This window comes from Euleptes europaea, chromosome 10 (genome assembly GCF_029931775.1).
Source record: "Euleptes europaea isolate rEulEur1 chromosome 10, rEulEur1.hap1, whole genome shotgun sequence".
Taxonomy (NCBI): domain Eukaryota; kingdom Metazoa; phylum Chordata; class Lepidosauria; order Squamata; family Sphaerodactylidae; genus Euleptes; species Euleptes europaea.
The window spans coordinates 32,516,060-32,619,751 of NC_079321.1; the positions used below are offsets into that span (position 1 = coordinate 32,516,060).

The following is a 103,692-nucleotide window of genomic DNA, read 5'->3' on the forward strand; positions in this document are numbered from 1 at the left end:
TCCCCCCCCCTTTTAGGGGCAATATAAATAATATGCTTTCCATTTGTCTTGGAACTCTTTAGTTGGTCTTTTGTTCATATAACTTGTCAGTTTTGCCATTACTGCATATTCAGCTAGTTTGCTCTTCCAATACTCTCTGTGGGCACTCTTCTGCTTTCAGTTTTGTTGCAAATGTTACTCTAGCTGCTGTAATCATATATTTAAACAGTTCTGAGATTTTGGTGGTGTTTTCAGGCAAAATGCCCAATAGCATACTGTTAGCTTCCATAGGAAATTAGATTTTTAAATTTTTCTGAATTTCAGTGTGTATCTTTTTCCAATATTTCTTTGTCTTGTTGCAAGTTCCATCTGTAGTAAAGTTTTTGTTGTAAGATTTTTAGCATCACTTTACTCATGGGAAAAATTAATGTGATTGCCTAATAGTCGCTGTAGTCTTTGACATCTCCTTTTTTGGAATTGGAATGTAGATTAAGCATTTCCAGTTTATGGACTATTGTTTTATTTTCCATATTTGTTGGCATATTTTTGTTAAAATTTTCATAGACTATTTTTGTGGGTTGAAACAGCTCTATTAGGTAGCCCATCTACTCCTAGTGATTTGTTTCTCCCAATTGCTTTGAGTGCAGCTTTCACTTTCTAAAATTGGAGGCTTCTTCAAAAGATTCTTCTTGGAAGGAATCTGTCATCCTTTCATCTATTTTGTATAGTTTAGGGGTGTACACAAAATGGTTTTTTTTAAGTTCAGGTATATTGGACCCAAATTATATCAGTATTCCCAAAATCCAATATCAATATGGTATTTAGATTTGGGTTGGGGGGGGGATCTGAATTTTTTCAGGGGTATTATTCCCTATGGGGGAATTTTCCAGGGGACTGGGAAGGTTGTTTTTGAAAATACAGGTACCAAAATTGCAGCAGAGCTGCTGGTGCTTGTCCTTTAAATAACCCCCGAATTTTAAGTAGATTGGACCAAGGGGTCCAATTTTATCGTCCCTGAACAGGGTGCCCCCAGCTGTTCTCCATTATTTCATAGGGGGGGGGAGGAAAAAACCCTCCAAGCTGCTTTCAGGCAAAAGCATGCCTGCAAGCAGCATCACTGGTCAACCCATTCCTCCCATGGAAGAGCCAACACAACAAGCCCAACAGAACCATTGCAGAACCCAGTAATCCCAGTAGAACCACAATCCAATGTGCCAAGCCAAGCAGAGCCAAATCAACTACTGGATGTCCTTTCAGCTCTAATCCAGTTGTGTCATTAAGATTAGCGCTATTTGTACATGTCCTCTGCTCACCCCAGTGGCTGACCTGGGGTTCCTGTCTTGCTGTCTTTCATCATAGGGTTTTTGAGGTAAGAGATAATCAGAAGTGGTTTACCATTGCCTCCTGTGCAGAACTAACCAGGATTAGCTGAAGTGGCACTGCCATTGTCTGCGATAGATCCTCTGCCAATGTCAACATTCCACTACTGCTGCTGCCCAGTAACTTCCCTTCCAGGATTCCTCCACCCCATCACCATTGGAACTGTCAATTTTCTTTGGCTGATGCGGCTGTTGATTCCTGAAGGGGGTGGATGCATCTTAGTCTGGTGCGTCAGCTGTGACCTTGAGTCTAACCTCCTTACGGAATTGCTCTCAGTTTTGCAGACACACACAACCCCCTCACCACATTAAGGTGTGAATCCATTGCATTTCCATAGTCCTATCATTGTTATCGTTGTGATGCCTGCTTCCCCTTCCCTCCTCCTCTCACTCCCCTTTCCCCCTCCTCCTCATCTTACAAGATTCAGACCGACTTTGTCCTTAAGTTCCCCTCATGCCTAAGTTGTTAGTCTGGTCCGTTGCCCCCCTGAGATATGAGACATGTGGGATATGTGATATGGACTCCAAACCAACTTGCAGTCACCATAGTAACGTCTCTCCGTTGGGATCCAACAGGGCGCCAAAGATAGAACTAGAAGGAAATTTAGACTTCAGCATGTCATACTGTTTTCATGTTTTTAATGCTTTCAACTTTAAAATTGTGACTTGATATTTATTGTATATTGATTATGCTGGTATCCGCCCTGAGCCCTGCTTGGCAGGGGAAGGGTGGGGTATAAATAAAAGTTATATTATTATTATTAAAAATTAGTCTCTCCTGGCAATTCTTGTAGCTATGCTGTTTAGGAAAAGTACCACATGCCAGTTTTGAAATGAGGTTGATTTTTTAAAACGCTAGCTGCCTCAGCACCAACGTTTCTTTTGAGTATGTTTTGAAATCTTGTGCAAAAATTTAAATCTAAGCCTGTAGTCCCTTTTACTCTCAGGAAAATTTTGAGTTCAGTCAATGCAATTGAGTAGTTTACCTAGGGGACTGGCTAATTTAGCTTTAGTTATACCTTTGCTGAAAGATGGAAAGTTAATGTACGTTACAAAATAATGTAAGGCTTAACTTTTTAATCAAAAAACAACCTTTCTAATTTAAAGCTTTTCATTATCTTGTTCTCAATAGTGAGAGGTAAGGGAATACTCTCCCACTAAGTGTGTTGTCATTGTGCTACCGATCACCTCAGCTTTACCTGTGTAGCACAACTTGTGTTTTTCAGATTCTACTAATGCACATCCTAGGTTCTATGGCATCAGCTAAACAAAGCAAGCAGTCCCCCCCCCCCCCCCACAAATAACAGTATCATGTTCAACACATCGAATTAGTGGTTGCAGGGGGAGGCGCAGTGAAAGGTAACTTGGGTGTGCAGCTTATATGCAAAGCATCCACAATGGTGCAGAGAAAATCATACCAGTCTCCCTACTCCTGCATTTTCTCGCATGGCTGCTCTGCAGTTTGACTTTGACGCTGTTCACATTCTCTAAGATTATTAATGACCTCTCCTGCCCAGACTCCTCTTCATATTCCCTTTCATCCATCAGAGTGTGGTGCTGTTGATTGTTCTCTCCTTGAACTTGCGAGGCAAAAGTCATTTGCTGATCTCCCTGGGAGGTGATGGCTCAGAATACACAGCAGATGTTTTCTTCCTTGACTGTTCTCCCTCCTAGCGCTTCGTCCCTTCTGCTGAGGTTATTGCTTATTTCACCAGGAGGAGATGTTGTCCTGGCATCTGCCTAAAGAAAACTAGGACTGTGTGTGATGATAGAGTATTTCTGATCTTTATATTGCAGGGATTGAACAAATACTTTCATAAGGAGTTCCTTCCCCCAAACCTCTGCCAATTTCTAGTACACTTGTATTTCTCAGTTCAAGGGTGGAGTGGGAGGCAGATACCATATGAAACTTGGAAATTCTCATGCTTCAGCTAATTTTATGTAAGGTGCTTTGTATTACAGAAGGGTAGTTCCTTAGTAAGGATGTCTGGTAGTGTGTGTGTTAAGTGCCGTCAAGTCGCTTCTGACTCATGGCAACCCTATGAATCAAAGTCCTCCAAAATGTCCTGTCTTTGACAGCCATGCTCAGATCTTGTAAACTGAGGGCTGTGGCTTCCTTTATTGAGTCAATCCATCTCTTGTTGGGTCTTCCTCTTTTCCTGCTGCCCTCAACTTTTTCTAGCATGACTGTCTTTTCCAGTGACTCTTGTCTTCACTGAAGTGTTACTCCTCCGAAGATGCCTGCCACAGCTGCTGGCGAATGTCAGAAAAGAAAATACCAAGACCACAGTCACACAGCCTGGATAACCTACAAGAACCGATATATGGTCATTAGTCCATGTGGATCCTGCAACCATGCTGGCTGGAAAAGACTGCTGGGGGAAGGGGAATGTGGAAACACCCACCACCGTCAGTACCTTCTGTTGATGGGTCACAGAATCCAACCCCATGGGGTGTGGTAGTTCCTACTTTCTGAAGCTGCAAGAAATTTTCTTCAACAGAAAGGATGCTTCAACAGTCCAGCATGCTGTTAAGTGTCGATAAAAAAACAAAAAGGTAATTTTTACATAACGCCATGTTGATAGGTCTGAAAAACAAGAACTGAAAGTGTTGAAAACAGCTTTATGTTTACATATGTGGGGACAGGTTCGATCATGCAAAATTTCTAGATGCATCTGTCAAGGAACAAAAGAAAATGGGAATCTATGACTTATGGCCGCTTAGTATGTTGTTGGGCTTCCTCTGGATATTACAACAAGGTACTTTAAAAATAGATCTGGTGTAAATTAACATCAGTTCATGTTCGTTTGCCAACTGTAGAAGGACTTCAAACCACTTTATATGGAGGACTGGATTCATAAATAATGGAATATGATGGATATGTTGCTGTAATAGATGTGAGTAAAATATGGATGACAATACATTTATGCAAGTGCACTGACCTATGATAGAAAGTACACAGCCCAAACACGTATAATACTGAACATATCTAGATGTCCCTGTAATAGAATAATAATTCCTTCCAAAAGTATCATTGCAGAATTAATGCTGTATTATAATGGAAGGATGTCAACTTGTTCCAGTTACAAATAAGCCCCCAAAATATTAAGTCTTTGACCAAGGTTGTCACAGAAGTATTTCGAAAACAGGAACTCTGATAACAGATCTTAGCCTGAAAAAAAGATTAGTACTTCACTATTTAACTTTCTGTACCTGAACCATGAAACCTGAAAATTCAGATGGCCTAATGCTGACAGTTGTTTCTCAGCTACCCCTGACCAGCTTTCCAGCCTGAGCTGAAAGATTTAAGAAAGTCTTCCATTACTTGCACCTTTAGAGCTCATTTTCTCCCTGCCTATCTGTCTTTTTCAGACAGCCTTCTGGCCTGCTTAGCTTAGAAGAAATTCCTTCAGTTTTGCCTTGAGGGACTAAGGGGGTATTGCGGAGGAGCATCTGACTCAGAATTGATTTGCTCAAGCGTTTCGTGAGGTGCGTTTCCAGCAGTCCAGGGAGCTGGAGAAAATGCAGGCCTCCAGGCATCCACAGGAGCAGGCAGTTTAGAAAAATCCCGCTGATCGTTTCTGATCCTGCCCTGTGTCAGTTTTGGATACACCAGCAAAATAAAAATCATTTGATACATGGCAAGCTGTGCTCGGCATATGCTTGGAAATCCACGAACAAGAGGGGAGCTGAATTAAAAATAATTGAGAAAAAAACACACACACCAAGATGCAACATTTGGTGTTTCCTTAGGCTCCTGCTGTGAGCAGTGTCTGTCTGGAATTTAATGTTCGAGGATATGTGTATGTATATAGATTGAGCCTTAAGCACAATAAATTCTTGGGGTCCCGCATAGACGGGCATCTCTCCCTGTTCTCTCCTGCTAGATGAAAGGCAGTAACACCACCTGACTTTCCCCCCTCTGCAAGCAGGTCCGTGATGATGGCAGCTTTCCACTTGATTGCTTGTGTGGCAGCAGAATCAAAGGAATAAGCCATCCACGCATACCCCTGCCGTGAAGCTGTAATACCTGATCTTTGTCCTCTGGCGTCAGAAATGCACAGGCTGTCTTTCGTGGCCTTTCAGCCTCCCTCTTGCCTTTCAGCTCCGTTCTAGAAGCTTCCGGCATTACAGGGTGCAAAGTTTTAGTCCCTGGTGTGAAAACAAATCAAAGCTGCAATCCTACATGGCTGCTTACTTGGAGGTAAGACAGCCCCACTGAACAAAGCGGGACTGATATACCAGTAAACAGGAACAGGACTGAACTATGCAGCTAAAAATGGAGTTCCAACAAAAATGTAAAAAGCATAATGACTAAAACATGGAAGGATCTGGGCTTGTAAGATGAGTGGGTGCTGCAAAACAGAGTTATACTTGCTAATATTTGTGGTGAATCTCGGGGTTGAACACAGCCTGCCAAATCTCATGGGGTTGAACACTGCCTGCCAAACAACTGATTTTGGCAGGAATACGGATGAGTCACTGACTGCCTCTTTTTCTTTTGTTCACTAGAAAATGTATTGAATACCAACCTTTGGTGCATTGTCCCCTTGGCCAACAAAGCAATACCCACCTGCAGCAGCAAAGATAGTAGAGCAAAATCCATGCAAGCCAACCTGGGGAAGGGTCAATTAAATTTAATATCCCATTTGCATGATCCTTAGGACCCTTTGATCTAAGCCAGTGGTTCCCAACCTTTTTTTGACCAGGGACCACTAGGACTTTTTTGTTCGGTGCAGGGACCCCAAGGTTCAAAATAAAAATTCCGAGAATTTGAAAATAAACTTTAATCATAACTGTTAGTTAAACATTAAACTTAGAATAATATTTGAATATATATTTTTATAATAGAGAACTTTTAATTGAAAATATTAATTTATTATGGGTTTATATCTTTGTTTCGCGGACCTTAATTTAGTTCTCACGGACCCCTGGGGGTCCACGGACCCCCGGTTGGGAACCAGTGATCTAAGCTGATGTTCATCCAATTGTCTACAAACCTGCTAGTCAGTCTCTGAGCATATGGCATTACTGTGGGGTAAGTGAAAAATGCTGTTTGACAAGAAAGGTTCTTTACTCTCCTGCTGGTAAAAGTGGTTTCCAAAGTCTGAAACACTGATGATCTCTGGATAGGCCAATATGGTCTTCTTCAAGCTTGTATGTCCCGAGAGATGGTGAAAAGTTCACTCTGGAATGTTATATAAGAAAATTGGTGGGGTCACCTGCAATGCATGGGCAGTAGAAACTTATCTGTATGAGGAAAGCATCTGTTTTCTGGTTAAACAATCCTGCCCTTTCAAATAGTTGATCTAATCTGGTTTGGAAGGTAGGTCAACCTTTCCCACATATGCCTTCACAGAGTAATTGCTGAAGCCGCTGTTCTCCTCCCACAATCAACAGTGCATTTTGCAGTGTTCATCTGCTTCTTGGCTAATTCGATGCCCTCTGCCTGCATAACTTTAGATAATTGCTTTTTGTCCTCGGGCAACATGTGGAGAAAAGTTGTCATTTGCTCCCCTAGGAAACAGTGATACCTTCCTGTTATGGTGTGGAAATAGGCAATCTTGAAAGTCAGAAGTAAACCTAATGGCCGAAGAGATCAAGCTACTTACTTTCTCTATAGGAGAAGCATCAAGGGTTCTGGCATGGCATGCCTAAAAAGAAGGCTCCACTATTAGAGAAGCCAGATGTGTAAAAATAAATTGCTGAAGGCAACACAGTGTCTAGCTTCCCACAGGCAGCTGGCATCAAGGCCAGCCTTATCCAAAGTTTCACTTAAAGTTGCCCGGTCCAAGGTACTCTGTTCCCTACATCCCAGCACAGGACTGCCTGTATCATCCACTTGAGTTGTGTGGAATTCCTCTGTGTTTGTGTCAGTGGTGGTAAGCCAGCACTCCTTACTTGAAAACACAGATATGTCACATATTATTTAACTGAAAATGTTTCTGAGGCCATTTCAGAAATCTTGTGTAACTGCTCTAAGTTCAGATCTGAAGGGATGTGAGTTAAGTCCATGGAACTATAATTCTATATTTCAAAACTGGAACATGAGGCCAGACTTCCAATAGCACTGCTGTGTTAGTTGGCATTCTGTGGCAATCTGGACTCAAGTCTCAGTACCAAAGGCTGAAAACATAATCTACCTTCTCCATCTAGGCCACTGTATCTGAACAGCTTGGTCTGGATGAAGTCATCCAGATATGGATTTGTTCATGCACTGGCCAGTTGGCATAACATTCCAGAACACAGAAACATTAAGGTACTCCTTTTCGTTGCCTAGGCTGTTTTTGGCACCAAGTGCCCTTGTGAAAGGGTGGGATCAGTGCCTCAACAGATTCTTGGGATATGTGTATGACCATCCCAAGGTTACCCAGTGAACTTCCATGCCTGAGTAAGGATTCAAACCTGAGTCTCTCAGATGCTAATCTGACACTCTACCCATTACACTACACTGCCTCTAACCATTCCAACCAAGAGTGTATCTGCACAGTGGAGACATATCTAAACCAGTGTTTCCCCAACTTCAGCTTCCTGGGCCATAAAAGGCATTTTCTGAATTAAAACTGGAGGCATATTTCACTTTCACAAGAACATCATGATCCACCTCCGTTAAAGTAGGTCAGTGGTCCAACTAGTACAGCATTGTTTTCCACAGTGGCCAATCAGATGTCCACAAGACTTGGAGTCCAACAGACACACCTAGCACCCAAGACACAAAGGTACACCAATTCTGAACAAGGAGCATCCATTTAGCCTTTGTGGATAATAATCATTGATAAATCTATTCTCTGTAGATTGTTTAATTCTCCCTTTTAGACCACCCAAGCTAACGGCTGTCGCTACCAAAGGGGTACCATAATTATTTTAAATTTTATTTATTTTTATTTATTTATTTTTCATACTTCTAGCCCGCCCTCCCCCAGCAGGTTAAAACATTTAAACTTTTACAATATAACAATAAAATGTATAAAACCATAAAAGAGCTCCAATTGATTTTAAAAGATGGTCACCATATATCAGTGCTCACTGCAGCAGCTGATGCCAACCATAAACAATAACACATAACTGGTTCAGCTATCTACCCTCAAAATAGATCATAGACTAAAACGAAGGGGTGGGAAGTAGGGAGGCCAGCACTGATCTCACTTAATCTTGCCTGCGGCCGCCCTCAACCATAAGCCTGGCGGAATAACTCTACCTTACAGGCCCTGCGGAACTCCTTCAGGTCCCACAGGGCCCTGATGTTACTAGGCAGAGCATTCCACCAGGCTGGGGCCAGGGCCAAGAAGGACCTGGCCCTGGTCGAGGACAGTCACACACTCCTTGGGTCGGGGACCACCAACAGATTATTGTCAGCAGAGCATAATGCTCTTCAGGGGGTATTAAATTAAAAAAATTTATGATTGCCTGATCTACTGCAATAGTGAATCCTATGCATACTTAGTGGGAAGTAAGGGCTGTTGAATTTGGTGGGAATTACTTCTCAGTAATCGTTTTGTATCATTTCTATAAAAGTGTTCACGTCTCTTAAGGAGCAATCTTAAGCAAGTCTATTTGGAAACAAGTCTGATACTATTCGATAGGGTTTACTTCCACGTAAGCATTGCTAGCATTGCAGCCTTAACCACGAACTTTCCAATAGCATGAATGTGATGCCTTTCGGTGTGCAGCAACCCCAACGAAGCATCAAAACTGCCCTGGGAGGCCGCCGCACAATGAACGGCGGTTCTAATATGCGCAGTCTTCTGCGGGACTAAACTCTCTTTAGAACTGTAGCCCAGTGGCAGACTGGGTTGCCAGAAGACATATTGGTTGCCAGGAGACAAAGGGGGCCCACCCACAATTATAAGGCTATCATTTAATTTTTATAAGAAACAAAATTTTCAAAGAAATACATAAGTAGGAAAAAGGTACAATTAGTTGCATACAGTAATAGTATTGGAATGTCTATTATATTTTCAAGCTACTAAAAGGTCATTAACATTTTTAACATATTGTCTAATGTTTAAGGGGGCCCACTTCATCAGGGGCCCACTTGCCATCGGGCAAGCTGGTACCCTGGGCAGTCCGCCTCTGCTGTGGCCTTCCCTGTGTTGTGGATCAGACAGGAAAACTGGCGTGGGGGGGTGGCGGAGGGGTTGCGCGAATTTATTCTACTATAGAATTTCAAAGGGAGATTGGAAAGAGAAACTGCTGAATTACAGTTGATATTCAAACTACAGTCAATGCATTTACCTGGGTTGAATAAAGACCTTGCATTCATGGCTCATGACCAAGGCTGATTTCTCCACACCCATCTCTCCCCTGGACATCACAGACTCTTCTGCAGACCACCCCTAATCCCATCACGCCTGCTATTCACGTTTACAGACTGTTAACATTTGCATACTAATGCTTGTCTGAATTCACTCTCCTCTACTTAAAGACAGATGGATTCACATTCTAACTGCATCTGAAGAAGTGAGCTGTGGCTCACGAAAGCTCATACCCTGCCAGAAAATATTTTTGTTAGTCTTTAAGGTGCTACTGGACTCTGGCCCTTTTCTACTCATTCTACTACGCCAGCCTTTCCATGCTTATTCGGAAGTAGCTCCCTTTGAAGTCAGCGGGTCTCACTCCGACGTCATAGGACCGGTGCACGACATCCCTGGGATTCCCCAAGCGCGCGATCCAGACCGCCTTTTGCATGCAGCCAAACCCGAGGGGTGGGGTTCTGCGGGGAGTCGCTCCGCCTTGATTGGCTGCGGCGCAGCCTGGCTGGAGAAGAGGCGGCGCGGAGGCGTGGGGGTGGTGGCAGCAGGATGGTGGCAGCGTGGTTCATGGACGAGTCCCCGGAGGACCAGCGGAAACCGCACCGCCGGGAGCCCAACCAGCCCGCCAGCCTCGAGCTGCTCAGGCAGCTGGGCGTTTGCTATTGGAAAGTAGGCGGAAGGGGAGCGGGTCCTGGCCCTAGCTCTCTTCTCCATGGGGAGGGCGACCCCGAGCCCCAAGCCCGGGTTCCTGAGCGGTGCTGGGCTGCGTGCGCATTGCGGTGCTTTGCAGCCACCTGCGACCTCCGATCGTTTGGCTGTTGTGCTCCCGAGCTGCCATGCCAACAGAAACAGCCCGGATAACCTACAAGAACCAAGCAACAGCACAATTTATCAATGCAGTTACATATATTGGGTGCAACAGTAGCAGCAGAGCGCTGGAGAGGCTTGCAGGCAGGCCTGCGCCGGAAAACACCAGACGGCGTTTGGCTTGGCTTTGGTTTAGTTCAGAAACCAAGGGGTTGAAGCCGCTGGGTCTTTCTGGTTCAGAGTACAAGATGATGGAGGGAAGGACGGGCCGGAAGTTTATAAAAGGACATATTATGCAGAGGAAGCGGGAACCCTCCCCCCTCCTGCCTCTCTCGCGAGGCTAGTATCCAGAGTCAACCAATGCAATGTCTTGCCAGCATATTCCGGAGAGGCAAATCGAGACGCTTATTTGCACAGTTGCATTACGGGTCGTGGCTGTTGCAGCAAAAGCAAAAGAGAAGCTCCCTGGCACCTTGAAGACTAACAGCATTCATTCCAGCAGGGGCTTTCATGAATCAGAGCTCGCTTCGTTATGGAAGAGGGTATCCGAGCTCTCTTGACTCATCTCCTCCCTTTTCCATCTCACACATGAAGGGGCCGCCTACTGAATCAGACCCTTGGTCTATCCAAGTCAGTCTTGTCTACTCAGACCAGCAGCGGCTCTCCAGGGACTCAGGCAGGGGTCTTTCACATCACCTACCTGCCTAGTCTCTTTAACTGCAGAGGCCAGGGATTGAACCCGGGACCTTCTGCATGTCGAGCAGATGCTCTACCCCTGAGCCACGGCCCCTGCCCTTCTGTAATCCCCCCAGATAAATATGAGGGTTTTTTTTCTTTCCATTATGTCTGAGGACATGATTTTTCACTCAGGCTGAAATATATGTTGTTAGTCTTTAAGGTGCCACTGTGCTTTTCTTAGGGGGTTACCGCACTTTGTATTCCCAGCGATGTATTAAGAGTTTGAAAATGTTATAAAAAATACTGTTTGCACTTTCTATGTATTCCCAGCGATGCATTAAGAGTTTGAAAACGTTATAAAAAATACTAGAGTCCAGTAGCACCTTAAAGACTAACAAAAATATTTTCTGGTAGGGTATGAGCTTTCGTGAGCCACAGCTCACTTCTTTAGACAGACTAACACTGTGAATTATAAAAAAATACTGTTCGCACTTTGTTTGTCCCCTTTAGCTGTGAAGACGTCTTCCAACCATTTATTAGCTGTGGTATCCAAAAACCCTTTTAAAGCGATGTTTTTTATAACATTTTCAAACTCTTGATACATCGCTGGGAATACAAAGTACAGTAAACCCCGTTATCTTTACACAGATTACTTGAAAAGACAAATCCGTGAAGGATAGTTCAGTCAACATCCATTAGCCATAGTGGCTAAATGGAGCCTCCATGTTCAAAGGCAATAAATCCCTGAATGGGGAGGCTCAGGGATTTTTCTTTATCCAGTAGGACTCTCCTAATGTGTTTAGTTGTAATCGTGGCTAGTGGCCTTTAAAGGATTTTTGGAGCAACAGACTGAGGAAAGAACCTATGACCATCAGTCTGGTTCCCAGGTGTAAAGGAAGACAGGATTTATGTCCCTTGTCTAGTTGTGTGAAAGAGGACAGTTCTTAGCAGGGATAGCATGCTGTGGCATCATGGTGAAGAGAAACTGCATCTGCTCCCACCCCTATCTTCCGAACTATTGAAGACACAAGAACCCACTCCACTGTTTCTAAGCATGACACCTTTGGGGTTAGAAGGCTTTCGAGTTATATTGGGGAGGTGAGGTTGTTCCTTTAAGCACCCAACTGCAAAAGAGCTCTTAGAGCTCTCTCTCTCGCGTTTCAGCACAGTTAAACTAGAATATCCTTACAAATTGCTGATTATGACTACATGATGAGGGGCGAGAAGTGCCAAATGTAGTGGTCTTCTCTTGCCTATTCACCATTTCACTGAAGGTGGAACTATTACAATTATTGAACAAATAATCTGGGGCCTGGGCAGTATATTAAGCTTGTAAAATAATCAATAAAGGCCCCCTGATTCTTGTTAGCATTTAAATTTAATCTCATTTTTTTGCCATGTTCCTACTCCTTTCCCTATCAAGGCTAATTTGTTGTTTTGGAAAGCTGCCCTGCCAAGGATGGCAGGTTGCCTGGGGGGGAACCCAAGACAGGAACTTCATATAAACAGTTTATAGCTCCTGGTGGACAGTGGCGTCATAAGGCAGCATCTACTGTACTCTGGAGGGGAAAAAACAATTAGTATGGAAGACCAGCTATAATTTAATCCATTGTTGAAGTCCCAGTGGATAAAATAAATAATATTACCAACAATTCCCTCTGGAATTCACTGAGTTAATAGTCCTGATCCTTGGTAAACATGGGTTGCATGAACACCTGCATCATGTCAAGCTAGGGGATCATAGATATGGCCACGATCTGTCCCTACGTGTGTGGCATTGTGACAGCATTGTGTTTTGGATCAAGGTTATGGGTGCCATCCATATTTGCAATTAGTTTGCTGATAGGTTGTATTTTCTCCCATGATTATGTACCCAGGGATGGCCGAAATCACTTGCAACTAGGGTTGCCAACAGGCCTGGAGAAAAATGCCCTGTCCTTTTAATCGAAGCTCAATGTGTAGAAATGGGCAGCTAAAGCTGTTCATGGCATGGAGGTAAACAACATCCCACTAAGCCTTTATTAAAGGGGCAAAATCATTTTTTCTCTTCCAAATTGTTGCGAACCCTACTTGCAACCCATGTTTCATGCTGGCTTTTGGCAGCTTTTAGACATTTTTGTCAGGCACTAGAATGTTTAGTTAATTATTGGGTGGCTTTTAGAAAAACTTGGATCTGCTTTTATTCTATAACTGAAAATATTGCTGCAACTCGGGTATGGGGAGTTGCTTTCTGATTGGCAGAAATTGCTGATTATGTCTTCATGGGGAGGGGGGGAAAGTGCCAGTTATCACTTTGCACAGCTGGCTGAGGAGGAGGGAAGAGAAGGGGCTTTGTGGTTGTTGCAAGGGTCAGCCAATCATCACTTTGCTCAGCTAGCTTGGCTGGAAATGGAAAGATTCAAGGGCATCTGTGCATGATTCAGTTTGAAAGCTTGTCTGTTCAAAATAGGTGAGTGTGGATCTGTAGTAGGCTCTCTCTTTGTATGTCAGTGTGCAGCCGGTTATGGTGAGAATTGGCCCTTGGGTCTGAATTAGGGAAGCTTGCATCTGAATCATAGTTGTGAAGGGTTCTCTAACTGGGCCTCTCACCACCCTGTTTGCTCACCTGTGCAGTGGGAATAACGAGGATCGCCTTTGTCAGGTTAAGTGCTTTGCGCTCAGAAAAGGGGTTTCGAAATGATTGATGATTATCGCATTTTTGAATGATTTATTCAGGAAAGCCTCTTCTTCCTTCCTCAGCTGGATGCTGATAACTATGAGACCGATCCAGTCCTAGCAAAAATTCGGAAGGAGAAAAACTACTCTTGGATGGACATAATCACTATACACAAAGATAAACTGCCAAATTATGAAGAGAAGGTAATAAAGTCTGCCTCTGTGTGGGCTTTAGGAGGGTTCCAAATACTGGAATTTTACCACTAGAGTGTGTTCCAGTTTAAAAAGTTTCCAGTTGTGCTAACTGGACATTGGATTCCATTGCCTTTCTCTAAGGGCCGAATTCTGCAGTTCTTGCCTCTTCAAATGGAGGGTTAGATTTTCTGTAACAGGAAAGTTTGTGTTTGCCTTGTAATTTTTCTTATTGCCTCTGGAAGGACTTTTTAGCAGCTGTGTGACAGTCCAGCGTTTCCTAGCATGCAAGTTCTGAGATGCGACGAGCTACACGTCAAGAATTTCTTGCTGTTTATTTTCTGCCTGTTACGCATCTGTTGTTAGCATGGCAGTTTTGCCAGAAAACATTGACAACCATGAGTCAGCACTTTGGCTGCATGTAAGAACTGTCTCGTTGAAAAATATTGGGTTTGCATTGATAGTGGTTTATGTGAAATCTTCCTCTATGGAACTCTTTTACATGTGCTCTCATCATTTGATGCTACCGCAAATGAACGTGATATATGCATGTGGGAACCAGCTCTCAGTTTTACCCTTTTTGCTGATCCCAAGTGACTGGTAGGCTTACAGTCCTTCCTTCCCATGGCAATAGGCTTTTCTCTGCTTCAGCCTTGCTCCTTTGCATTCCTACCTCACAGCTTTTTTACTAGTCAAATGCTAGGATACCTACATAAGTGAAGCAGAGAGAGATTACAGCTGTATTAGATGAACAGAAGACCACCGCAAGGGTACCTTTCAGAAAGTGTGTGTGTGGGGGGGGGGATTCTCTTTAGGGTTTAAAGGTCAGCTTGGGCTTGTTCAGGTTTAATTTGTAGAGAAATAAAGGATTTTAAGAGCATGTTAAGTTTTCTTTGTTCAGACTATGTTGGCAGCCTTGTTAGTGTTATGAAATAAAAAAACCTCTCTTAACAAGAGGATTTGTGCATTTGCCATATGTTCCTAACAAATACACCTGCTTAATTGCTTATAGTCAATTGATATTTTGACCGAGTGAACAGGCCAGAGATGCAGTTGATCCCAAGGAATAATCACAAACTGTGTGATCTATGGAGTTGGATCTTGACCTTCCTCAGTGGCACCTTGGCAGAAAAGATAACTGGAAATTGATAAATGAGTGACTAGAAATTGAGATGCAGTTGGATGGACAAGATGAGGATGGAACTGTAGGGGGGTTGAAGAAAGGCTTTGATGAAGATGAATGTTGAAGAACAATCGAGGAGGAAGAAGAAGAGTTGGTTTTTATATGCCGACTTTCTCTACCACTTAAGGAAGAATCACACTGGCTTACAATCACCTTCCTTTCCCCACAACAGACACCCTATGAGGTAGGTGGAGCTGAGAGAGCTCTAAGAGAGCCAAGAGTAGCCCAAGGTCACCCAGCTGCCTTCATGTGTAGGAGTGGGGAATCAAACCCGGTTCTCCAGATTATCCCAAGGCTACATTGTCAGTGGCAAGATTTATTTCAGTCCTTATATCCCTCAAACATTAGATTTAAAAATACGCTGCTCAAGATCAATGGATCAAGGAGCTTTCAAGGGATAAAGGAAAGGAAAGGTTCTCCAGATTAGAGTCCACCGCTCTTAACCACTATACCACGCTGGTTCTGGAAGAGTTGTGTTCTAACTAGTCTAGACTCTGGCACATGTGTATAATCTGCTTATCAAATGTATTGGTGCGTCCTTGGCTTGCTTAGGAGGTTTACTATATTCTGCATGCTGCCAGACTGATGTCACTAGATAGAAGGATTTGTCCCAAAGGTCAGCATTGATCTCAAGTGCTGTTAAGATCAATGAAGTGGTCTTAATAGTCTGAGCCACAAGCTCACAATTCTGCCTGGAGATTGTCTGGCTTTACGGTGAATGGCTTAAAACAGACAAAAAACTTGGACTATGAAAATGCTGATGAAGGATTAAGTATAAAGGAAGCTGGAGTTTGGCTTTGAGAAAATTTAATTGTTGGTTCTGTGTGCCAATAAAATATGAGGTGCTGAAGAATCCAAAGTAGTGCTTCTGAAACCTAGAGACCTACCTTTAACTACCACTTAGCAGCTTGGGACTCACTGATCTTCAAGTACACTATAGGAAGCCGTGTGACCAGAAAAGGAGGAGAGCCAGAGGTGTAACATCACCAGTGTCAAGGCCAGGACTGTGGGTAGCAAAGAGTTGGGCACAGGAAACAAGCTGAGCACCAGGATGAGTACCATGGTGAGGAACAAGCCCAAAGGTCAGTGTCACGGAGGAATCCTCTCTGGTGTTGAATGACTTTGCCTGTTCTTCTCAGTGTTCAGGGCAGGGATGTTGTGCCCTTGCTCTCTTGCAGCAGATCATTTTTTTAAAAGAAGGATTAAAAATGCCTTTCTCTTTAAGGGCTTGCAACCCCACACATGCATTTACACACATGAAGCTGTCTTATACTGAATCAGACCGTCAGCCCATCAAGGTCCGTATTTACTCGGCGGCTCTCCTGTGTCTCAAGCTGAGGTCTTTCACATCACCTACAACCTGGTCCTTTTTAACTGGAGATGCCAGGAATTGAACCGGGGACCTTCTTCATGCAAAGCAGAGGCTCTGCCACAGCAGGTGGCACTCTGCATCCCAGCTGAGATTTCCAACCCATGGATTAAAGACCACTGACCCATAAGCTGCAGCATCTGGGCAGGCATGAGTGGTCCCAACCGAAGGAAAACTTATGGCATCCGTGTGTTACTACCCATGTTACAGAGAAATATACTTTATTCAGCTTGGAGAAGGGAACTTTTTTTAGTCACTGGATGTCCGGTGAGAATGACGTAATTTCAGAATTCTCAAGCTGGTATAGCAGAAGGGCAAAAAGCATGATGAAGAAGAGTTAGTTTTTATTTGGCAACTTCCTCTACCTTTTAAGGAGAATCAAACCAACTTACAAATTGGCTTCCCTTTCTCTCCCTGCAACAGACACCTTGTGAGGTAGGTAGGGCTGAGAGAGTTCAGAGAGAACTGTGACTGGCCCGAAGTCACCCAGCTGACTTCATGTGTAGGAGTGGGGAAACCAACCCGGTTCACCAGATTAGACTCCACTGCTCATGTTGGGAAGCAGGGAATCAAACCCAGTTCTCTAGATTAGAGTCCGCTGCTCTTCACCAGTATACCACGCTGCGGTGGAAAGTTCCTCAGCCAGGAGAACAGGTGTGGTGGGTTTGGCTGTTGAGCTAGGACAAAGCTCTTGGGTAACCCTGGGCCAGTGGAGCGCTCTCTCTCAACCTAATCTGCTTCACGAGCCACTTGGAGGAAGGCGGGATAAAAATGTAACTGATTTTACAAGTGGACTTCAGGTAAGCCTTTAGCCTTATCTGTCATCTGCAGTATGGGACATACTTTGCTGGGCTTTTATAGATATTACCATGATGATGCATATGAAATGTTTAAAGCATTCAAGATGTGCTACATGAAAGCTACATTTCTGTTCATTTAAAGGAGATTTTTTGGGGGGATGCAATACCTTGCAACTGTTACAATGCAGCGCATGCTTACTGCTAATAATAGACTCACAAAATGAAAAGCTGCCTTCTCTCTTCCCTCCCTTTTCTAGATAAAAATATTTTTTGAAGAGCACTTACACCTGGATGATGAGATTCGCTACATCCTGGAAGGAAGTGGGTATTTTGACGTTCGTGATAAAGACGACAAATGGATTCGGATTGCCATGGAGAAAGGAGACATGATCACGCTCCCTGCTGGCATCTATCACCGATTTACACTGGATGAGTCTGTACGAAATTACTTTCTTTAAAGCATTCGGATAGAACTGCATATTAATAACAAAACTCTTTAAGATCCCCAGCACAAACAACTAAATTGGAAACATACAGAGAAAATATTGTAAAGTTGGGGGGAGGGAAAAAAACTGTAGAGGTTGTACCCCTGACCACTTCTTAACTTAAGCACTTTTAAATTTATACCACAATTGATTGAAAGTTTATTAGTTGTTAGTAGCTGTTGTGCATCTCACTCAAAATCCAAGCATAATAGCAACCCACTTTCAGGCATAACCTTTCTCCATCTTCCAGACTGCCATTCCACATTCTCTGGGATTAGAAATCAATTCCTAAAGGTTCAGGACAGGAATAGTATTAGAGTACATGTTCTTTCTCTGCCCTTTCGTACTGCTGCTGTTATGGATAAATGGACTGTCTCTAACCTTGTCACAAAATCCATCTTTAGTAAGGGATTGGTGTTACCATGGCAACTATCCAATGGAACCTTTGGGAGATCTATTCTGCTCATCCTGTTGGCTTGTTGTGAATATAGAAAGTTGAGGACACTTTTTCTTGTCACTCTGATACCTCTAGCTGGTGGTCATCTTGTCAAATTAGCTCAGAAGTCTATTGCTTTTCCTATGCATGGGATAAAACCTGCATGTCTCTATAAAGTGGAAGAGTTCCAGGATCTTGGGTTTTTGTTTTCAAGGAGTTACCTGTACAGCACTAAATAGAAACCATTTAATTGAGAAAATGTTCCGTTTTGTTAAGATAGCTACTAAGATAGTTCTCCAAGACCAGTAGGGGAAGAAATGTAGAGGAAATAAGATTTGCAAGGATTTTGTCAGGGGGAAGCAAGTCAAATCACGTATGGACTTGGAGGAAGGGAATAGGTTCAAAAAGGATTATTATAAATTACAAAATAAAATCAATCTGAAGAAATGAAAATAAAGCTCTGCATGTATTTACTTGTGCATAGCTCATGCAGAATAATATTGTGATAGCTTCTATGTATGCCTCAAATCTTGTATGAATAGGTTGTAAAAATTATCTTCATTTGAACAGCACTTGCAATGTTTGCAAAGAGATCTCTAGCACCTAAAAGACTTAACAGATAGCTGTAGGTTGAACATTCATAAGCAACAGTCTGTTCTGTTTTAATGCAGCTTGCAAAGTAAAATGTTGGCTATGAACACTCATAAAAACCTAATATGGTAACTGTTTGGGGAAAAATTGGGAGGGGTTCCATGCCTTCTCTGCAATCCTAAACAGAATTATACCCTTCTGTGACTACTGAACACAGTGCGCATAGAATGGTGTAAACTCTGTTTAGGATTGCACTGTTAGCCACCAGGGCAGGTGTGATCACAAGTCTCTTCTAACTGTGGGTTGTGGTTTAGCATTGTGATCATATTTGCTGAGTCCAGATTAATCATTCCAAAATAATTACCCTCTCCTATATCTGTTTTGGCAATGTGGATTACACTTTGCATTTCAAGAAATGTTTGGAAATGTCGGTATATTTGTAAAAACCTCAAGTTTCTAGGAACCTGACTACTTTTGAATCTTTAAGTAAAATTTTATTGCTAAGCTTTGGGATTTGATCCCACTCCTTTCATATCTTTGTACTTTGATCCTCCTCTTCTATGGGAGTTAACTGTATTAAGCATGAAACTTTCTGTTTTCCCTCTCCAGAATTATGTGAAGGCAATGAGGTTGTTTGTTGGAGAACCAGTGTGGACAGCTTACAACAGGCCAGCTGATCATTTTCCTGCTCGTGAGCAGTACCAGCAGTTTTTGGCACAAGCAGTTCAATAAACCTCTAAGAAGGCTAAATACTCAAGTGTGCCCCATAACTTCTGTAAAGCAGCAATAACCAAATGGCTTTGTTAACACTACCTGCTATTAATGAGCATTTGGTTTCCTGCAGCTCTAATGTAGGGAAAGCATGGGGAGTGTTGAACTGTTCATCCTATATTGATTGCCAGATGATTATGATTATTTTTTTTAAGTACAAGAACAGATTGTGGGTTTGTATTGTACCTTGATTTATTTCGAAGGTTTTCCATACTCACTCATGAAATTATGTTTAGTTGTATGTTTAATTTTCCTCTTAAGTTTGATACAGTAGGATGTTGATCACTCTCTATTATTATATTAATCCTGTTGCCTTCCAATGTAGCAAATATTTATTCTGTCAGAAACACATTAACTTTTAATAATAAATAAAATGTAAGAGATAAATATTCTGAGCAGAAAGGTTTGGAGTCCATTCTACATAAGTCAGACCTTTATTGCAGTGAAGTTTTTTTGAACTGGAGCAAATCAGATCTGTTCAGGATATCAACCCTTTCTCTTTACATATGACGTGTGATTCAGTCTTATTAAGCTATTCTCTGCCTTATCCAAAAACACGGTTATACTTTATTAACTGTGAAATCTGATTTTTGTAAAGTGCTAATAAACAGTGCTGCATTTGAAATGTACGCCAACTGATTTTCAAGTGTGTTCTCTTGCATAAAGGAGTTTTCTGCTTTGAGTACTCAGGGATTCACACTTAGTACGTTGGTAATGAGGGAGTGGACAAATGAGGTATCCAGGGGGAAATGTAGGCACCTAATTTCTCTTGGATCAGAGTAGGGAGCTCTGCAATTAATCCCATCAGTGGTATGAATGAGTGGTACATTTACCAGACCTGTGAAGCAAATGTCCCTGTGCTTATCAGTTGTGCCGTGTGCAGTCCGATGCATGGTGTGCTCATTCAGAAGTAAATCCCATTGACTCAATTAGGGTAAGTGTGCATGGAACTGCGGCCTTCCAGCTGCATTTTGATTCTTTTCCCAATCATGCCAGCTCTGCCTGATCATTTCCTTATCTGCAATATGTAGATGAACCAAGTTATCTTTTTCTTTGGGTGCAATCCAATGAGTGCTGTTAATGCACATCACCCCACCCACTTTAAGCGGACTGAAAAGAATGGAAGCTGCATGTTGGCTGCAGCCACTGAAGTACTTCTCCCTGTGGGTTTATTAATCGCCATAAATATTTTCAGCAATGTGGATGTAACTTTTATCTTCTAAAATTTGTGCGCTGAATTAAAATATCTTCAAGAAATCAGTGTGTTGCGCATCCTGTTCAAATTTATAATTTTATTGCATACAATAAAAAGTTCCCTTTTGAATGAGCATTGTTTAGCGATTCCTTTTAGCAGCAATCAACAGCCAGCTGGTCCGGAGTAAGCCCCTTCAAGTGAATGAGACTGCTTTACAGGGAATGAATTTCAGTCCTGTATTTCGAGTTCAGCAACTATTTCCTTCCCAGTGGAAATGAATTCGCAGGGGGCTCAGGATTCGACTCTCACCGCCCAATCTAGTTCATGCTTAGTGAAAACTAAAAGCTGCTCTGTCAAGTGGGGCTTTAGTGGTCTTTATAAAACAGTGCCTGGATTGCATTTTCTGTGCTTACCTGTCTTCTAGGTAAGTGCTTCGCAATGGTGATTTCTACTGAGATTTTCCATCTCATTAGTTTCACTGCTGATATTTTCAGTTAGTCATTTGTGACAGGTGAGTGTCGAGGGCAATGAGGAGCAAGGCCCTCAAGCCTGTCCTGCAGCTCACTCACCAGAGAAAGGTGGGACCTAGGAACTAATTAGCCAGCTAGTTCAATGAAGGTTAGGTCATCTGTTTGCACGTCAAGCGTAGGAAGCCTCCCCGCAGAGACCCGAGGCCATTATGCTGGAGGAAAAATAGGCAGCCACAGGCAGGAACTGCCTGGTGCCTGGACTGGAGTGGAATGCTAAAACCCGGATAAGCTTAGATTGCGGCAGAAGAGTATTAGGATGCCTCGCCAAATGAGAGCAAAGGGCCTATCGGGTTCAGGCTCATAGAGGCCTCTGGGGAAGGTTACAATCTGGGAATGTCAGATAATGTGATAGATGCAATGGAAAACTATGTTGCATGGGAGGTCCCCCCTTCTTTTGCTCCTGTCAGACTTGTTCACACTAGTAAGGTTTAGGGAAAAGCTCGTCTCTGGGTAGGGTTACTGTGATGTCAGCTGAGTGATCCTGTTTACACCAAAACTCTGTAAGAAAATGCGTGGTTCTGTCCCTTCCCACTCCATTGTTCTGTGGTATGTGTTTCCTTTATCGGCCCCAGTGAATACAGCTAGGTGGGTCACCTTGCTTTTCCTGTAATGGCCTGTGCCTTTAAATAACTGAAAGGCAGTCAGAAATTCAACAATTCAGACCTCCTGCGATTTACCTGCATGTTGGGAAAAGCTGAGCATATTGAAGAAGTTCTCTGTCAGGCAGCTGTTGGTAGGTTTTATTAATAGAGAGTATCCCCTCCTTTAACTGGACATTGAAGAGTAGACCGTTTGTTAGTTTGTGACATTTATACCCCATATTGGGTTCCCTAAGTGGCTTCGAATATTGTCCCATGCAGCCCTTTCAGAGTTCCCTTACTTTGTGGGCAAGTTTTTTGAGCATTTTAAAGATTGAATCTTGAAGGCTCCTTACTGTCATCACACATCCAAATAGCCATCTGGCAATCAGTCTCTGTGACTGTGGATTTACCCGCTGTTTGAATTTTATTTATTGGTATGAAGTTTACACTTGCTAACCAGTGCGCTAAGCTCAACAGAGAACTGATCCCCTCTGCTCACTTCACCCGGCTGATAGCCACAAAGGCCTGCCTTTGCTGTGGGAGCTGCCAGGTTGGCAAGCCAGAGAATTGTTTGGCTTTTAAGCCCAGCTGGATATGGTGAGGAAAGGTAGCAGTAATTAGCCACTGCTGAACTGCAGCTAAGAGGAAACCCTCACCCATATCTTTATCAGTGGGGCATTGAGAGGCCGTGCAGAGCAGGATCCAAACTGTGCAAGCACAAGGCTGCTAACTGGCCAGCAGTGTCCTGCACAGGAAGGTGTAGAGTGGGCATAGTGTACTGGTTAGAGTGTTGGGGGTCAAAGCTGGGACAATAAGGTTCAAATCCACACTCTGCCATGGAAGCTTGTTGGGTGACATTGGCCCGTCACAATCTCTGAACTTAATTTACCTGTAGTAAGCTGCTTTGGATCATTATTGGGGAGAAAGAAGAATATCAACAAAAGGTAAAAAAAAGGAATGGGGGTACTGATAACAGACCTACTCCAGGTCTTCTTGGATAACTCATCTGCTCTAGACCCTTTTCAGTCTGGCTTTGAGCTGCGCTATGAGACACAGATGGCTAGGGTTGCCAACTGCCAGGCAGTAGCAGGAGATCTGCTAATTCAACTGATCTCCAGCTGATAGAGATCAGTTCACCTGGAGAAAAATGGCCACTTTGGCAATTGAACTCTATGGCATTGAAGTCCCTCCCCTCCCCAAACCCCACCTTCCTCAGGTTCCGCCCCAAAAATCTCCCACCGGTGGCAAAGAGGGACCTGGCAACCCTACAGATGGCTCTGCTAGCTTTAGTTGATGTCCATCTGAGTGTGGACAAAGGCCATGCCTCCTTGGTGCTCTTGCTGGACTTATCTGGAACCTTTGGTGGAGTAGATCATGTCATCTTGTTGAGGTGCTTGGAGGCAGAACTGGGTATTGGAATGTGTGCTGAACTGGTTCAAATTATTCCTCATGGTTGCTATTGGAAACCAGCTATCATCAGTGTGGGACCTAACCTGTGGCATTCCACAGGACATAATTCTATCCCCCATGCTTTTTAGCTCTAGGTAAAGCTCTTAGGCCAAGTCATTCATAGCCTTGGGGTTGGTTGCCATCAATATGCGGATGGCACCCAGCTCTATATATCCTTATGCCAAGTCTCCTGGTGATGCTTTAGAGGCCCTAAATCGCTGCCTGGCTGCTGTGGTAAATTGACTAACAGTGCATTCCTAAGGAGAGTTACTCCAGTCTAAGCCCAATGAAATGAACTGAAACAAATTAAACCCTGAAATCTTGGTTGGGAAGACAGAATCTTGAAGGACCTTGTGCTCCCCACTTGTGATGGAGTTCAGCTGACCTTGCTGACTTGGTTAAGAGCCTTGGACCCTATGTTACTGCTGGAGAAGTAAGTTGATGCAGCTGCAAAAAAGACTTTCTCCCAACTCAGCATAGCCCCTCACCTTGATACAGCTGATCTGGCCACCTGGATCCACACCATAGTGATATCCAGACTAGACTCCTATAATGCACTGTACATTGGTCCTTCCTCAAAATTAATTCAGAAACTCCAGTTGGTGCAGAACGCCATGGTTCGGCTATTATCGGGAGCTAGATGGAGCATGCATGTTACTCCCAGTCTACAGTCACTCCACTAGCTGCCCATCAGTTACTGGGCTCAATTTAAAGTATTGGCTATCACATACAAAGCCCTTCATGGCTTTGCCTTGAACCCTCCTATTTGCAAGAGTGCCTTTCCCCCTGTGCACTGCCACAACAGCTTCGTTCATCTGAGCAGTGTCTTCTTCAGGTGCCAACCTGCAAATGGGCAAAGTCAACAACTGCCCGTACACGTGCCTTCTCCGTTGTGGCCCCCACCTTGTGGAATGGCCTGCCTGAGGAGGTCAGGAAGGCTCCCCCTCTTCTGGCTTTCCACAAACTACACAAAACAAGTATTCAAGAGAGCTTTTCTACGCAGCCAGTAGAGTTGCACTGTATGCACAATGATTCACAGCATTACTTAGATAAATTATTAGGGACAGTGTTTAGCTCACAGTTTACTACTGTGTTTAGCTCACTGAAAGTAGGATCCTACTATGTAATTTTTGTATCATGTAATGCAGGGGTCCCCAATCTTTTCAAGCCTATGGGCACATCTGGAATTCTAACACAGCATGGTGGTCGCAGCAACAAAATGGCTGCTGCAGGAGGCAGAGCCAGCCCACAGAATGATTTCCACAGTTTAACTTCAGTCACACAGTGTAGATCCTTGTGGTGTGATGGCAGCTTCTGCCAAAGCAACATTTTAAAAAAATCTGCACAGCCAATCAAATCTCCAATAGTCTAACAGAAGCCTTACTGAGTAAAAGCCCTACCTGGCCCACCCACTTCCTAAAATACTTTGTGGGAGTGATGGCACCCACGGACACCATGTTGGGGACCCCTGATCTAATGTGTCATGTTAAGACTTATGCTTTGCTTCAGTTCTGTTTTTAGACTTCTGATTGGTTCTACAACCCTCATCCTATTGTATTGTTTATTGAATACCCTATCCTGTTGACTCTTTCTGTGTAATTCACCTTGAGTCCAAGTGAGAAAGGTGGACTATAAATGATGTTAATCAATTAAACGAATACATAATAAATAAAATCAGAGGGCCGTGCAGGCTGCTATATTTGAAGTCCTGTTCCGTCCATCTATGAGCCTCCACTCTATGCCTGCTGTTAAGGAAATGGGGCCTTTTGCCCTTGGATGCTTCATCTTGCCAGCCACGTCAGCCAGTTTTCCAGACAAAACTATTCTCTGGGTTGCCAGTTGGCACTCCTGCTTCCAAGAAACCACAGGCTTCCCCAGAACACGGTTTGAAAACCACCAGTCTCAAAACGAAGCTTGTGCATTCTGCAATTAAAGAGTTGAGTACCCACATCCTCCTAAACAGGTGCCAGCATGTTATTTTCTCTGGTAGGTGAGACAAGCTCGGCACTGCGATCAACAGATGGACTGGCCTCCGTGTCAAACACTGACTTAGTCACTGGGCTTGCTTCTCTTCCTGGGCTTCAAGTGGGGCTGTCTGCTTTTGGTGGTGGTTGTTTAGATCATTGAAAGCACCCCTTGTATATTTATGGGATTACAAGTTCTTTCAGCCTTTACAAAACCCTGATTTTTAAAAACAATGCAAAATGGCTCAAGCCAGTGTGAGAGAGTAAGACTGTGAGGTTACAGCTGCCTTCCAATCGGCAACTGTGCACAGCAAGTTTTGATTTCTGACCTGCAGAAACAGTTTTGCTGAGTGTGACCCTGGAGAGGAGTAAATATGTTTGACCACAGTCAATTCCATCTTGTTTTGTCTAAGACCAAACCCTGGACGTTTACAGCAAGGGGTTCCCAGCCTTTTTGAGCTTGCAGGCACCTTTGGAGTTCTTCACAGCATGGTGGGTGCTGCAGACACAAAGTGGCTGCTATAATATAGATGCTGCAAGAGGCAGAGCCAGTGATAAAGTGGATGCCACAGCTTACCTTCAGTCACGCAGTGAAGATCTTTGTGCTGTGGTGGAAGCTGGTACCGAAGCAACATTTTTTTTTTAAATCTGCATACTCAATCAAATTTCCAATGGCCAATCAGAAGCTTTGCTGGGCAAAGGCCCCCAGCCCTACCCACTTTTTAAAAACACTTGGTGGGCACCAGGAAAGGTGTCGGCAGTTGCCATGATAACCACAGGCACCACATTGAAGACTCCTGGTTTACAGTAATGTTGACATCTCACAGGGTGTGGCTTTCCCCACTAAAGAGTCGCAGTGACAGGACCAGTTGCAACTGGCAAATGTCCCATTGTATGCAGCTCATAAGCACACAACCGTTCTCAAAGTCCAGATGTAGTGGCTTTAGCTAATGGGTGGATAAAGTTGATGCAGCAATTCCAAAACACTGTATTTTTTTCCCTCCTCACAGACTTTGTTCACCTTAAATGACAGTGGTCGTTTATGCATGGGTACTTTCACTCAAGTTCGCCCCCTGTCTGACTCAGTAGTTCCTTGGAGTTACACATGAGTTTTCTGTCCATTAGAGAGGACCTCGCGGCCAGCCCTCGCAAATCCCAGGTCTTCCCATTCCTGTAATAACCTGATTCTTCGATCTCCCCTGAGATCAGGCTGGGTGAAATCTCCATGCATAAGCTAAGGCACCCAACAGGGGAGCTGGGGTGGGTGACATTTTTTTCCACAGTAAGCAGTACATCCAATTAAAAAACAGCGTTTAAAGGGTCGGGGTCACAAATGCTTCCTGATTTTTGTCTCCACCCGTTCTTTCTGAGCAGACATTCACATAAGAAAGGGTTTTAAAACGCCACTTGGGTTTCTCCTCCCCATTCCAGGGGGGAAGACGGGAGCTGAACGTTTTTCTCACAATAATCACTTCAGCCAATTACAAAACAGTGCAAGGGCCGGGGAGATGCTTCTGGATTTGAGCTCGGTGACTTTGCTGGTGCATAGCAATTTTTGGATTCACAACAGAAAAGTGTGGGTCGAGCAAGCATCGAAGCCCAGGTAAATCTTCCATGCATAAATGACCAGCCTGAAATGAAATAAGTTCAGCTTTACTCGCTGCTAAAAAAAGAATCCCTGCACCTGTAGGATTGCCGCCTGTCCCACCAATGCAAAAAGATATATGAAAGGGAAAATGGTGATCGTACAGCTGCCACCTCTGCAGCCATCCTGCTTGAGTGCCTCTACACCACGCTTCATCTTTTTGCTCTCTTCCTACTTGATTTGCTTCTGGGGGGGCGAGGGGGGGGGGAAATACATGAACATGATGAATAGCCCTTTAGCAAAAAATAAGAGCACTTGAGGACCTTGGGAAATCTAGACTGCTGACTGGCTTGAAGAGGTAATGATTTGTACTCTTAATTAGGAGAGGGGAGAGTGCTGTTTACTTTTCTTTGACAGCCACTGTGTCTGCCTGCACTTAATCAAGGAGCAGCTTGAAACCCTGAGGACTCTTGCTCTTGTTCTTTTAAATTTCAGAATTAAAAATTTAGCATTCATGAAAGGGGATGGTGCCTGCTAGGGCGCTGAGCAGAGGGCCTGTTGCCAGTTGCCTTCTGATCCCATCTGCTAAGTTCCTGCTGTTCCAGTCCTTGGCACACCTAGCGCAGACCAACAGAAATCCCTCCCGGATACGACGCTGAGGCTTTGGCTGTTCACTTGAAGGTCGTGCTCCCTTCCCGGAGTCTGCAGTGTCACACCACTGGGTTCATGGTGCTAATGGAAACATTCAACCAGTGCCGTTTCAGGTTGCCATCGTGGCTTTGCCCTGGCTTTAACAGCTGCACACCACACAAACACACACACAATAGACAAAGCTTTTTTCCCCTATCACTGTCTCCATGTGAGAGAGCGCTTAATTTCTGTATGTCAGCCTGCTATGAAAAAGCACAGATGCATGGCCAGAAAAACAACTGCACCCCTTATTCACCTGTTTTTAAGATAACCCATCCAAAGCAGGTTTTGCATAATTCCCTCCATCACCCAAGAGAACAACTACATTATAAAAGGTAAAGGTAAAGGTCCCCTGTGCAAGCACCGGGTCATTCCTGACCCATGGGGTGACGTCACATCCCGACGTTTACTAGGCAGTTTTGTTTACAGGGTGGTTTGCCAGTGCCTTCCCCAGTCTTCTTCCCTTTACCCCCAGCAAGCTGGGTACTCATTTTACCGACCTCGGAAAGATGGAAGACTGAGTCAACCTTGAGCCGTCTATCTGAAACCGACTTCTGTCGGGATCAAACTCAGGTCGTGAGCAGAGCTTTTGACTGCAGTAATGCAGCTGACCACTCTGCGCCATGGGGCTCCTGAGCAACTACATTAGAAGACTCCCCAAGGACTCCATATTTACCATTAATTTAAAAGCTATGCCATTCTCTAAAATTGTTTTATGTCCAACCTGTGGGTGTAATGGTTAGGGTGTCGCACTCGACCAAGGTTTGAATTCCCACTCTGCCATGGAAGCTCCCTGGGTGATTTTGGGTTGATCATATGGTGTCAGTCCAAGCTACCTCACAGGATTGTTGTGGGGATAAATTGGAGGCAAGAAGAACTATGTAAGCCATTGTAGAGAAAGGCAGGATAAGCAAATAAATAAAATGCATCCTATGCATGTTTCTTGAAATGGAGGGTGAAGCTGGAGAGTGATTCAAAACAGATAAAAGGAAGTATTTCTTCACACAATGCCCCAGGATGTGGTGATGGCCTCCAACCTGGAAGGCTTTAAGAGGGGAGTGGACTTGTTCATGGAGGAGAGGGCTATTCATGGCTACTAGTCAAAATGGATAGTAGTCACGATGCATATCTATTCTCTCCAGGATCAGAGGAGCATGCCTATTATATTAGGTGCTTTGGAACACAGGCAGGATGGTGCTGCTGCAGTCGTCTTGTTTGGGGGCTTCCTATAGGCACCTGGTTGGCCACTGTGTGAACAGACTGCTGGACTTGATGGACCTTGGTCTGATCCAGCAGGGCCTTTTTAATGTTATGAATCCCTGCTGTATTCACTCAAATTTACTTCTAGGGAAGCCACACACACAGGACTGCAGCCTGAGGAAACTGTTATTACTTGAACAGCAGAGATGGGTTTAATGCTAGGGGATGGGCAGCTAATTGGAGCCTGGGCTGCTTGCCCGAGTCACGTGAACTTCCTTAGCAGCAATTCACTGCGGCCTCCTCTTGTTCCTCCTGAACTGTCCCTTTTTCATGCGTTACCTTAAAGAAGAAAAGAAAAATAAACTTTTCTAGATGGCAGCAAAATAACTGGTGATGGCCACAATGACAATTTTCCAGGAATGCTACAAAAGGAATTCATTTCATGTATCATCTTGGGGTTCTGAACTAACTCTGGGCAGAAACAGGCATTCCAACTGAATGTTAAGGCTCTTAACTTTCACTAAAGTTGTCAACTGATGGGGGGGGGGGGGGAAAGGCCACCTTGGCTTGCTCTTGTGCTTTGCAACCAGCAGTCTGATACACAGGAATCACCAGGTGAAGTTTTCATCCATTAATGGCTGTTGAAGTCACAGAAAGAGGAGGCAGTGAGGTGCCTCAGTAGAGGTGGCTCTAATTTAACCATGCCTAGGTCTGCTTTCCAACATTATAGTTCAGTACCCTCAAGGTAACGTCACCCTGTTGATTTCATGTCGTGACTATGGGTTGGACCCAAAGATGTTTGAGCAGAAGCCACTTCTGCTTATTTCTACGGGCTTCCCACTCTAGCGGTGCCCTCCACCCCATGCTGCAGCCCACCATATTCCCAATTATTCCACTCTCTTCAGAGTGCTTGTTGAATGCAGGGTTGCCAGCTGGCCTGGATAAAGATGGCCTTCCCCTTTAAGGGAGGCTAAATGGGATATAATTGGTCAGGTGATGTTATTCACCACTATGGAAAACTTCAGTTGCCCATTTCCACACACCGAGCCTCTGTTAAAGGGGCAAGAACTTTGTCTCCAGGCCAGTTGGCATGGAGGGACTGCAGAGGAGGGAAAAACAAGTCCATTGTGTAAGCAGAGCTCCTCTCATGGTTCTTTCAATAACAATACCTGGGGCTAAGTGGTATGACCCTACCACAGCAAAAAAAAAAAAAAAAAGACGCTGCAGCAATGAGTCTATTGTGATAAGCCTGAGATGCAGAAATGTAGCAGAGGAAGCTTTTACTGGCATAGAGAAAAATGACGGGCAAAGCAGCACCTGCTATATTTCTATATCAGGTGAGGGAACAGGAGCAACATCATTCACCTGCTTTCACCCAGCCCTGCAGCCAGGCAGCATGAGGAGTTTAAAATGTGGCTCATACTCTCCCAAAATGGCCAACATGAATCGAAACAATAATGTGACATTTTTATTCCATTGTTCCTCCAAGGAACTCAGGGCAATGTACTTGTTCCCCCCCTCTCCCTTCCCCACTGTATCCTAACAACTCCGGGAGGTCGGTTAGGCCCATGGTCACTCACTAAGCTGCATAGCAGAGTGTGAACCCAGGATTCCCAGATGCTTGTTTGACACTCTGGCTATTTATGCATGGGAGGTTTTGCCGCTCTCTAGATGCGCATTTTTCCAATCGGAATTCTCAAAACTCTGCCTGGGGGCTAATTTTGAGAACTTGGATGGGAAAAATGTGCCTCTAGAGTGGCAAATACAAGGCAAAACCTCCCATGCATAAATGGTGTCTGACCACTCCATTAGAAGGTATGTCATTCTGGGGGAGCTGGATCCAAACCCCAACTTGGGCCAGTGGAAAGCGCTTCAAATTCCCTCAGCTTTTGATGAGAGAGTCAGAGGCCATTTCTACATGGGAGGTTTTGCCTTCGATTTGCCGCTCTCTAGATGCACATTTCTCCCCATCTGAATTCTCAGAACTAAAAAATAAGCCCCCATGCAGCGTTTGGAGAGTTTGGATGGGGAAAATGTGCATCTAGAGAGCGGCAAATCCAAGGCAAAACCTCCCAGGCATCAATGGCCAGAGATTCCCTCAAGAGGGGTTCTGACATCCACCGCTAGAGTGCGCCTGAGCTTTACCAGTAGATCTTTGCAGGTTGGCTCTTTGAATAATTAATTCTTTTTTTAAAAGTGCTTAAAATTTACATTCCGAACCCTTTCAACGATTTCAATTTGGAGTTGACAATTCTGACATCTTTAAAAAGCTGCTTCTCAGCCTGCCTGGAAATAATTTCTGCACTGCCCCCTCCCTCCCCCTTCAAAATGATCCCTCCCCATTTGATGATTTTAGGCTTACTGACAGCGCGGGGGGGGGGTCATTTGTGATACGTGAATCATTTGCCCACGATCGCACCCGAGGCCTGCCTAGATCCGGAGGTGATCCGGAATATCCCGGCTAATGCCACAATCACACCTCCTTCCTCTTCCCTCTCTTGGGGCGAAAACGCATGGTCGCTTCATCCTCCTTTAATCCCTGTTTCAGCCAGGAGTCATCCAGGATCGAACACATGCGTTTCGCCTAATGTGCGCTCGATCCTGGCCAAAACAGGGATTAAAGGAGGATAAAGCGACCGTGCGTTTTCGCCCCATCCCACCCTAACGCGGCGGCGGAGGCGGCGGCTTCCCCCTTCCTTTTGGAGTCGAGCATCTCTCCAGCTTGTAATCCTCCAGCCGACTTGAAGGGCTGGCTCCGGGCCAAGCAATGACCTGCGAGTGAGCCGGCCTCGGAGTTTCTGATTTGCATCCACCGCCGTGGGAATCTCTGAACATGTTTTAGTAAACGATGTGCGGCAAAAAAGAAAAAGAAAAAAAGGGGGGGAGGCATCCCCTGGAGCAGGCGCTCCTTTGTGTGTTTGTTTGCAATAGAGAACCTGGTTTTAATGTTGCTTTCCGAAGCAGAAAGTGCAAGGAGAGGCGAGGGCTTCATTTCCACCCATGCGGGCGGGTCAGTCCCGAGCCATCCATTCCCCTGCCGCGGTAACCTTTGGACCGACCCTGGGCTCCCTGCAGAACAGCGTGCGAGCAGCATCGCAAGAAGCCCCCCGCGCACCTGCTGGCCCCTCTGCCGGCGCTTGATGCATTATCGATAGGGGCGGGCAGCCGGGCAAGGCTCGCCCCGGGCAGCCGCCGTCGCCTTTGCACCGCGCCGCCCTCTTTTCCTCGAGCACGAGGCGAGGCGGGGGCATGGCTCCCACGCAGGTCTGGAGCCTGGCAAATGGTGTAAAACAGGGGCGGGGAACCTTTTTTCCACCAAGGGCCATTTGGATATTTATAACATCATTCGCGGGTCGTACAATACCATCAACTTTAAAATTAGCTGACCAAGCCCCAAGCAGGCGGCTGCCCCAGATGACCCCCCCCCCCAGGCGCAGGCAAGCAGGCAGGCATCCAACCGGTGGTGCACTCGCCCACCTGGTGGCACAGGATGGTCTGTTGCACCAGCCGGGTGTAGCCGTCCAGCCGCACGCCAGAGTTGCTCCTGCTCCGAATGGTCGGGGCCGGATTCTACAGCCGGCTCCTGCTACCTCTGCCTGCAGGGGTGAAATGAGGACACACTGGCTAAGAACTTCCCCTCTGTTCATTCTGGCCCTGCCCCCTTTAACCCCTCCATTGTCACCACTTCCGCCCCCAGCCCTCTTGTAGTACAGACAGAATACGTTTCTCCACGGCCCAGGTGGGAAAGGGTTAACAAGGTTTCTTGGGCAGTCTTAGTAGCTCCATAGCTAATGACTCTTCTGCAAGGGGGAAAGAAGGTTCCTTTTCTCAGCAAAACAAACTCACATCCGCCTTGAATAGAGGCTATTCCTGTCTGCCGGAGGGGGTGGATCACCAGTCTTAGATCCTTCTGAGCTAGAGATCTGCCAGAACCCACGAAGGGCCAGACCAAATGATTTCGCAGGCCTTAAACGGCCCCCGGGCCTGACGTTCCCCACCCCTGGTGTAAAAGGAATCGACAGTCGACGTGTTTCGGGCAAGGGTGAAGTGCCCTGGTTGTCTTCTAGAGTCCAATGAAGACAACTAGGAGGAGGTTAAAAAGAGCAACAGTTCTTTATTTAGCTAAACACAGATCTGGGGGTGAAATAACCCACAAATAAGATGTGCAGAGTTACCCGAAAAGCAAAGGAAAGTCAGTATCATTTATGCATTTGCATGGGGCAGGCCCATGGCTGCTGACAAGCAGATTGATACACAAAAGCACCAATGCACATTAGGTGTCTATTTTATTCTAATTAGCATAACCTATAGATATTGGCCGAAGGCGTCACTTAGTCAGTGCCTGATCTTGTGAGCTCGGTAACCAGAAACCACATTCCTGAAGATGAACGTAATTCAGAGCTCTCTACTGGTGAGAGGCCGTACCAAGCACAGAGAGCATGATTTGTTGGTTCATGGCTCCTGGATGCCAACTTCCCAAAGCTTCCATGTGTGTGCGTATGAATACATAGTGTTCTAAACCAGCCCTTATATCTGGGCTTTACAAGGGGCGGTTGCCACCCTTTTACTTGTGATACGCATCTTTCTCGGGAGTGTGTGTGTGTGGGGGCTGGTGTGTGTGTGTGTGGGGCTGGATACAAAAGAAGGCTGTGGCTCAGTGGTAGAGCATCTGCTTGGCATGCAGAAGACCCCAGGTTCAATCCCCGGCATCTCCAGGTAAAGGGACCAGGGGCAAGGAAAGGTAAAGGTCCCCTGTGCAAGCACCGGGTCATTCCTGACCCATGGGGTGATGTCACATCCTGACGTTTCCAAGGTAGACTGTTTGCAGGGTGGTTTGCCAGTGCCTTCCCCAGTCATCTTCCCTTTACCCCCAGCAAGCTGGGTACTCATTTCACCGACCTCGGAAGGATGGAACGCTGAGTCAACCTTGAGCCGGCTACCTGAAACCAACTTCTTTTGGGATTGAACTCAGGTCGTGAGCAGAGTTTGGACTGCAGTACTGCAGCTTACCACGGGGCTCCTCCAGGGGCAAGTAAGTGATGTGAAAGACCTCTGCATGAGACCCCGGAGAGCCGCTGCCGGTCTGAGTAGACAATACTGACTTTGAGGGACCAAGGGTCTGATTCAGTATAAGGCAGCTTCATGTGTTTAAGGCCAGGCCTCTTCACCCATAATAACTGGGCTGAGGAGGGAATTTCTGCTAAAAAAATGGTTTTGTCTGTCTCACCCTTCCCGGACTAGGTGATGCTCCCTGCTCTAACTCCCTGCACTGGCTCCCCAGCTGGTAGCTTAACCAGCACAAGCTTCTTGTTCTTCCCTCCAAAGCCCTCCTGATATGGTTGCCAGCCTCCAGGTTCTAGCTGGAGATCACCTGCTATTTCAACTGATCTCCAGCCAATAGAGATCAGTTCCCCTGAAGAAAATGGCCACTTTGGCAATTGGACTCTATGGCATTGAAGTCCCTCCCCTCCCCAAACCCCACCCTCAGGCTCCACCCCCCAAAACCTCCCGCTGGTGGTGAATGGGGATCTGGCAATCCTACCTCAGCAGCCTTGTCCTCCACAGCTCTCTCAGATGCATTCCTGCCTGCAACATTCACTTAGGTCTTTTATGCATGGCAGTTTCACTCGCCATCACCCCTCCGACAACTTCGGGTCTTTGTGTTGATTATGCATGCCGTTTCCGACCGTCAAAGCCCATCTTGCTGTTCCCCTGCCTTTTCCTGGTTTTGTCCGCATTTTCAAATTTGAGATAAAACCAGTCTTTGAAAACGCAGGCAAAATGTGGGGGAAGCAGGGGGAGAGCGAGGTGACCTTTGAAGGTTGGAAACGGCATGCATAATTGATGGTGAGTGAAGCAGCCCTGCATAAATGACCTTAGTCCTCCAACTCTGCCTCCTTCTCCAAAATCTCTCGCTCCCGTTGCCCAGGCTGGGGCCCCTGTGCCTGCCTCTCTCACTCTTTCCCTTCAGCTCCCGTCCTAAGACTCCTCTTTTCCTAGAAGCCTATGGCTTAACTGATTAGTCCCCACCCCCTCTACAGAAGCCAAACCACCCGCCCCTGAGTTTGGGCATATTCTTTCTCTGTCACCCTCGATTGTCTTTCCTCTCCACCTTCTCTTCCTCCTCTGATTTGTCCCTTTGCCAAAACTAGAGCGTCTGTCGCTGTTGCTGCCAGCGAGAGATCCCATCAGTGTTTATGTGAAGCTGGGATTTTTTGCCCCAATATGCATCACTTTACACTTACTCACATTGAATCTCATTTGCCATTTTAATTCCCAACCCAGAGCTGGTGGCAACCCTAAGCCTATTGTTGAGTAATTCTCATATTATATACAGCTCAATGCTTGATTTAAACCCCACATTTATCCAGGTACCGGTTTAATTTGTAAAGTGAATGCTTGTCAGCTCTTTCTCACAAACAGATGCATGCGCATACAAGCAAGTTATTGGTGCATTCACAAACCCTGTCCACAATTTACACTAAACATGCATACATCTGTTTACAAGAAACAGCCAGTGTGTGTTCACTTTACAAATGAAACCAGGGAACCAGTACCTTGGATATATGTGTGTTTTCAATCACATGCTCATCTGCACGTGCGCTGAATGTAACATGAGAAATACTTAATGTATGTATAAAGAAAAATCAGGGTGTACAGTATATATGGATTGTACAGTCATTCACTGTAACTTGTGAACAGGACAACGCCTTGTCTTTCCAGTTACTCTATAAAGCGCAGTGTGCATCAGGAAAACAGCAGCAAAAAAACATCTGAGGGCTGGGGTGAGCTTTGCCAAAGAACAGCTTGGGCTGCTTGTAAAGGAACACATGAAGCTGCCTTATACTGATTCAGACTGTTCAGTCTGTCAAGGTCAGGGTTGTCTATTCTGACCGGCTCTCCAGGGTCTCAGGCAGAGATTTCCCCCATCAGCAACTACCTGATCCTTTTCGTTGGCAGTGCCAGAAACTGACCCCGGGGTCTTCAGCATGCAAGGCAGATGCTGTCAACGGAGCCCCAGGCCCTTTCTTGTATTTGTATAGCATTATAAGCCACCTGAGGTGCCAAAATTAGCAGGAAAAAGGAGGTATAAATGCTGTAAATAAACAAGTAAAATATAATAATTTTGGTACACGAACCTCAACATATTATCCTTCCCTTTAATACCAGCTGTGACCAGCGCTCACTCCACTGATGTCCTCAATGCCACTGACCGATGAACACTTCCACCATGATCTGGTTCATGAGGTACTTTGTGTGGAAAATGCTGCTCAGTTGGACAGTCTGCTCATATGGGCAGCGCCATGAACTCATGCGAGATGGCAGCACCTCTTCCCTGAACTGGAAAATGTGATTTTCCAGTTCACGAAAGAGGAACAGCAACCTTGCTTGTGTTCATTGTTCTGTTACGGTTCCCGCATGAGTAGCTGCTTGTGTGAGCAAGGCATCTCCCCAACCCCACAAATAAAGCAGCCACTGGATTGGGAGAACCCTCTATCTGAATGTTCCCTACTGCAATTCAAGATAACGACATTATAGTGGCTTATGTTATATACCACTGATATATTTCATCTGCGGTTTTTGTGAGCTGCCTTGAACGCCCTTGTGAGTAAAAATCGGATAAACATTAAAAATGGATAAGCTGGAGAATGTGTATTTTAGCCTCCTGCTGCATTTTCCTCCATGCTGCTCTAAGTATATTAGCACGCCTGTTCATTTGGACATGCTGAATCAATCCCATTGTGGTGAACTGGGTGCATGAAGGAAGTTATAAAATGTCAGCTGATTAACTTCTGGCAGCTTTTGTTCTGGCATGGCTCCTATGCTTTTCATACACATCCACTAATGGGGATAGGAGGAGTGTGGTGTAGGGGTTCCCCACTCCTCATGCAGCCTGCTCAGTGACCTTGGGCTTGTCACAGTTCTCTCGGAACTCTCTCAGCCCCACCTACCTCACAAGGTGCCTGTTGTGAGGGGGGAAGGCAATTGTAAGCCACTTGGGTACTCCTTATGGTAGAGAAAGCCCTGACCTGGATGGCCTAGGCTAGCCTGATCTCATCAGATCTCAGAAGCTAAGCAGGGTCAGCCCTGGTTACTATTTGCATGGGAGACCACCAAGGAATGCCAGGGTTACTGTGCAGAGGAAGGCACTGGCAAACCACCTCTGTTAGTCTCTTGCCATGAAAACCCCAAAAGGGGTCGCCATAAGTCGGCTGCGACTTGACGGCACTTTACACACACACATGGTAGAGAAAAGTGGGGTATAAAAACCAACTCCTTCTTCTTCTTGCTAAGCCCTCCAACAACACACTTGGAACCATTACAATTGTTTTCATGTGCTCTGCCCCTCCCACTGCATTATGGCAACTGGCAAGGCTGGCCAGTCTGGAAGCATAAGGGCAACCAGGGCAAGTTAGGACCAGGGTAGAAAGATCTATGCCAAGATGCACACTGGAGCCACCTACATTGTTCTGGCACCAAGATCCTTCATCAGTCTGGTATTCAGTGTAGAACAGCAACCCTGTATGATTGCACAAAGGGGAAATAGCTCCTATGATGAGGTGCAGCGGGAAGGAGACAGAATGTGTGTACCCTCATTTTCTGTACAATAGGGGAAACCTCAAATTTCTCTCTGGCTCCTGCTGCAGGGTGCTATGACAGATGGACTGTGCTGCCTAAGGTGCCACCTGGTTTAACTCCCTCAGGTTCCTTCTATTCTCAGTACAAAATTCTGTTATGATAGTAAAAAAGGTAGAGGTAAAGGTCCCCTGTGCAAGCACCGGGTCATTCCTGACCCATGGGGTGACGTGACATCCCAACATTTACTAGGCAGGCTTTGTTTGCGGGGTGGTTTGCCAGTGCCTTCCCCAGTCATCTTCCCTTTACCCCCAGCAAGCTGGGTACTCATTTTACCGACCTCGGAAGGATGGAAGGCTGAGTCAACCTTGAGCCGGCTACCTGAAACTGACTCCCGTCGGGATCAAACTCAGGTCATGAGCAGAGCTTGGACTGCAGTACTGCAGCTTACCACTCTGCACCACGGGTGATTATAGTAGCAGAGCCTATATAGCCCCAGTATGCCCCCCCTGCTGAAGGCAAAGCAGTGATCACCATTCTGTCCTTCTTTATAATTGTGGGCTCTAAGGGAACTTTCTGGAAAATCACTGCACTAAAAGTACAGTAAAACATCAGGTAAAGTTGTATAATGCATATCAGCTATGAAGTAATAGGAGGCACAACAACATCTGCTTTCTTTTGGTTATGGTCAGGGCCTCTTAATTTCATGGTGGTTTGCCCCCAAAGGCAGATCTCTGCTACAGACACATGAATGTAGTGGGTGGTCTCACACAAGCCCATGGATAAGAGGCTGGAAGTGGTTACCACTGTGATGTATTTCACTACTTACTCTGCCACGATTGCCCATGTCTGTGACACCTTTTGGCATCTCCACTGAATAAACATAGTAAATACCAGAGGCTAGTTTTGAGACATTGCTGTGATGAGGATTAATTTAGAAGTTCAGAAAAATAGCAACAAAAATTCACTCGTCTAGCAATGACAACTGGTAATAGGTAGCCGTTTCAGCACGACTCTGAGAAACACCATCACGGGAAGAAAGTGTTTCCCTGTGGGTTGGATAAGACAGCCAAAGAATGGAGGCATGTTTTGCAACCCAGATTCCACCAGCTGAACGTATAATACAATGTTTTGTACTACTCTCTCTGTCAGAGTCACTAACAATACCTTCTGGAATAACCAACTGGAGGGATTTTAAAACCATTGCAGTGACAGAAGCCCAGTATCTTATATTGGCTTATAATAGAGAGAATGGTGTGGGATGAAATAATATCATCATGTGGCTTGCAAAAGGAAGGTCTTCTACCTCAAAGATGGGATTTCAGCTGGCTGGAAGGGGAATGTAGAATCCTCTTCCTCTCCCATGTTGCTAAGGAGGACTGTCTCACTCTGAGGCCCACTAATAGAGGAATGGAGTATTGCTGCTTTTTTGTTTTTTAAGATGATGCGTAGGAATTTAAATGCTGGTATCATAAAGATGTGTGAACTATTGGTATGTGAAAATGGGATTAAAGGGAAACACCCCAAAATACAGGCTCAGACAGTTATACAAATAAAAATTTAAACAGAAAAATGCTTCCTACAAACATACTATAATAAAATATATTAATTGTAGACAGGGAATTCTTATACTTTACTCTATTAAAGTTCACTGATTAAACTTTCAGGTAGGTCCTTCTTTTTTGGGGTGGGGGAAGCATTTATGTATGTGAGAATTATGACTAGATGTGGAAGGCAACAGCCTAGGCTTTTTTTTTGGGGGGGGGAATGCTGATCCATGAATGATACAATATTATTTCATTCCACGAGTTTATTTGTGCTGAGAACAAGAATGCACATTAGTAAACGAAACAGCATACTTTTGGTGGTTATAGCAAAGGAAGCCTCAACAACTGTTTTCTTCCCCTGGGGAAGGCTAATTCTGACTTCCTAAGAATACTAGGTTGGATCCTATGGATCCATTCTGCTAGCAGCAGGACTTCAGAGCTCCTCCATCAAAGAAAAGCTCTTTGTGCTGGAAGGAAGTTCTATGGCTAGCAGAATATATCCAGCGGTTCTAACCCGTACCTTGCCCCTTGTATGCTGATACATGTATTCAGGATCTGTTCTGCTGCATTTGTTTCACAAAGGCAGAAGAAAGATGGAAGAAGCCAGTTTGGAGGCATCAGTAGCCCAGTAATTCAAACCCTAATTATGCACATTCCTGTCCCCACAATTGCTCTGAGGAAGTCAGTGGTAGCAGCCTCATGTTTATGAAGGGGGGAGGGTACCATGATCTAAGAATTGTCATTGAATCACCTGCTGCAATTTCACGGTACATAGCTGGTTGGTGATGCACTGCACAAGAAAAGTGGAATGAGCTTGTCTTCATAATTTCCTGTTTTATTACAGTGTTCCTTCCCTCCACCACCACCGGCACTCAGATTATAAACACGCAATGAGTTTAGTTGGTGCCATTTTATGACTAAACCCAGAATGTCTAGAACAAAAGCCATCAAGACAAGTTAGCTCAAATATGCATCTATTTTTTGGGGTGGGGAGCCTTATCTGAGTAATGGTGACTGTTTACGCATTCTATAAATTGGCAATAACTGCAGGGATGAAGTTGGCTGTAGATCAACACGAAATCCCTAGGGGTGATAGCCAGGATTTGTTGAAATAGACCAGAGTATAAACTCTTACAATGTAGCCATTCTACCATATGTTCATAATTAAAAAGCTCTTTATTGCACTTAGCTAGAGGAACATTTACAGATTAGCAGGAGTATATACAACTTCTGGAAAGTGAGCTTTGAGAGAGAGAGAGAGAGAAAGAGAGAGAGAGAGAGGCTCATCCTAACTTGAGACATTGAGTGTTGAAGCTGTCGCCCTCTTTGACAGCCACCGCCTCGAGCAGAGCCTGTTTCTTCTGCATGCTGCGGGAGGACTCCAGTTCATACATGGTTGTCAAATTGAAAAGAACGCTCTCGTGGAGGTAATGTTTAGGGTCCTGCTGAACCATTCCTTCCAATTGCCGGAGGGAATCCTTCAGTTTTCCCAGATAAAGCAAACAAACAGCCGCGTTGTTGTTAGCCTAAAGAAAATTTTTTTACATTAGAATATTCATGAAGCCAACGGTACAGTTAGACATAAATCCTTACACATCGTAACAGGGTACCCTGTCAAAGCCTTAGCATCGGAGAGAGACTTGGGTGGTCTTCCTTTCTTGAGAAGGCGCTGGGGAATTAGCCATTACCGACTGACTGGCAACCAGGCGGCATCTTCAAATCAGGCAGAGGCATTAAAAAATGGGGGGGGGGGGCAACCATGACCCAAGCATAGAAAGACTGTTCATCTGCCACTCGTCGCATGAAAACGGTGACCAACTTAAAGCAGCGAGAGGTGTTACTTACTGTGGTGTAGTGGTTAGACTACCAGACAGGCAGAGCAATCCTGAATTGGGGGAGGGAGGCCGAGAGGCGGTCAGAGGTGGGTGGGCGTGATTGCCCCTGTGCTGGCGTCCGGGCCGCTTTATCCCGTGATAAAGTGGCACGGACGCCAGCATGGGGTTACACCGCATCCTATGGAGCTTCGCCCCCCCCTTTAGGAATGCACGGTTTAGAGATGCAAAATTTCCAGGAATTTTGAAGCCATGCAATTTTGTGTGTGTGTGTGAGTGACACACACACACACACACACACACACACACACACACACACACAGTGTATGTGAAAACAGAAATCTGAGTGACATTCAAGATTCAGCATGCAATACTAACTTTCACATAAAACTCACACCAATTTTCTGCTTTCACAATGTAAAATCCATATTTTATCATTTAGCTAACACAGACAATTAATTGTATTGACAATTAAAAGTATAACATTGTACATTTTGTTTGAATTTTTTCCAGTGCTCCCCAAACTGTCTCGGTTTTTTTCTACCGGAAACATGGGCAAAACATTCTTGATTTTTTTCTGAATGTTTCTGTGCCATCACATTTGTGGTCAGAGTAGAATTGGGGCAACCCTGGTCAAAACTCCATTCTGCCACGGAAATTTGTTAGGTGACCTTGGGTCAGTTCCTCTCTTTTTTCTCAGCCTACCCTACCTCTCCGGATTGTTGTTGTGAAGATAAAAAAGAGAAAGGTAGACAATTTCTAAGCTGCTTTGGGTCCTCATTACCATGAAAAGTGGGTTTAAATGTCTAAACATCTACATCCTCCTGACTACAATTTTATATCTTTGTTCTCTTTCAGGGAGTTTTGGATACTTCTCCCTCAAAACAATTATAATGTCTTGATTTGCTGTACTGCACCAGTTACATTCTGGGGCCTGGGATCTAAAAGGGTAACATTTCAAAAGCCAAACGAGCCATTAATGCCACTACAAGAGATTTCTTACCACTGCATTTGATGGGTCAATCTTCAAAATCTCTGTGAAGAATTTGTGAGCTTCTGCAAAGTTATTCAGACCAAGATGGAGAAATGCTCTGGAATGGGGGGGGGGGGGGAGAGGGACAGAATGATCTTTCAGAGGATAGCTGCCACTCAAGACAGTAAGCATACCACAAAAGGGAACCAGCATGCTTCTTTCACGAATGAGGCAATAATTCTTGACTTCTGTTCTTCGTGACAGTGCCTCAAACAAGCGGTAAACTACGACTTGTATTCACTGGAGGGTTTCTGTGGATGGAAAGATTTCCACTCACCAAGTGAAACTTTCCCACCTTGCCCCTTCCACTGGAGCCCTAAATGCCCGCTCAGTGCTGCTTCTGGGGCATGGGGACCCCACAGGAACTGCATTTCAGGGGTCATTTGGGGATGTAGGGGGAGGGGAGGAAGTCATGCTCTGTGGATGGCAGTCTTCCCATCTGCAGAACTGCAGTGGTGGATCCAAGCCTATGAGTTAACGAAGGGGGGGATTTAGCTTGCAGAGTAAACTACACAAAATGAAGCTACACTCCAACAGAAATAATACGGGATAGAGCTCTGTGTATAAGCATCCGCCTTCCTCATTGCCATATTGGATCCCCCGCTCCTCCACATGAGCAGCATACTCTAATCTCCAGAAATAATACACTAACACACAAGCAAATTGAAGTTTGCCACCCAGTACACATAAAACAGGCAGATGTATCCAATCTTGTTCAATATGGTCATTCAGAAGTGAAGTACCATTGGGTTGGATCCAGACTTAACTGGCCATTTCCATCAATTTCTCCCTTCCTGCTTCACAGCCCTCTCACATCGTTTCTCAAGGTCCCCCACCCCCCAGGAACAGCATTTTGTGGAGATCAGTGGGCTGCAGTGGGAAGGGAGAGGCAGAAAAGTTCTGCTCGGCTGATGGAAAGCAGACATTTAAGTGGTTGGAGCAGATATGGCTGGACAGCAATACTGCACTGCGCTAATCAGTGCAGGCAGATTAGTAGACAACATCTTTGTCCTACAATCCTATCACTTAGAACGCTGGAAGGATGGGTTTTCTTGAAAATTCCTACAGCTACCAAACTTTAGATGGCTATCTGTTGTAACTGCAAATAAGGTTTCTTTGAGAGATCTGTATTAAAAACCCAAGTCTTTGGTGGACAAGAAACATTTAAGCATCAGGTCTCATGACAAAGGAAAGACAACTTTAATGCAGGATAACATGGCTACATCATGTCTTACAGATCTCATGGGCCAACAGATGCCAATCTATCTTTCTTCTGACAGTTGTAGTAACATAAAACAGAAATGAAGAGAAAGGGATATTCTCCAAGGCCCTTTAGTGTTCACAGTGCATTCTTTGCAAAATCACATTTAAGATTAATTTGGCTTTTAGATTTCCCACCTGTTCATTAAAACCATAATTTGGCTCTTCAGTCCATCCAATTTTGGAGTCACTTTCTCGACATCCTGAAAGTATTTTTCAGCAGTTTTTATGTCTCCAATCTGGATAGTACAAAATGGTAAAAAGAGAGGTTACTGCAATTAGTGAATCACACGAGAGAGTAATCAAAAGGTGGGTTTTCATATAAAAAACTGCTGTGTGGTTCCCCTGCCACTTGGCGGGAGGCCAACCTGACAGCCCCTGAGCTGGGCATGTTCCAGACAGCCCCCGGGCTGGGCATGTCCCATTCCAGACCTCCCACAAAATCCCTTATTGGGATCCCCAGAGTGGGGGAAAGGGGGCACGCAGGCCAGCTTTTCTCCCAAACTGTATCTGGCCCCATGCAGACAGCGTCAAAAGTTGGGACAATATCACTAGAAAGCAAAAGAATACAACCAACAGCCAAAGTACACAGAGGGTGGGTGGGACTATCCACAGAAAAGCGAGGCCGAGAATCGGGCGAGGGCTCCTTATGTACCTGGCTGGTGGCCCTGAGCAAAAAACTCAGGCCTGCTGTCCTCCAGCTGGGCCCCGCCGCCGTTTAGCCTGGGCCTGATTGGCACTTTTGAATCCAGGGGCAGGCCAGGAAGGGCGAGTGACCAGGCAGGAAAGTTCCCACCAGGGAAGATGCAGAGGGCATGGTGAGCTTCCCCCAGCTGCCCACCATTTTGCAGCAGCATGCAGACCGACCAAGCCCCTACGGCCTCGCAAGGTCCGGGACCAGATGAGCAAGCCCCATCTCGTCCAGTGCCCTCTCCAGTCCCCCACCCCCCCGAGCGTGAGCCAACCAACTTGGGGCTCGCGGGTAAGTGCAAGCCCATGCCTTCCAATACCGGAAAAATAAGGGGCGAAAAGATAACATGCAGGGAATATTAATAGAAAGCCCCAGCTAAAAATATGTGCAGCTAAGATTGGAGCAAGCTCAATAGACTCATGATGCCATTCCTCTTAGAAAATATTCTAGTTTCCACAGCTGTCTGCCGAAGAGACAGACAGTAATCAGCCAAAATGATTCTAAGCCAAAGGGGATCTTAATAGGGTTTTGCCCCCTGCCCTGCTCCAATTGTACCAAAAGATGCTTTTGTTTTCTCTGTTTGGGGAAATCACTTGGACTGCACAACTGGATTTCTTGGGTTTAGAAAGTGAACATTTTAAGGCTGCAACTAGAGATGAAACTGGAAATCTGTCAGCAGATCATCCATCTCTTTACATTTCTGTAGAGCAAAGGATTTTTACTTTTCTGTCCAAGCTGCTCTCCCGGGATAGCCTCTCTTTACCCTAAACTGCGGTTGCTCCAACAGGGGGAAAACAAACAAATAAACAAAGCAGGGGAAGACCCAAAACTGAGAGGTATTTCTGTTTCTACCCAATTAGTATGAAAAGTTCTCTTTAACATAATTCACACCCAGTAGTTTCTACAGTTTTTTTAAATAGCCCCCCCCCCCCCCCAATGACTGGCTTCCCTGAAGGACGGAGAAGGGTTTTTGGGAAAAGCTTTTTGTGTGACCGAAAGCCAGTAATCTATACAAACAGCCAGAAAAGGAGAAGAAAAATGAGACCACTTTCGAGTACAACTTACTGTATGTGCAAGTGAGGAAAGGAAAGGAGGTCACTCATCAGAATTGCCAGAGAGCTTTTCAAGCAAGAGGGTCTTTACTGGCTCTCATTTTATCTGGCTACAACATGGGTCTGACAGATTCAGGGCTGCTCCTAGAGAGGCGAGAAGAGCAGGCCTTGGTCTCTCGTGACTCACCAAGTGGAAGGCAGATGCCAAGCCACATGGCCATGTGTTGGCGGTCTTTGCCAGGCGCCTGACAACTGTCCTGGGTCTGCAGTCCTTGGCAGGCAGCAAAACCCAGAAGGTTTTCCCAAGCAGGTTGTCATAAATGGCTGCGGGGCTGCGTTCAGGGCGATGGGTTGCAGGCATTGTCTGTGTCTGGGCTCAAGGATGGTGGTTTTCTCAAGACCATACAGTACACAGAGATGTTAGCATGGGAGTGTGTCCAACCAAGATCATCTGCACACAGTGACTCACAAAGTATTAGATGCAGAGGTTGCACAGAATGATCTGTGTCTCCGTAACAGCTTCTGCAGGTTTTTGGGTCCTTTTTGATACCTAGTACCTCCATAACTTTATGTTATAATTGCTAACAGTGTACAAATTTGGGAAAACAAAGGCTATTTGAGCAACAGCAAAAACAGTTTCTTGTTGATTAATCAATATCCTTCTTGAGCACACTGGGTTGGATCCTGTGGGGAGATTCACAAGTACAAAAAGGAAAAGGTAGTCCCCTGTGCAAGCACTGGGTCATTCCTGACCCATGAGGTGATGTTACATCCCTATGTTTACTAGGCAGACTATGTTTATGGGGCCATTTGCCATTGCCTTCCCCAGTCATCTACACTTTACCCCCAGCAAGCTGGGTGCTCATTTTACTGACCTCGGAAGGATGGAAGGCTGAGTCAACCTTGAGCCAGCTACCTGAAACCGACTTCCATAGGGATCGAACTCAGGTTGTGAGCAGAGCTTGGACTGCAGTACTGCAGCTTACCACTCTGTGCCACAGGGCCCCATGTACAAGGGGGGAGGTAATTTTTGATGATTTCCCCCCTGCAGTGATAACTTTTTAACTCCTCCCTCATACTGTTCTTGGGGGTCCCTCATCTCTTATGAGCAGCATTTTCAGGGCATTTCAGGCTGCAATGGGAAGCGGGGGGAGCAGGGAAGTCATGCTTCCATGCACAGAATTTAGATGGGACCCAACTCTTCATATTCTCCAGTAGGGTTTCACTGCTACAGTTAAAAGTTCACTTTCTAAAAGGCTGTTCTCCCACGATCTCATCTTCCCTGCCTTCAGCAGGATAAGATATGACTTGCCATCTCTTCTTTTGGATTTCAAGAAAAGTAAAAGGAAGGAGGACGCTGACAGGCAATGGAGGGCAGATGCTGTTCATGGGTGCAGCAGCCCCAAACCCTTCGGGAAGGAGCACTATTTTCCCTTTGCTATTTGTTCAAGGTTATGTAAGCGGGGGCCAATAGGTTTTGTGTGCTTTGTCTTCCTTTCTGCTGCACTCGAAGGAAAAGGCCTCGTTCTGACAGTAAAACCACTAATTCAAGAATATCCAATAATCCCTCTTCCCTCAAGGCCCCCTGAAACAGCTAACATTGAAGAAGACAGGACTCCCTTCGGAGCCTGTTAACATCGCTCTTCTCATCGGACAGACAGATTGCTCCTCTGAGATGTGAGTCACTCTCTCCTCGCATTCTCCCCAAGGTCGGGAATGTGGCTTCTGAAGCAGAGCTAGGCCTCTAGCCGACCTCAGAGCCAGCAAGCACAGCCTGGGAGTGAACTCTGCCCCTCTGTGTGCCCCTCTGCAGGCACTTAAAGAGACTCCAATGACATTTACTGATGGCTTACAAGCCCTTCCTTTATTGCAACAGGTTCAAGGTTTTTATAATTAAAATATCAATATATTGTCACGTCAAAATATTTTACACTGTCAACTGCAGTCTAATATGGACAATGACAATTTTTTAAAAAAAGTATTAGCTGAGTAATTAATACTTCCTTTAAAACCGAAACTCAAACCTTCAACCCAATCCAATGCATTACTCACACAGAGTTCAATGGGACCAATCTCTAGGCAAATATACATAGGGATGCAGAGATACATTAGCGGTAGGATAACATGCCTCTTAATGCAAGTAAAAATGATAATACTGTACCATCAATATTCTAATTTACTATTTAAAAAAGGAATGTTAAATTTAACAATAAAAGGAGAGAGAAAATTTGAAGCAATCAAAAATAGGGAGTAATACTTCTAAAGATTCTGAAAATGACAGACGGCTCCTTTGAAGGTTCTCCAGTTGCCAGGAAAATGGGAGGAGGGGTCTTCTGCCATTTGTGAATTCATCTCTCTGCGGTACAGACATTGACTCAGAGCTGCTCTCACAAAGGCTAATGACCTGACCAACCTGAGCAGCAAGCTAACCCTGGCCAACAGAACAGGGGAACTGGAGGGGGTTGGGATCTTCAGATAGCCCTAGAGCCAACAGAGCCATGGGGCCACTGCGGTGCTGGGCAGAGCCATGGATTCTGCTCGGCGATGACCTAGGCCATGGCAGCAATGGGTACAGGCTTGCCAAAGCCTACATTCGCTGCTGCTGTCACCACAGTCTGGGTCCAAGAAGTAGAAGAGTTGGTTTTTTATATGCCGACTTTCTCTACCACTTAAGGGAGACTCAAACCGGCTTACAATCACCTTCCCTTCCCCTCCCCACAACAGACACCCTGTGAGGTAGGTGGGGCTGAGAGAGCTCTAAGAAAGCTGTGACTTGCCCAAGGTCACCCAGCTGGCTTTGTGTGGAGTGGGGAAACAAATCCAGTTTGCCAGATTAGCCTCCGCCGCTCATGTGGAGGAGTGGGGAATCAAACCCGGCTCTCCTGATCAGAGTCCACTGCTCCAAACCACCGCTCTTGACCACTACACCACACTGGCTCTCCAGATCAGAGCTAAGTGGACCGCTGAGGCTCTGTCTAACACTGCAGGGCCTGCTCGATTCAGCTTGCTCCCTGGCTGCCAGAGGCCCTCCAGGGCAGCAGCCCACCAGGAATTTCCCCAGCCAAGTCAAAGGGGCAGTCTGTCCGTGCAGCTGTGGCCTCCCATCCCTGCGGTGGCACAGGACTCTTGGTCGACAAGATACCTGAAGCTGGGCAGCAGAAGTAAATAACCAAAGAGCCAGCTGCGCTTGACTTGTGCTGAGGATCAGCGTAGCATTAATCTTTTAAAAAAGGCTCTACCAGGAAAATGGTGGCAGCAAATCCAGGTGGTTTATGCCTAGAACCACATATAAATTCTGTCCACTGTGAAAAGCTTGCCTTTTCTTACTCTCACACGAAGGAACGGGGGAAAAAAGGACGCGCTGGCATTTATCATGACTAGAAGACCTCTGTGAAGAGCTGGAACCTGGGGAATGGACAACCCATATATTCTAGAAGGGAATGTGGGTATTTGTACTCTTAGTGCCTAGACAACTGGGGGGAGGTGTGTCCCCCAATTTGTCCTTGGGGATATCTATAGCAAAGTGCAAAATGTCAAGTGAGAAGCTGCCCTTGAGGATGTTCTCTAAGGGAAAGAGTGGGTGGCTCAGCCTCAGCTGGCTTGCAGGCTGGATAAGAGCTCTCAAAGGGCCAGATCCAGCCCACGGGCCTTAGGTTTAAACTGTGTTAAGCTGTGTTAAACTGTTGGCTTCCTACTGTACCCTTTGATTAATAAGCAACATCTCTGCTATACACAGCCAAGGCAGCTTTTAAGCACACAAATATTTGTTCCACCGTTGTCAAGAAGGATTGGCATTTGGCTTTATTCAGACTCTAGTATATACCTGCAGGAAAATCCTTCCAATTCCACTCAACAGCTGAGGCTCTTGCTCGGGGTAATATTTGATGACTGTGTGATAGGTCTCCACAGCAAGCACATAGTCCTAAGGGGGGCAAACACACACAGAGATACGCAAGGTCAGCATTTTCTCTTTGCTCTATGCATACAGTTTCAAGAAAGGGAGGGTGCACACACACATGATAAACAGATAAGTGGAAATCCCCCAAATGGGGAAGAATACCATCTTTGAAAAATGATGAAGGGTTTCCTCACCTTAGCACTAAATGCTACTAGGCTGGTTTTAGTAAAAAAAAAAAAAGGGGGGGGATATACAAAAAGCTGCATGGCTGGATGGGAGGGAACTCCTGCTGTTCCCACTACAAGAACACAAGGATGCTCCAAATGCATGGGCTCAAAGCCGAATCAAACACAGGAGACCCAAACAACTCTGCCGTGTAAGCCAGTGTTTGACAGCTGCCTAGGTTCATGCACAGAGAGGAAAGGGGTACACATACCCTGAGCCTCCTGCAATGGCATCTAATCCTTTCTTATCCAGCAACTGAAAGCCTTCTGAAGTTCTCAGCGTCAGTTTGGTTTACAGTACAATTATGAGCAGAGTTGCTCCCTTCAAAACCCGTTGACCCCATGGAGTAGAAAGATGCATTTCAGTATAGGGCGGCACTGTTACTCTATACTAGAACATTCCTCTTGCTTGAAAAACAGCCCTTGCTCTTCTGTGTTTTGATAAGGCAGAAGCCACTATGACTAGATGAAGGGAATTTTAAATGAGCTCAGTGCAACCGGACGGGGATTTAACAAAGGAATAGTTTTCCCTCCCCTTGTTCTGATTGATGGTTTAAAGATACAACTTTTAAAAATGGATTAGGGATGTTGATTCGTCTCTTGAGTACAGCTTCTTGATTGATGCGTCTTGGCCCTGATTTAACTGTAGTTTTTAAACGAAAAAATTAAAAAATTAAAAACTAAATCAGTACACATGGAATAGAACAGGGGCAATTGCACTACCGAGCGGGAGATTATTTGCTTGTGGCCGTATATCTTAAAGAGTTGTTCACTCGGATTCCCAACCTGAGCCCTTCCTGAGGCTTAGGGTGTGTGGAGGTAAGCAAAAAGAAGCATGAAATAAATAAATGAAACAGGAAATAAATAAATGAAACAGGAAAGGCTTAACACTGACTGCCCAAACCCAAACAAGAAATCTTACAAGTGCTCTCTGCACTTAGCAGAATGGCTACCCCAGTTCTGTACTGAACCTATGAGCTTAAAGAGCCTGTGACCAGGTATAAGGGGTTCCACCCTACACCCTGCTGTGATTTGCAACTATGGCCCTTGGTTCTGCACCAAAAGCTGCTTCTGAAAGTCCCAGGATTCCAAATCTGTTGCATAATTGGTGTGTGTGTGTGTGTGCGTGTGTGAAAGGCCTCCACACATGCAATGTTTCCCCATCTGACCCTTTGAATTTCACCAATGGGGCAGGCCCCCTTCCCACCGCAGGCCACCCTCTTTCCTCTGAGAAAGGCCCCGGCACTTGCTCTGCTTTTGAGCAGACTCCTCAAGTATTCTCCCCTAGAGCTCCTTTTAAAGGGTGTGTGTGTTGGTGTGGAAGTTTGTTAACATGGATCACAACAGCAGCTGCTTAGCCTTCCTGCAGCAGGGGAAAAGAAAGAAAGCCCCTGGGTATTTGTTTTCCCCTCCAAGAGGTATCTAGGACAAAGAGTTTAACTTATTCTCCAGCTTAACTTATTCTTTCCCGTCGAGCCAACGTGATGTTGAGAAAGAAGAAAGCAACACAGCATTACTAATGGCAAGACGGTATCTGCTCCAGCTGTTGCCTCTGTACGCACACTGCAAAACGTGTTTGTATCAAACAGTACATTTTTATGGTAATTATATCAAATCCATTAATTAATTCATTTTTATTTAATTTTATTTAATTAGATTTTTATCCCGCCCTTCCCCGACCAGGAACCTGCATACACAGTTCTAAGCACTAATGGCAAGTTCAAGTACAGAATTTAAACTGATCCCATTTTCAGTCCCACATAAATTGATGGTTTCAAGGACCTTCACATGAACACATGAAGCTGCCTTATACTGAATCAGACCCTTGGTCCATCGAAGTCAGTATTGTCTACTCAGACCGACAGCGGCTCTCCAGGGTCTCAGGTAGAGGTCTTTCACATCACCTACTTGCCTAGTCCTTTAACTGGAGATGCCGGGGTTTGAACCTGGGACCTTCTGCATGCCAAGCAGATGCTCTACCACTGAGCCACAGCCCTTCCCTGAGGACTGAGGGTTACAGTGACAGGTTCTATTACGGCTGGGTATCAATTTGGCTGCCAGTGGAAGCTTTCACAACAAGGGATTCTGTGGAGTTGGCAGCCTCTTTCGGCTTCTTTTGGGTAGCGTCACTGCAGCATAACATAAACAAGATTTCTGCAGCATCTCCCCTTTCTATTACAAGACAGAATCTGACTCAGAAGAGTCCTTAAGGAATCACTCCCATGCCTTGCTAGGGCATGCCGCTTTCCTCAGTTTTCACTGTGTAATATCTAGCGACAGTCTCATTCCCCCCACCCCACCCCACCCACTTCTTTCTTTAGGTTGCACTTACAGCCAATGATATGGAGAATAAATGTAGACAAAACTTTTAGACGAAACTAAGGGCCCATTTTGGGGAAAAAAATAAAGAATGAAGCTTTACTTTGAACTCTTCTGTTTACATTAAACATAACATTTGAAAGAGGTTTAAAAATCTACCCGACATTTAGCTCATCCTTTGTTTAGATTTTCAGAAACATTGACAGTAACATACAATGAAATAGAGGATTTTGTTATTACGTTTATGGGGAAAGTAGTTATCAATTCTATATGGAAGCAGTTATTCCCCCCCCCCCATGATATATATGTGTGTGTGTGTACACACACACACACACACACACACACACACATATATGGCACATGACAGCAGCAGCTTGCTGAAGATAAAAAGATGGTGTGCATTTGGCCAGTGCCCAATAAGAGGCCTTCTGGGAGCCCTACGTATGCCATCTTGAGTTCTGTGGTGGAAGAAAGGCAGGTTCTAAGTATAACAGTAAACAAGTATTTTTTCTGAAGTGGTACACTCCTTAGAAAGCTTATTTGAAAGCTCATCCGCGTCAAGATCTGCTTCTAAGGGGAAAGCGTCTAATCTTATTCCCAATACATTAGCTTTTCCTACACAGGGCGATACGGGTGCCCTTCCAGTCAAGTGAACCTCTCCCTCCCGTGTGCATTCAGAAGTAGTACAGAAATCCATGGGAGAGCTATCCCGGGGTCCTGAACATCTGAACAGCCTGTGTTCCCTTGACTCTTCAAGATGCGAAAATGGAGCAGGAATGCTACTGTATTCTGGAGGGCTAAGGCCTCGCTTGTATGGGCAAATAAATGGATACTGACTTCCAAATAAGCTGCCCTCCTTCAGATCCCCCCCTCCATTCCTACAATAATTACTTGTCTTAGACACGTTTTTACAGTAGATGTAACACGCACATACAGCACAGACTCTGGATGGTTCCCCCCCCCCATCTTGAATTATACTGAGCCATTAGTGCTCATGACTCCCTATAGAGTGTCATAAAGACCATCCCAAAGGAAGCAAAGGGTGCGGGAGTCACAGGTACTCTTGTGCCATGAAGGTCTTCACTCCCAGCAGTCTCTTTTTTGCAGTATTCTGTCCCTCTGAAAATGCCATTCTTCTCCCAAAACCGTTCATTGTGATTAGGATTGCAGTGTGCTCAGGTGAGCGTTGTGGGTGCCCCCTACTTAATGACAACATGCCTTTGTCTATTTTAACTCACTTGATGTGGGGGTTTTCCTCTAAGAGAGTTGCTGGGGTATTTAGAGTGTATTGCTGGGGTATTTAGAGTGCTTAGAGTGTCAGACCAGGATCTGGGACGGCCAGGTTCAAATCCTCGCTCTGCCATGGAGGTGCTTGGGTGCCCTTCAGCTAACTGCTCCTCTCTCAGCCTAACCAACTTTGTCGTTGTGAAGATAAAATGTGTGTGTGTGTGTGTGGGGGAGAGAGCCACGGAGGAACGGCAGGATAAATATATGACTCGGATCTTCTCCTGACATATTTTCTATTCACTGAGGACCTTGAGTCTGGATCTTTTCCACTGGACAAGGTACTACATTAGCCTGTGGTCCCCACACCTCAAGAACATTTGAAAGTGTGCCCCCCCCATTCCAGCACCAGAGCTTTATAATTTTAAAATAGACAGTCAGAGACATGCCTATGCCCCAGCTGTTACAACTAGAAAGAAATAGCTTGATAAGGGCTTATTAGCAGGGAAATGAAGCAATGGATGTGCTCTATGCTTCACCAGAAGATAAAAATTATTTTGTGTTGAATATTTGCACTGTTGAAAATTCTGCTTGAAACATTATTAAATATTGTACAAAACTCAGTTTTGAAAAGTAAGCTGAAGTGCACACTTCTAAGAATGTAGTGGAAGCTAAAGGGACTGTTACTGAATTTAATTATTAACAGAGACTATTGAAAAAACAAAGAAACAGGATTCTAGCAAACCATTTCTTGTCATTTTTCTGACTTAAGAACGCTTGGTTTCCATTTTTAAAAAGCTCAATTAATAACACATGCTATTTTAACTCAATTTATCATCATTTTAATTCAATTTATCATTCTTCCTCACCAATTTCCATCCAACATTTCTGGCTTCATTAGCGAGAAACTGGTTCCGAAATCAGTTAGAATGCAATATGCTTTCGTCACTAGATGGCAGCAGACTGCGCTCTGCACCAATTTCAATAGGGGAGGAAAAAACGAATGTTTATTACCCATGAAATGAAAGCTGACATCTGAATGATCTATTTGACTGAATAATAAATAAATAAAAGGTGTGTCAAGTTCTTGAAAACACACCATTATCTGTTCTTGTATGTGATTTTAAGTATTATCACAATGGAAAAAGAATGCAAGTGATTTCACAGCTATCCTGAAAGTGTACTTTCATCCTAGACTAAAAACAGTAAACTATACAGGAAAAAAAATTGTCCTCTGTTTTAAAGGGGCATATGGCTCATACAGCATAAGAAGAAGAAGAGTTGGTTTTTATATGCTGTCTTTCTCTACCACTTAAGGGAGACTCAAACCGACTTACAATCACCTTCCCTTCCCCTCCCCACAACAGACACCCTGTGATGTAGGTGGGGCTGAGAGAGCTGTAACAGAGCTGTAACTTGCCCAAAGTCACCCAGCTGGCTTCATGTGTAGGAGTGGGGAAACAAATCCAGTTCACCAGATTAGCATCTGCTGCTCATGTGGAGGAGTGGGGAATCAAACCTGGTTCTCCAGATCAGACTCCACAAGTAGGCAAGTAACTTATGCAAACTGCATCATGTTGTGGCATAATCCAGACATAATTACACTCCGTGCCATTGTAATGAAAGAGCCTGGGCATCCTTCCCTCACAGCCAGCTGACACAAGACTTGTGCCTTGGCACCAAAATGAACACATGAACACACATGAAGCTGCCTTACACTGAATCAGACCCTGGGTCCATCGAAGTCAGTATTGTCTACTCAGACTGGCAGCGGCTCTCCAGACTATCAGGCAGGGGTCTTTCATGTCACCTAGATGCCTGGTTCCTTTAACTGGAGATGTCGGGGATTGAACCTGGGACCTTCTGCATATCAAGCAGATGCTCTACCACTGAGCCACAGCCCCTCCCCATTCCATCTGAACCACAAAACAATGGTTTCCCCTTTTCATTTGAAATCCTGTTGTGTGTGGAAGAGAGCAAGCTACAGTTTGCAGTGCAAATGTGATGACCAACCATAGGTTTTCCTTGGCAGCCCAAATATGTCATTTGATTGCCAAATGTGAGAAGAACAGCAAGGAGGGAGGGAGAGTATATGCCCAAGGACCTCTGATAGAGCTGATCCAGTTCAATGATGTGTCCTCTGTGTGAAGCATTTATCTTGGGTTGCTTCCACACAGAGGTTTTGCTCTGCTCTGATTTAGCATCCAAACTGAACTGGGGTTTTTTTGTGCCTCTAGACAATGTTGTCCCTTACTTGTCACTTCCCAGATTCTTCTCTGTTTTGATGTGATGCCATTTTCCTCGCCTTAACACCCTGCGGTTGCCATTTCCCCACCACCACCGGAGGCCATTGTTGTGGGAGTGCCATAACATAATAGCTCTGTAGTACCAGGATCTTACAGTTCCTCTGAATTCCCAGCTTTCATTAAAAAAAAAAGGCTCTAGCCCTTTATGTTGAAGAAGAAGAAGAGTTGGTTTTTATGTGCTGACTTTCTCTACCACTTAAGGCAGAATCAAACTGGCTTACAACCTCCTTCCCTTCCCCATAACAGACACCCTGTGAGGCAGGTGGGGCTGAGAGAGCTCTAAGAGAACTGAGACTAGCCCAGGGTCACCCAGCTGGCTTCATGTGTAGGAGTGGGGAAACAAATCCAGTTCACCAGATTAGCGGCCACCACTCATGTGGAGGAGTGGGGAATCAAATCCGGTTCTCCAGATCAGAGTCCACTGCTCCAAACCACCGCTCTTAACCACGACACCACGCTGGCCTTTCCCCTTGTACATGGTCTGCACACTTTGGGGGATCCAACCATTCCCCAAAGAGCCTTCCTCAAATGGAAGAGCCACTCAAGTTGAAGAAAGGCTCCTTAGGCTGGAGAAAGGTTTCAGACTTGGCCAGTGAAGTGGGAGGATAGAATTAGGATCCACCTCCTTTTTTAAAAAAGTGAAAGGTAGGAATTCAGAGGACCTAGAAGTCAGATGAATAAACATTGCAATTTCCAATTTAAAAAAACTGCTAGAAAAGTCTGGGGGGAGGATGGCACGTGCAGGGAACTGGGGCAGGGAAAATCACACAAATGTGGGCACAACCAGAAAAGATCTAGATCCACGTGACAGCTACCTCAGCTTAGCTGCAATCTTTCCAAAAAGACTGTAGTGAAGCAGGTTTGGAAAGACTGCTGAAAAGCCAGGGATAAGCCGGAAGGTGCACAGATGTACCACAAAGCAGTGTGGAAGCAGGAAATAACCAACTTCCCAATAGCTCCCAATCCAGACCAAATAGCCAAAATAGAAATGAACAGACCCCCTCATAGCTCTTAAAGTTACACAGATGCATCTACGGACAGAACAGACGGTGAATACAGGAAGCTGACCTGTGCTGACTGAGGCCACAGGCAGTATTGTCTACTCAGGCTGGCAGTGGCTCTCCAGGGTCAAAGGAGGAGATCTTTCAAATCACCTACCAACAGACCTTCAACTGGAGGTGCTAGAGACTGAACCTGGGATATTTTGCACGCCAAGCAGACACTCAGGGAGCCCTGTGGCGCAGAGTGGTAAGCTGCAGTACTGCAGCCCAAGTTCTGCTCATGACCTGAGTTCAATCCCAACGGAAGTCAGTTTCAGGTAGCCGGCTCAAGGTTGACTCAGCCTTCCATCCTTCCGAGGTTGGTAAAATGAATACCCAGCTTGCTGGGGGTAAAGGGAAGACGACTGGGGAAGGCACTGCCAAACCACCCAGCAAACAAAGTCTGCCTAGTAATCGTCGGGATGTGACGTCACCCCATGGGTCAGGAATGACCCGGTGCTTGGACAGGGGATCTTTACCTTTACCTTAAGCAGACACTCTGTCATTGAGCTTCAGCCCTTCCTCATGATCAGAATCCAGATGACACCTTTATGACCTTTTTGAGCTCCACATGCCTAGCAGAACATTCTCTTTTTGAGTGGATTCACACCATAGTCCATCACATACTGTTTGGGGAACTTTTCGGAGTGTTTTTTTAAAGTGCTGTGAGCTCTGTGTATATGTGTGTGTGTGGGGGGGGGGGTTTGTTTGAGATAAGCAAGAAAAACTCAAATAAAAAGCCTTAGTGGGTGCACACAGCAACGCTGCGCCATTTCTCTGGATGGCGGCCACCGCTCTGAATTCCCATTTTCCTTCTGGAGTTCAGTATGTGAACATCACTCTCCGAAGTAGAATATTTAATGCAAATGATACCCAAGTTGTTAAGTGGAGACAGCCCCATCCGAGGGAAAGTTGCGAGCAGATTTTAATGACGGCTTAAGGCTTGAACACAGCGCTGCCAAAGCAGAGACCCGGATTCTCGAAATGGTCTTGGAAGTCTGGATTTAGAAATGGATGTTTACGCAAACCATTATTGCACTGGGATCTGAGATTGAGTTGCAGCGCTTCAAAAGAATCATTATATAAAAACCCCCGAAGTAGTAAAACAAACAGATGGCCAGTCACTACTAAAGGGAGTAGCTACATTTTGTATGAAGGAGGAGGAGGAAAAGGGTTGGATGCAGAAAAAGAAATTCTATGGAAATCAGCGTAAAGTAGTCCACTTCAATATCTTAAAAGGCAGTTTTATTATTTGTTTCATTGGTACTTTTCAAAAGAGGAATTTTGATGCCATTTTAACTTCTGATTGTTTCTGTGTACTACAGCTGTTTTATAACTGGGATAAATATCTATTAGCATAAACAGTATTACTGATAATATCCTGAATAATGTTAAGTTCATTTGCCCTCACTTTTAAAGTAGCCTTCACTGCTAATTTACAGATAGTAAACTAATGCATCCCCACAAGAATTGAAACAGGCATATTCAAAGTCCAAATTCCACAGGGATTCTTCAAGTTTGATTTTAAATAACATCACACTGATAAGGGAAATCTAGTCCATTTTTAAAAAAAACGATATATGTAACAAACAAAACCAACACCTTAGGCCAGTCTTAGTTTCAATGTATTTAAGAGATTTCTACGCCACCTCAAAGTCCTGCTCCAGTTGGCTTGCAGTTATAACAATAAGTTAACAGTATAAAACCACAAGCCATTAGAACAAGCCCAGGGATGTAAACAGCAGAAAACGATCCCAAAACAGACCTCAGGCCAGAAGAAGACCCGTTAGAAAAGCAAACCCCTAATTAAAAGCCTAGGTAAAAAGATACATTTTGACGTGGTGCTTAAAAGACAGTTAAAGTAGGCACCAGGTGAGCCACAAGGGGGAAAGTGGGGAGGGGCTGTGGCTCAGTGGTAAAGCATCTGCTTGGCATGCAGAAGGTCCCAGGTTCAATCCCTGGCATCTCCAGTTAAAAGGACTAGGCAAGTAGGTGATGTGAAAGACTTCTGCCTAAGACCCTGGAGAGCCGCTGCCGGTCTGAGTAGACAATACTGACATGGATGGACCAAGGGTCTGGTTCAGTATAAGGCAGCTTCATGTGTTCAAAGTGTTCCAGATGTGAGGTGCCACCACAGAAATGCCATCTCTAGTTGTTACCTGTCTCACCTCTAAAGGCGGGGGGGGGGGGGAGAAATAGAGGGTGAGGCTTGAGAGGAAGCTCTTAAATGGCAGCCTGGATAGTATGAGAGGAGATGGTCCTTTAGATACCCTGGCCTCAAGCCATTCAGAGCCTTAAAGGTAAGAATCAGCACTCTGAATTGTGCCCCAAAACAGATGCAAGACAAAGGACACAACTGAAAAAAGGAGTTAATGCCCGGTAACAGCCCGGCTGGATTGATGTGAAAGCTGGACAATGAAGAAAGCTGATAGGAAGAAAGTAGATTCCTCTGAAATGTGGTGTTGGAGGAGCGTGTTACGGATACCGTGGACTGCCAAAAAAACAAATCAGTGGGTTATAGATCAAATCAAGCCCGAACTGACCCTAGAAGCTAAAATGACAGTCGTACTGAGGCTGTCGTACTTTGGTCACATTATGAGAAGACAATAGTCACTGGAAAAGACAATCGTGCTAGGAAAAGTTGGAGGCAGCAGGAAAAGAGGAAGACCCAACAAGAGATGGATTGACTCTATGAAGGAAGCAATGGCCCTCAATTTGCAAGATCTGAGCAAGGCTGTTAAGGACAGGATGTTTTGGACGACATTGATTCATAGGGTCGCCGTGAGTCGGAAGCGACTTGACGGCACTTAACACACACACACTTCAGCCCGGCTTCCACACCTCACTTCCTGCTACCCTTTATTCCCCTTATTGTCCCGGCCTGTCTGAGCTGCCATTTGGAGTCTGATTTACAGCAAGCAGCAGCTACTGGAAAGGGGGTATTGGTCAGCAGGGAGGCATCAATAGCTCAGGGGTTACTTCTTCCTTCACAGCTGTACCTGCGGGGAGACTCCAGACAGAGTTTTATAACTTCTGACAAGAATTTAGATTTCTATTGAACTGAGGGGCAACTCAGACGAGATGCTGGGAGTTCTGTAAATGGTGCTCCCACCTTTTAAAAATTCAGTTATAAAGGAATGTCGGATCCCAGTTTGGATCAGCCCTGGGGCACGGAGGGGTTGTGGAGAGGCACCTGAAATTAAACCCGTTATGTACTATACAGCTGTATCTTATCTCTCACTTACAAGAATTTTTTTCTTTCTCCTCTGTGCAATCTCAAGGACAAATAAGCTCTGGCAGTTATGTATATGGTATAGACTGTATTCTGACTTTTAGTATAGTGTTTTATTTGCCTGTATAATTTTAACCAAATAACTACTTTTATAACTCAGTAATGTAATTATGTATTATATATTACAGATTCCCCTGAAGGAGCCTCTCGGGCGAAACTCATAGGGAAATTCTATTTTGAGTAATAATATTTTTTAAACCTATTTTGCACCACTGGCCTCGGCCTCTTTTTTATCTCCTGTTACTGGTGAGGCCCTTTTATTTCTCTCTGATTTCAGTGTAAGGCAGCTTCGTTTATTCAACTATAACACTAATTTTAGTCCTGGAAAAGGAGCCTATAAATGTCCTTGTTAATTGGGCTTTATTAAGCTTCATAGAGATCTCAGTTGTGGGTTTACCTTGACCTCGTTGAGGCTTGGCAGGTGAAGGGTAACGCTGCCAGGGGGTTAGAAGACTGCTAAAAACGTGGCAGGGCTTTGGATGCCAACTGACAGGTGACTCTGCTTAATGCTCAGGGCAGCTCTGAAATATCTGCTGCTCTTGCTATACAATCAATGCACTGATTCCCCTTTGTCCCCTGCGCTGTTCAGGAAAAACTGCAAAAAGTCAGCAGCAAGAAGCTGAGAAGGATTCAAGAAAACAAAGCAACTAACTTTCCAGACTCAGGACAGAGGAGGAAAAGACCCATACTGCCCTGGCCTTTCTTTGCGGGGAGCCATCGCCATAAAAGAGTCTGAATTATTACCAGCGCCAGTGTGGACAATCAGAAAGCCGTCAGAGTAGTACTAGGATTTAAATCAGGGGTATCGGAACTAATTTGTTACGAAGGCCAGATATGACATACATGTCACCTGGTCGGGCCGGGCCATGCCTCACCAGCCCAGATCGGGGCTGGAGGGGGTGGCTGTCTCAGCTGGCTTGCGGGCCAGGTAAGAGCTCTCAAGGGGCCGGATCCGGCCCGCGGCCTTTATGTTTGACACCCCAGATTTAAATTCTTCAGATCCTTCACCCCCATGCAAATACAAAAGGAGGGGCATTGTTGACACGTGTGAATACAGCAGAAATGCCAGGGCACGGTTTGAACAAGCAAGGGGTGGGGGGTGGGGAAACCCATCGATCTTGCTCTAATTGCAGAGAAGGGCAGCTCTTAAAAAAGGGCAGCTCTTAAAAAAATGCCTTGCACTGCTGCTGCCTGGGCTGTTCCAGGATTTCAGCTGCAGCCCGACAAAGGGCAGTCTCGCTGGCAGCTCTGCCTCTCTGGGCGCTCTATTCGAGGATATACGGTAGCTCTGCAGCGGCGGCGGCACCCACCTACCTTCATCATTAGGAGGCAGTTTGCCATGGAGTACATCACCCGGCCCAGACGTGACCTCCACAGCTGAACGGAGGCTGTAAAAAAAACGAGAGCAGCTTGTGAATGTGCGCAAATAAATTAGAAGCTCTTTCCCCAGCCGTCAATTATCGGTCATATGCATTCCGATTCAAAACCATTTCCCCCCTCATTAACATTGCTGCGTTGCAAGCAGAACGGTTCTAATATTCTGCCATGTTGCTCTGGAAGGGGGGAAAAAACAAACCACCCTGCACCTTCCTCCACAGCAAGTCGTTTGATTGGTGCAAGGAGCAGACTGCCGGGATAAATGAAGCAATAAGCTAAAGCTGGAGGCAGCCTCGCAAGCTTTTAGCTCAGGCGACTCAAAGGAAGCATCCATTTTCCAATAAATGAACAAAAGGCAGGGGTTGAGAGAGAGAGAGAGAGAGAGAGAGAGAGAGAGCAGAGTGAGCCCTAAGTAATTAGGACCATCAATGTGTAATTGTAGAAAAGGGCAAGAGTCCAGTAGTGTAATGCCTGGAATTATTACTATTATTTGATAATATGCTTTTGTGTTCAGTCTGCATACTTGCTTTTATGGAAAGGCTAGGCCTAAAGTATAAGAGCTGGTTTGAAACACTATGCATTCATGCACACACACACATGAGGGATTTGGGAAGGTGGCACCCAGGAGCCATGAGTCAGTAAATCAGGCTGTCTGTGTCTGGTACAGCCTTCCACCAAGACACGGCCCAGAATTACCTACGGACTAAAGAATGTTAAGTTTCGGTTCCCTGTCCCAGATCATGTAACCAACTAAGTGCCCGCCTCAACCCCCACTGAGAGGCCTATGCTAATCCAAAGGTGTCCATTATTGGGTCTTTGTTTGTCTATGCTCTGTATTGCGTGTATTGTACCACCCCTGACCGGAGGTTATAAATGTCGTGGCAGTCCTTTGTTTGGGTGTGAAGACTGTCCTGCGCATTTGGGCAGTTTTATCCGGTATGTATATTAGGCCTAATAAACAACTGCTTTGAACTATCAACCTCTTCCTGTTTTATGGTAATTGGGACTTAACACCATAATTCAGGCACAACAGTAGCACCTTAAAGACTAACAAAAATATTTTCTGGTAGGGTATGAGCTTTCGTGAGCCACAGCCCACGTGAGCCACAGCCCACATAAAATATTTTTGTTAGTCTTTAAGGTGCTACTGGACTCTTGCCCTTTTCTACTACTGCAGACAGACTAACACGGCTACCCACTGTGAATGTGTAATTTAGAAGATTAAATTTACACCACTCAAGATGCCTCAAACTGACCAGCTAAGTTAAAATCTCATTTTGGAACCACAGCATGAAGGTTGAGGAGCCGGCCTCAGCCCCCTGCCCTCTTGCCTCTGGCTTGGCAAGGTGGTAGGAAAACCTGCTGAGTTTGTCTGCCGCCCCACCACGCTGTGGAAGCTTGGGGGGGGGGTGTTTGAAGGCTGCTGCATAAAACAGCCCTCAATTTCTCTCTCCCTGAGTTTGCGGCCAGGCGCCTGGTGTTTGAAAGAGAAGGGCTCCTGCAGGGATCTCGCTGCTTAGGGAGAACAACCCCAAGAACAGTTTTGTGGGAGTAAGCCCCATTGGATAAAATGGGGCTCCCTTCTGAGTAGAGCAGCTTAGGATTGCACTCTTACTTCTGATGCACAGGATTCGGCTGTACATTTAGTTGCTTTCAGGTGTGGCCTGAGCGTCTGGAGTGAAAGTACCACAGCAAGACAGACACAGCAGAAGAACTCGAGTTTAGGGTAATGATCTTAAGAACGGAATAAGACACATAGTTCAATTGTGGAACTCCCTGCCCCAGGATGTGGTGATGGCAGCCAACTTGGAAGGCTTTAAGAGGGGACATGTTCATGGAGGAGAGGGCTATCCATGGCTACTAGTCAAAATTAATACTAGTCGTGATGCATACCTATCCTCTCTAGGATCAGAGGAGCATGCCTATTATATTAGGTGCTGTGGAACACAGGCAGGATGCTGCTGCTGTAGTCGTTTGTGGGCTTCCTAGAGGCACCTGGTTGGCCACTGTGTGAACAGACTGCTGGACTCGATGGACCTTGGTCTGATCCAGCATATTTTCTTTTGTTCTTCTTGTGTTCTTACATGACGTATTGCTTTGCTTGTGTGACGTAATATGAAGTTCTTTTCAGGGGTGCCAATTATTTGCTTTATAAAACCTTAGGTACCTCTAACGGATTAATCTATTTATAAGTCAGTTCAAATGCTTGCATAGCCTCATCCCTAAAGGGCAGGTCAATATAAACATACTGAGAAACAGGACTAAAAAAATTAATATAAACCCAATGAAACAAGGTTAAAAAAGCAACAGCAGAAACAGGAGGCACAAAACCACGTCCACAGAAGCCAGCTAATATTCTTAACCAGCCACTTGATATTAGTGGGAATTCTGTTAGTCACGGTACAAGATCAAGTTCCTTGGCGCAAACCCATAGGACGCATAAACACAATTCAAAATGCTTTTCAAGTATTAAAAAAAAGATGAATAACCAACAAATTCAAACAAAAATATCCTCAATATTTCTAATTATAACCGTTGCCACACGATAATAACTGCATTCTTTGCAGTTATTAACACCGGCCCCAGTTTTGGAGGGTTCGTACTAAGCCGCTGTTTTTTTTTCTCAGAGAATTTGTGCACTCCAGAGCAGCTGCAGGACTCGATGCCGTACCCAAAAAAAAAAAAAAAAAAAAAAGGAAAAGCGCTGCCAGGAAAATGGTGCAATGCTAAATCTCTTTCCTCCCAACGAACACATGAATGATGAGATTGCCCTACCCTCCCGTTTGGACGAGAGGCACGGCAACCAAGCCGGTCTGTGCAACACCTACTCAGACAAGCAGCAGGGAAATGATGCTGCGGATCTAATCCCATAAAGGAGGCAGGCTATTTCCAGTCACCGCTCACCAAGGCGAAAAAGAAAAAAAGGGGGGGGGGAAGAGAGGCTCGCCTCAGCTGGAGCTCACATGAGAACATATATAGAAAGTTTCCTGCAGCTCCAAAAATGCACCAGAGCCCCTTGCAGGGAGCTCATCTGATTGACCTACTCAGGCAGAGATGCCTACGGTCCCTACAAGTGTCCTCTGGGCAGCATTAGGCAGACAGGCAGCTGTAATGCTGCTGCACTCCAAGCGCATAACAACCTCTCTCTCACAGATGCTCCAACGCTCCCTCCTCTCCCCCCTCCCCCCCCTTCTGCTGGCTGCCTTGCTCAGAGTCGCTGCCCAGGCCTGGGCTGAGCTCTGAAAAGCAGCTGCGGTGAGAGAGAGAGAGGGAGAGAAGGCAGTCAGAAACAATTATGCTGCTGGGCAGAGAGAAGGAAGGAAGGAAGAGCCACAGACCACAACTGTGAGAACACTCTTTGACCGTAGCCAGAGGGAAACAGTTGGGAAGACCCAGGAGCCCGAAAGGAAGCATAAATTGGTCACAGATGCTTAAAAGGGAGGGGAGAGATAAATAGAGAATAAAAGCCTCTATTTACATTTTTTTTTGTCCTCACAAGTAACCTTGGAAAGCTTACAGCTACAACCGCATGCATGGATTTCAGTTGGGTTTCCTGGGGAGGGGTGTGTGTGTCTTCACACTTTACAGATGAAAACCCTGCCATGCTCGTGTGTTGTTGTATGTGACCAGATATTTCATTCCACCGAAGGCTCAAGCCGTCCCATCCCTGCCACAATCCCAAACAGGCAGCTGGTGGACAATTCCTCCAAGAGGCAAAGGCAGATTCGCTTGTACTTTACAGGTTCTGTAGGTGGAGTTCTGTCACTGACAACCGGTCCCAGATTTCAGTCCTTGAGCTCAAATCAATCTCTTTCTCCCCCCACTACTCTATTAATTTTTGTTTTTAGGACTGCACAGGGGAGGGACACATTTTCCTGAGAACGCTCAAAACGCTACCTTTGTCTATCTTTTCGTAGCTGCACTGCCTCTGGCTGGATCCTTGCCTGCTCAATTACCTGATGCACCAGGAGGAGCACTGTGCGCTTACACAGGCTCTTCTCCAAGGAGCGCGCCAGGGTTGCGACCTTGGTCGACTGGAACCCAGGTGGCTCTTTGACAGCATGAAAGCATGCTGAAGGCTATGAGAAAAACTTCGTTAAGCACACAATAGAACAGAAACTTGTCATGATTGGCAGTCTTTATTTTAAAAGGTTAAAAGAAAGTGTGACATTCTTTGGAGAGCATCCAAACATCTAAACAAATTAAAAAAACAGAGAAGCCTTTTTCCATGCATTTATCCAGACGAACAAAAATGTGTTTGAATAACTGAAATTCCACTTTTGAGGGCTCTTAAGTACATATACTCTTAAGTATATATACAAGCACATATATCCTTGGCTATGTTCTTTCGTTCTTGGTGGGGTGGAGGGGGAGGAATGGTAAACACCTGTGATGGACAGGAGGTGGTCTTGCCCCTGAAGGGAAAAACAGACACTCAGCTGAACTTATGGGAGTGCTGCTCCAGCATCCAATCACCTTTTTTTTTGGGGGGGGGATGTTGGAGGGAAGCAGAGGAGAGTGGTGTTCAGGTCTGCCTCAGGGAGAGTGAAGTGATACTTTCTGGGACTGCCTGAACAAAAGAGCAGACAGTTTGAAGTGTAGCTCTGCCTGGTTGCGTGGCAGAGTGGTTTAACTCTACCTCTGGGAGTGAATGGAGTACCCAATTGGTAGGCCTGACTCTGGTAATGAGAAGACCTTGTACCATTTAGTCTGAGTCTTCGGAAAGGGCAGACTGGTGTGGGTGGTCCCCTGTGTGTGTGAAAGGATCCAACCTAGTGGCTAGTCAGTAAAAGCCTGTTTGTACCTGGAAGCATCAAAGAATGTTCAAACCACACTCTGAAGCCGTAACTAGCTTAAATGTAGGTGCCTCAGACAGGTTAAGAATATAAGAAAGGCCATGCCGGACCAGACCAAGGTCCATCACAAAGTGGCCAACCAGGTGCCTCTAGAAAGCCCACAAACAAGACGACTGCAAAGGTTTCTCCTTTGATTGCCTGGAGACCTGTGCTGCTGAGCTGTTCTTTAACAACCACTTGTAAATAAATAAATCGTATTTGCCATTTACATACAATGCCTGCCTTGGTGATCTTCATATTCTACTTGTTTACAACTAGACTTACCTCACGGCAGCAAACCCAAAGCCTTTACACTTGCTACCCTAAGAACTTGTAACCGAGGGGAAGGTTTACAGTTCTAATCAAACCTGGTTCCCCCAAATCATAAGAGGCTGTGGGATCCCCTTAGTTGGTAGAAAGGGCCTATCACAACACTTTGCTAAGTATATCATCAAAACATAGTAATATACAACAGAAAATCCTTAAAAAGAATCTAGTAGGCAGCGCTACCCTGGAAGGCAGATCTGGGTCTAAAAAAGAGGTTCTACTGTCAGAGAGAGACATATAGACACATTGAGTTAAGACTGAATGGTCTCTTGAATTTTTCTTCAAAGCTTTAGCTTCACACTGCTATAACCATAAATTTGTCACTTTAGAATAGCAGCCATTTTCTTTTTTTAAACTGGAAAGATCCGATTTAATGCATCAGTATGATCAATATAAAAGGTGAAATCTGTGAAATGAATTCCAGCAAACAAAGGACAAGGTTTGTCATTCAAATGGCAGAAACGGCTACATGAACACCAACACCACTATTTTAACAACTATGGAGCAATCTTGTGAGAAGTTTTGACAGCTCCTAGGCCAAGAATAAAATACGGATAAAAATACACTGTCTGTGAAAAAGGCTTAAGGGATACTTACCCTGTCTGTTCTCCTGCGTAACGTTAGTCATGCTTCCATCTTCTGCTAAGCCACGCTCCAAGTTGTCCAATATCTGGGGTGAATATTTTTAAAACAATTTTAAATTGAACAAAAACCAAACAACATTTTCCCCCAAAGGTGTAGCTTTGTTAGTCTCCTGCTTCAAAATTAAACAGGCGCTCAGTGGCACACTAAAGTTAACACTGATCACAGTTATTTGAGGCAGAGCTGGAATAAATGTTAAGAAGACTAACAACTTTTTTTCCAAATTCAGTTTTAAGTTTTGTATTTTTAATTGTTTAAAAAATTTTAACGTTAGTGTTTGATGTTCCACAGGACTACTGTTTAATGTAGAAAAACTTCATACATTAAGTGTCAAGTCAGCCACAGTTTTCACATTCTGCATGAAAACAGACTCAAACAGGAGTCTTCCATGTGGGAACATCTGAAATCACCAAATTCATCAGCATTACTAGGATTAATTAGGAAAAAAGAAGAACACCTTTGTACTGTCACTGTTACAGGAAGAATACTAAAATACAACAAGTGTATTAAGATATAGTATATACTTGTGATGCACAGATTTTGAGGAGGAGGAGAAGGAGAAGAAGGAGAAGAAGAGTTGGTTTTTATATGCCGACTTTCTCTACCACTTAAGGCAAATTCAAACCGGCTTGCAATCACCTTCCCTTCCCCTCCCCACAACAGACACCCTGTGAGGTAGGTGGGGCTGAGAGAGCTCTAAAAGAGCTGTGACTTACCCAAGGTCACCCAGCTGGCTTCATGTGGAGGTGTGGGGAAACCAACCCGGTTCACCAGATTAGCCTCTGCCACTCATGTGGAGGAGAGGGGAATCAAACCCAGTTCTCCAGATCAGACTCCACCGCTCCAAACCACCGCTCTTAACCACTACACCACGCTGGCTCTAAGTGAGATATCAATTGATTTCCTATTTGCCTATGCAAGACCAAGACAATGCAGTGATGTATGCTAGAGCAAACCAGCTCAACACAGCCCGTCATGCTGAGCACCGGCCACCCAGCCATCTAAGATGGCCAATCAGGGCCTCCTTTGAGTAGCCAGGACAACCAAATAAGGAAACTGTAAAGTATTTGGTAGGTTGGAAGTTGTGGCTGGTGGGCTGCATTCAACTTCCCAAGTGGGGCTGGCTTGAGCTAGAGGTCTGGATTCGGATGACAGAGCTCTGCACTGAGCTCCACTCTGCAGTGAAACTCTGCATGCAGCCTTGGGACAGGTTCAACTGAACCTACTCCCCAAGGTGTCAAAGAGGATCAACCGTGTGGAGTGCATGGAGGAATGACAGGACACAAATGTCATTAACTAAACTGAATTAAAAAATAATTTCAAAATGATTCCAGAAGAGTACTGATTTGTATGGTGTCCAGGAGATTAGTTGATTTTGGCCATTTATTGCAGGGCTGTTTCCCTACGGTCACCCCCGCCAACAGTTCTGGCGCTTCGTTTTGATTCTGCGTGCCCTTCCCAACCGTCAGAGGTTGACTCGCTCTCTCTGCGTGATTCTGTACTTTTTGCCCGCGTTTTCTGGATCCTCACTTAAACAGCATCCAGAAAACACAGGAAAAACGCGTGGAAATGTGTGGGGATAGCAAGGCGACCTCTAAAGGTCAGGAGAGGCGTGTATAATCAAAACGAAACCCTGGAACAGTTGGCAGGGTGACCGCAAGGGAAACAGCCCTGCATAAATAGCCTTATTCTCAGTGTTTCTTCCTGGATCACAGTCTCCTTTAAAAGTCTGCATGTCTGCAATTAACATGAAGGCTGCTTGTTTTTGTTTTTGTTTTTTTTGTTTTTAAAGAAACATAATGTAAAACAGTACAAATTAATTATAGGAGATGCTACCTAAAACAACGCAAGGATGGGGATGATGATACGGAAAATTATTTGGACTACTAAATAATGAGCCTTTGCGTCCTTAACAGTACATTTAGCCTTCTACCTGCGATGAAGGATTCCTAAGGCTCTCTCCAGTGTGATGCCTTCTAACAGCCTTTTGGTTCACCACACTCCATCCCTTCTTTATTGCACCATCCTTTGGCCAAACACAGACTGAATGACATTAACTCCACAGCCTATTAAAACCACTTGTGCTTTAATCAGCTAGCAGTTTCTGCTGATCAGCAACATATAAGGAACTCCCTCTCCTGGGGACTGAATGCACTGTTTCTGTGCTGATCCGAGCGCCTCCTGCACAGCAGAGACTACTTTATACTCCAAGGAGACCGGGCATTTCATAACATCTAGGCAAGACCATCCCAGACTCCACATATTTATTACTGAAAAAAGCACCATCAAAACATACATGATGCTTTACAGAGGAACATAAGGAAAGTCAAGCCCAGGCCTAAAAGAGCTTATGCTCTCAATTTCAGTAACAGTGGAAATTATAGAGCAAGGGAGGGAAAAAGAGAAACAAGGGTAATAGGGGGCGAAAGCATACAAATGCAATAACACGTGCTTAGGCTTTGACAAAAGAGAGAGAGGTTGCACCATGCAGGTGTTCTGGGACACAATTCCAGGCAAATGGGTTAGAGCATAGGGGAAAAGGCAGAACTGTTTAAAAGATCAGCAGTCTTGAGCACTAGTGACGACCAGGGACATCTCAAGAGGTTAAGGACAAAAAAAGTACAGAGGACCTAGTTTGCAGACCACTCAGAAAAGTAAAGGGATACCGAGTTGGTGCTGCACGTGGAAAGGGATTTGAAGCCAGGACAGAAGAAGAGTTGGTTTTTATATGCCGACTTTCTCTATCTTTTAAAGGAGAATCAAACCAGCTTACAAACTCCTTCCTTTCCTCTCCCCTTAACAGACACCTTGCGAGAGGGTTTGGAGAGAACGGTGACTAGCCCAAGGTCACCCAGCTGGGTGGAAGTGGGGAAACCAACCCGGTTCACCAGATTATAGTCTGCCGCTCACGTGGAGGAGTGGGGAATCAAACCTGGTTTTCCTGATTAGAGTGTACCACTTTTAACCACTACACCACGCTGGCTCCCATTTGGAGAAGTACCAATGCAATTTGTAAAATCCATCCAGTAAAACTATACAGAGGATCGTCTGTTAAAAATTAGGCACTCCTCTACCTAGAAAGGAAGTAGAGATCAAAGAAACGGGGTAGAAGCCCAGAAGTAGCAACCTCCCTACTGAGAACCAGGGCTGAATCTTTGGGGCACCAGAATGTGGTTTCTTGGCAGGGCAACACTACTTGGCAGGCCTCAGTTGTGGATTGGTCCAGCGGGTGTAAGAGTCGTTTCAAGACAATAAAGTAGATAAGCTGCCACACTGAAGGAAAATAGTCAAGAAAGATGGAAAAACCAATGTCACCATCTTCACATATTTAAACTCTAGCCAAACAGGAGCTTAAGAGAACTGTTCTGAAAGGAGCATGATCTTGGGTCAAAAACCATCACTGGAGAGCAGGGTGCTGAAATGCAGCCTGCAGTTTCTCCTACCACATGTTCCTTCCATGTCTCTTGGTGAATGCCTGCCAGACCTTCTCCCTTTACCAGTATCAGCCTTTTAAGCGGTCCCAGCTAGATTTTCAGAAAAGCGTTTCACAGAGACGAATGGGGAAAATACATTAATATCCATGCCGATGCTTTTGTTTGCCTGAAGACAATTCCCTACTAGGTTGGCTCACCAGGGCAAGAGTATATTGATTTATGTAAGGAAGGCCAGTTGTCCAAATGAAAAACAAAAAATAGAACTGAAAACACTTTCAGGCAAAAAATAAGGAGCTCCACTGAGGCTTCTGAAGCAAGGAATATACAACTCTGATTTTCCTGTGAGGGGCTTGTTCTGGTAATGCCTATAGGCTACGTATTTACTCGATGGAAAGGATACACAAGCTGAAATTCCTCCCAGAAATTGTAACCTAGGTACATATTTCAGGAAAATGCTGCTTTCAACAAGCAGCACAGATTGCAATAACATATGCATGGCCTTATAAGATCTTGGGTGGGAGTCTTCAAAGCGCAATCCCAAGGTGCTTACACAAGGGGCGAGCACACCCCCACAGTCCCTTTTAACCTAAGAAAAGCTGATAGTAGGGGACCTTCATGGACCAAAAAAAAAAAAAAAATCCAGGATAGGAAGGCTCCAGGAAGGAGGGGGAAGCAGGTGACGTCGCCTCTCCTGATTTTTCCACCAGCAGAGCTTCTGCTGCCCAAGAGGTTCCGTTGCCCTAAGAGACAGAGCAATATGACTTCCCCCACTTGCCCCCGTATCAGCTTTTTGCAGATCAAAAAGGGCGGGCTGGGCAAGGGGAAAGAGGGGAAGTTCCACATCCCCAAGAGCCTTCCTTTCACACTCCATTGGTTCCAAATCGCATAGTGTTCTGTTTGGTGAAAAATCCATTAAAAAGAGACATATCTGTACAGAATCAGACAAATCCATAGCTTTGTTTGCTAAATATATAACCTCTGGCCACATCACTCTACTAGATTTGGCTGATATCACGTGTAAGTCAGGTGCTTTCTACACAGAGACACACTTGTGCAGTTTCGGCTGCCAGTACAGCGCAGTGGCAACAGGGATTCTACACATCAGGTTTTCTACACAATCAGCAATTTAATAGTGTTGTATTGATATACTGTTATACCAAAATATGCCACCAGACTCTCTCAGTTCCCAGCTTCCACGTTTTAAGTCCCTAGCCCATTTTGCTGTGGAGATATACCATACTTTCCTCCATGTATCTCCACAAAGAAAGGGGGCTAGAGACTCCCCCCCCCCCAATGAAGGCTGAGAATTCAGAGAACCTGATCCATATTTTGATATAACAGTACGGAGAAGAAATGGGAGGGGAAATGGCTGCTGTGTCGGCAGGACCAGGAAAATCCAAACTTTTCCATCCACAGGGCAGCCACCCAGGCTTTATTGTGGTCTTTCCCAAAACTTCAGAGTAAAGCAGGTTTGTGAAAGATTGGTAAAAAGCCAGAGAGGTTCTGAGAAGTGCACAGTGCTGTGGAGAAGCAGGAACCCTGCCCCACTCTTCCCAACTGCATCAAACTCAAGGCAAATGACCCATGCAGAAACACCCTTAGAGAACAGACCTAGGTTGGGTTGTATGTTACTCTAAACGGGGAATGATCTCACCCAAAGTAAGTAAAATTTAATTCACTGGTTTTAGTGGAAAAGATTTCCAGGTATGGAGAGAAGTGCTAATTCAAGCAGTCTGAAGAACAATAGCGCCTCTGAAACCTACCTCACCTTGTTGAAGTATCATCACACTGTACATGCATGGATTCAACACAAAAAGGAAGCCTGGTGTTCAGTTCTGGCACTGTGAGATGCTCGGTGTACAAACAACACAATATGGTTGCTTAAGAGTTGACCATTTAGATAAAGCTTTTACCTTTGTGCAAATTGTTTCCATATTGTGCAGCCTATCGAGCGACTCCTGAGGATTTCCTAGATACTGTTGAAGTTCAGCATGCAAAATCCTCATGGAGAAAGGAACCATGGAACCTGGAAAAGTAACAAAAGGTATGGATTATTACTATTTTTGAGTAAGATCTCTGCCTATATGCATTTGCTTACCTGAATACACAGAAGAAAACGTTTTATCGTTGAATAAAATAATAAATGATAAATTTAGGATGAACACCCAGGATTTCCAAACACTTGGAGGGGCCTGAAGTTCTCCCAGAATTACAATGGATCTTCAGGCTACAGAGATCAGTTCTCCTGGGAAAAAATGGCAGCTTTGGAGGGCACACTCTATGGCATCACATGTCCACTGAGCTCCACTCTCCCATGCTGTATGTCTGCAGCAGTCATTAGAAGTCACCAATTCTACTCTTTTAGGAAGGAGGACCACCTAAATCTAAAACACTGCTGATAGCTATCTATGTTGTTTTTAAATCCCCCAAAGCTTAACATTTTTTTATCATGAGCTTATTACAATTCTTTTATTCTAAGCTTTAGCACTCAGAATTGCGAAACAAGAAATACTCAGGCTCCAAAAACAAACTAATACTTCCTGGACCTGATCCAGCTGAAGTTAACCATGGTTAAGTCCCACTGAAATCTATACAAGAGAATGAAACAGGAGCGGATGACAAAGTGAGCTTTTTAAGTTACTCCTGTTTGATTTTGCCACTACAAAGTAATATGACTACACATCTGGAACTGTACAACTTGTCCCACTGCACTCCATGGGATGCAGGAGTTAATCAGAGCAAGTCCCCTGGGCATTAGTTTTGAATAAATATGCTTAGGGTAGGGCTGTACAGTCTGGCTAGACTGGAACCTTTTGAACTCCGGTTACTTTTGATTATGTGGCAGCCATATCCTGAATACGACAGCCCTCTGTTGTAATTCCAGCAGGATAATCATTCAGTTCGTTGCAGCCAAAAAAAAAAAAAACCCAGTGGCCCCTTATAACATTTATTGTGGTGTAAACTTTCCTAATCCAGAGGCCACGATATCAGGTGGCATGAAGTGTTAAACTCAGTAAGCAGAATTTGAAACACACAACGGTATGAACAGAAGAGGGGCACTGGGGTGGGTAAATTACTATTATAAAGACAGGCCAGAAGGCCTGCCCTTCCAAGACACGTGTGTTACATCACAGTACAGCAGCTAGGGTTCTTCTGTAGCACCTTAGAGACCGACAAGACTTTCGGGGTATAAGCTTTTGAGAGTCAAAGCTCCCTTTGTCAGGAGCTAGACTACCGGGCTCGATCCAAGCTCTTCTACTGCAGACCAACACAGCCACCCTCCTGAAACTATCTTCATTACCATTCAGAGCACAGGTGGAAAGAAAAGATTCAGCCAAAATCCAATCAGAGTGCAGATGGAATGCACCCAATAGTTGATGAACTGGCAAAGTAGGGTGAACGCGAATAGAGCTCAGAAACCAGTAAGGATGGACGATCCTCTTCCCCTTGATAAATCTGAGGCCCCTTTAAGAAGGGGATAAGATGAATCCCATATCCTTATAGTGGACCATGTATTGCACAAAAGGAAAGCACCATATAATTCCCGCAGTCGTATTCCTCAGGAATGGACCATGTGCTTCCTGAAGCACAGCATGATGGCGGGAAGGCAAGCTTAATCTTGAAGTACATTGCTGGGCATGGAGAGAGATGGACTTGCAAAGCAAAGACAACAAATCTGTATGTGCTGCAACGTAATTTCATGACAATTCAGGACTAGGACACACACTACAGAGTGAACTTCCAAGAACATGTGAAATTCGATATGATCTCAGGCTGGCTATTTCTATCAAAAATACCTGGTCCATAGGCTTTAAAACAAACATGCTCAAAGTCTGAAAAAAACAACACCTTCTACTGTAGTACAGTGAATTGTCTACAAGCCCAGTTTTATTCCCTTTCTCACTGGCCTATGCAGTTCTAGAATGCCTTCTTCATGCACCCTAAACCAAGAAATGATGCCTTTTCTGTATCCCCTCAGCAGCCCATTGACTCTTTTCTTCCCACTCCTCATGAGCGGAGACTTCTTTATTACATTCCTGCTATCCAGTTTGTCTTCTCAGGCCTGTTAACAACTTTCATTCCACAGACAGATAGATATTCCCCAAGCCACAGAGAAAATACGGCTCAGCTAGCCCTGAGACTAGTTATTAAGCAAACTTAATGATCCTATTTGCTCCTGCATAGAAGGCCACCCATTAGTATAGAGGTTAGCGTGCAATGGAAATCCATAACTCCATCACAAAGATGTAGAATCAGAACTAAGCCCTACAGCTTTATTCTCAACGCAGTGAATAAAGTTGGCAGCCGACCGGAGCTGAAGTTAATTTCTTGCAGAGTTTATTACTTGGCTCACTTCAGTTTCTGAGGGAGACTCCTTGACTGTAATCTTACCAGAAACCCTGGAAGGTGCAGAAATGGTAGTGGCATACGTCAGGGAATGGCTAAAATCAGGGCTCTTGCAAGATTCAGAGCCCAGGAGCTTTACAATATATTTTTTTAATGATAGGAGGTTGGTGGGTTGAGTCTCAAGAAGTATCAGTGGTAACCTACTAGAAAGAAGAAAAGATCCCCCCCACAAAACGAGTGACTACCAGGGATTTTCCCTCTCCACCGTAGTTGTATAAAAGACATCTTAACACCAGAAGACAATGATGGATTATAATTTTGCTGAAGTACTTAATTTTGTTACCTGCATTGCAGGGAAAGCAGTATCTGCGTGCATGTACACACACGCATCCCAGTACTATTCAGTAACGAGAAAGTCACAATCTAACTGCAGTGTATTTAGAAGCTAGATTTCTTCCTTGAGGTCAAGAAAGCTCAGCAAATTTTCCTTCACAGCGTGATCATCACACAGATGCACATGATATCTTAAGAATGAAATAGGCAACAAAGGTAACTCTGTTACCTGCTTCACTGAGTTTTCACAGCGACTTTCATAATCCACTTGGGAAGCTTGGGAAAAGTGAAATATACATTTTAAACAAAAGAAATGAATGAAGCCCCAGTCTGAGCGACCCATTTACATGGGTCCCTAACAGCGCCATTTTGCAGGAAAGGACTTGAAATAAGACTAAATTAGCAAAGGCCACCTAAAAGCACTTTTCAGCCCCTCTGCTGCTGTTGGCGAAATGTTTGAAAGCCAGAAAGGCTGGTAAATGTGCTTGGATCAGGCTTCCAAGTCAATGGATGGTCTTGCAGGAAGTCTGATTCACAATCGCATTTCAGATCTGACAAAACACGGGTGATCACAGTCTAAAATTTAAATTGATGCAACACAGCCCAGGAGGTACAAAGCTGTCCAGCCTGAAAGCCAAGAACGATTTTGTTTTAGACGTGACTGGATACTCCAAATGCCTTGCTGATTTCACCCCTGGCAAGCATCGCCCTTGGTGGCTTTGTTTCAATTAAAACAAAAATTAGATGCAGATAATATATTCACAGCAGTCCTTGTGTAAAAGGGCGCTTGACACTACCTTGCATTAAAAGACAGTCCCATCTTTAAACAGATGTATAACTTACAAAGCCAACAGCTCACAGCTACCAAATACCTACCCAACTGAATTCAACCCTGAAAACAAAAACAAAACCAGCAACAAAAACATATTACACATGTCCAAAATACAGAACATGAAAACCCAATTACAACACAAATCTCTAAAACTTGGTGCTTATAACATGTCATGATACGTAAAGGATCACAGAAATTTACATTTTGTACATAAATCCCAGTTTTGTATTGACAGAATCCTAACAAAATCAAATTTACATGTGAAATAGATGAGATTTGTCCATTGCTGCTATTTTTGTGGTTCTGGAATAATTTAAAAAACAAAACAAAACAGAAATTGTTTTCTGTGTACTAAAAAAAGAATTCTCCTACCTTCCAAAAACTGGATCCTTCTCACTGAAGAATAATTACCTTCTTTCAACTGTTGGGACAGAAATATATTAGGGCAGCCCTCGGAAGCATGAGAGAGGTAATGGCATGCTAGAGAAAGTCTTTTGAGGAGGCAGGTGGTGGTGAACCTTTGTGATCAAGAGGCTGCAAGGGGACCTGTGTGTGAGTCTCAAGGTGGCTGGGCAGGGCTAAGGACATAAAGAGATCTAGAAGCCACTCAGTCAAGTTTCATGGGGGGCAGCAAGGATGAAAAAGGCAAAAAAGACCAAGCGGCGATGGGGCACGTGGGAATCTTCAATGCAGCCTCATGAGCAATACTGATGATACACACACCCCCACACACAAAAAATCAAATGAAAGTCACAGGAAGTGCTGACTTTGAAGATTTAACCAACTTTAGAGAAAGAGGACCCTCACACTCAGAATCTTGGTCTAAACAATAAAGGCTTTGATCTGCTGCTCCACATTGTTTCTCATCAAAGACCCTTCTTTCGGCTCCCCCGCCCCCGAGAATTAGTAAGTCAGGCCAAAAGGAACTCACATGGGACAGCCCATTCCTGTCAAAAAAAGGAGTGGGGTGAAATCATCTACCCCACCCCCAAAAAAAACGTGTCTTTCCCTGGATCCCAGGAGGCAGAAGCACAAAGCCTCCCAATTGAAAACCTTTCCCAGAGAGTTAACCTGAAGATATGAACAAAGACAGAAAAAGAATCCATGGAAAATCATTATTTTTAATATGCCAATGGAAAGAAGCCATAAACACAGCAAAAAGGAATTAGGTAGGGCCTACACTTGTCCCCACTATACCCCCAATAAAAGCCAAATACAGCATCACAAGCCCACTTCCCAATGTCTCTTCATATTTGCAAATATTAGTATAGCCCTAAAAAATAACGTTATGCAAAAAAGGAGCAGTTTGTCATTCCATTAATTAAGAGTATGTATGCACACACACGTACACACAAACTGACCTTTACTTGGCTCACTTCAGTTTCTAGGGGAGCCTCAGAAACTATATATATGTGTATTTGAACATATATACAGATTTAGTCATGCTACAACGAAACTATGCGACAGAAACATGCTCCTCTTGGAACTGCTTGAAATGAACTTGAAACAAACAGTAAACAGAGGAATGTTTCACAATGCAGTCATTAAAGATGCTGATGAGGAGAGGTTTAAAGGCTGGACAAAATACCTGACAGCATCAGATGCATCTGTGAATCACCATCAACGTGACTTGCTCAGTTATGGGCTCAGTTATGGGCTATGAAAGTATCATCATGGAAGAAAAAAACCTACACTCGGGATCCTTATAACAAATGAGATACATCAGTTAGTCACAGCGTACTAGATAAATTATGCACGTTCACAGGGATCTCTCACAGCAGAGATAAGCTGTAGGGTAAAAAAACAACCCCAACAACGCAAAGATTTTAAATGCTTTTTGCAAGGGCTGGCTTGGTTTCTGCATGTCCATGCAATATCTAGGATATCTCTTGCACCATGAATCCTTTCAGAGAATGACAAAGGAAAGCACCAAAACTTCGCTGGGGCTTCTGCACCTTGTGAATTCTCCTGTTGTGAGCCGTGCTCAGACTTCCGAGGCGTGTATAGCCCAGACCGTGTGCCCCGCTGCACTGAAGTTCCCTGCTGGACACAGCAGTGAAGCACAGCAGTGCTTCCGGTACTGTATGAAGCTGCTCCAAATGAGGGAGTTCTTACTGACTAGCAGAAAGCATCATGACAAGCAGGGAAAGACAGGCTGCACGGTGCAAGGTTGTCCCCCCCCCCTTGCAGGGATACGATGCGACGTCTGCACAAAAGGACCCTTTTGTACCTCCCGTGTGCAGTGCTTTTAAATGGCCTGCCCAGCAAAAGCATCTTCAAGTACAGTGGTTTACTTTCTCCCTGACGAGCGTGAACTCCAACACTTACAGGTGAGGAAACAAAAGGATGCATGTAGTTGAGCAGCACTGGAGATGCTGCTGGACTGGAGGTTAAACCTGCTTCTTGACCTCAGGGACCTCAGCTGTTCAGAATTAAGAGGGCCCTGTCTGCTAAGCCCTATCCGGCGCATTTCCAGGTCCCAGGCAAAAAGGAAAAAGTCAGACCATTGCTCTGTGCAGTTCAGTACTGTCCATTCTGGTAGTGACTCTGCAACTAAAAGGAAGAAAAAGAGGGGGCCGCACCAAAACAAAACGAAGGAACAATTGGTGCAAGGGAAATAATATTTTAATACGTTCTGAACCCCAACGTGTTTCGCGTAAGCTTCCACAGGACAAATCATCAGTATCGCTGAAGTAGAAAAAGATTTCCCCTAAAGAAGCTTATGCGAAATGCGTTGGGGTTACAGAAGTTTTTTTAAATATTATTTTCCTTGCACCAATTGTTTCTTCGCTTTCGTTCTGCAACTAAAAGGTCATTCAAATCCGTTTCCGCCTAATCCTCTTAAGTGAAGACAACGGAGACTGAACCTAGGAGCTTCTGCATGCAACACACTAAGTCATGGTCTCCCCCCAAAGACTGAACAATGCATCATTACATATGCATTTCCTTTTAAAGAAAAAGGGGGAAGGAAAATTTCTTCAGTCTCTACTGCTCCATTTGTTTATTCCTTGTCCTATAGAAGTTAAAAAATTATCATGAAAGATGTGGCAGCCGATCTCTCTACAGCTGATCTGCATACCAGGGATGGAAGTAAATTTGGCTCTTTTGGTGGATGGTAATTGTGAATATGGCTCTCCAATGAGATACAGAGCGAGAACCGCTGCTCTTAACAATGGAGAAAAGGGTTGGATAAAGTGGCAATCATTAAGTTGAAACAACTTGAGGTAAACGTGGGAACACAGTTACCATTTATAAGAAATTGTGTGTGGCCTAACCTGTCCCTTCCGCTCAACGCATGAACACATAAGAAAACCAAATGAACAAAAATAGTAATCATGATTCCATTTTTATGATTAGACATCAGACGCATAGGCCACACGTAACACAGCTATAGGCATCCATGTGCACAGAGCCTCTGCCACACAATCCCCCCCCTTTGCTGAATCCTTCAGTCTCCAAGGTGAGAGGGGTAGGCAGAGGATGGAAAATGAGCAGCAAGGGTATGGCAGGGAACAACAGGAAGCATTAATGGGACAGAAGAGTCAAGGAACAAGGGAGAGAGTGGAAAGAACAGAAGTGTTTCTACCTACAAGTAGCACGCAGAGTGCCAGAGTTAGGTGACAGGCTTTGGCTCAGAAGGTCTGCTTTGTATGCAGAAGGTCACACGTTCAAACCCTGGCACCTCCAGCTAAAAGGATCAGATAGCAGGTGATGAGAAAGACCTCTGCTGAGACCCCGGAGAGCTGCTGCCAGTCAGAGCAGTCAAAGCTGACCTTGATAGCCTAACGGTCTAACTCAATATAAGCCAGAGTTCTTCAAATGCAAGGTTTTGCTGCTCAGGGCGACTAGAAATGGATGCTACATTTATGAAACAAAAAAGGTGACTGTAAACAGAATGACTCGGCATCACAGTGAGGAGCTGACTGTGAGGATTTCCAATGCAGAATTTTGCATTTGGAAATGAAAAGGTAACACAAATTCAACAGCAGGTATTACTGTTAGTGCTTGACAGGCAGCCACTAGAGGGGGAATGCAACACATTTTTCAAATGTGTCCCGGCAACCCTGCATATTGAAAGAAAAATATTTTCTATTATTTCTTCCCCCTTATCTTCGCTCACCCCCTCCATGTCAAAATTAATTACTTTCCCAAAACACTATAACACCTACAGTTACTTCCCAATTTTTTTTTAAAAGCAGGGTTTTTTAAACGGGTGGGGAGGAAATGGAGGGTGGTTAAAAATAATTGATGCTTCTGAGACTTTGAAACAGATGGAACAAGCAAGGCAAGGCAGTATATTGTATTTTGAAGGCCAGTGTTCCTATTCACATCCCTGAACACATGCAGCTGTACAACTTGACTGCTGGTCTATCCTAAATACAATCTGATGCCAGTCACCAGAATTCTAAAACAGGATCCCAAGTTCCTTAGTGTGTGTGTAGAAATTGTGATGCTAGCATTAACAGAGCACCTCAGCGACCGGCAACTGGCTGGCACTGTTTTCAAATAATTGCAGCAGGTAAGAGAGAGAACACCAGAGAAGCACACTAGGGGTGCTTCTTCTGTATCCTCCGTTGTTACTTTCAGACTTTGCAAATGACAGGCAGTCTCTGAGCTGTACTTAACCCTAAATATGCTAAACAAACACTTTATTACGGCCTTGCCAGAAAAGCAGAAGGACACTCAATATCCTTAAGTACCAGTACAAGTTATACTCTCTTTAATGAGAGATTACATGGTAACCATCTTTCGTTGCTTCTTTAAAATCCTGAAGGCACAAACACCCACAGCAGGAGCAGATCCTTGACAGCGGGAAAGAGGAGTTTCTGGCCAGGCTTCTCTGCACTTGAGTCAAATTCCTATACCAACTCAGCCATGATCAGAGATTCTGGATGAGGCATTACAGAATCAAAGAAAGAGAGTGGGAAAGGACAATACATTCCTAAAACTTAGTGTACTATCAAAAGTAACCTTTCTTCCCCACCAAAACTGCAGTGCAGAAGTGATGTCATATAGCAGCAGTCTACCACAGCAGAAATTCAGAATCTGAAGAAAGATCAGCAAAAATGAGTTTGGAAATAGCCATTTTAGGCAGGCAAACAGGAGTAACTACATGATAAGAATGGAAACCAATGTAAGCAAGGCCCAAGCATGCACCCCAACAACAAAATAGGCATATATGCAACTGGTATGCAATCAATGATAACTTCCTAAAGGGATGCATGAGGAAGTCTCTGTTTACAGCCATAGTAAGTAAAAAAACAACAACCCTGTGATTGGCCTAAACTGTTTGCTCAGGCAGAAAGGGAGACACACACACACACACACACACAAATGCACAAAATTAATGCAAGGTTCTATATATGGTAGAATATTCACACAAGATTTGCTCCTGGAGAAAGAATGTGAGCAGGCCCTAAGCTGTATGGCTGAAATTACCTGCTCGTTTTCAAGGTCTAATCGGCACCTGTCAGGGAGCAATTTTTTTTCTTTTAAGAAACAGAGGCAAGAAGATGGACCTATGGATGACGGACTGCATCTGTCATGAGACAGCCTGCAGAGACCTCCTCTGACGAAGGGGAAATAGAAGCCAGAACAGAGGGACATCCTCAGGCAGAAGTCCCACAGGAACAACTGCAGGGCCTACAGCCTGCCAGAACAGAGGATCAGCCAAAGTCAGATGATGACTCACCATGCCTGCAGCCTGCCAGTTCAAGGACTCCAGTTGGACCTGACACCTTGCAACATGCAGTGTCTCCAGAGGCCTCACCAAGGCCACCGGAGCAGAGAAGAAAACAGGTCCGTCTGGCAATGCAGCAGAGACGGCAGAGTGCTAGGCTGAAGGCTTTACAGAGGAACCTCTTCAGTAGCAGTGATGAGGAAGAGCAGGGCTGAAGCCCCACCTGTGAACTCAGCCTCATCAGCATCAGTTGGCTCTGCTACAGCAGCAGGAGAAGGGATTTAAGCCATCAGTTAGGCTTGGCTGTTGTGCAAGCAACTTGTCACCAACCTCGTGTACCGGCCTTGTTTCCCTGCTATACTTTGGATTCCTGGTATCTTGACTTCTTGGACTGACTTTGACTAACGCCTTGGACTTCCCTTGCCTGTACTGAGATCTTGGACTCTGCCTGTACTGTGCATGACCTTGGACTGTTCCCCAGACTACGCTTCCAGCCCTCGCTCCTTGCCTGCCCCCCGACAGAATCACATGTAAGCAAAATACAGAGGGGCTGTTTTCTAATTTACAGATTGAGAAGTTTGAGAAACAGTTTCAGGTTTATTATTGGAAAGAGAGAACTGGTGTATCAATACAAGTTGAAAAGGAACAAAAGAGGATATAGAATTAATCTTCAGGAGGAAAATGAGTTTTGGAGTAGCAAGTGAACATTCAACAAGTCTAGTTGTAGAAGGCAAAGAATAAAGTAGTATCAGAAATATTAATGATATCCATGGAAATTCATAGTTTTCCTAGACTAAAAGACACATACTGTGCTAAACTGAAATGTATTGCACTTAATTCAATGAATATTCTGAATTGGCCCAAATTACACACATGAATTAAACAAAATATATTTTGCACCACTTTCATAACCATTATTTATTTGTATCTAGACACATTTCATTGCAAAGTGCATTTTAATTGCCTAATTCGTTTATCTATTGTGAATCAAAATGAGATAAATAAATCAAGGATTTTACATTTATGCTTGTTACGTACAAAAAAAAGCAATATTAGCAACCATCAGCATATTACTGTGGATACTGGTTACTGCACAGTAGCTAAAATATATGTATGATTTATGTCTATTTTATCATTAAAATTAGCTGCTTAATGACATAGATTTAGACTTCTTTTTCAGTAGCATTTACATCAAGGCAGACACTCAGGCATATCCTTTTTATCTCCTATGCTGGTTTGACAAGAATGTGCTCTTAAAGATGAGCCAAGACAATGTGATGGTCTTCCAAGATGTGATCAAGTGCATCTTCCATTCACTGTAGCAGAAAGGTGAGCTGCTTCCATGCATTACCTGACTTTGTGATCTGATTATAGCATCGCTCCCTCACAGTTAAGTGACCAGAGGGGTAGAAGGTAAAAGAAGAACTGGTTTTTATACCCCACCCCTTTTATCTACCCTTAAGGAGCCTCAAAGCGTCTTACAATCACCTTCCCTTCCTCTCCCCACAACAGACATCTTGTGAGGTAGGTGGAGCTGAGAGAGTTCAGAGAGAACTGTGACTAGCCCAAGGTCACCCAGTTGGCTTCATGTGTAGGAGTGGGGAAACCAACCTGGTTCACCAGATTAGAGTCCGCTGCTCATGTGGAGGAGTGGGAAATCAAACCCAGAGTCCATCGCTCTTAGCCACTACAACATGCAGGCTCTCTTTCTCCTTCACTGGGTTGGATCCTAACCAAAGAAACTGGGTACGAGGAGGAGGAGGTGCAACCTTACCCAATTCCCCTCCTCAATGAAGCCCCGGTCCCACACAGCTTTTGATTCATATTGTTCCCATGATCCCTGGCACACAGCCTTTCTGGGGCCAAAAGGGGACCCTCCTCCCTCATGCACCAGTGGAAAACCAGGTGGAATCCTACTGAATATCTTTTTTATACCTTGGGCTATCCTGTAAATATTAAAAAATCTTTATCTTATAATTCAAAGCGTTTCTCGTAACAATTCTGTGATTTAGAGTATAAATAATTCTAAACCTTGATTAGTACAGTTGCCTTAATATGGATTAAGATATGAGATATTTAGATTCAGCTTGCCAAATCAACCTCTCCCCTGAGAACGCAGATACAGAGAGACAATTGCTTGTTACCTTTCAAGGAGAGGGACTGGGGAAATGGTCTTAACCATAGTTTGCAACTGCATTGCTTAACTTGGTTTATCCAAACAATAGTTTGCAAACTCACTTCACAGCATGTTTTGACATGCTGTTTTGCACCCATGGTCTATATATTCAGATGTAACACTTAAGAAAAACATAGCATGGTTAAAAGTTATATCTGTACAGGATATGTTTTCAATCTCAAAATCTGGCTGGACAGTTGCTGGCAGTCTTTTCTAAGGATGAGACCACAGGATTACAGAGAGCAAGTGGTTAAAAAAGTCTTCCTTCAAGCTCTAGTCCTGGATAATACCATCTGAGATCACAGTATGCATGTGGGGTGCTAGGACCATTTACTGTTGATTTTATTATACGCGTCTGAATATCATGCATTTTCCTTCATGAAACACATTCTTGATTGAAATACAGAATTAAATTGCACTTCTGTTTCAGGAACAATGGCTGAACACCTTGTTTCATGCCAATGTTCTCCTAAGTGTAGCCACTGTGGACTACTGGATGGGACTCTGGACTGAACAGGTAGCCAAGAAGCTAGGCCCCCTACTGCATTGCAAGTTTTCTCCCCACAGGCTGTCAAAAGATCTAACTGACTTAAAGGTTGCGGACCTGTGATTCTTGTTCCAGGGTACATATGGGGAGGGGCTGTGGCTCAATGGTTGAGCCTCTGCTTGGCATGCACAAGGTCCCAGGTTCAATCCCCTGGCATTTCCAGTTAAAGGGACTGGTAGGTGATGTGAAAGACCTCTGCCTGAGACCCTGGAGAGCTGTTGCCAGTCAGAGTAGACAATACTGACTTTGATGGACCAAAGGTCTGATTCAGTATAAGGCAGCTTCATGTGTTCACACCCCGTTACAGATAAGGGACACAGTCCAAAAGTTCTATACAGAGTTACTCTACTCTAAGCCCACTAAAATTAATGGGCTTAGACTGGAGTAACTCTACACAGGATTGCATTGTTCCGCTCATACATATCAACTGGAAGAGCTAAATATGCTCTTAACTTCTCCATTGAAATTAAGGGGATCAAAATGTGCTTTACTATGGCTCCAATATGCCCCATGTTACCAATATTAACAACAACAAAAAGAATATTAACTATGTTTACCTTTGCGTCCTGGGTAAACATGGGGATAATATTCATAATAGAGATCAGGCTGGTCTAGGTTTCCAAATGGTTCAAATTCCATTTCAGCATTTTGGAAGAGTCCCAGCTTCACCAGGAGTGCTAATCTTACAAACCAGAGCTTAAAAGAGAAAGACAAAATGATTCTCGGACTGCTTTTACTGTGAAGAACAAACCAAACTGCTATCATTTTTATTATCACGCTAATGGGTAAAACAATGACCAAGACATATTCAACAACCTGTATGACACAGTACACTTGAAGGACAGTTTTGTAAGCGGAACAAAACCAAAAAGGCTACATTTCTAGACTAACATTGCATAGTTATCATGGTTATCTTTGCATCAAAGTTTATGATCTGATTTTAAAATAAATTTATTAGGGTAGTATTATTATATCACATACAATCCTTCGTATCTTTGGGTACTTACACCGAAGAGCACTCAAAAACAGATTCAGAATGCAGCATTTTTAGGATTCTCAGAGTTCAATTTACACTGTCATTATAAAACATCTTTATACCTTTTGTATCAACAATATTTAATTGGGATTACTTTGAAGGAGCATCGACATACGGTAAATGAGAAATAAAATTCTCCTGAAGAGCACCACAAAAGAACTTACTTTAAAGTGAAATCTAGGTATACATGCTTGCACTTACTATTGCTGTAATATGGTTTGCCACACTGGTTTGCCAGAACAAGGGTAGGCAATATGCCTTCTCTCTCAGAATCCCAATAAAGCCCGAGGATTTCTGTTTGAACATCAACATCTTAGCCTTGCTACCAATTTAGTACATTTGTGAATAAAATCAATATTTTAAATCAAGATTCAAACCATTCTTCTTAGACTTTGCTGTTATGTAATAGTTTCACCAAACCCTAGTTTCTGTCGAAACATCCTGCTTCATTGAACAAGTATAAATGTTTGCAACTTCAGTTCTCTCACTTGTTTATTGTTGTCTTCATGATTACGTCTTGTGTCTTAACTTGTGAAACTTAATAAAAATAGCCTTTTAAAAAGGGCATCTCAGCATTGGTTTTGATCTGTTAAAAGCGTGGATTCTACCAAGCATTTCAGCTAAAAGAGGGAGGGAGGAAGGGGGGTTCCTGCTGTTCTGGGTGGAGATCACAGGAGAAATATTTGGGAGAGGTGGGCTGAAGATGGAAGAGGAGGCAGGAAATTTTTATTCCACTAATAGGAATGCCTTCCATTAGCGGAACTGATTGATGGGATCCAACTCAAAGGATTCAGTTCCAGCTCTCATGGTTGTAATAAACTTAAAAATACGAAGACAATCATCTGAATAAGCCAGGGACAATAGCAAGGTAACCACACATTGGAAATTACCAGTCCCACCTAGTGATAACGTTATACTGGATGGGTGAAATCAGTTGCCAAATAGCTGACTGATGTCCACCATGCAAGCAAGACCGCACCTTTCCTATGAGGAGAGGCTATTGAGACTTTTCCATTTAGAAAAATAATACTAGAACTGAGGGAGAAATTTAGTTGATGGGCAATGAGTTCTGAACAGACAAAAGGAAATACTTGTTTACTCAATGAGTAATTAGATTGTGGAATTCATTGCCAATGGATGTAGCGATGGCCACAACCACGGATGGCTAGAAAAAGGGGGTTAGACAGATTCGTGGAGGATAGGTTCATCAATGGCTACAAGCCATGCTGCCTAATGGGGACTTCCACAGAGGCAGTAAACCTCTGGATACCAGCACTAGGAGAGATCTCAGAGGAAGGCCTTGGCCTCCATGCTGTTTGTTGGCTGGGCAAAACAGGTTGCTGGACTTGATCGATTGCTGCTCTGATTGCTGGGGGCTTCCTAGAGGCACCTGGTTGGCCACCGAGTGAACAGACTGCTGGACTTGATGGGTCTTGGTCTGATCCAGCAGGGCTTTTCTTATGTTCTTATGATCCAAAAAGGCTCTTCATATGTCCTTAAGTTCTATATAAGCCACATTTCCAACAGGATCCATGAAAATTACCCAGCCCTGCTCTGAAGTGCAAATTTAGGAACTGAAGGCAAAATGCAGGTTTACAATGATATACATCTTATCTGTTAAGCTGTTGTCAAATGTCTGCTTAACTGAAAGACAAATATACCTGCAGCGAGTCTGTTGTATGGCTTGTGGGGAGACCGCTTTTGCTGTAGCCTTGGCCATGGGCGGTTAAAAGTCGTCCACATAAGTCAACTGCGGCTCTCCAGTTTTTGCTGCTCTGTGGGAGAAGGGAGGGGAAAAAATAAAAGAACAGGCTAAGAAACAAATAAATTCAGCTGCTTATGACTAGAAGCTGCTTATTTGGCTTGAAGCAGCTACAGCTAACCATTAGTAATAATGACAAGGTCAGTAAAGCCGGCCAGTAGGAAGTGGAGTGTCATTTGTCAAAGCTGCTTGTATAATTAGGCAAAAAGTAAAGCCAGACATGACTCACAATTTACAATTAGAAGATTGCAATTGTAAAAGCATATACCATCTATTATGACAGGTCAGTGAACGTTCCGTTCAGAAAGTGTGAACAGTTTTTCACCCATCTGAAGTGTGCAACATTTTTGCTGTTAGAAGGACTCATGCCTGTTTTGCCTCTAAACACTGTTCTTACATTCTGCCTGAGATTCACTTATGTGCCTGTTCGTATTGAAGCATCCAATATGATTTAATTGAAAAATATAACTGGGTCAAAATAATTTGTTTTCGTGAATATAAGATTTGAAACCTCTGGCCATTCACCAGAACTACACGGATGCATTTTTTCAGAATGACCTAAAACCAGATAAGCTGGGAGGTTCGGTGGCCATTTTCTCTGTGCGCGGCTGTTTCGAGCCATTTTTTCCCTCGGCATCTGTTTGTTGTCGCTTCTGCCGCGTTGCCGCAAGCCCCTGCTGCCGCCGCGCTTTTCCCTCGCTCGCCCTGGCCGCTTTATTTTGGCGAGAAGGCAAGAGCTCCGTGGTCACCGCCTCATCACCCGAGAGGAGCTCCTCTTCGGAGTGTTCCTCAATTGCCACCATTTTCCTCCGTGAGGGGAACAAATGGATAGGCACAGGAGGAAAGAGAAGACCGGGGCAGAGACGGATTGGGAAGACACCGATGAAGGTCACAGACAGAACGTAGGGGCTTTAGGATTAATAATAGCAGGAAGATAAAAGGTGGAGAAAGGTTTTTAATTCAAAGCTTAGCTGTGGAGCGAGCTTCGAAGCTGCTTTTCCCTCTGAGGCAGGAATAGAACTGGAAGGGCGTTTCTGGCACAGGACAGGAAGTTGAAAAAATTGAAAAAATGCCTATCCCTGAGCATAGGAACGGAAACACCCACTCGTAAGATGTCCTCTGATCCTCAGAGAAAACATTTTCAGACTATTTAATTTCTGAAGAACATCCTTTAAATTTCAAACTAAAAATTGTATGAACCCACACTAGGAGCCCACTCCTGGGGGTGGGGGGCTAAGCTCCTTTGGAGCCAGCATGACCCTGCGCTGGCGTAGGTGCCACCTTATCATGGAATAAGGTGGCACCTATGATGGCACGGGGACAAATACATTGGAGGCAATGGGGGATTCCCCCCTTTTTTTGGATTAGATTTTAATTATGTAGCATGAGGTGGTATATTGATGCAATGTTTACATTTTTGGTAAATGAAGAACAATAATAACAGAAACAATAAACAGTAACAGCAACTAAAAGAAACAGAAAAAATGACAACCTTCATGATTTAAAATACAATATATCTATATACATAATATGACAACAGGATTCCTATGTTACAGCTTATTTCTTTGTCATTGTATTCATTTTCCCGTCCTGACTGAGCACAACGCATTCCCCTTTCTCACAGTTTTTTATTTTCTAAACTTCTTTTTTTGCCTCCACGGTGGCCCAGAAACCTCTAAGGAGGCAGTGCGGAAGATGCTCTCGGTCGCCACAGATCTCTCCCCCCCAATTCTGAAACATTGGTTTTTGTGACACTAAATACTTTCCCCCAGGTGCTATTACACAGAAGTAACTCAGAAAGCATTTAAAGGGAGGGTAGAATTAACAATATTCTGGACTGATCATTGCTTTTCTTACAAAGAAATATACAAAGAAAAATCCAGAAAGAGGTAACTCAAAATTTTAAAAATTAGGGACATGGTAAAAATAGGATGTTCTGCAATATGGCATACTTGCTATGTTCCATGAACATTTCCCTTTATTAAAAGAATGTCAAATTCTTTCTGTAAATGTACACCTGGCAGCCAGATCACAACCAGATCTATCCATCATATAAGTCCTCCTGGACTGCTCTTTGAGCAGAGGCAGCAGAGAAGTCTTAAATCATGATGGGTGAAGTCCCAGTTCCGCTGAGCTTGCTGGCTGAATGCATCCTACTACAGTGGAAGAAGAATATTATGCTCCTCATTTGCTCAGAATATAGTGTCATGACATTTATTAAAGGTTACCAGGGAACTAGTGCACCAACTGTCTAATGAAGGTTCCTGAGAAGGTGAAAGACACTTCTGGAAGAGTAACCAGAGAAAAGACACCCAAAGTGTTTCCACGTAACCTTAGGAAGAATTTGGAAAGATGAACAATAACCCTGCCACTTACCCTGTTGCAACAGCAGTTCAAGGATGCTTGATTATGCAGTCTTCGATACTACAAGTTTAAAAAGCCCTAATTCTTGGAGATCATGTCAAAAGGGACCAGCACACTGCAATTTTGGCTGACTGGTAACAGCAGCAGAGGTGGCGACTTGGATTCAAAGATCCAAGCAACTGTGACATTTTGGAGCAGTTTTTCTAGGACAGCAGCTAACTCATTTATTTCCTTGATTTATATCCACCTTTCTCCCCAATGGGGACTGCCAAGTGGCTCACATCATTCTCCTCTCCTTAGGACTACCAATGCTAGGTTCGGAAAATCCTGGAAATTTAGGGGTAGAGAATGGGGAGAGCAGGCTTTGGGGAGGGATCTCAGTGGGGTATAATGTCATAGAGTCCACCCTCTGAAGCTGTCAGTTTCTCCAAGGAAACAGATATCTATAGCTTGGAGATCAGTTGTAATTCTAGAAATCCAGCTCCCACCTGGAGGCTGGCAACCTTACAACTCCTCCATTTTATTCTCACAATAGCCCTGTGAGATAACTCTAGACATTAGGAAGAATTTTCTAACAGTTAGAGCGATTCCTCAGTGGAACAGGCTTCCTTGAGAGGTGGTAAGCTCTCCTTCCCTGGAGGTTTTTAAGAAGAGGCTAGGTGGCCATCTGTCAGCAATGTTGATTCTATGACCTTAGGCAGATGATAAGAGGGAGGGCACCTTGGCCATCTTCTGGGCATGAAGTATGGGTCACTAGGGGTGTGGGGGTAGGTAGTTTGGAATTTCCTGCACTGTGCAGGGGGTTGGACTAGATCAGGGGTTGCCAAACTCATTAGTCAAGAGAGCCAAATATCAACAGTACAACGATTGAGATTTCTTTTGAGAGCCAAATTTTTTAAACTCAAACTATATAGGTAGGTATACTGTTAATTAACTTAATAAACTTTAATTAAAATTTAGCAGAAGTGGAAACCAGTAGAGCACCTACTGCAAAGTGGGGTAGTGAATGGCTGTGGGGAGAGTGTAACCCCCCCCCCCCGTTCCTTTTGAAAGAGGCACAAAGTACCAGGAAGAGGGGAAACCTGTAGTAATAGGCCAGGGGAGGGCTAACAATTGCCAGACAAAAAGGCCCACTGTTTTCTCCCCCCCACCACCATCACCCAGCGAGGGTCCAGATGTCCAGGGATCCCAGGCACTGAGGAAGAGGCCAGCAGGTCCCCGGTCTGTGTGTGTTCCATGCAAACAAACAAGGGGGAGATGCACAGTCCATCCTTCCTTCCCCCCCACCCCCGCCATGGACATGCCAGTTCCCTCCTGGCCAGAGGGAGGGGCAGGTGCTCACCCCCCCCACCATTCTGGGACCGACGGGCTCCAGATTCAGGGCAGGCAGGCGGGTGCCCGGGCAAGGTGGCTTGGCTGGAAGAGCCCCCCCCCCAGCTGGGGGGCAGGCAGGCAGGGCCGCGTGCCCAGGCGGCTTCGACGGGGGGGGGGGGAAGGAGAGTCCCCCAACTGCCCCTTCCTCCCTCCCTCCCTCCCTCGATGCCACAGCGCCAGCCCCCTCCCCCCTCCCAGGGGCAGCCTGAGCACGGCCTTGGGCCCGCTCTGCAGCCCTGGGGGCGAGAGCGGCCGTACCGAAAGAGAGGCCTGTGCGGCAGGGAGGGGGGAGGTGGCGGCCGCCGGGGCAGCTCGCTCTCTGCCTCCCCCTCCCCTCCGGGCTGCAGGCGGCCTCAAGCAAGAAAGGCGCTGCGCGGGGCTTCCTCGTCCGGGCGAAGCGCGTCCAAAGCAATGAGAATTTCTCTCGAGCCTTTCTGAAGAGGGACTCGAGGAGCCAACAGCAGAAGCCAAGAGGCAGCGGGTGGACTTACGGTGCAAATATCGAAACGGCGGCTGCTCCCTCCGCTGCTTAAGAAACCCCCAATCCCCACAGCAGGCCAGCCAGCAGCAGCAGCAGGTGGTCGCTCCTACGTAACCCAAGCGCCTCCTGCGCAGACTCTCTCCCGCCCCCCGCCCCTTTCGCTACTCAGCCGGGCCTGAACATGGAAAGAGCTGCACTCAAGGGCTCAAAGAGCCGCATGCGGCTCGGGAGCCGCACTTTTGCGACCCCTGGACTAGATGACCCTGGTGGTCCCTTCCAAGTCTATGATTCTAAGTTATACTGAGAGTATGTGACTGGCCCAAGGTCACCCAGCAAACTTCCATGTCAGAGTGGGGATTTGAACCTGGGTCTCCCAGATCCTAGTCCAACATTATAACCACTATACCACTCTGGCTAATGCCACATAGAAAATGTATTTTACATCTGAGAAACAGTGTGTCACATAGAGTGGGGCTATTCAAAGGGGAGGGGGAATAAAAAATCTGCCCTAAGATCTAAAGTAGCCCATGACAGACAAAAGCACAGAAATGAATCCCAATAACAAGAGCGGTGCTCTGAGCCAGCCAATAGGAACTTTGTACTGGGAAAGGTGAAAATGTGACAGGGGGAGGTTTAGTCAATCAGGTTGGGGGGGGTGAGGATTAGAGGTTGAAAGTTGTGAGTGAGAGGAGGGTTAGTTTAACAGGTGTAGGAATTTAATATCTGTGGAGATATCAGATCTTTAGTAAAGTTCCCCTGTCTGGGGAAATGAGTATACAAAAGCGTTACAGCAGGCCAGCAGTTTGTTAGGTCTATGTAACTTAGCTGCAGCAGACTGTTGTATTTATAACACTGCCTGAGAGAAGGTTTTCCTTCGGCGTATACTGTCTAAAGCCTAACATCCCACAGCTCCTGACTGATTGCTCATATTTACCAAAGTTGTATGTTTCTTTATGAATAAAACTCAATTCTTGCTATCTTTGGGGGGGGGGGGAACCTTGTTCCCATCAACTCAGCTCATTATCTGTCAGTCTTCAAATCCAGGCTTGGGTGGGTTCATACACAAGCCCAGATTATATCTGCATCAGATTGGTTTCGATTCCCTGCTTACAAACCCCGATGCCGCAGGCTAAGTGGAAAGTTGTGCGGCAGAGGGGGAAATCATGTGGGGAAGCGGCTAGCCCTCAGGAAATCCATCACATGACCCTTTAGACTGCAGACGTTAATATGGAGCATGTCCATAGCTTTTGAGTATTTGAAGCATTTAATATAAATATTCACAGTAATTTTGAGAACAACCCAGTAAGACAAGTCAGTGTTACTATTCCCATTGTGTGGACAGGAGGCTGTGGCCATTTATACTTGGTAACTAGCATTGTGTTCCAGGCTGAAGTGCCCCGCATATTTTTTTGAGTTTTTCACACTGAACCCTCATTCAGGAAGTGACTGAGAAGCCAGCGCATACCTGCTCCGCATTTCTTAAGAGTAACCTTTGGTGTTTGCTCCGCTCCCAAATCGAAGAATCCCCTTGAGGAAGCATGCAAAATCACAGCTGTGCTGCTAATGGAAGGAACGAAGGAGCAGGCGAGTGGGGGAGGGGGTGGAATTTCTCCTTTTGCGGTCAGGACCGTGAATAGGCATTTTAAAGGTCGCATTTAAAAAAAGAGCTTTGAGCGAGCATCAAAACTGACCCTGCATAAATGGCCTGTGAGTATAGTTGCTTGCCTCAGAGCCGCTCAAGTGAGATCTGAGCCAGGAGACTTTTTGGTTCACTACTCAGACTCATAGTCACTATCATAGATGCACTATCATCTTGTCTTTATACACCTTGCTCAGATTCAGACACAGAGTAGCTTGCATTCTAATGGGATCAGAGCTAGAGGACAGAGAACTGCTGGAATGGACACCATCTGTTCTTTGATATATGACAGATGTACATATACAGTGAAGGTTATACAGTTCAGGTGATGCAGCAGAGTAATGGACAAGCCATAAATAAATGAATGGATGTCCAATTTCAAATACACATTCAAAAATTTTATAACTGTTATTAAATTTTTGACGGCCATCTGTTTACTCCTCTGAAGTGACAGACTGAAGATTACTCATCTATCCCCAAAGAGAATCCAAAATTAAGAAACCTGTCTAACATTAAAATATCAGCACCAGTCAGCAAACAAAACTCCGAACACAAAGGCTCAGTTCAGATAAACCTGGCTACTAGTCAAGTTTGCATGTTCCTTCCCCTCCCGCATCCTAACTGAAAAAAGTATCCAGCTAAATCTATGTCATAATGTCTAAATTTGGACACTTTAACAAATGTATTTATTTTGCAGAAAATATGATTCTAAAGCACAGTTTCACCCTAATTAAGAATCCTGGTTATTGGGGAGGAAACAAACTGCAGTTTTCAAAGGCACTTGCATAATGGACACTACAAGAAACAGAAGTTACCGTAGGTGAAGATTTGGTCTTCAATCACAATGTGCCACATGAAGGGAGGGGAGAGGGGAGCACATGAACATAACAGTTGAATAGGTTTGTACCCCTCACAAACAAACTGATTTGTTCATCAGAATGTAGTCAGACCTACTGCGAACCTAGCTTTCCCTTTCTGGTTAAACCAGTAACCATAGGCTACTCAATAGACCTTGTGCTATTTTATTCTACACTACTAAGATAATGTTAACCAATATTTTAACAGGGCTTGCTGATTTTACCTGAAGGCTATAATTTTAAGGTTTTATCCGTTTTAGAAAATTTCTTCACTGCATTGTTCTCTTATATCTGGCTGTTGTTGATTTTAGATATTGTCCAATTATTGTTTTAAATTCTTGTGTTTTTAACTGCCATTGTGAGTTACTCCAGGAATGGTGATATTGATGAAGCAGGATATCAGTATCTCAAATAAGTAATAATCTGGGTGCACTCAAGACCGAGAACACCTGGGCTTGCCATTATATTGGAACGTAGCCTTATTCTACTCTGGGCTTAATTGAGAAAACCTAATATTACTGATCTCTCAATCAAACAATTTTATCTATGAAGAAACAACAACCTTGGAATGTTTCCATAACCAACTGGCTTTCAAGTTTCCTATTTTCAGGGACCACTTTCCACACTGACATCTGTTGGGAAACCTTTGAATGTTTCTTTTTGTAGGATCACAACACTGAATGTCATTCTGGTGTATGCTTTAAGGCAGGGATCCCCAATCTTTTCAAGCCTGTGGGCATCTCTGGAATGTTGGGAGGGAGTGGGTGAGTGCCAACCCAAAATGGCTGCTGCAGGAGGCTGAGCCAAATGGAATACCTTGCTTCTCTCACCTCCAGAGCAAAAGGAAAGCTTGAAGGGAGAATGGAACCACACACTGACCAAGGAAAGCCCAGGTACTTACTAGTCCTCCTGGTTCCTCCAGTGGAAAACCCTTTCATTTGAATGAGAGCAGCCATAACAGCCCCTGCCTTACAATGGCCTGACGTACTCCCTGAAAAGCTTGGCGGACACCAAGGGAAGTCCTGGCAGGTGCTATGGCGCCCATGCATGCCACATTAGCAAACATGTCTTTAAGGTGTGAACTCAATCCATTGGGACCTCACCATCTGTGAGTGTGCCTAAGAAGTAAAAGTAAAGGTAAAGGTCCCCTGTGCAAGCACCGGGTCATTCCTGACCCATGGGGTGACGTCACATCCCGACGTTTCCAAGGCAGACTTTGTTTGCGGGGTGGTTTGCCAGTGCCTTCCCCAGTCATCTCCCCTTTACCCCCAGCAAGCTGGGTACTCATTTTACCGACCTCGGAAGGCTGGAAGGCTGAGTCAACCTTGAGCCGGCTACCTGAAACCAACTTCCGTTGGGATCGAACTCAGGTCGTGAGCAAAGCTTTTGACTGCAGTACTGCAGCTTAACACTTTGCGCCAAGAGGGGTGGGCAAAAGAAACAAACTGATGGGCTACTAGCCAATTTCTTATGGACTACTTAACACACTCTCTGTATCATCCCAGTTTTAGTATATGTGCTGCTTAACGCACTCTGCTTGCTGGGATTCTTGCAGAGAACAATTGAACAGGGGACCCTTGGTCTGATACAAGGCACTTCTTATGTTCTTAAGCAAGAGTGCATACTCAGGATCACTTGTCACAGATTAGTTAGGCCTCCTTTAGAGATCCCGAGCATGCACTCTTGTTTTGGAGATTTAAAGCTTCATGCTATAAAAAGTAAATGTGCAAAACCTGCAGTTTCTGGTATTTGACAACATATGGGAATTTAACATTAATCAAAAGCACAACTGAAAGAATGTATATAATTCCCCCCCAAACAGACTCTCAAATGGGAGTCATTAACTCTACATGCGACACCATTAAAATGATTAAAATGTCCTCCTCCATTTGCTATGACATTCTTCTCCAATGTAAATTGCTCTGGTAGAACACTTTGACATTACTTTAAAAAAATACCCAGTCAGTAACCCCTTCTTAGGCTGAACTTTGACAAGCATAAAATACATTAATATGCCACAAAATATTATAATTAAAAATTCTTAGTCCATTTCTTGTATATTTTCTATACTTAAAAATATACATCACCTAATGCCTTATTATGAAAATGTTGTCAATTTAAGGGAGAAGTTAAAATGTCAACCTCTGGAACAATAGCAGCTAACAGATACTAATTTTGTGTGCCAAAAATAGGTTTTTAAGACAGCTTGCTACTGGAAGATAGCACTACTAGCTGGCTTAATTTGTTTCACAGGTAATAAGAACATAAGAAAAGCCATGCTGGATCAGACCAAGGTCCATCAAGTCCAGCAGTCTGTCCACACAGTGGCCAACCAGGTGCCTCTAGGAAGCCCACAGACAAAATGACTGCAGCAGCATTCCACAGCACCTAATATAATAGGCATGCTCCTATTCCTAATGGAATGTCTCATGCAACAACACATGAATGTGAGAAATCAATATTCAAAATATTCATCATACAGATTGTGAAGTGAGACTCATACTCTCGAGACAGAGGCAATGTTGTTTCCAAATTACCAGCATTCCAGACACAAAACTGTTTTTATTACAATAAAAGTTTAGTAGCCTTCTTGCCTATGAGCTTAAGACAGGAAATTGAATTTCCAAGTAGCCAGTGAAAGTGAACAACCAGATGGGTATGTTGTCACAGCACTTTTTGGAAAGCTCTCTCCTTAAAGTATGAAATAACTCTCTAGCTTAAGCCATCTGGGGCTGTCTCATTAAAGCCAATGCCATAAACACACCTCTGCTATTGCACACTTTCGGTCTTTCTACGTTTGTAGTGGAGGAGGTTAAACCAGGAGACTTACAAATCTCCAGTTCTAAGCTGATAATATGGATAAGGTCTGCAACCCCATATCTACGTAGAGAAGAATGGCAGTATTCAACATGTACCAAGAAATTTAACCCGTCTTACTTACTATCAGCTGCTTCAATCCTACAAAAGACTGTTCTACCGAGTTGGCGTTTGGAACTTGTCTCTTTGCTGCAGCGGGTTCACCAAGGAAGCGGAGCATTAAGTCTTTTACAGCATCTCCCTAAGAGCAAAAAAATATTCGGTAGTATCAGCAAAAATTTCTAGTCGCCAAAGTATTTATTTTCAAACACAAAACATGTTGCATTATTATTAGTATTAAGGAAAAACAATGCACCAAACAGTGCAGCCCTAAGCAGTTACACCCTTCTAAAGCAACAGGCTTCGAAGGGTGTAAACTCTACTCAGGATTGCACTGCAAATCTATCAACTACTTTAAGATTCTCTTCACTGCTCTGTATTTTTTTTGTAAAAGGTGCACTGTTTCAAATTGATTGTGGTACACATGGGTGCAGTTAGAGAAGAACGGAACTGGAATGCAGTCTGGTTGCACCCTGGTACAGGCAGCAAAGATAAGGCTGTTACTCTATCTGTAGTTGATTACTTAACAGCTGCCTTGAAGATATGTCAAAAGTTATAACCATGTTACACTTAAATGCTCATCTGCATACAGGTGCTCTTTTTGCACTGCAACTGGAAGAGAAGGCAGCAACCCTCAAACCACTACAAGAGCAGTTTCACCAAGGCCCATTTTGAAATCTCTTCAAACACCACAAGACAAACGGCAAAGATTCTGCTGATGAAACTAAGTCGTTATGGCTGACAATGGCTGTTGATGCCATTTCAAATCCCAACAGAGAACACTCTGGATATGAATAGAGGATGAAGGAAAAGGAAGAAAGAAAAAGAAAACTACAAGTAGAAGAGTGACCCTGAGTGGGAAGACAAGTCAATAGCCACCACCCCAAAAAAATCAAGATGTTTTGAGTTTTTGTAGCTGTGCAGTACCTTCAACCAAAGTTAAATCAGAACATTTCAGGCACCCACAATCAAGGTCTTGGGAATTCAAATCCAGGTCTTTAAAATCAAACATTTCTTTCTGATGCCCATCAAATCATGGAAATATGAAAAGAAAAATCAAGGACAAGCCTGTGCTTAATTAGCAGAGTCCAGAGTTTATTTATTTAAGGCACTTTTAGCTCACCTTTCTCCTTAAAAGACTTGAGGCTGGTTACACTAATGTTTAAAGTGCACCAGAGTAATATATTTATAAAAACCTTACATATAACCAATATTAAAATTACTTCAGATTTTTTTCCACGGCTTCCCCAAACCCTGGAGAGTGTCTTTGTTTTCCCATGTCCTACATTCAGTTTGGTGTACAGGCAGTGGTCCTACCAAAACTGCTCTTTAGGATGACATTTGTTCTTGACAATTTGCTTTCATACCTGTTGTTTTTGACAATCATTGTATCTTGTCTGGACCCCTTCCACGGATGGATGGGAGTCTTTCTGGTTTTTTTGTCCCTCCCATATTCTCATGACACCATGATCAACCACCATTTCTACAATAAACTTTTGATACCACTGCTACTAACTCCAACACCCACACTCCATTCCAGTATGTGATAGAGATGGCTTGGTTTGAGGTCTGTTAGTTGCTAAGCAACCTTTAAAAGCACAGTATACAGCAGTCGCTTGTCAGTTAATGCTGGGGGTGGTTACTATCTGAGAATAACTGCTAGAAGAGGAGGGGATGAATGTACTGGCTGCTAACTCAACAAAGGCCATCAAAAGGCAAATCATATAACCTTCATTGGGCACGTATCAAATATCTGACAGAAGATCTCAAGTAATTAAAATTATAGCTCTACTCAGACATCAGAAGCAAACCTTGGTTTGTTTGTTACAGGCACAAACCTAGTTAATGGGCAAGCTCTTGTGCTGCCTCCTTCCCTCATGCAGCATGGCAAGACTGAAGACTGAAGTCTTCAACCTAACTCCAATTGTTTGTGACATCTGAATCCAGGTGCCTTCACAAACTGCGGCTTGTTTCTTTCTGAGTAACTAGAATGTATACACATTTTTTTCAAAAAACAAGGGACAAACTGAAAACCCTTACCTGAATGTTGTCAAATTTTAAGCCAGGCATTGTGAGATTCTCTTTGTCTATGAAAACATTACTATACTGCTGGGTAGCTACAGAAATCAGCACGCTCCTAGTTCCCTCACTAGGAAGCCAAGCATCATTCCTTCGGTCTATCTCACTCATGTTCAGCACGGTTGCAAAAGGGTCATCGCTACCTTGAAAAACCGCTTGGATTTGGGAGAATGGCTTTGGAGACTGAGACATTTCTGGAGAAGATGTAGATCTCCCATTTTTTGCAGGGTACTTAGGATCAGCAAAGTCACAGGACTCTCCAGTTGACACAAGAGAAGACATTTGTTCTGGTAAGGAGGTGCTTGCATTAGGGTTACTGACAGAAATAAAAGATGATGTAGTAAATGAGTCAAAAAAATCAGAAGCTAGTGTATTGGGATTAATGGCATCACCAAAAAACTTGCTTAAGCTAGGACTTGGCTGAACCACTTGTGGATGTATCTTCACTGGAGTCTCGCTTATACCACCCAAACTGGGCGACTTCACCATTTGGGGCTCAAAGCCATCATGAAAGAACTGTTGCTGACTATTCACGCGATTTGCTTGGCTGAAAATGGTGCACACGGGAATAGGCTCGGCGTCCACAGGTGTTTTTGTGGTAAGGGGCAAGGATATATTTTCTTCAGCTTTGCTATCATCAATACTGTTGGAAATACTACTTAACTCTGTATCCGTTCCCACTTTCAGTTCATCTATTGCTTCTGCCTCAATCAACTCTTCATTTAATGTGGGCTGATCATCGATTCCAGCATCAGAAATAGCTTGAGGAGCAACTTCATGTTCAATTTCACTCTCTGTATCAGTAGCTTCTTTCCTTGTCTCTCCTTCTGCTGCATGAAGGTCTTTGACTTCCAGTTGCTGCACCATTTCTTGCAGACATCCAAGATCGCCAGTATCGTCTTCACTATTATTTGGAGAATCTGATATGATGACACTCTCCATCAAGTTCTCATTAAGTTTATCCATGAAGATATTGGAATCTTCTGAAATGGTCTCATTTTCTTCAGACTCAAACTCATCTCCTCCAAGATCAATGGTTTCTTCATGAAAGACAAATTCTTCCTGAGCTAGCTGAGTGGCACACACATCATCTCTTGTCAGGGCATCCTCAACGTTGCATTCTTTGCTTTCCATAGTCACTCTGAATAAAAAATATGAATGAATGTGCTTGCTACCAACCAATTCTAGGGCTAGTTAGTCATAAAACAATAGCTTCCTTTCTATATACTCATTCCAATAAAGTCCAGTACTTCAAATACAAAATAAAGACCACAGTTCTTTAAAAAAATCTAATGAACAAGTTTACAGTATAGATTTTAGAAAGGCATTAACAAAATAGTTTACAATATATAGGTGATGAATACCATAATAATGGTACAGGTCCAATACTTCCTTGTGCATCTCAATTTGCAAGGAGCCCACTCAAGATTTCATGCTGCCTCCCCCTCCCCTCCCCTCCCTCTTAATCAGTTTGGAACCATGTTAAGGCTAACCATGGTTAACATCAATGCACATCCAGTGTGGTGTAGTGGTTAGAGTATCAGAATGGGCAGTTGTGAGGATAAAATGGGGAACAATGTAAGCCAGTTTGGTTCCTCTTTGGGAAGAAAGGCGGGCCATAAATGAAGAAAAATAAAAAACATATGATAAGCCACAGTTGATAAGGCTTGGAAGAGAGTTTGAACTTTAGGTGATGTGAGAAAGAAGGTCAAATGTTTTTGAGTGTTCGCTTTCAATCTGCACCATGGTTACATCTGTCCTGTGGCTAGTATCCAAATAATAATTTAGGAGCACCTAGTAAGATTGGGGGGGGGGAACTCATGTCTACCCATATAAACTTTTGAGACTCCCTGAGGCAATCTGTCATGTAGCAACAGAGACTGAGAAACAAGCCCAAAGTTATCCGGCCCCATTCTGGCAAAATAATTAATTGCACAGTGCTTTGGATTTCAGGATGTTATTTAAAGAATTAAAAAAAGGACACGCAAATTTGTCCATACCCAGCTATTACACCCTCTTCTCTCGCCACTTTAGCAAAATGAAAATCAAGTTTATCTGACCGTGAGAACACACACAAACGCATGCATAGGATAGTTATTTATTCCATGATAGACAAACTCTTTCCCATACAAGAGCAAGATTTTATTAGCAGTCTTGCAGCTTGACTGGAACTGAATTCAGTGGTGCTTAATAACAGACAGGCTGACACAGCTCTGAATGTGAATGCCCACTTGCCTTGGAAATCTGCTTCCTCTGGATTGCTTTAACACGTTTTAATCAGTGGTAAGAGAGTGCAGAAAGTTGCTAGCTTCTCTCAACCACATAGCGAATACCACAACATCACACACCATGCAGCCAGATCTGGCCATGTGACAATATCACTAAAGGCAAATGAAGCCCTCCCATTATGCTCATTCTCCCATTAAATGGGAAGGGAAAGGGAAACGGTCCCTTTTGTTTAGGCAACTCAGCAAATCTCCTGCCTTGCTGAGCTGTAGGGTCAAACAGCACTGACTTTTACCACAGTCTAGCAACTAGATGGAGTGGAATGCAAGCATATTGTACTTTATTCCATATTCTACGTTATTATCCCTAACCTAACTAGTCATCCAGGTACAAGCAAGGGATCGTCAGCCCAGCTGCCTCAGCAACATGACTACATCAGCTCCTTGGCCCAAACCTGTCCCTTTGCAAATAGTTTCCCACACTGTCACAAAGGGTGCCCCCCCTCAGCGAGGACTGAACAGGAATCGGTGTTTCTTGCGTGTATGTGTGTGTGTGTGTGGGGGGGGGGGCAGAGCTTGCAAAACACATGCCCCTTTCCATTTTTACTCGCCATTATTTAACATCCCTGCTTTTTCACGTGCAGACGTAGTGCGCCTACCAACCGACTTTTCATTTAAAAATGCACGAGTACTCGTTTCTCACGTTGGGAACAAGAAACTGGCCAGAGCAATAGTCTTCACTATCCTCTTGCTCTGATTAATCGTTAATACAGACAGACGTTGACGTGACCAATGTAACACAGATGTCTATTTCATAGACAAAGTGGACCTTCTGAAGAGTTCCAACATTACCATTAAGGAACAGAAATCCTATTTTTGCTTAGGATTAAAAAGTGAAACAACACATTATTAGATCCAGAAAGGCAGAAAATCCATTAATATTTGTTCTCCCTCTCCCTGCCTGATTTTAATGCTGTTTGGGGTGCTCTTCTGTGAAGTTTTAACCTGCTCATGAATATTATTTTCAAGCTGCGTAGACGGGATGGGTTATTAAACGTGTATAATAATATTGCTTTACATTATCGGTTAAGTCAAAAGTCAACCTGGGAGTCTCAGCGTACAAGTTTATCTAAAGAATGACAGAATGAACAATATTTACATGGCTTTTCAAAATGAATGAAACTCTTCACTGCCATTTTAACATGGCAAATAATTGTTTTGGAGTAATCTTCCATTTTCTCTCTTCCTTTCTGTTTCTCTTTCCCCATCTTTTGCTTGTCAACAGGGATCTTGTGTAGCTGTTTTGCTTCTCCTTCTTCTAACATTACATTCTGATACCAGAAATAAGGGATAGAATCCAAAGAATACAGAACTGCCCTGTCTTCAATACTGAACTCTTTAAAACTTACACCCCACTTTTCTCCCCAACATGAATGTGAAATGGTTTATTCCTTACAGTGCCATCCTAAGGACGCTTCTCTGGGAGTAAACCACACCAAATAACATGGGACTTATTTCTGAGTAGGCCTGTTTAGGATTGCTCCCTTAGAGTGGGGGGGGAGAGTATTTCCATAATGTCACCTTGTGATGTTGGATAGGTTAGAGTGTGTGATCGGCCCAAGGTTGCCAGGTGAGTTTCTATGGTAGAGTGGGGATTCAAACCCGATTGTCCAGGTCCTTGTTTGCCATTCTAACCACTGTCACTGTTGCTCTCCAACCACTAGACCATGCTGGAACATCACTGAGCCTAATGGAGGTACAGCTTAGATGTCTTTTAGTTTAAGAAGAAGGATGCATCGTGTACAACTGACATTGCTTTTCCATTTGGATGCTTGCTGTGGAGGGATAGTTTCCCCCCCTGAGGACAACTGTAGATAGTGAAAAGTTACACAACTTACTTTCTGTGTCATCAGCTTCCAATGCACCTTTCTGAGACTGACATTTATGAACTAGCATGGATCTTAACATATGGATACCCTTTAGACATGGGTTTACTCCAGGCAGCTCACAGTAAAACCTTGAAATCAATGGGTGCTTACTGTAATAACTTTGCATAAGATTGTGCTGTGTCTCTAGCAAGTTTGTATAAGAAACAAAACTAGCTGGGGAAGGATGAGTATATTCACTGGGATGTCCTGCTGATCACTCACAAAGTGACAGGCCTACAGAAGAAATGGGGAATGGAAAAATCAAGAGTTGGAGAGTATCCTTTCTCTCTTCTGTGACAATGTGATTTGTCAGCTAACAGCAGTCATCTCTTAACCAGATGTTGACGCTCCAGTTTGAGCCTATTGTACTATTACCAGTCCATAACCTTCGTTTAGCATCAGTAGAACATGAGGCATTGTAAAGAATATGTAAGTGGCCCAGGCCTCGCTCAATTGGTTTAAGTTCTGTCAGTCTAGACAATAGATACACAGAAAGTAAAGAGCAAACAGAAAACAAACTGCCTAGTGGATCTAAATGTGGAATTAATGTATTCATTTATGCCCCACCTTGCTCCCTAATGGGGACCCAAAGCAGCTTACATCACTTTCCTCCGTTTTAGCCTTGCAAAAACCCTGTAAGGTAGGTGAGGCTGAGAGAATGTGACTGGCCCAAGGTCACCCAGTGAGCTTCCATGGTATGAGTGGGGATTTAAACCTGGGTAATTCAGATACTAGTCTGACACTCTTAACCACTATACCATACTGGCTCTTGGATCATAGGGAATGTGCGGCACCCCACTGATAACCTTTGCGTATTTCTAAGCAACATGGACAAAACACAATTTCACCTGTGCACTCATACAGACACACAAATACTTCCGAAGTCATGTACAAAGAAGTATGTGTGGAAGAAGGGGGAGCAAGACAAGCTCCATAGGACTGCTACGTGAACGAGGTCGCACAAAGTCAGAATTGACTTTCTTGTCTCATGGCCTCCTCTCCCTGCCAGCAATCAGTATGGCTTCTGTGGTGGAAAGCTGGATGTGCATCAAATCAGCTTCAACAAATTGTGACAGAATGCATAATTCTGAGGGTCTGATCAATGAGGTACCCTTGTTTACCTGAAGAACTCAGAGGCAGGGCATCATCAAGGACAGACACTGGCAGGAAATGAGATGAAGATTATAAATGATCTTTGTGCTATTTTCAGAAACCCACAAGAAACTGAGCTATTGTAAACATACCAAGGTCTCAGTATCCTTACCCAGGGGCAGTTTATTTCAGCCTTAGTTTCCCGTCTGTAAAATGGATGGAAATATTACTTTCCTCCAGCAAGGGAAAAATAATAATTTTACACCATGAAAGAACTGTACAGTTTGACAAGCTACACAGAAATATACAACCTGACATTATTAAGCCACATCTAAATATCACA

General features: G+C 44.4%; 2 protein-coding genes across 2 annotated transcripts; one reads left to right on the top strand and one right to left on the bottom strand.

The window, feature by feature from the left end:
* Positions 1–10,159: 10,159 nt before the first annotated feature.
* ADI1 (acireductone dioxygenase 1) lies at positions 10,160–19,602 on the top strand. The gene is made up of 4 exons (XM_056856631.1): positions 10,160–10,279; positions 13,835–13,954; positions 17,552–17,731; positions 19,416–19,602. Exons 1-4 carry the CDS (start codon positions 10,160–10,162, stop codon positions 19,536–19,538), a joined length of 543 nt encoding a protein of 180 aa, XP_056712609.1. The 3' UTR covers positions 19,539–19,602.
* A 20,560-nt stretch (positions 19,603–40,162) lies between these two features.
* On the bottom strand, positions 40,163–99,238 carry TRAPPC12 (trafficking protein particle complex subunit 12). The gene is made up of 11 exons (XM_056856656.1): positions 98,066–99,238; positions 96,051–96,167; positions 86,294–86,407; positions 84,154–84,292; positions 71,595–71,707; positions 66,203–66,275; positions 60,381–60,454; positions 48,587–48,685; positions 43,159–43,259; positions 41,731–41,818; positions 40,163–40,421 (listed from the first exon to the last, which is right to left on the bottom strand). Exons 1-11 carry the CDS (start codon positions 99,236–99,238, stop codon positions 40,179–40,181), a joined length of 2,334 nt encoding a protein of 777 aa, XP_056712634.1. The 3' UTR covers positions 40,163–40,178.
* Positions 99,239–103,692: the final 4,454 nt, after the last annotated feature.

Bases quoted from the DNA above. Each gene is read 5' to 3' on its own strand.
- ADI1 (XM_056856631.1), top strand. From the start codon at position 10,160: ATGGTGGCAGCGTGGTTCATGGACGAGTCCCCGGAGGACCAGCGGAAA. The intron at 10,280-13,834 runs GTAGGCGGAAGG...TTCCTTCCTCAG, and splicing joins TGGGCGTTTGCTATTGGAAA to CTGGATGCTGATAACTATGA. The intron at 13,955-17,551 runs GTAATAAAGTCT...TCCCTTTTCTAG, and splicing joins TGCCAAATTATGAAGAGAAG to ATAAAAATATTTTTTGAAGA.
- TRAPPC12 (XM_056856656.1), bottom strand. From the start codon at position 99,238: ATGGAAAGCAAAGAATGCAACGTTGAGGATGCCCTGACAAGAGATGAT. The intron at 43,260-48,586 runs GTATATACTAGA...TGTACTATCCAG, and splicing joins TTGGAAGGATTTTCCTGCAG to ATTGGAGACATAAAAACTGC. The intron at 40,422-41,730 runs GTAAGAAATCTC...AATTTTCTTTAG, and splicing joins TTGACCCATCAAATGCAGTG to GCTAACAACAACGCGGCTGT.